Source organism: Polypterus senegalus, chromosome 14 (assembly GCF_016835505.1).
Source record: "Polypterus senegalus isolate Bchr_013 chromosome 14, ASM1683550v1, whole genome shotgun sequence".
Classification (NCBI taxonomy): domain Eukaryota; kingdom Metazoa; phylum Chordata; class Cladistia; order Polypteriformes; family Polypteridae; genus Polypterus; species Polypterus senegalus.
In genome coordinates, this window is record NC_053167.1 from 80,747,647 (window position 1) to 80,891,825 (window position 144,179).

The window sequence follows — 144,179 nt, forward strand, 5'->3', positions numbered from 1 at the left end:
CAAATGCAACATGGCATCCTTGTGTGGTCAGTGTTGTACTGCTGGAAAAGTGGCATAGAGCAGCCTTGCCATGCTGAAATGAAAGAGCTCCAAACAAGGAGACAAAGCAACCACCCATCAAAGGTGACAGCACCCACTGTTTGCACTACTGTCAGAACCTTAAAAGTTGGATGTATGCCGTGAAAAGTTGGCTGACCACCAACTAATAAAGACTTGTATGTTGCAAATGTCCAGGGGCCATGCTGCGCCCAAAACACACCCATCTAGCTTGCTTTCAGTTCCAAGTGTCCCAAAACTGGAAACAATCTGATAATTCCCCCATATCTCCATGTATATTAACTGTGGACCACTACTTCAGCACTTATTTATTTTTTTTAAAGGAAACTTCATTAAATGCACATAAAGAAAATGAAGGCAGTTTTTAAATGTAATGATCTTTACTGTACATTCAATTTCAACTGAGTAGCTGAAGTCATTTTCATTAAGAGTTATTTAAGGAATGCCGAGTTTCGAAAAGCACCATATACGATCTGAAAATTGATTAACTGTTTTTAATAAAAAGCTTATGGGCTATCTAGCGCACATAAATAAGGACTAGAAATAGAGAAGTTTTTTTTTTGTACATTTTATTATTCTGCTCAAACATTTACAAACAACTTATTTTCATTGTGTATTACACTTAAAAGAAAATAAAAAAAATTAAAAGGATGCATACGAATATTGCACGGACAGAAAGCTGCATCCCATATATTTAATATGAGAATACAGAAATTGACTCTAATCAATTTATTGTTAAAACTATATTCAGGAAGGAATGCACATTTTCTTGATATTCTTTGGGTCCTTCAGTAACCCCCACCTCTATTTCCATAACCACCTCGAAATCCTCCTCCTCTGTAGCCACCACCTTCCCCTCCTCCTCCCCTCTGTAGCCACCACCTTCCCCTCCTCCTCCTCCTCTATTGTACCCTCCTCCACCATAGCTTCCCCTTCCACCACCATAACCACTTCCCCCTCCTCCATAACTGCCTCTTCCCCCTCCCCCTCCTCCACCATAACCACCGCCACCATACCCTCTTCCACCATAACCACCGCCTCCACCATAGCCACCTCCTCGTCCTCCTCCTCTGTATCCACCACCGCCCTGGTATCCTCCTCGCCCTCTGTAACCACCATTTCCATCAAATCTTGGCATTTTAGGAGGACGAGGACCATCACCAAACCTAAAGGAAAAAAAGTTAGTTGATTATATCATATCATATAGATGTTGATACTTTAATATATTCATTTGTACTCAATTGTCACTGTGTAACCAAGGCCTAAGAGATATCAGAGTTAGCTTGCTGAAATTAAAAAAACAAAAGCAAACAGTTATCACCACTTATTCAAGCCCATGTTTTTCACACTTCTAATTTATGGCACTTACACCAAAATGAATGTACAATTCTTATGTTAAACAAGAATTAACTGTGTGAAGCCCTGGTGATAAGTTAACCAATATCCAGTTCAAGTAAGCAAAATATGAACTTCCTTCCCTTTCAATACTTTAAAGTTTTGCTAATGACCAACCATTCATAGCTGAAAACTGAGCAGAGTGACAGTTGCAAAAACCTTATCTTGGCCAGTGGATCAGTGTGGCAACTCTACCCAATTTGAAGGCATAAAACCTGTTATGCCACAAGAAATCTACAGATACTCTTGCACTGTCACCTTTATAATCTGAAATAAAAGTTTTAAAAAGAATGTATTCCATAATACAGTGCCTTGTAAGAGTATTCACAGCCTTGATACACATTCCTGAATTTTGCTGGAAAAAAACCCTATATTGAAATATTTTTCTCCATAATTTAGAGAGGTGTGACTGGTAAAAAACCTATTAACGGAGTATCAGCTGAGTTTTAATCCAGCTGTTTGCTAAAACAGAATATGTTAAAACAGTGCAAATCAAGTGACACCGTGTTCACACTGTGATTCATCAGTGGCTCGGGCTTAGGAAAATAAAAAAAAAATGCAATGTTTGTAACACATTACATTCTATGATGAGTAACTAAACAACATACAGGTCATGTGCCAACTTCGGCTCTGTTTGGGACAGGCCATTTGGCCATATGTCGGTTGCAAATTATACATATCCACTGCAACTGATACTCTGTGGGTCTGGTGTGGGTCATCGGTATGCATACTTTAACTGCCAGTACAGAGCAGCACAATCCAATCTTTATGTCTCAGAGTCCGTGTAAAGAAGTGTTTTTCAATCACTGAATCAGTTTGCAGTCACTGGTTTCAACAGTTAGAACACATAAAATACCCTATGACATCATAAGAAGAATAACAGAAGATTTATTACTACAGCTGGGTTTAGCAATTTGTAGAATATTATAACTACTGTTTTCCAATGGCCCTAAACTAAGTACGAATTGCCTCAACTGGGTCGGCCGTAAATCTGTGCATGACTGTATTTACTTTTTTTTTTTTTTGTAAGTAACGAGACAAGTTACTAAGTTACTTTCAAAAGTAATGTTCCCCACACCGTTCGTGAGGCAGACTTCATGCTTGTTTTAGGATTTACGGCAGCTGTTAATGTTTGTTTTTTTTAACTCATATTTATAATATTAGAGCATTTTGCCAAAGGAGAGACTAAGTGGACTTGCAGATGTAAACTGAGGTTTTTAAGAAACCAGGTTCCTCACTTTATCCTGGCTTTGTGTGTGCAAGTAAATGTTTAATACTCTTTTCCTAATAAATGCTTTTGTACAGTTTAATCCTCATTTTCACAGTCCTTCACATACACTGTCAGAATATTTCTACCATACATGGGCTATTTAAAAATTGTTGTAGTCATTTTAATAATTTATTGATTAGGCAACTGTACTTCACCCATGTAAAACACAGGGACTGAATACTTGTACAAACTGCAGTTTTTCTTCTAACTAAGAGCCCACGCTACAACTAAAGACAACAACATTTATTTATATAGCACATTTTCATACAAAAAGTAGCTCAAAGTGCTTTAACTGGTTTGATTTTAATGGAGCGAGTCACAGATTACTTGGAGTGAGTTGCAGGGCATGTCATTAGGTGGTTGGCTCATGGGAGAGCACCACTGACTGCCACAGACTCTTGAGTAAATGAATGCTAGGACTTAAAACTGCTGAAAAAATGACCTAATCTGACACAGCCTTAAGACACTTCTCAAAGTAAGATTTAGTCACAATCATGGGCAGACAAGTGGATATTGTATAATTTTACTCATAGTATTATAATGAAATTCCACTGACTCTGTCCTGTACTCAATTTCTAAGATGTAAAGTCTTGATATTATAAACTTACACTTGACAGTAAATTAAGAATGAAAATTAGCTAATATTAACTGGATGATAAAGCAGTGTATAAAACACAAAACTAAGGTTTTTTGCTTAATCTCCATATACTGTACTTCAAATAATGAATTACTTACCTTGCATTGTTCACCATTAAGTTAATACCAGCTGCTGATGGTCTTGAAATATAACGCACAACATTCAGCAAGCGTTCATTCACTGGGTCCATTTGTCTTATGTACTCTGGATCTTTAGATACTTCAACAACAAGTGCTTCTATGCCTGCTTTTGAAGCAGTAATATAAGCTGCAACACTGTGTGACATTTTAAGCTTGATCCTGCAACAAAAGCATTCAGTTTAAGAAACTTATTTTAAAAAAATTAGAAATAGCTAACTTAGAATTATTCACTTGTAAAACAAAATAGCAAAATCAAAAATCCAAAGGTTCAAGATATAGTACTAGGTAGCGTACTAAAATTATAAAAACAAGTGTATTACAATTTCAATTAATCAAAATTTGTAAAAAACACACCCATGTTTTCGTTTGCTAACCTTAGTTCCAACTACTGCAGTGGGCTGGCGCCCTGCCCAGGATTTGTTTCCTGCCTAGCACTCTGTGTTGGCTGGGATTGGCTCCAGCAGATCCCCATGACCCTGTAGTTAGGATATAGTGGGTTGGATAATGGAGGGATGGATGGATGGATAGTTCCAACTAGTCCCAATAAGGCCTCATTTGTCAAATTAACTGTCTAAGTGAATGCCTAACACAACCTGACAAATCATTTTACCTTTATTCTGGTCTTGACTACTGTACTCTGTAACCCCTTCAAAATATTGCTGGCCTCACAGTGGAGTTTGTATATTAACATACTGATTATTCACAGAAACCTGACTTCTAAAATACCTGTGGATGTCCACTGCACCCTGCCAATCTATGAAGATGTTTGCATTACACACATTTTTAGCAACTATGAGTAAAAGTTCACAAAATACATTTCCAGAGGGAAATGTTTGGCGGATCACATCCCTCTCCTGGCTGAAATAATCTGTTTAAATATCTCAGAAAACAGTAAGTTGGTGTTGATGACCTGAAAATATAGTTCTAAACTCAGCAATACAATCTCGAGAGTAGTAGGGCAACACATTAAACATAACGTGTGTTAAGTAGTCCGATTACATTTTAAACTATCAAGCAACCTAAAGCAATACTTATCTAAGTATAAATACATGTGTTATTATTTCAGCAGCAAGGCTCAAACACACAGCTAAGTTGAAAATAGTTTGTTGGGTGCAACCTGTTAACAGAAACCTATAAAGCGTTAGTATGACTAAAAACTAGGTGTGCAATATTGGCAAAAAATTATATCTTGATATCTTCTGGTACGAGAACTAAAATTATACAATATTTTGCATCTTCTAAAAAACGTGTTTGTAAAAGTCCTATTGATCTATCTTGGTTGTATTAATAAGATATTAATTGAAGCTTACTAATGAGATTTAATGAAACAGTTAAGGAAAACAGGTCTTATTTACTTAAAACTGAAGGAAACTAAATTAAAATTGTCAAAGTATTAGAAAGATCAAACAATGCAAGTAAAAGTAAACTATTTCAAAAACGGCCTACTGGATTTACACAAAAAATTTCACTAAGACCAACAAAACCATTATAATGACAGCACTTTAAACACACTTTCCATTATTGTAAACAAGATATCTATTCAAAAGGGAATAAAATACAAATTATTGAACTAGGAGGTATGAACATTACAGTCTGGATAAACAAACTGCTCTGCTATAAGACGAACTGTGCAGCATACAAGCAAGAACAAAACTCTTAACATACAATAGTGTTAAAATCCTGTTCTGTCAAATACCGCACAGCAAAAAAAAAAGCATCTGAAAACAAATTTTGTCACATATTACACAAAAATTAAAAAACCCCAAACTGATAACATTTTAAAATACATTACTAACTTCAAGTTCTGTCCAATATTGCACAAAGATAATCAGAAAAAATAAAACAATAATAAAATTCTACTGAGGAAACTTCAAGTTGTATGACAGAAACAGTAGGTCCATGTTACAACATTTCCTCCAGTGCCGAAAGCATTCTCGGAAGGACTCCTTGATGCAGGGATGTACAGGTTTCCCCAATTTGGGAAGTTCTGGCATAGCTGCTGCTTTAATGGCTTTGATCCTGTCGTAATTATTGTAGGATATTTTGTTTAAATGAACTGTAAATGTGTTATTAATTAGTTAGTGGGATGTTAAACAGAAGACAGCAGAATGAACTTCAGGTTAATAAGAGCAGCACTGCTGTATGAAGTTCAAAATCACCTCCCTTACTTTGAGCACCTCCTTCATGAGGCATTTGATTGGTTTGGAAATACGACAGCAAGGGAGATACTCTGCAGCTGAAATAAAAAAAAAAAACTGCCTCACTTCAAGTGCAGGCTACGTGCTAACTCAATATTCTCTCACTGAAGCATTCACCTGCTGTAACAATCCAGCAGCAGCACAGAGTATCTTTGGAAAGTTGAGAAACAAATCTTCTGTATAGTAAAAGAACATAAGCGATCGTGCGACTTCTCTTAAGTGTTTGAGTGTTAAACAGAAGACAGCAGAAAGAAACTTATTCTAAAATGTTTAACTTCTTAATATTTTGTAGCTTACTAGGGGGCTTCGCTCACCAACCCCCGGGTTTGGTCCAGTGGAAATACAATTTATTTTGTTTTTATGGGAATTGTTACATATGCATTATATTCACTTTTTATTTTAAAATTTCCGTAAAAACTTATTTAAACACTTTTGTTTAATGACTTTGTACCATAATTCGGGACTGGTTTCTCGGTTTGTAATCTCAGCACAGACAAACCGATCTACATTATAAGCAGTTCATTTATTTTGCAAAGTAATCAATAAATGCATGAGAGGCAAACCCCGTTGTTGAAATTCCATGGTGTAAATTACTTTCTGATAAAACAACCTACTGACGAAAGTGAGAATATCCAGAGCCAATGTAGCCAGTGGCATTGTTCTTAAAAATCTGCGGAATTCTGGCCATTTTGGATTGCACGTCATTGTAAACAAATCTGGCCGACTGATAGTTCGGGATATTGCCATTGCATCATGATATAACTGTTGCAATGCTCTTGGACAACCTTGATATAAAGAAGGTAATATTAATGCTTTACCTATTTTGAATTTGGCTGAACTATTGATATTTGAATTTTGAACGTAATCAATGAGCCCTTGCATTGGTTCCATCCTAAGTGTTGCTTGATTCGATTCAATAAAGAGACGACGATTAGCTTCGACTTTTAGATACGCATTAATAATTTAATGTTGCGATAGACGTTGAGATGATAGAAGTGGGTTAAATACATGGGAACGTATCGTTAATTTGGACCTGGAATATTTGTGTGGGTGTTGTTTTTCTGAATGTGTTTGTTTCATATTATACGACCATCCTGTTTCGCTATCTGGGAAAAGCAAAGGAAAGAGTAAAGGATCTGAATGTGGCGATGTTTTTGACAGAAATGATGAATCGTGCTTTGCCTTTGGATATACACGAATATCTACTCTGTCTTTGATATCTCCATCTTTCTAAACTATTATCGCTGACAATTCGTCATGTTAGTTTATTATAAATACGACTGATATTTCGGATTCAGATAGAAATCCAAGAAAATTTCTTTGTGCTCTCTAGATGAATGTCATGTAAATTGAGATACTTTTGGACGTATGGATTTGTATCCATTATTGGCTGTATAGTTTCTAGTACGTCAGATCGTTTAACTCTTTTGGTTATATTTTGCAGCACTTCTCCGTAATCAAATATACACCTGACCAAATTGTGTTTTTTTTTTAATTAAACTTGCCATAGCTTTAATAGTTGCGGGACCATAGCGTATCGTCCATTATTGTGTAAATCAATGTATTGTGCATTGAATGATGCTAACGCGAAAATTATTGTAGACACATATTTTCCTTTAGTGTTTGTGGATTTCCTGTTCACCAAACAAATCTTTTACTTTTCACGGAAACGTCTCTTCATTGGGAAGTAGCAGTACTTTTCCCTGATGGCAACACAAATTCACTGATCTACAAGTCTCCAACTTAAACTTTAAAGCCTTACAATATCTACAAACTTCTGACACATTGCCTATGTCCATATATTCGATCAGTGCTTGCTGTTCCGTTATTTCACTGAGTAACCCGGGCTAATTATCCCATTTCTTTGTGCATTCTTTTCTCTCCAACGCTTTTGGGTCTTTTTTCGACACGCGGCTCTTTCTTCACTTACTCGTGGTTGTGTCATCTTCAACTTATCAATCGTTTTAGAGCTGCTCATCTTTGCTGTTTAGATGACCGTGATCTTGTTTGAAAATGGTTGTAAGTAGGGCAAATGGTTCTAAGTAGAGGGGGGCAACAACTGAAGTTATATGACCATAATCTTGTTTGACAAGTCACCGTCTCACGGGAACATGCTTCCAATGGACGTCAGGATGACGTGTCTTGACCGTGTTGCGGGAAATGAAAGTGTCTGTGCCTCTCTGTAAGATCATGTCTCATCGCAGGATTTTCTTTTATAATAGAGAGACATAGCATTTTATGACCCAATCATTCTGGGAGGAAAACAAAGAAGTGCGTTGGTAGTGGCAAACAGGAGGCAACAAACTGAACTGCCCACATCTAACTACGCAAACACAAAGTTACATGGGTGGGTCTGAAATCCTAAACACACAATGTATGTGCACAATCCTCTGAGCTCTAAACCTCGCTCCGCCCATCCCACAACCAGCAAAAGGGACCTTCTCTAACCATGCACTTGCTTTGTAGACGCACAGTAGTCTGTTATTTTATGTAAGAAAGTGAATGCGTGGACTCTCTAGATATGTTTTTGATAGTTTTTTGCAAAATGAGTGACATCGTAAATTATTTCTGTTCGCAAATCATTAAAACAATTAACATTATCGAAGACAATACATATCACACACTCCTAATAAAAACATAAAAAAATCACAGACATCGTGCTTATTCATGGTGGCCAATGAGTATGTTTAACTACGTTGGAGAGTTTTGACAAAGGAGAACTCCAGAAGATTACTTGTGTATGTAAACGTGGATTATTAAGAAATCAGGTCTCTGCCTGAAATTTGGGTTATTCACCTTAACCAGATTGTGTGAGCTTGTAAATACACTGACTGACACACAAGCATTCTTTTTAAAGTAAATGTTAACCAAACAGTCACTGAACCAGGAATTTAAGTGAGCATAACCATTTACAATAAAATAGATTATCTGAACTATTATAAATCATACATTGCTGCTAGATCAAGTTTGAATAGGTAATTTCTTGTCAATAAAATAATGGCTACAGAGGGCTCAGAAAACCATGAATTTGAGAAGATGCAGAAATCACTTGAGAATGCCTTCAGGGGAAATAGAGGAGAAAAACCGTCTGATACAAAGAAGATTTTATATAAACATTGTTTGGGCCATTATCATAAACAAGGCACATACAAATGCAGCTAAACTCGTACCATTCATCAAGGATAATGATTTGACCTTCTGAAACAACTTTCTTTGAAGCAAACAGTAGGAGCTGGAGCGGACTAACTAAAGTCATTCCTTTTGCAGATATTGCACGTGTCCTAATCTAGAAAAAAAGAAAAAAAAGGTGAACTTTAATTTAGCATGTGAAAAACAAAATAATAAAAAGGAATTACTTCGGTAAGAAATTTCAACCAACCTTTTCACCAAATACAAAAAAAGGTGAAGGATACTTCATATCTTGACTGCTGAAGGGACAGTTGACGGAGGACTTGTGAATTAAAGCATTACGGCCTTCTGTGGTAAGAATTTTTCTTTTTTCTTTGTGATAACACACATTTGGATAAAATCCAAATGCCAAGAGAGAAATTACCACATCTAGATTGTTATCAGGACCAGTGTTACTGAATACCTGTGTCAGCAAGCACTCTGTTGGAAGAAATAAATATTTTACTACAATTGAAAAAATTAACTGACTAATTTCAGACATCCCTTGAGCAAAAAAAAAGGATTATTATTATTAATGTAAAATACAGTTGTATAGTATTGATAGTACAGTAGTAAAATAATAAAGGCATAAACAGCTATTTTTCCAAGAAGCTCCAAAAAGATTTAAGAAATCAGGGAATTCAAATTAATGCAATAAATTAACCAGTGCTAATTAACTCTTAAGTGTATATGGGTCATCTCTGCTCATATATACACTTTCAATGATTGCTTTGATAACCTTAAGAGAATTTAACACTGGTGGTTTTACTCTGTAAGTGTGAGGATGCCCCAACTTGGAATAGTGCTGTGTCCAGTGTTAATTATTGATTTGCACCGATACTGAAGAGATGAGCCCCAAGCCCTCACAAATTTGTATTGTCTTAATAGCTATCTGAGAATGCTATTTTAGTTAGCTACATTTAGCCAAATTTATGCTCAGGACAACAGCTCAATGATTAGCATTACAGTAATCCCACGCTATATCGTGCTTCTCTCCATCGCGGATTTTATATGCAAGCATAACTAAATATATAACACGGATTTTTTGCTGCTTCGCGGGTTCTGCGGACAATGTGTCTTTTTACTTCCTGCACATGCTTCCTCAGTTGGTTTACCCAGTTGATTTCATACAAGGGACGCTATTGGCGGATGACTGAGAAGCTAACTAATCAGAGTACACAGTTAAGTTCCTGTGTACTGAATGCAGTGTTAACCAGGAAGTCTCGTCTCGCTCATTCAGCATCAACGTGTTTCACTGTGTAAAGAGTTAACTTTTGTGCTCTTTTGTGTTTATCTTTGTGCATAGTCAAGCCCTTCATTATGGCTCCAAAACGATCTGCTCCTGGGGCCGTGCCCAAGCGCCAACGGAAGATGTTAACGATTGCCGAAAAGGTAAACGTTTTGGATTTGTTGAAGGAAGGGAAAAACTACACCGCTGTAGGACGCCATTACAGCATCAATGAGGCTATGATTCTTTTTATTTAAAAAGTAGGATAGGAATAAGATCTATGGCCGCAGTGTCCTTTTAACCAGGGTGCAAAACAAGTTGTAAGTGGATGTAATAAGGCAGTAGTTTGGATGGAATTTGCTTTAGGGATTTGGATTGAAGACTTCCAGAAGAACAACGGCAGTGCTACACAATCACCTGAAGAGGCTCCTTTAGAAGGGCTGTAACACTCTCCTTTGTTGTGCAGTAAAATTAAACTCATTGTTATTGGACAAGTCATCGTGTCATTGTTGATGAGTAACCATAATTAATTTTCTACTTACAGTACTTAGTACATGTACGTACGTTTAGTGTCACTGTACACACATTTACTGTATACTATTTTTCTTGCATTGTACGTATTTATTGCTGGTGGCCTGTCTATCATAATGGCTGTAACATGTGATATCGGAGACACTCGATATCTAAAATAATATTTAGGTTTTACTGTATATAAACAGTGTTTATATACATAATTTCAACGAAGCTTACCTAATATCTAAGAGAATACAAAGGGATTATGCTGTATAACTGTGCAGGGAATATTTATAAACAGTGTGGGAGAGTTTAGAAGGACTTAAAATATACAAAAATAACCATACAAACATATGGTTTCTACTTCGCGGATTTTCACCTTTTGGGGTGGGGGGAGGGGTCTGGAACGCAACCCCCGCGATCGAGGAGGGATTACTGTAATGCCTCCCAGTTCTAGAGTGCATGCTCTCAAATCCTGGACAGGGCTCATTCTGTGTCAGATTTTCACATTTTCTACTAACGTTCACACATACTTCAAAGACATGAAGGTCAGGATGACCATAAGCTGCAATTAAACCTATTGGATCATGATCCATGTACCTAATGCTCCCAGGAGATTGTCTCTGCTCCCTATTACCATTTAATATCAAAGCATAAGTACTTTAAACAATGAATTTTATTAAATAGTTTCCAAATGAAAGGGACTATTCACCAGTTTTCTTATCTTACGTACCTTCTGGAAATCCAGAATTAACAAGGATATCCTTGAGTTGAACTTTAGCTTCCCATGTCATTCTTAAAGTTGCCATGTTAAGCTTTTTGTGCTCACAGAAGCGAATTTCTCCCTCTTCACCTGCCATTCTGAGGAATAAAAATGCAGTTAGGAATATGATAATTTTGTTAGGTACAATTAATTCTTTATATCTGTGTTAACAAATGTTGATGAGTAAATCCACTTTCGTTCATATAACATCTGAAAAATATTGTATAAACAAGTATGAAAGTTTCTCAAGTGCTACTTTCAACAACATTAGCATACTCCATGTTAGTTTTCTGTGTAAAGATATACCTCTAAATCTACGTTTTTTGCACTATAACTTACTTCCCAGACCGAATACCATCAATTTTTCACAATAAACAAAAGTAATGGCAACTAGGTCAAGCAATTGGAAAAACAAAAGTTATAAATTACTCATTCTGCATATCATATTCTTTCCTCTACAAAATAAATTAAAAAATGTACAAAACACTGCACGTACCTAGCATCATCCCAGGCTTGAAAAACGGATAACAAAGCTACATGATCAGAGAATCGAGTCCCTGAAAAATTTCTGTGAACAAAACCCAGCCGTTTTCCTTCACTAATAAACGGTTCAGGAAAACAAGTAGCAGCTGATATTGTGCAAACAGCATCACCAACACTAAAAAGAGACAAACAAATGACAGTTTACTGCTTAAAGATACTCTTCTGAAGTATCAAATTAGTGACAAAACAGACATTAATAACAAACTAACCATTAAAATTAAAAATGACATGAAACAATATCAATGACAGATTAAAGCAAAAAAAAAAAAAAAAAATACTGATTTGCTTAAATTTCAAAATGACATCAGGTTTTGGCAAGTAAAGAGTATAAGACCTTAATCATCTCCATTAGTAAAACTTTCTAATAATCCTGAATATTTCCATCCAGAAAAAAATGCAGATGCTCACTTGAAAATACAGCCCATTATCATCATTTTTCCCAGCCGTGGTTCAATAGGGAGCTTTGCGAGTATTCTGCCCAATGGAGTAAGCTCATCATTGAGGTCTAAGGCATCTAGCTCTGAAATTATATAAATTTAGATAAGGCACAGTTCACAAATATTTACTTTAATGATTCTCAAATAAGGAAAACCATACCTCTTAAAGTATGTTCTGCTTCAATCACTGCATCCAAAGGAGGTGGCTCAATTGCTTTTGAAAGAAAGTGACCAATTCCACCTAGTCTAAGCAGCTTAATACTTAATGCAACTTCATGGAGTGGAGTACGGAAAATTTCCGGAGTCATATGCGTTTCAAGCCTACCAAATAGAAAACAAAATTACATACAGACCTGTTATCAGTGAGGCTTTTATATCTGATATTCACTGCATATTAAAATGCATTATAACTACAATAGAGTGCACTCTAATATAAAACAGTAAGACATTTTAAATTGTAGGCCATCATTATATATAGTACTAATGAACTGTTAAATGTTTTAAACTAATGCTATGGGAATAAGAAAGAATGAACAAGACTGGTGTCAATGAAGCAAGTCTAATAACAGAAACAAACAACAACTAGTAAGACAACTTCTAAGCAAACAAGCAGGACAGAGACAAACAGCAGTGCTTTTATTGGAAAAAAAGATCACTTCCAAAAAGTAAACCCTTATATTTAACACTATAGGTGTCAGATCTTATTGAAGCTGATTATTACAAAGGTGAAAATGGTCAAAACTGAAAATGAAGTTAAGAAAAAAAAACACATTACAAAGTAATGCTTTTTCATTAAAATTACAGGTTCCCATTTAAAAAAAAAATGTAATAGTAGCCAAGCTCCTATTACTGGTAATGGTATGTTAATCTTTACAACAGACATTTTAAAATAGTGCAAGTGTAACTTAAAATTTTTTTCATACGTACCTCTCAAACCGAGCTCTACTACACAGATGGAAGCAAAACCCAGGTCGAACTCTGCCAGCTCTGCCTCTACGCTGCTCTAAATTAGTTTTTGATGCCCAGACAGTAGCATAATTTGTCATATTGTTGTGGGATGTAAAGAGTTTAACCTTTTGCCTAAAACAAGAATAAAATACATGCCCTTAAATATGGTCTGCTTAGACTAAATTATAAAAAAAAAAAAAGTCTGAAAATCACTAGGTTACTGTACTTACAATTTAGCTCACACATTTCTTCTGTAGAATATTATAGCTAGTGACAGCAATTTACAGTAAATCTCTTGAGACTGTAGTTCTAACATCCAAAATAAATTTACTTTTTAAATACTAGGGGGATTCACATAATTCAGGATAGGTTTCTCCGTTTGGAATTTCAACACAGACAAAATGATCTACATCATCAGCAGTTAATATTTTTTTGCAAAGTAACCAATAAATGCATGCGAGGTAAACTCCAGTTTTGAAATTCTCTAACTTAAACTTCAAAGCCTTACAATATTTACATACTTCTGACATATCACTTATGTCAATATATTCGATCTCTATTCGCCTTTTCGTTATTTCTCAGAATAATAATTTCTCTTTCTTTGTGCTAATGCGAAGTTTACTTTGTTTTGACACTTTTGTTTTTTCTGCTTTCATATTCTGTATCTTGCTCTGTATGTGTTATGTTTCCCCCCCCACCCCCGAGTCTTTTGAATTCCACTGTTTTCATTATCTCTAACCTGCTCTGCATGTCTTTGGCCCCCTTGTTTTTTTTTTTTTTATTTCTGACCTCGCTTTGTCCTGTTTTTTTCCCTCAATGACACCTGGTCCGTGGTGATTATTTTTCCTTTTTCAAGTAATAATTTTCGTTTGTGCTACTGCGAGCTTTACTTTCATTTTTTAATACTTTAATTTTCCTACTTTCACATTCTTTAACTTTCTCCACATGTGTATTACGCCTTTTCTTTGAGCTTTTCGAATTCCACTGCTTTCATAATCTCTAACCTGCTCTGCATGTCGTATAGTGCCAATGTTTGTGAACGTGTTTATGAAGTTCTACTTTTTTTTTTTTTTACTCTGTCTTAATTCTAAGCCGGATTGGACGTGCTTTTTTTCCAATCCCACTTTGTTCCGGGCTGATAATTTCCTTATTTTCTGAATTTACACCTAGATTCTTTTTCTTCTCTCCAACGCTTTTGAGTCTCTTTTCTCCACACTGTTTTCTTCTTCGCTTAGCCGTTTACCTTTCATTTATAACGTATTGTCCTTATACGCTTTATATGCGCTGATAGCCCTAGATCTGTGTGTGCTCAAAGCCTCCTCTACACGACAGTGTTTTGCTGCCCCTGGGCTTATTTGATATTGATTGTAAGTAGGGTGTGTCTTGCAAGAATCTCATGTTCCACGTCATCGCGAGACGGTTCTGGGTCAATCTCTTGGCACAAAGTCTCATGTTAAGATCCCCAGGAGACACTCCGTGGCCAATCTCCTTCATCTCATGGTTTATTTTAAGTGTCTTCCATGATCTTCATGTGAAGATCATGCATCAACGCCCTGATGTTCCCCTCCAGGAGAACATTACTCCACATAACAATCCAATTGTTTCACAACTAAATGTATTGTAATTTCTTATAAATCCACACATCACAACCAGTTTATATCTATGAAGTTTACTCATAATATTTCAACTTGAGTATTTTTAAGAGCATTTTGAGAGGGCCCAAAAATAAGAAAGTAGTAACTAAACAGCTGCTTCTCTTGTGCCCCATGACTGCTAATGAGAAAACCTTTTTTACTCAGTAAAAACTTTTTACTGGCCACTTTGCTTATTTGTATTATTTTCCTTACAGCTCTTTGAATCAGCTAGATTCAGAACTGGTAAACTGCAAGGATGTAACTAGTGAATACAGTAACTATTTTTCATACACTGCAGACAACACAAATTTCTCTTTTGCTTGATGTTTACGCTGCATTTGTCCCAACAAAGACTGCATCCAGACTTTATTTGAAATATGTCAGCATACTGCAACTTGTACATTTCAGAATTCAAACTACTTACTTGCATGAGTCAATCACATACACAACATCATTTATGGTGATACTGGTTTCTGCAATATTTGTAGACAAAATCACCTGTGAAAAAAACGTTGGTAATTAGCAAAAAATCAACCTGACAAACTGAAAAACAGAATTATGTAAAGTTTTAAGAAAGTATGAAGGTGACATTTACTGCCCAGCTTCAAAACAAACTGACAAAAGTAGAAAACAACATGAGGGAGAAAAAAAAAAAAATCTAAATCTTAACTGCTGATGCAATATAAAAAATTCTTACCTTGGTGACATCAGAGGGTACAGGATCAAAAACCTTACGCTGATCTTCTCTGGGAATTTGTGAATGCAGAGGTAATATTCTGTAACGACTGCTACCTAAAAACATGGACACATTTTTTTTTATATAAATGGGGAAAGTCACTGACAATTTCAAAAATAATTCTAGGCTTATGCAGATTTGCCTTCTTAACTTCTTACCAAAATGTGGGTTCATTTCTAAATGCCTCTGCATAGAATAAATAAGATTCCATCCAGGCAAAAATACAAGTACTGCACCAGGAACATTGAGGGTCTGAATATATTTCAGCAGGGCTTCAATCAGTTCAAATGGAGTCTCCTTTTCATTCATTGAGGCCATTGCTCTCTTTGTCTCTGGTCCATATTCTGGCCCACATATAACATTACAGTTAGTCTATAAAAAGAAAATCACACAGAGTAAGTTAACAAAAGGTACAATGTTAAAACCAACCTAGTAAAACCTTTTGGCATGAAGATAATGAACTTTTTTTTTTTAATTAAAGACCACACTGTGTCCAAACTTACTTTAAAGAATAAAACAATTAAAAAAGATTCCCCATAGAAAACATTTTGAATAAAGAATGGGGAAGCTCACTCCAGAAGGCTCTGATTGCAGGTTTTCATCCCATTCTAACAATGAACCTTGTTTTCCTGCAACTTTCTTTGTTCTTATAAAGGGCAGCAGAAAGGCAGAGGGAATATTGAAGTAGTGCACACTACAGTTTACTGCTTACGTTTGTACCATTTTCAGTTTATTCAAAGGACTTGAACTGCTTAAATTTCAATAAATCTGAAAAATGCTAATGTTTTAAAACTCACATGAAATGAAGGAATCATTCTGTATCTCATCAATAATCATTGAAGGTCCCAAGAACCAGTTTTTCAACCAAGTTATTAAGCATACTAGAATCTATGAAACATTACAAACACTATTGGGCATTCATTTTCTGTGGCAATATATATAGCACTCACCTCCTCTTCTCCACCCTCTTCCTCCTTATCCTTTCTCTTTCTGTCAGATGGCGGCGGAACAAATTGAGTCATCTGGATGCAGTCCTCAAGGAAATATTCTAAGGTTAAATAATTGCAATATTTTTAAGTAAACAGAAAAACTGAATTCCTTTATTTTAAAACATTAAACCTACATACCCGCAGTTCAGGTTACTGAGATTTATGGGTTAGCTGTCTTTTAAAATAAGCATTTTCAGTGGGAGCTCATTTTCTTTAAAACACAAAAACTACTAGCTTTCATGTCCATAGGTTATTTTTTAAATAAAAACAAGCAAATCAAACAGTAACTTACAGTAGCTTAAACCTGTGTAAGTATTAAGAAGGGGTTGTCACAATAATTGGGGGACAGACAGAGACATGCTATGATCAGCTGTTTATTTCATATTCCTGAAAACTACTTTCATCCTCAGTTGAAACAGCCAACAATACCAATGTCTCGTCAAAGGAATGAAAAACAAACACTATTTACTATTCTACACATTAATCTTGGAAATTACTGTAAATTTTATAAGGTAGGTGTTAGTACTGCACTTATTAACTTTTCATTTAATTCAGCTTGAATTCAATTTGCGTATTTTTAGCTCTTTTATTCCAGGTCCGTTGCTTATCATTTGACTCTTGTATTTCAAACAATGATTTCTATGCATACCACTGATTTAAAATCCTGTAACAGTGCAACTAAACTTGGTTCAAAGGTGATGTTGTATTCAAAGTATAAAGAGAACATAAATGCTGAATTTTGTTCTACATTTAAGTACAGTGGAACCTCGGTTTGAGAGCATAATTCGTTCCGGAAACAAAGCACTCGTATATATCAAAGCGAATTTCCCCATAAAAAATAATGGAAACTCAGATGATTCGTTCCACAACTCAAAACTATTCATATAAAAATGATTAATACAAAATATAAAGTAAAAATACAGTGGTGTGAAAAACTATTTGCCCCCTTCCTGATTTCTTATTCTTTTGCATGTTTGTCACACAAAATGTTTCTGATCATCAAACACATTTAACCATTAGTCAAATATAACACAAGTAAACACAAAATGCAGTTTTTAAATGATGTTTTTTATTATTTAGAGAGAAAAAAATCCAAACCTACATGGCCCTGTGTGAAAAAGTAATTGCCCCATTGTTAAATAACCTAACTGTGGTGTATCACACCTGAGTTCAATTTCCGTAGCCACCCCCAGGCCTGAACACACCTGTTTCAATCAAGAAATCAATTAAATAGGAGCTGCCTGACACAGAGAAGGAGACCAAAAGCACCTCAAAAGCTAGACATCATGCCAAGATCCAAAGAAATTCAGGAACAAATGAGAACAGAAGTAATTGAGATCTATCAGTCTGGTAAAGGTTATAAAGCCATTTCTAAAGCTTTGGGACTCCAGCAAACCACAGTGAGAGCCATTATCCACAAATGGCAAAAACATGGAACAGTGGTGAACCTTCCCAGGAGTGGCCGGCCGACCAAAATTACCCCAAGAAGGGGGCAAATAGTTTTTCACACCACTGTACAAAAAAGAATCATGGCTAGTGTGAGTGAGTTTCTAAACTCATGTGGGATTCCACCCAACGGGACGACACGCGGAAGAGTGTCCCAAAGCAATCGCAGTCTCCCAGCGCTGTAGCAGTTCACCGTATAAGTGCATCCAAAAAGATCGCAGACATGCTATAAGCGCCTGCCGCCGATGGACGATACAAGGAACATTATAAAGATACCGCTACAATAAATAACAGCGCTGTTGCTGTTTCAAGCTGAATAAAGCTGGTGTTGTTAAAGTACTGAGACTCAGCTTCGTGTTTAGGGGAGCAAGATGGGGACTTGCACTTCACAGCACACATGTACGTGCACGCGCACACACACACACACGCAATGCTGTAGTAAACAGTATACGCTCGTACGGATGTTGACTATATGAGTGAGGCACACAGACTCAGACGGAGAATAGGAGATGATTGCCCTCAAGAGCAGAGAGAGAGAGAGAGAACCACCATCAGCTCAGTTGTGATCACAGGGCGCTCAGCAGACAAAGTGTATCCATACTACTCGTATTGCAAGACATCGCTCGTTTATCAAGTCAAAATTTATTAAACAAATTTTGCTCGTCTTGCAAAGCACTCATAAACCAAGGTTCCACTGTATCTTTCAAATGCTGAGAATGTTACAGACTTCCATAGCAGAATGAACTAAACATTCACTATATAAAAGATTTCATTTTCTATACAATTTTCTTTCAGACAATATTAATTCCACTGTCATCACAAAATGTACATATACAGCATCTATCGTGCCATTGTGACATTTAATTGAAAATTCTTTTGATTGCATATGTTACAAGCACATGATCGAATGTAATATTGCTCTTTAATATAGATTATAGAGCTACAGAAATAATGTAATATTAAAGTTCTGTACGTACACAAGTGTATGTATACAAAAACATTCAAATGAATGCATGTACTCAACTAAGTGGAAACTATTAAGTCTGTGTTTTTCAATTTAGCAATTTATTATTTTGCTTATAAAGCAATAAATGGTGTTAAGTCAAATTATTAAGTAGGGAATACCATATATAAAACATATATAAAATAGATAAATATACATCAAAATATTTAACACTGGTAAACAGTCATGCATAAAAGACAAATTATGTCCAAAAAGAGTGGCTCTTTAATGATGGTAATACCTTGAACTGGGAATGTACGCCCAAAAACCTCAATTACAGGGCAGTTAAAGAAATATTCCCTAAACATTGTAGTGTCAATGGTGGCAGACATTAAAATAATTCGAACTTCTGGAAAAGCCTTCACCACGTCCCTCAGTACCACCAAAAGGAAATCTGTCTAAAATACAATCATAAAAAAAAAAAGAAACAAATGTACTACAAGACGACACAAAAAAAGATTTCACAAAGTTGCTTCATCAAGACAATATATTTAAAAGGGTACAAGAATACAAGAATTACATACTGTAAGTGTTCAATTCTTTATAAATTAAAGCTTCGGCTAATTGAACAATTTCTCAAGAACACATGAACAGATAAATGACTATCATGCAACTAAATGACAATTTATATCCAAAATGTGGAAAGCTAAATATAGAGAAAATAACATTAAATTAAAATGTGTTAAAATTATCAAATAATGTTTATTTGTAATTATTTACAGTAAAAAGACAATCTATTGTCTTAACTGATCCTACTTTCACTTTCCAACTTTTAGGACTCCGTAGGGATTAATTTATCATACAGAGATTATGCAAAAGATTCAACCAACTGTCCACACTGTACTGGCTTATCTGGTTTAAGGTTTCAGGAAGAGGCAGATGTCTGCTTTAAAACATTACACAAGAATCAGGCTACAAAGCATAATGCAGTATCTTGTAAACAGTAAGACAATATGTTGAGTCTTCACCTTCAGTGTTTAATTTTTCAAAAGTTTTTTTATTTTGAGATGTCTCAAACAAAAAGTAATAAGGGGGGGGGATTACATGGAATGTTACATGAATTTAATAAAAGAAAAAAATGACGATGGATCCAAATTGCTATGATTTTATAACTATTTTGCTATTATACCTACTGTATATATTTAAGGAAGAACAGAAAAGCAGATTTTCATTATATATCTATCAATATTCCACAAAGTCTGCTAATAAATTAACAAATGAAACAACTTACATTTAAATCCCGCTCATGGATTTCATCAACAATTACGTGACTAATGCCACGAATACCTGCCTCCAGTTTTCGCAACAAGACACCTACAAATTAAAATAAATCGTGAATCTGTGAGTTATGTCATTTGTTTAATGTACTGTATATTATACTGCAAAATAAAAAATTGGTTTATACTCTTACACATGCTATGTATAAAGATTAATTCATTTGTCTTTAGACGTTTATAAGCTCCTACCTATAAACTGCACATTACATGTATTGTAGAGAATCATCTCACAAAAATTTAAATTTATTGAAATATTAATAGATTTCACAGAGTATGTCATATTATAACAAACTTACATACAACACACAAAGTTCGTAAACTGTGGAAAAATAGTATCAGTTTGTCACTTACCAACCGTACAGAACATAACACTGGCATGAGGCCTGGGAAGCACAGACTCGAAACGTACACTATAGCCACAGCTTTTTCCAACATCTTCACCACGTTCATAACTGACTCGCTCAGCTACAGATACAGCACTTATTCTCCGAGGCTGTAAAAAAGATTTTTAAAAAAAAAAGATTAAAGTCAAAGATATACACAAATAACATTTTCAGTATTTTCATAACTTCATAATAAAATGTTAACATTAACTTAGGACTTTTATAACATACTGTAAATTTATCAATTATTGTTAGATGCAAACTTGCTTTTGACCCAGATGCAATCTTAAAATGTTCTCTAATCCTGTTAAATCAAGTTTTCAAATAAAAATTTAAAATCACCTGTGTAACAACAATGTTACAGTCAGCAGCTTTCCCATTTTTTAAATATTCATCCAAAATATACTGGGGAACTTGCGTCGTTTTACCACAACCAGTGGCACCTCTAATAATCAGGACAGGGCTGTTACGAATCGCTTCCAAAATCTCTTGTTCAAATTTTTTAACAGGTAACTGGTCTCGTTCCTGGATAATCTGGAATTTAAAGTTTGTGAATATTTAAAAAAATAATGTTGTTACTTTAAGAGAAGTGAGACACCAAATCAAACACTATTAGTATCACAGCTTAAAGATTAAGCTGGGTAGCCACTGAAGATTTAAATATGCAATCATGTGAAAACCTGAAGCAGTCTTTCTTTGCCAAAAAGTCTTAATACTACTGACTTAGTCTACATACTAAGTGTATGGCAGGTATATTAAGCCGGCTTTCCACTAGAGGCCAACTGTGTCCCTACATGAAGTTTTCCAGTTTTTGGTTGGCTTCTAATGTATCCACATCTACTTCAGATGAAATATGTTTCTACTCTCAAAACTTTATGAAAATATAGATTTGTAAATGCAGGGTACTTCATCTTTCTCTATGTTTTCTAAGCAGCTTTTACAGACATGACACTCCTGCACCTGAGACATTAAACTGAAAGGGAGACCTGCTGTATCTGCAAGAGGAAGTGCCTATCAACAGAATGGTCCATGACACTTAAGTGGTTAATAACTGTGGATACAAACTGTATCTCAGTGGCTCTCAAGTCCAGTCCTGATGGACTAGAATTTGTTAAACCATTTAAATGATCAGTAACATGCAATTGTTTATAAATGTTGTAGCTTCAGTACATTAACATTTAGAATGGGTAATACATTACCAGCTGTAAATTTTTATCGTGTTCAAGTTGGTACATCAACTCATTTTGAAGATCTGTACTGATTTGTTCTGGGGTACACTGCAAAACAAGGGATAATGTAAGTAAACTATAATTAAGCAACAAAATAAAATACTAAACTAAACACACACGCTATACACATATATATCAGTTCAGTAAATTTTTTCTGAGGTGTTTCAGATGAGTTGCTACACCTTCCCTTCAACATTTATGTAATATACAATGCTTAGTTGGGCAACTGCAGTGACTGCACCTGTAAGAATACAAAGGAACAATAATACACAACTTTATAAATATTTAAGTCATTAATAGAATTAACAGAAGTATGTGATAAGTAATAACTAAATAAATAACTTAATGTTAGAGAGTTTACAATAGGGCCTTATAACTCTAGACATCTTCATTTAACAAGCAGATGGACCGTGGGGAAAAAAAACTTCCGTTTTTCTGACCACAGCACAGACAAGAGGCTTGTTTTGGGATAGCTAGTATCATGCATAATCTTCTTTGGCCTGGTCCGACATTGTAAGGTACAGATGTGCTGGAAGTTAGAGAGTGCACACCCAGTGATGTGTTCAGTAAACTGCACTACTCTTTGCACAGCCCTGTAGTATGTCATTTTCAAATCAGACAGTGATACTACCCATCAGAATACTTTTGATGGTAGATGTACAGAAGTTCTTTAGTATCTGGGAGAGCTGCCTGAAGTCCACGAGACATATGAGGTAGTAAAGATGTTGCTGTGTCTTCTCTTCACCAAGGTGTTGATGTGCTTTGACCAGGTTGAGTCCCCTTTGAAGTGGATATCAAAATATCTAAAAACTGTCCACCTTCTCCACCTGAGTGTTACTAATAGCGTTGCTGTTTTCAACCAAAGCCCTCAATCAGCTCCTTTGCCTTTCTGACATTCCAGAGTACTGTTGTTCCAACACCAGTGCGGTAGACTAACACTTCACCCAAGGAAGGCTGTTCATTGTTGTTAGATATCTAACTTACCATAGCTGGATCACCAGCAAACTTGACAATGATAAGTGCAGACATTTGGTCGTATGTGTAGAGAAAGTACACCAGTGGACTTAGAACACAGCCTTGAGGAGTGCCTGTGTTCAGAGTGAGGGATGATGAATTGTGGCCACCCACTTGAATGACAATATTGCATCAGCTAATGCAAGGAGATAATAATAGCACCTAATAACATCTACCTAAACACATTTTTATTTTATTTTTTCTCCAGCCGTCTGGAGTTTTTTTGTTTTTTCTGTCCCCCCTGGCCATTGAACCTTACTCTTATTCAATGTTAATGTTGATTTATTTTTTATAATTATGTCTTTCATTTTTCTATTCTTTAATATGTAAAGCACTTTGAGCTACTGTTTGTATGAAAATGTGCTATATAAATAAATGTTGTTGTTGTTGTTGTTATTTCACCAGGCTGCAAAAGTACAGTAAATCTGAGCAAGTCTTCACATTTTCTTGCAATTGTGATTCAGAGATATTTTAACTGTTAGGACACAGTTAGGATGAAAATGGATATTTAAGATGAAGGACAACAGTTAATACAAAACCCAGACATTCTGTGGAATTCCTCCAATATGACTAATAAAATATAGAACAGCTGTCATGATTTTAGTTAAAGTTACTCATTTATTGTGTGATGAATAAAATGCTAGTCTTTTTCAGAGCTCAGCATAATTTTCTAGCTTACTCTAAATAACCAATTTCTGTTACCTGTGCTTTAATAGGCATTTTTGTCTTCTATTCATGAAATGCTTCAGAATGGTGTAGAGAATATGATGTTACCACATTGTACACTGACTGAATACACATCCACAAAATTTAAGATTTCAGAAACAGCTGACTTTTACAAAAATAGCACTAAAGACTTTCTGTAAAAAATACACTTAATTCTTTAGGAATTTTATTGATACTCATCTACTTACAAAGGCAAGAGGCCCTTCGTCAATGTTGCAGCTGGTCCACGGGTTCCAATTAACTTGTGGAGGGGACCATGGAACAACTCCATCTCTGCTCTGTCTCTGAGATGGTTCAAAGCTGGCGATCTTTCCATGTACCAGTGAAACTGGATTTTCTGCACTGTAAGGCTATAATGACATAAAATTAAGCTGGTTGTACTTTTAATTGAAGAGAAACAAACATTTAGTTTCAAAAATGTCAATTTTAAACTGAAGAATACAAAACCAGAAGCTACAATGTGAAAAGGTCAAGAGAAATAACTGCACTTCTTACACTAAAATGCATGTATTCAGTAAATTGATAAAGTGTTGAACCTTAAAACATGCACCAGCTGTAACAGAGTAGGACATACCACTGAAGCATCATGGGCCAGCAGAGCTGAGAATTGTTGGCTGCACGTCTGCTGTATTTAATATGATCTGGGACCTTTGTTTTATGAAAGCACTCATAACATTAACCTTCAAAAATTATTTTACTTCCAGAGTTAAAAAGCAGTAAATGTAAGAGGAGTGTGGCAACAGTGTTTTGGAACATGGTGCCTCTCCAACAGTTAATAATTACATTCAGAGTCACTGAAAGACCAGGTTAATATATATAGATTTCATACCCAGTCAAGTGGCCATGTAAACTCTTAACTGGGTTACAGTTAAGAATTTTGTAGTCTATGCATGTCTGTTGCACTCTGTTTGCCAGTGTATATTTTAGCTTCATATATGCTTCTAGCAACCATGGGTAAAAAATTATAAAAGCGTGTACAAAGATAGATTTCCTGAGGAAAATTCTCAAGCGATCATGTTATTCCTTCAGGTTAAAATAATTTGCCTCAATATTTCAGAAATTGCCAAAATTATATTTATTAGCCAAGTGTACAGTGCCAAGCTCAGCAGCACACTCCCAATATAATATATTTAGTTACTTTTCTGTAAGCAAAGAGTAATGTAACAAATTACTTGTAGAAGTAATGCTCCCTTATCTCTTGGGAGATGCACACTCTACACTAGTATTTGGAGTCATGGTGGTTGAACAGGATGCTTAAATCTCTTCTGCACAGTTTAATGACAGAAGGAGAACTACATTCGTGAAATTGTACACATATATATTTTGTTAAAACATGTTTCTGCCTTAACCATGTTACCCACCTTATCACAATTTTGTGTGTGCATGTAAAACCACTCAATGAGTTTTATGAATATTGAGAAAGGTAGACAAGACAGTTTTACTATATGAATAAAAACTACCATAAATTAATAAAAAAGTCCCTTTTCAATAGGGTTACGATACCTGTAAGTCAGAACAGAAAAAGCAAAATCTAACTTGGTAACTCAACCAAAACAACATGATTGAAAAACAAAATTAGTGCATGTGCATTCAAATTTCAGTATTTTTAAAACCAAGGAGCATTATTTTAAAAATGTTTAATTATAAATATTATCCAAAATTACAGTCAAGCTAATTAAAAAGGGTTTTATCATCAAATTTCCTGTGTTGCACTGTCTTCCATGTCACCAATGCCACACTCAATTAATAACCAAAGTACAGTTTATAAATTAGCTTAAACCTCATTTAAATAAAAATGATTTGCAAAACTCACACAAGGTGGAATCTGTATGCCTAACTCCTGTACAACACATTGTAATTGTCGCTCCAAATCATCAGGCACATTTACTTCAAAAGCTTCAAGCTGCAAAAATGGGAAAAAGAACAAGTGATTTTAGTGACACTTTAAAATTAATACATCATGAAGCTCAATTCTTATTATAAACTGTACAAAAATAGATATATGTAAAAGACAGCAAGACGTTAAGATTCATTTACAGTTAACAACCCAAATGAAAAGCCAAACATTCAGCATATTGCAGTGAAAGATTTGAAAAAGTACATTAATTCAAAAAATCTGACAATACATTGAGTCAGACTGTGGGTTTTTAAATCACAATCATAACACGGAGAACAGATGAAAATCTTCAAGCAATTACTTCAGCTTAAGTCTCTGATCTATAGTACTAGCGTTTTAGTGTTTTATTAGTATAAACAGCAGTTGTAACCCCATTTCTACAAGTTCTATAATATACCCACAATTTTCAACAATGTCCATTTCTAACTCCAATAAATTCTCAAACAGCCTGGAATTCTTTGTTGAATTGACAATTGCAGCTCAGCAGGACACTAAATATTTCACGTATATTTTCTACAGTAACCGTCCATTTAAAGTAACAGTTAGTGACCAATTAAAAAAAAAAAAAATCAATTGCTAATTGATACTTTGTGTTTTGTGCTATAAGCAAAATCTTTTTTTTCTTTTCTAAAAATGTAAATAGGAATGCCAAAATAAATGCATGTTAACATTTGTTTAAAAAAATGCTTTGTGTAATACTGACTTATTTCGATTTTGACTTTATGCTCGGCTTTCATACTTTAGGATTTTATTAGTTGAAAGGAACATACCTGTTCTCCTTCCTTCTTTTTTGTCTGTCCTGTGTAAGCCTCAATAACACCTAAATGGTAGAGTTGTCTTACAAGAGACAGTGCACAGGACTGAGCTGCAAGCTTCTTGTTGGAGCCATGCTCACGGGCAAAGATTTCTAAAATTGAATGTGACAAGTGAAGGTGACTAAGAGTGAAAGAGCGAAAAAAAAACAAAAAAAAAAACAGGCATTATTGGTTACAAAATTCAGCAATGCTCCATAATTCCTGAATGGTATTATTTTAAGGAGCAATATTAATAAGTTACACAAGTTAAAGCTTAAGTGGAAGCTGTACTCAATATTCAGAGGGTAGAAATGTAAAAAAAAAAAGTTACTAAACAAATTATACTAATACTGTTTAGAACAGTCCATGATTAGGCTTTCTGAGTTAGTATCCACCTATAGGCCTCAGCTTTATAATAAGTTTTAAAATTGTCACATATATCATGATACAATGCTATAAATAATATTTTCAACAGGGAAAGGCTAAAAAGTTAAAATTCACAAGAAAACTGCACTTACTTCGCCCCAGCTGCTTTACAAAGATTGACATTTCTGCTATAAAACTCCTGTAAGAGACAATTTATTAAGTTACCACTTAGATATTATCGACAGAGCATTACTATCCTTTCACAGCACTATGAACGTAATATTTTGCTGTATACCAAAGATAGGACTTGATATACAAGTACAAATCAAGATTAAAATACATAACATTGATTTAAATGTTTGAGAAATTAGTGGGGTTGGGTGGACTTTTAAAACAGTGCTGAAACTAGAATGAAAACTGAAACTGGTCTGCACTACCAACATGCCTTGTATGCTTAGAGAGAACTTTCACACAACTGCTTAAACAATCTGAGGAGTCCTGTTGTGAATCAGTGTAACAGCTAGAAGCAAATACCAACTGGAAGATTGCGATACACATTGTGAAATATTCCCAGGTAGCATATATGGAGCTATTAAAATGTGGAAAATACACAAAATATTTCATTAAAAATAAATATAAACTGTATCACTAATAATGCCACACTTCACTATAGAGAATACCCAAAAGCTAGATTGACCGTGGAAGGGGATAGGATCTACTTTGCAAATTACCATGTGCTCTATATGTCTGCCCAATCAAAAATACATTTGCCTTTAATAATATTTTAAAAAGTCAATCATCTCAGCAGTGACAGTCCAGAAGAGGTAGAAACCCAACAGTTCTTGGATACAAGAGAAATCTATCATAAGTCCAAATATAGGCCGGTCTCTGGAAAAACTGCACTTTACACAGCTCTTTTTAGAGCAAACAATTAGAATTAAGGATTAATTAAGTTAATACATGAAAGGCATGAAAAAATATGTTAATATCAACTGCATACAGCAAAGTGTTTAATACTGTGAATTATAAAATGCCAAATTAGCAGCTAACAAAAGTTTGCATTAGATACAGTTCTCTTAAATATCGCATACTCAACAAAATACAAAATGTATATTTTAATAGCTTTACAAATTTTTTTTTCCAGTGACATCTAAAAGCTTGGTGATGACTGAATGTTTTTGCAGTACAATTCTACAAGGATGACAACCATTCTAAAAATAATGTGAAAACTGCATCAAAACCCAAAAAGCAGTAGAAATTTAGACAAAGCAACGTATGTAAGATGTGAAAGCTACCACACCAGATAAAGGTGGCCTAGTAACCCGGCAAAACACTATATTAAAGGAGATTTAAATAATTCATGGCATATAGAGAATGCTAATGAAAAGACAGTGTACTGTTAATAATACTTTAATTTTCAGATTTCATATCTGCCAAGGAAACTGGAGAATGGCCATAAAAATCAAGATGGGTGCACCTCAAGATAATATATTAAATATTTTAATTATACCACAGTTTGCAATAAAGAAATGCTTTTGACTCAGATTTCATGCTTTAAAAAAAAAAAAAAAAAAAAAAGAAAAAGCAAAATAAAGTATACTTGAAATACAACTGACCTTTAAAGCCAATCAGCGTCATGAAACAGAGATACACAGTGTGAGGCAGTTGATTCTTAGAGACTTAATCCAGTATCATGATAATTCCTGGATGTCAGTATGTTTCTCAGCCAGGCTTAGTAATGACCTTATTTCATGCTGTACTTTGCACATCCTGAAAACCTATCGGAACAGCAACACCAGAAATCAAAATGCTGAACATCACTGTTTATGTCTCCCACCAGATACACCCATGTGGCACCTTAGTGCAGCCTAAGTAATACCACATGTTTTATAATGTTAAAGCAGCGATTTCTGGTAAAGCTGTTAAATACTCCATAATCATTTAAATATTAAAACTTAAATAGGGTAAAAATAATTGTATTGCGTTCTTGAAATGGAAAAGGTTTCCATAATGAAACCTTTAATTTCAAGGAGGACTGTGTTACTACTAAAGGCATTCCTGGCAGTAAAGTTCAACCAGGAAAGCAATAGAAGTTGTAAACCTTGCCCTCTGAGAAACATACTGCCTCCAAATATTAATGCTAACACAAATAAAACCAAAATAAAAATGTACTGTTCTAGTGAACCATTCATGATAAAAAAAACAACATTCAGCTGAGTTGGAAGCAAATGTCAAATACTGAATTACCGCAGAAGCAAAAAATATATTTTCTCATATTTTAGGCACTTCTGCAAATTTATCACTGCTCCCAGACTTAGAAAATGCCTGGTTAACCCAATTCACTTGTTTTCAATGTCAAAAATTAATGAATCCTCCAATAAACTTTTGCAAACTGAGAATTACAAAATTGTGAATTAACTTCTTTTCATCTTTTAACATTACTGCTAATTATTTTTCCTGTATCTCTGCTTCTAAATTATTTTACATTTAAATTAAGACATGGAGTCAGTTATGGAGCTATCAAAAAATGAAGTGTATTGAGTGATTTTTCTGTATAAAGTATTTGTAGTTTTGTTTTCTCCCTCTCGTAATTTTTTATTTTTTTTTTTAATTATGAGCCAATATCCTTGGCAGGTAGTGTGTTGTTGCGGTTAAGGCTTTGGACCTGGGACTTCAAACCCTGAGGTTATGGGATCAAATCCTGCTACTCGCACATGACATGCCTGTGCTCCATCTGGAAAAAAAATCAAAAGAAATGTAACTAATTGCATCTCAAATGTTGCAAGTTGATTGGACAAAGGCATCAGTTTAAAAAAAAAACAAAAAAAAACAGCAGTAGCAAAATATTAATTAGGTTTTGTCTGCTTTTCCCAGGGACTTGGCTTTTGTTGATGGTCACTGCAAAACAGTTTATCAAGAAAATGTATTTTGAATTGAAAGGACAATCAGTAGGAATCAGTTAAATTCAAGTCTATATAACCATTATTAGAGGTTTATGATTTTCATTTGTAGATGCCTTTCACTCAAGAACATGTATTTTTTTCGTCCGCTGTATGTAGTCTTCCTTTAAAGTCCTCAGATGTAAAAGTATATGCAAAGTAGTGCTTGAAGTGGATACATATAAAATGCCAGAACCTTATGCGTTACAATGATATACTGACTTCAAGAGTGAGGAGTGTGAGGCATCAACTTGAATATCACAAAACAATTTCTGTAGCTTCCCCATTAGTAATTCAAGTGCCACAATCGAAAAATCGATGCTTTTATTTCCCTTGAAGTTTGCAGTACCACAATTAAAGGGTGGGGATGGGAAAGGGGTCTGTGTTCAGTGCCGCAATAGGTCAACGGAGCAGAATGCATAACCAGGGTGAGAACCAGCAGCCGACAGCCAAAAAAAAAAAACAGAGCCTGCTAATCATTGAGCTTTGCAATACTCTCTCTTTCCATTTTACAATGTGATTACTCCTCTTTTTTTTCTTGGACACCACCAAACCTTCAGTCATCCATCCACCCTATTTGTTACTTGGGGTTATTTGTTTCACCCATCAATCACTTTTGCCGAGTCCTTCATTTTCATAAAGCATGATCTCAACAGAGCCGAGAGCATGCAAGTTAGCTTAATGTAAGTAAAAATCTACAAATAAAAAACAAGTATCAGCTAATTTTATGTTCTCTGACATGCATGTGATGGGTGTAACAGAACAAGATGCAGAGGACAAAGATATGGAAGAACATGACCCGCTGTGGCGGCCACTAACGGGAGCAGCCGAAAGAAGAAGATTAAAAAATGAAGTTAAAATCTATGAGCTTCACAGATAGAAAATGCATACATAGAGGGCAGGATCTGTTTTCTACCAACATAGGTTGTAATTTCAATTATACAGATTTATTTTAGCCCAGACAATTATTATTTTCTACATTTAACTTTAACTACTGTGATTGTTTATCATCAAGTCTATCCAGCTTTTAATTCTATATCATATTAAGTTGGTCTCCGTGCCAATTTGATGTTTCTCCTTGACCTGTGAACTGTACCCAAAAACTACTTTAATACCATTATGTGTAATGTTTTGCAAAAAGCTATATATAAGGCAATACGAAACAATCAAGATTTAAGTGATTATAGATTTTCTTTTTTACAGTAGGAGCCCAGACAGGTTAAGTGACTTGCTAAAGGTCTCAAAATATAGTAAAAACAGGAAAAGAACCAATTCTATTGCGATTTGCAATTGGGCACATCTTTGACTACAATGATGGGTTATCACCAATAACAAATGTAACATCATACCTTTCCTACTTTATACCACATTTATCAATGTTTACTACAGGAAGTTGTGCACTGCCCTTGGAGCTGCAGAATGACAGCTAGCAGAGGGGAATTTGATGTGCACTTGCTGTACTAAAGAATATCTCCCAACAGTCTGTTGCTTAGAGAGTATGTTTTTACAGATTGGTTACACTTTTAACCACTTATGAGTGGCTCATCAGCCATTATTTGCTACTACGAACCATTCTTACAGACCAGCAGCTGCATCAAACCCTTGAAAGCTCTACTACATACAAACTTGCAGCTCTTTGGAACATCATGTATTTCTGCGCAACAACATTTATATAGCACATTTTCATACAACAATGTAGCTCAAAGCGTTTTTTCAAATGACAAAAAAAAGTTACAAGAAAAGGATACAATTGAGATTAAGCAATAATATTAAAGAAATAAACAACAACAAAACAAGGCAAGGTCAGATGGCTGAGAGGACAGGAAAAAAAAACAAAAATCTGTGGAGGATCCCAAGGCCAAAAGTCTTCCCAGCCCCTACTGGGCATTCTATTTAACATAAGTGTTCCTAAACCAATCTCAGTTTTCATGCTTCACATGATAGGATTTGATGAAGCTGGTCTCGTGAATAGCTGAGACACCCGCCTTCATTCCATTATCTAAGGGGGCTGCCTGATGCCTTGATCAGGTGGTGGAGGTGTAGATCAGGTGCAAGCAGAATGGGAATATCTTAGCCCACACTCAGTTTAAACTTGCCTACCATCATGAAGACCATCCCATGCTCATTTCCACGTCATTAGTTTTACATAAGACAAAAGAGCTCAAGGTCTTATTTAATGGAATAGTAGAGTAAAAGATGGGATTCCTAAATAGAAATCTTGTAATGCAAATATTTATTATTTCAGTGAAGGAACACACGTGAATAGAACATGTCTCAGACAATTTTTTATTTTTCAGTTTTTGTATGTGAACATTTTTCTCATGTTGCAAAAGCATGTGCAAAGAACAAGAAAACCTACGTATTTCTTGTCCTAGCACAGGCTACACTTCAGGATTTCATGAAAACAAGGCCACTGTTTCTATGCAAAACTATTTCTTTTTCATTTATTATAATCTGCAATTGAAACAGTAGTGTATGTAAAATGCATCTGTTTGTACTATCTTGATGTATTTCAGAAAGGAATCAAAGTGACACATACTTATAGTCAGATTTGATTACTTTGATTAAGGTACATTATTTATGTTAACTTTTGGATGAATAGGGTGCTGCTGACTCGTGTACTCTCCCCTGCATTAACTATGAGAAACTTAACTACAGCAATTGACAACACACTGTTTAAAATGGTTGTCTCACAGCTTGATGCTCATGAGTCTAACCTTGTTGCTTTACCTATGTATAGTTTGTACAATCTTCCTGTGTTCATATGGGCAGAAGTGCAAGTTGGGTTGACAGACAACTGTAAATTGTTCTTTTGAAACTGATTTTAGGCAGGCATGATTGATTGGTAACTGATCCACTGTTGGATCCAGCTTTGTACCCAATGTTATGAGAAGAGTCTCTAGTCAACCTATGACCCTGTATTGGAATGAGAGGATTGGGGAAAAAAAAAAAATATATATATATATATATATATATATATATATATATATATATATATATATATATATATATATATATATATATATATATATATATATATATATATATATATATATATATATATATATATATTTTTTTTAGGAAGACCTCCTGTTACATCCTTTGGTGAATATATTCGCATGTCTAATTTTTATCTATTGTGATTGTATATCCTTCTGAGCCTCTGGCTTCTAACTGTTGCACAATTTTTTTAAATGTGTAAAAAAGAAGTAACCAAGGCTTGAACAGCTAAAAAATTTGCAAGTAAAACAGGTTTGTTGGCTTAGGACAGCACGGTGGTTAATAATGTGAATTCATAGCACTAGGTGACATGTCCGATTTCTAAAACAGCCAATTTCTGCATGCTCATCCCATAACTAGCAAACTTACTCTCTGCGCCCCAATCTCAGTTCCCAAAGACAAAAACTTTGCATTGGCTAGCAACTCTAAACTAGATTAGTATATTTGGAAAAGGTTTCCTGTGAAAACGGCAGAGTGCTTTTTAATCGAAACATTTCACTCAATGGGCTCGAATAACAATGACCACTGTGTGTGTGTGTGTGTAAGATGTCAGATCTCAACAATGCCACGAGTCAATACAGGTTTCTCATTGCAATTTTTTTTTTTTTGCTTTAAATTTTTATTTTTAGCTTAGTAAGTACATCTTACTGCTTGGTTCAGTTGTTTCACATGCTAAACTATATTATCTATAAAATTCTAAATTCAAACTAAAGCAACCCAGGCTGAAATTAACTTTGAACTAGTACTGTGAAGAAATTCACAAATTCTATTATACAACCATATCGCACTGATTCATTTTTGGAGTTTAAAAAAAGTTCCTGAAATAGTTACAACTTTTAAAACAAATTTTCTTTATCTGTTGCTCAAAACCAGCTATTATATTCACATTTACGAAACAAAATGATTGAAGAGAAACAAATTTAAAAGTTGAAAATATTTTGTTATTGATTTGCATAGCTAATAAAATAAGGTGTCTGGGTTATTCACCTTTATTAAAACTTAAAAAATGAAGACATCTCCCTTCCATTTTTAAAGACAAAAAGGGCCATGATAAAATGTTTAACCTGTTGTGGTCCGGTCCAACTTGGCTGTACTTATATTCCGACTGGTTCTTCTCTTTCTGGAAAAACTGGTTTAGACGAGCTTTTGCATTTTCTAAAGTCCAGTTACCATGGAGGCCTGCATTCAAATCCACTTCTTCAGATTCAAGAGTCTAAAAAATAAATAAAAAACACCAAGAGAAACCTGCTTAACTTGGAATATTTCACAGAAACGAGGCCTTCAATTTTGCATAAGGAAAGCTTACTAAACCCTAATTGCAAGCATCAATGCCACAAAAAAAATAAGCAGATTCTTACAGCTTGAGCTTCCTGCTCTTCCTTTTTGGAATAATAATCCTTTAGATTTGCTCCACGATCCCAGTCTGAATTGGCAAATCCAGAGTAACCCAAACCAGTGACACCAGGAACAGGCTTAGAACATGATGTTGAATCTGAGGACATAGAGCAGTACAGCAGTCTCTGAATAACACAGTTACTTACAACAATTAATTTTACCTACAGGTCTAGAACTTGACACAATTTTTAAGACCCAAAAGGACTACCAGAATGGAAAATATACTAATCCTTTCTGTAAAGTATTAATACAAACAAAAGTCTATTTAGTAGTTAGTATTACAGTTATTGATGAAGAACTTACAATAAATCAATCCTTTAATAAAATCTGATGCCATTACTTGAGCAGGATCAAAATCTTTAAAATTAAAGCATGCAAAAGGGCATCTATTTTAACACGTAATGCTAATTGTTTAATTTTGAATAACCATTTAATCTTTCGTTATGTTAATGACAAAAATATATAACATACAGTTGAATCGTAAAAACACCAAGCATTACACTTTCATATGAAACTCAGATCGGTCATATAGAAACTTGCTTTAAAAGAGAAAAAAATCTGAACAAAAAAACTGCTCATTCAAATTGATGGATACCTTGGTTTACTCTATTGACTTTAACAGTATAGACAAAAACAGTATACTAAAAAAAAAAAAGTTTATAGATATTCAAAGTGTGTGTTCTAATTCTAGTGCAGACATAGAAACCATGTGCTTTTATTAACTCAATATTCTGAGAACTATCACTGGTTGCAGGACAGAAAGTTGAGCTTATCCATTGTGGTCACCAGGGGGAACAGCAGCTTCCCAAATCTGACACAGACACAAGTTCCATGCACAACAAAGGCTTTTATTCCACTGTGGGCAACACTATTTAGTTCTCCAGCTTCACAGCCAATACAGCACATAGCATTTTATCTTTGCCTTCTTTCTCTCCCCGTCCTACAAACTTTGTTCTTCACCTCCCAACTCTGTTTCCTTGAATGAAGGGAGGCAGCTCCTATTAAGCTGCACCTGGGAGTCCTCCAGGTGGCTGGTTAGTGAGGTCTGGAAGCATGTCGCCCATGGTGAACCAGAGATGCCGCTGCAACCCTGAGGGCCTGCCATCTAGCACTCCGATTGAGACAGTGCTCTGTGCATATCTGCACCCCTGGTCCTTCCTTTACGAAGACGTCTTGACCTGTAAAGCACCCCGGGCAAATAATGTTTCTGCCTGTGCTAAGTGCCCTTTCATGTAAGACACTAATTGTGAAAATATTTAAGTATTTCTTTATAAGGTGATAAACACACTTAAAATAAACTGGTTTTCCACAATTGTAGAGAATCACACTTAGGGCCGGAATATACGTAACGCTACATGGCGCATACACTTGCGGATGTTGCTGCTATGCAAGCAATGTACTCTCTATACTTGTGCGTGTACTTTACATAAATCTGGAGGATTAGACCAGGTTGAAATGCGAGACATCATCAAGGTGAGAAAATAACATCTGGTTTTGTTGAGTTGCAAGTCATTGGAAAAAAAAGGTAATATTTTTTTTTATTCTGATGCTGTTTCATGGTTGCACAAAAAGACAGTAACACAGAAGATGGTATGTGAGAGTTTAAATGTATTGCGATATTATGATGGGGAATATGTGACTCTTGTAATACCCGTGTCACGAAATGGATGAAGTAACCCACCAAGAATACTTTTGAATGTCAGTATGCAAGTTTGATGATTTGCTCCACCACACTGAACCATTCAAATATACTGTAGACAAACAAACATTGATCCTATTGGAGCTGCACTGCGGCTTGTCATCACACTGTTATCTTGCAAAGACCAACTCTGTACTTCGATTGTCTGACATTTTCCACTTCGCATGATGTACATGTCCTGAATTTACTTCCATTTCATCTTGCACATTTATACATTGCACATTCACTTTCAAACATCTGGCCATTTCACGTCAGCTGTTCTTAGACACAGAGATGTTGATAGTAAACAACGATGCTGATGCCAGCTCCTTGCACATCCTACTTCTAAGACTGAGCTCTGTCCGTCTACATCAGGCCAGGAATGCTATGGGCAGAGGTATCACTCTACACTGCCTCACTTTATGTTGTTCATTTGTCTCCCTGATTTACTGTATCTCCAATCAATGACAGGGAATCTTTAAAGGGCTTGTGTACCTGACAAGCTTTCCTTTACCTTTCTAAACTTGTGAACAACTACATAATAAGCAACAAGATAAATTGTAATAAATATAAATACAAAGAAATGATAAAAAATAAGCTTTGTTTGAGCACGGTTTGCAAATGCAGCACTCAAAATGTGCATGTATGAATACAAACACTTTATCTGTAGAAATTTAAAGTGATATTGTGCAGAGGTCACGTGTTTTTGGAAAGAAATATCGAATCACTTTCAACTAACAAAACATTTACTTCCCGCAGTATGAGGTTTGTAAATGCTTGAATATTAGTTTACAGTTCTTAACCATATACTTTATAAGCACTATATCAATAAGATGTGTGGATTGACCACATAATTGCTCTGCATGCAAAACATTCAATTAATTTCATATCCTAGTGGTCTTTTTACCTGCATTCTTCATACTTTTGTGGGAGCCCTGCTTTGGTGAAGTAAATGTGAGTTGGCATTATATAACTGGGGTCTAGCATTTACAGAACAAGTTTTAATGTCTCTTTTTACACGATATAAATGGGAGACACTTCCTCAATAATATGCTCCATTACAGCACTTGTAACTTATTTCACAGATGTTATTTTGCCATACAGGCATCCAGTGGTGAATGGCAAAGTGACTGTAAACTGACCTAAAGTTGGTTTCACTTTAGCATCATGATGCATGTCAAAAGAAGCGGCAGCTCGTCTGTTCAGATACTCCCTGTATAATACTAGTGTGGCTGCTCCGGAGGTGTGCAAAAATGTTGCTTGTGTTACCATCCTTTGTATTAATGTGCCACCTACAAAGCTTACATATTAATTTGATCATTTGAAATGACATCAAAAATTCAGATTCAATGATTCCATGATGGGACAGTTTAACTTTGTGAACTTTAATGTTAAAGGCCTGAATCACAAATTAAAGAGAAAGAACGTAGTCTCTCGCCTAACAGATCTAAACACCTAAAATGTTTTTTTTTTCCAGCAGACCCACTTACTAAGCAAGGATCAGTTCCAGCTGCAAAAAGACTGGACAAATGTTCCATTCCAGCTTTACAAAGAAAACTAGAGGTGTGGGAATTCTCATACATAGAACAGTCTCATTTGTAGCATCAGATGTAGTACCTGATCCTGAAGGGAGATATGCGATTGTCATGGGCAACTTATTTAACCGTACAGTGATTTTGATGTTTATGCACCCAATGTCGATGATAGGGAATTCATGCATAATGTATTTACATCCATTCCCAATGTGAACACTTATAAAATTATAATGGTTGGGGACTTTAATTGTGTTTTAAATCCACTCTTAGATACTCTCAGACCCCTGGAGGCTTCTAAACACAAACTCAAGAACACATTTCTTCAACTCACCAGTGCATCATTGACCAAGAATTGGTTATTTATTTATAGATAATTTCTTGCCTACGATTAAATCTTGCAATTACGATGCTATTGTTATTTCCGACCATGCACCTCTGATCTTGGAGTTAAAATCATTATGCCCCACATACTTATCTCGTAGATGGCGTCTTAACCCACTTCTATTAGCAGACGAGAACTGTACAGAATTTATATCAAAACAAATCAGTTTCTTTCTAGAGACAAATACATCCTCAGAGGCCTCTGCAGGAACACTCTGGGAAACTAAAGGCCTTCTTAAACAGATTATTTCATATCTTTCCCACATAAATTAGAAACAACAAGGTATCAGAACTAACCGGTGAAATTACTAGAATAGATCAAGAACATGACAGGTGTCCAAGTGAGGCTCTTCATAGGAAAAGGCAGGCTCTGCATTCAGAGCTCAACCTCTTAACCAAAAAAAGTGAACAACTAATTTTTAAATCAAGACATCATTACTATGAACACAGAGAGAAAGCTAATAAGCTCTTAGCTCAACAAGCAAGAAGATCGCAATGCAATCCCAGCAATCACCAACACTAACGGAGATAAAATCATTGACCATAAAAATATAATGCACACATTTGGAGACTACTATAAATCCTTATATTCTACTGAGTTTAAAGACGACAGCACACAATCTAATGCATTTCTGGATGCATTGCAGATACCACAAAGAGATACTTTTATTGCAGAGGAATTGGATAAACATCTGACGCTATCAGAATTACTAGATGCTATAAAGTCACTTCAGAGTGGGAAAGCAGCAGGCCCAGATTATCAGAGAAGGACTTGAACAGAAAATTTCTCTATATGCAGATGATATGGCACTGTATATACTGTATCAGACCCACAAAATACTGTGCCTGCAGTCTTAACAGCACTTACAGAATTTCAAAAGATCTCTGGTCTTAGAATTAATCTGAATAAAAGTGTGCTCTTTCCAGTGAATTCTTAATCATACAATATTAGATTAGACACCCTACCTTTTATCATTGCAGAACAGTTTAAATACCTAGGGGTAAACATCACAAGTAAACAAAGTTCTTCATCAACAAAATTTCGACGTCTGTATGGAAAAAATTAAGCAAGACTTGCATAGATGGTCAACCCTTCATCTCACTCTAGCTGGAAGAATTAACACTGTTAAGATGAATATCCTTCCTATGCTTTTTTTATTTCAAAACATTCCAATATACATCAATAAATCATTTTTTAAGCAATCAGATTCAACCATAACCTCATTTATTTGGAACTCAAAATATCCACGTATCCAAAGAGTGACCCTACAAAGACCTAAGGCAGAAGGTGGCATTGCTCTACCCAACTTTTAGTTTTATTACTGGGCAGCAAACATACAAGTTTTAAAAACCTGGACACAAATAGATGAACATGCACAGGCTTGGTGTGCAATAGAAATAAAATCCTGCAATACGTCTTTATAATCCCTGCTTTGTGCCCCTATTAATGCAAGTTATCGCCGATATACTAATAACCCAATTGTGCTTCACTCACTCAGAATATGGAACCAATGTAGAAAGCATTTTAAGATGGAGAATCTTATCTGTGGCACTTCTGAATGAGAACCAACTTTTTCAACCCTAGCAAACATATGCAATTTTTAATACCTGGAAAACATTTGGGATTAAATTACTTAGAGATCTTTATATAGACAACATCTTTGCATCCAATGATCAATTACATTACAAATTTAACTTTCCAGCAAGACATTTCTTTCGCTATCTTCAAATTAGAAACTTTGTTAAACAGAACCCGCCCATTTTCCTCATCTCCCACCTTCTTCTATGCTGTAGAAAATATTGCTCAGTTTCGAGGACTCAGGCAGCATTTCTGAAATATATAAAACTAGCCAACCCGCGGCGTACCATACGCCGCATAATCAGGCCGGTTTTTTAATAATTTTTAAGCACAGGGAGAAAATTTAACATTTGCAAAATCGGTAATGTAATAAATCAGCAAGAAAAGCAACATTGTAACAATGCACGGAACAAACCAACACACAATCGTCCGTGCGGCGTAGCGAGGTGGGTGGGGGGTGTGTACAAAGTGCAGGAGCATCTAAGAAGACGCATGTTTGTCGTGGATGCGAATTGCTGTATGTGACGTGTACAACACTTTGCTATGCTGCACGAGGTCGTGCGTCGTAACCGAAAACTCGTTTTTTAAAGACTGCTCACTTCATAGTGTTTTAACCTCAGTTGTAAAGGAATGTTTTAATGATCCCATGGGATACCCCTCACAAACAGTTTTACACGCTGCATATGGCGATTCACATGCCTCTATTAACAGTCAACGTGTGTTTGTGTACAAAGGGTAGGGACGAAAACAGTGGGAGCGTATGAGTCGCACTTAGTGGCAATTCCACGGTTTGCAGCCCGAATGGGGTTCAACGGCTTACCCACGTCTAGACACACGCTCAATCTCATGCACAATTATTTATTGAATGGTAAACACTTCTGGAAAGACACGGTTGTCTAAAACAGGTTAGTGCGAGAATACAACAGTAAGTGAATGAAAAGATGGAACTCTGGAGAGAGCAAAATACAACACAATAGTGAACCCGCGGAATAACAAACGCCGCATAATTATTTATTGATGGTTGAACACTTCTGGAAAGACACAGGGACACCCCTCGCAAACTGTTCTACATGCCGCATACAGCGATTCACATCTGCGACAAACAAGCGGTTTTACACACTGTATACAGCGAATCACATCCGCGACACGATTTTTCCTACGTGGTCCTGTTGCGTCCACCCTCGCACTCGAAGCATACACACTGCCTGCTCATGTGTCCGGTCGCAAGCTGCGTCCAGCCTCGTTCTCAAAGCATACACACCGCCTGGTCATGTGTCCGCTCGCAAGAGAAACTGACAGAGAGCCGCCCACGAGCTGCCTGTGTGTGTGCCTCTATCCGTCTCTGGCGCGGCTTTCTCTTGCGCTGCCTCTGTGTGAACCGGTCAGGCACAGAGAAGGTCAGCTGCTGACAGAGCGTCTCGACTGTTGCAGGGCCTGCATTGGTGAAGCAGGTGAGACGGTAATGAAACAGAGGCACAGGGCTTATTGGTTTTTAAAGACCGATTCCTTCATTGTGCTTTAACCTCAGTTTTAAAGGATTGTTTTAAGGATCCCATGGGATACCCCTCGCAAACCGTTTCACACGCTGCATATGGCGATTCACCTCCGCGAGAAACATGCCTCTATGAACAGTCAACGTAGCTGGGAGGTACATGACATTAACCTGACCTGCACTGCATGTGGCCTCTACGACAGACGAACATAAATGACGCCATTTTTTCTGTGTCGTGTCTGAGTTGGTGGGCGTGGCCCTGCGAGCTGTCATAACCAATGGTCTTGGAGTTGGTGGGCGTGGCACCTTCCTGTGTGCGCCACAGGTGTCTCACTTGTCGGAGGCTTAGTGAATCCGCTTTTCATGGTTGTCTTGCCTTAGTGAATTATATATATAGATTTTACAGTCCCTCCCTTTCAAAGATCCAAGAAGACAGTGGGAAAAGGATCTCTCACTCAACATATCAGAAAAGGAGTGGAAGGTAACAATGCAGAGAATTCACTCGAGCTCCATATGCGCATAGCATACAATTATTCAACTCAAAATTATATAATCGAGTACATCTGTCTCACTTAAAACTGTCCAAAATGTTTCCAGGGCAAGATCCAACCTACGAACGCTGCAATCAAGTTCCAGCCTCACAGAGTCACATGTTTAGGGCCTGCACCAAATTAACATCATTCTGGACAAGTATTTTTAAGCGCCTTTCAAGACAGCCTTGGTGTCACAATCCCTTCTAAACCATTAACAGCTGTGTTTGGTGTTCTTCAGATAGCCTTAAAGTGGAGAAGGACAAACAAACCGATTGCCTTTACTACACTATTGGCACGCAGACTTATTTTGCTAATCTGGAAGAATCCTAACTCTCCCCTTTTAAGTCAGTGGGTAACTGATGTTTTATATTATTTGAAATTGGAAAAAATCTAATTCTCACTTAAGAGGCTCTGTGCAGAAGTTTTTCAAAACCTGGGATAATCTAATCAATAATATTTTAGAATAAGCTCTTAAAGCACCGAGGAAGTAGATTCTCTTCCCATTTCTTTTTCTTCATTTATCTTTATCTGTTAATTAAACTCGTCAATTTATTTATTTTTACTAGCTTTAAGTTTTACTCTGTTGGCCATGCTCTCTTTCTCAGGGGTGGGGGTTGATTTGTTTTCAATCATATTTTTTAAAAAAATGATTTGTATGGAATTATTACAATAAAATAAAAAATCTGATCAGCTTTGGCAATTTACAAATACTCTTCTTTGCTAGCACTGTGTATGTAGAGGTAGCGTTTATTTTGCAAGAGCAGACATACACCCAATGGCAAGAGTGTGTTGTAAGCTGTTAATTTTTTCAGATTATTATTATTATTGTTTAAAGGGCCAGACTATCTCCCTTAATACTGCCATGTTATTTCCTGGTTGGGCAAATGAAATGTCAATATTTTATCAATAGATTTATGATGTATGCACAAGTATAAAGGTTGTAAACCATCATTAAATCACTAATACCAGTAAAACTAAAAATCCTTACTATTGTGTGAAACCAATACAAGTATAGGTAAGAAACTAAACAGTACCAGCTGTGGGTTTGGCAAGTTCATCAGCTTGTTTTCATAGTTTAAAAGCCCTGTCACATTTCATGTTTTCAGCTATTTTCAGTCACATACAGTCCCCTCCAAATGTGAACAGCAAAGCCAATTAATTTCTTCATCTGTTTGTGTGTGAGATCAAAAGATGAACATGAGAAGAGAGATCAGAGTTTCAACATTTTTTTCTCTGGTATTTACATCCAGATATGTGAAACAACATAGAACATAGCACTTTTTGTATCAAACAACCCAGTTTTTCAAGTTATTAAAAGTATTGGGACAGAATGTTTTCAACTAAATTAAAGTAAAAAATACTTAATATTTGGTTGCATAACCCTTGCTCACAGTAAATGCACCACGCTTACAACCCAAGGAAATAGGAAAGGTAAATGTTTTGGACCTTTCAAATAGAGGAGGGACTACTCTGTCTGATGTCTTGTGTTTTATGTACCACAACAGAATAGGGAGGTTGGTAGGGAGCAGAGACCGAGGCAGAACTTGCCATAACTGAAAATCATTTGCATAGCACCAGAGAGGTCAGACAACACTGATTTTCACAAAAGGGACAAGCCTGTAATACTTTGCAGCACATATTCACATTTCTGGACTTGTGTATTTTGTCATCTTCTGTATTCCTAGTTATGAAATTTGACATCTTCAGACAATTAGATTAAGTGCAGTTGTCAAGTTTGATATCCCCTTTGACTGGATGTTGTGTAAAATGATGCCAGCTTAAGCTTTACGTACAAGTACAGGGGTAAACAGAAAAACAAACTTTTAAATATTAAAAAGAGGGGCTGTCAATTTGCTTAAACAGTCCACTCAAAAGTTATTTAACTTACCCTATGTTGTTTGAAGTGATGGCCTAGAAAAACTTTTAAAATCACATCTTCATGCAGAACAGAGATAGAAAAATTTTAACAAAAGACTATGATGGCCGATGTTGGACAACAGCAGACAATATCAAAACGTCCATGAAAAAAAATCTTATGCTTCTTGTGTCACATAATCCACATGTGAAGTAATCCAAAATACAGGTCTTTTTACTGAAATATTGTTCAGTGAGTCATTTCAGGAAAATGCTCTTGTGAACTAAAACTAAATGCACTCAGTGGTAAATGAGGGTCTTATGTGACAGAAATCTTTAATGTGTTTTCTGTGTATTTTTCTATAATGAAAGGTGATTTAAAAAAAAAAAAAAACACATTCTGAATTAGTCTGTTGTGGAAACTCAGCTACTGTTCATATGAAATTTTTACACTGTGTTTATGCATCACTTCATTGTCTTTCCAGTATAAAAATGTTAGAGTGCGTATACATCCAAAGCAAGTTATCAACACCACACGCCTATAATACTATTTTAGCATATCAAAAAGGTACATGAAACAGAAATAAATGTAAATATGTTATCAACAACAGGTTGGCTTCTCAATGACAACCAAAAAGTGCAGTCAATTTTGAATATTTACAAGAACTAAACAAAAAGGTTATTACCAGTCTCCTCTTTGACTGCAATGTGAGGTGGAGCAGGTGCATTGGGTGGAAGATCTCCACACCTGTCATTAGAATCATCGCTGTCAGGTACAGCTGCCTATAAAAAAAGTATTTGTTTCAAATAACAATTGTTTATTTTTTTGTCCATTCTTAGGGAAAAAAAGAAACCAAAAAATCTTACTTGCTTAAAAAATAACTAAAAGGTTTTGTACAATTCAATTGCATGATCAGATAGCTAAGAAAACACACTAATAGAAAACAACTAAGTCCAACATTAAGCAATTCTGCTCAAACAGAATAACATCTGAAGAAGACAAAAACAAACCTGGCATACATTTATTCAAATCAATGCTGGGGTATATTCTTACAAGGCAAATATTTAAATAATTCTACTTTTACTTTATTAAAATAGGAAAAAGAAAAAAAAAAAACTTTAGTCACACTAACCCCCAAAACTGGGACTTCACTAGCTTTTACTTCTCCTGTACGAACAAGATAGTTGACAAAATCTCTGGCAGCATTGGCCTGTGCATCCTTCTTATTTGTGGAGTTTCCCATACCCGTGTAATTGAATCCATCAACTCGAACCTAGAGAAACATGGTTTATTAAAGAGTTTTTGCTTGTAAATGTTTAAGAGCTAGTGCAGCGAAAGATACACTTTCAACCATTTTAAACATACCAGACATCTACAACTATAAAACATACCCAAAAAATGTAATGTGAAGTACTGCTATTTTAAAGAAAGAAAATCAAAAACTGTGCAGTAAAACTAGAATATTTTAGAAAGAGTTGTTTTAAACATTTTTGGATTACAAAAAGTTTTTAAAGAACAATATTGGTCCAGCAATAAAGTAGTGTACTAGTGCACAAGATAAATGTTTACAAAGGGTCATTATCACAGACACAGGGGTAACTTGGGTATCAGAAAATCAAACAAGGCTGGCAAACTAAATCCTCTCCTTTTGAATGTAAAGCATATTAGTGAATACATTCTCTCAGGAATATTTTTTTTCAGTAATTCTAACACTTCGTTTTTTTTAAACCTCTGATTTAGTTTAACTGAGGTTCTGCTGGCTTAGTTTGGCAATTTTAATGTTAGTAACAAAAATAGGATTTATCAGCACATGAAATTAAATGTTCCCAAAAATACCTGACAAAGCCATCATTGCAGGCTATACCCTCTTTGACAGAATGCAAACTGTACATTCAGAAATCTAACTGATGTGTCTTAGTTAGAGGCTGAAGTTGCTGAGGGAATTAGGGAAATAAATAAATCTATACTTACCAGTAAGACTAAATTTAATAAGAGATCACAGGCATTACTTGTGGTTGCTATAATTGTTCTTGGGAATCTCTGAATTGAGACTTAGTTGGATTTGACAATATATGTAATAAATGTGACCTGATTTTATATCACATGTATCATGCTCACTAGTATGTGTGTTACTGTAAAATGATGAATCAGTTAAGTGCTGTCTTTATAAGGATCTACTCCAATTTTAAAAAAATAAAAATAAATCCATGCAGTACTTCCATGTACATTTCATTTCAGTCATACCAGAGGCCTGTATAATATATAATAAAGTAGATTTACAGATACATATGAGCCGTGTTCTAATGGCTTCACCAATCTATATTCATCCAAAAACCAAAATGATGAAACTGATAAGTATTTCAGTAATGTGGACAAATTTTCTTGCAAAAAAGGTAAAACTTTTGGATAGGATTTACTTTGATCAAGGCTTTAGATAGGTGAAGTTATGGCAGCTATCAAGAGACTACAATTTAATAAAATCGCCAGGGTATGATGGCTTGTTGATTTTGATCAGCATTCTTCTCATGCAAATTTTATAATCTAACGATGCAGGACAACTCACTGCCTACTACAATTAGGGAGCGAATGAGTTCTTTACTGTTCAATCAGAACAAAAATACAGAATTGTTGGATAACAATGACTATAAGCTGGAATCTTCTATTTTGGCTAACAGACAGAGATTCACATTATCATAATTGATAAATGAACTACAACCTGGATTTATCATAAGAGGGCATTATCTCTGATAATCCAACAAAACTAAGACAAGATACATAATTACTTCCTTCTCAGGCTTATATATTTCACTTAGATTATTAAAGATTTTTAGCACTATTTTTTAGTTAAAGAACTTTACAGTTTTCTTCAATTTGGTGAAACTTTGTGTGCATTTTATGGTGAACCTGCATAAAGATAATAGCTGTGTTTGTCTTGCTAGGTGTACTACTCCAAGATTTAACATACGTAGACCCATCAGGCATTGGTGTTGTTTGTCTTCATTTCTTTGATTTGTCACAGTAATGCATTTTATGAAATCAATATAGGTGGCCGCAAAATCTCACTTAACTTGCCGATGATACTATTCTTTTTTTTTTTTTTTGAGAGAGAAAACTCAGGTTGCAAGGGCTCAGAATATTTTAAAAATCCTTCTCATTGACTTCAGGTCTGAATCTTAATTTGGATAAATGCAGATTGCTCCTAGTTAAAGGAAATATCCATATTATTACTCATATCAGTTATATCAGAATTTGTGAAAATGTAAAATACCTTGACATCATTATTTGGAATTTTTTTTAAAATAATTAAGAATTTTTCTAATAAAATTCAGAAAGCCTCCAGCTTTTTAAATACCTGGATAATAAGAGATCTCATGCTGCATAACAGGGTGCTTCTCTCCAAGTTAGATAGCATCTCTTGACTAGTTTACCCATCTGTATGTATTTATGTTTCCTCTGTGTGGTGTCAGAGAACGGGTAAAAGTATTTTGAGGGTGATATAAAGGAATAAATCAAATTAAAAAGGTCCTTCCTGTGTAGTACTTCTACAAATGGTAGCTTAGGTGCAACTAATTTTAGTAGTTTAGTGAGTACTTTTCAAATTAAGTACATACATTTTATTCGAAGATTAATCTTTAAGAAATGTGGTGGCCTTAATAGTAAGAAACTCCCAGGTCCTTTGTCATACTTTAAGGCTGAAGCTCTAAAGGCTGCAAAGCTGCATTTTTCACTAAATATGCTGACTATTTGGAATAACAGACGTATGGTGCATACAATAAGTCTTTACTTCTAGACACTTTGGTTAATAACAATGATGTTTTATTTTGTATTTATTTGATACTGATTATTTTAAATTACTCCAAATTATTTTAAAATATGGTTTCTTTGTATCACATCTTGCATCTTTAAATGTTCTAAAAGTGAACGTGAATGTATGTCATTTTTCATTTAATTGTCCCAAGCCTTGCTGATCTATTTATTGGCACTTTAAATATTTTGGAACAAAAATGTAACACATTTATTAGGATTCATATTTCTTATCTACTTCAGGATATTCCAAGAGCGTATAGTTTATAGGAGGTGGGTGTTTGATACAACTGGTGGTCAGATCTCAGGGAATATCCTCTGTTACCAAAGGTTTGTGAAATTTTATATTAAATTCTTCAAAAAAAAAATGCACTTAGTTAAGGCCCTTAAAAGTAAAATGTTTCTAGATGTCCACATTAAATATAAACTTTGTCACTCACAACCAGATGTTTAACGCCTTTTTTTTTGACCACCTGGTCTCTAGAAACCTTTAGAAAGAAATCTGCTTGGGTGGCACAGAAACTGGGATATGTATTTTCTTTTATAAGCACAAATCTGTTATTATTAAATTGATCAGAAATAAATTACTTGGAAAACATATTCATAAATGTAAACAGATCAGATGTAGCCCCTTATTTTCCCTTCTGACTTACTTAATGTAATGTCTGGGGGCTATTAAGCTGATTAACTGGTTAATGATTTATACCCCTATGAGAGTATTATTGTTTGGTTCTTTTCTCCCTTCAGTTTATTACTTTCAATATATATCAAAATACTGTTTGTATTATTACTTATAAATACGTGCTGTAAACGTTGATGAAACAAAAATGTGTGAATTTCCTTCTCTTCATCAAACTTGTGCTCTGATAACAAGCCGTCAGTATGTTACCAGACACCATACATTGAATATCGTACATTCAGGAATCTCAAGTTTTTTGTTTTTTTACAACTCTTCACCAAACTTCCATTTACATGATAGCAAATTTCATGTACAACCAATCCAAAACTTTCTTTTGGAATAATTACTGGTACTGACATTAAGCTGGAACAGAAATTAAGATTTTTTTTTTTTATCTATAAAAACCCTACACCACGCAATAGTAAAATCAAACGGTAACTTGAACAGAAAAGTACCTAGACAAAGCCTTTCAATTAAACTACTTAAATTAAAAATCGCGATTTCTAAATACATCTAAAAAATCTTCTTTACAAAAACGTAAGCTAAATTATGCTTAACATGCATACAAATATTAACAAAATAAAATATACACTATACATACCTCACAAAGGAACTTCGGTCTGTTTTTATTTCCCGCTGCTCGGATTTCATAGTTAGGAGTGGCTTTTCGTTTTCCGCACCAGGCATAAAGAAAGTTCTTAATGTCACCCATCGCTCGACTGTACGTTTCAAGACCTACAGCGCAAAATCTGTGCAAAGTATTACAAGGAATAATGTTAAGACTAACAAAAACATTCTATACTAAGGTAAATGTAAGCAGAGATATTGTCAGGCCACAACAAAGGAGATAAACTGATACTGGTAAAAGAAAAAAGGAATGCCAGCGTGTGTGCCATGCTTTTGTTTTAGCAAGTAATTAACGGCATCTCACTAACGTAACGAATCTGGTCTAACATCTATCCAAAAGTAACAACGGGACACATGTAAACGTTATTAAACAAAGAATGGAAGCGCAACATGTTCAAGAAGACACTAAAAAATAACTCCCAGTGCACTGCTCAAGTTTCACAAAACACTTATTTTACAGCATGCTGCGAAAGCAAGAATAGAGATGTGACAACGGGGGAGATATAAATAAACAAACGCTCACTTTCAATAAATTCCACGCTTCTAAATCATGAAAAACACACCACCGACAGTTCCGCCGTCCATAAGGCAAAGGCCGAAGCGGAGAGAGGGCGTATTTCTACGTAGGATGTGACGGTATCAACGAAGCGACAGTCCTTTCTGCTTTACTGCCATCTACAGGCTTGGAGGAACATAGTAATGAGACATCTAAAGAGTAAGACAGGTCTCAATATTGTAGTCCCCATGAGACAACAATAGAGCGAACCGTGCTTTAAACTGGGTTGGAACAATTAGCTGACTCCCTGAGTGTCACATTTTTAAACCAATCCAACGTGTAATGAAGGCGGCACTCAAAGTAAGGGCGGTGATTTTGAACTGAAAGAGCAGCGTTGCTCGAGAAGTATCCAGCTGCAGTCAGGACAGTTTAGGCCTCGGACAGATCCGAACACTCATGTATGAGGTCCATAAATTGACGACGCCCCCTTCTGGAGCCATTCCTCTGTTTCGCTGGTGCATCAAGACGCCTATATGACACGCCTCTCATGACAATTTCAATTTCCTTTAGTTCCTGCACTCAGACGTGCATTCGGCATTAATTAAACGTCAAAACTATCGAGGGTTTTCAGTTCTGCATCCGAAGCAGTTGTTTTGGTGTCATAATTAGAACTAAAAATATTAACATTTTGTATTTTATAGTATACGTTTTATATCTGAGTTTGCCATGTCTTCTCATTCATGAGACTGCATTTTTTAATGTTGGTTTTATGCTGCAATCAATGGAGTAGTGGCTCAGTGGCTAAGGATCTACACTGGTAATCAAAGGCTTGACCCCATATAAAAACGGGAAATACTAAGGAAGAAGATCAAGAAGAATAAATTATATGCTGCACTCAGCTACGATCAACACTACATATTCTTATAGATTGAATTGAATAAAGATTGAATTGAATAAATCATATAGATAGATAGATACTTTATTAATCCCAAAGGGAAATTCACATACTCCAGCAGCAGCATACTGATAAAAAACAATATTATATTAAAGAGTGATAAAAATGCAGGTAAAACAGACAATAACTTTGTATAATGTTAACGTTATGTGTGGAATTGAAGAGTCGCATAGTGTGGGGGAGGAACGATTTCCTCATCTTGTCAGTAGAGCAGGACAGTAACAGCGGTCTGTCGCTGAAGCTGCTCCTCTGTCTGGAGATGATACTGTTCAGGGGATGCAGTGGATTCTCCATGATTGACAGGAACCTGGTCAGTGTCTGTCGCTCTACCACGGATGTCAAACTGTCCAGCTCCATGCCTACAATAGAGCCTGCCTTCCTCACCAGTTTGTCCAGGCGTGAGGCGTCCTTCTTCTTTATGCTGCCTCCCCAGCACACCACCGCGTAGAAGAGGGCGCTGGACACCACCGTCTGATAGAACATCTGCAGCATCTTATTGCAGATGTTGAAGGACGCCAGTCTTCTAAGGAAGTGTAGTCGTCTCTGTCCTCTCTTGCATAGAGCATCAGTATTGGAAGCCCAGTCCAATTTATCATCCAGCTGCACTCCTAGGTATTTATAGGTCTGTACCCTCTGTCACCTCTGATGATCACAGAGTCCAGGAGGGGCCTGGGTCTCCTAAAATCCACCACCAGCTCCTTGGTTTTTCTGGTGTTCAGGTGTAAGTGGTTTGAGTCGCACCATTTAACAAAGTCCTTGATTAGGTTCCTATACTCCTGCTCCTGCCCACTCCTGATGCAGCCCACGATAGTAGTGTCGTCAGCAAACTTTTGCACGTGACAGGACTCCGAGTTGTATTGTAAGTCCGATGTATATAGGCTGAACAGGACCGGACATGCACATACTGAGGTCTGTCTGTAAGATAGTCCATAATCCATGCCACCAGGTATGAATCTACTCCCATCTCTGTTAGCTTGTCCCTAAGGAACAGAGGTTGAATGGTGTTGAAGGCGCTAGAGAAGTCCCGAAACATAATTCTTACAACACCATTGCCTCTGTCCAAGTGGGAGAGGGAACGGTGTAACATATAGATGATGGCATCCTCCGCTTCCACCTTCTCCTGGTATGCGAACTTCAGAGGGTCAAGGGCATGGCGGACCTGTGGCATCAGGTGGTGAAGCAGCAGCTGCTCCATGGTCTTCATCACATGTGACGTCAGGGCGACAGGCCGGAAGTCATTCAGCTCACTATGACGTGATACCTTTGGGACTGGGGTGAAGCAAGATGTTTTCCAAAGCCTTGGTACTCTCCCCTGTTCCAGGCACAGGTTGAAGATGCGCTGTAGAGGACTCCCCAGCTCCAGCGTACAGGCCTTCAGCAGTCGTGGCGATACTCCATCTGGACCCGCTGCTTTGCTGGTACGAAGTCTCCTCAGCTCTCTGCTCACCTGGGCTGCTGTAATTGTGGGTGGAGATGTCTCACCTATGTTGGTATCAGCAGAAGGATGTGTGGAGGGTGCAGTACTCTGAGGTGAGAGTGGGTTAGAGTGCTCAAACCTGTTAAAGAAGTTGTTTATCTGGTTTGCTCTCTCTACGTCTCTCTCACTGGTAGCACCCCGCTTCAAGCTGAAGCCAAAGATGATCTTCATCCCATCTCACACTTCCTTCATGCTGTTTGTTATTCTGCAACTTCTGTTCCAGCTTTCTCCTGTACTGTTTCTTCATCGCCCTAAGCTGGACTTGGAGTTTCTTCTGCACACGCTTGAGCTCATGCTGATCACCGCCTTTAAAAGCCCCTTTCTTCTGGTTCAAAAGGCCCTTGATTTCACTTGTAATCCATGGCTTATTGTTAGCCTAGCAGCGTACTGTTCTTACTGGAAATACAATGTCCATACAGAAGTTGATGTAGTCAGTAGTGCAGTCAACAACCTCCTTGATGTTCTCACTATGTGACCCCTGCAGGATATCCCAGTCCGTATTTCAAAAACAGTCTCTCGGAGCCTGCTGTGCCTCAGGGGACCACTTCCTGAATGAGCGCGTGGTTGTAGGTAGGTTCCTTACTCTTGGTTTGTAGTGAGGCTGAAGTAGAATGAGGTTATGATCTGCTTTCCCAAGCACAGGCAGCGGGGTGGCGCTGTATGCATCTTTAATGTTTGCATACAGTAGGTCAATAGTCTTATTTCCCCGGGTGTTACAATCCACATACTGGGAGAAGGCAGGTAATTTGTGTAAAAAGTCTAAATATGCAATACTACGAGCCAGACGTCTAAGAGCTCTTGAGTACTCTCTTTGTGGTTGTCTCTGTGTCATATCATTAGTACTATATTATTACTGGTGTACAAAATTTTAATATTTATATTAATGATGTATTAATTGTGGTGGACTTTATGCTCCAGAGGAATGACGCACTCGCCCTCAGAAGCACAATGAGGCATAAAGTAGTCATTTGAGTCGTTTGTTAGCCGAGCGTCTGTCTGTACCCATTCACAGAGTGGATGGCTCATGACCTCGCAGCAAGTATGAAGAGACGTTTATGACATTAGCACGACAGTTTATCCTGGTGAAGCTTTTTATGTATAATATTTTTTGCACACACGTTCAGTTTGTCACCTTTACTATAATAGTACCACATTTTTTAGCACAAAGGTGTACCGCAAACACGGGTTGGGTGAAAAGTGGGTGGAGTCAAAAGAGACAGGTGGCGTCATATTATGGGCCTTAGAATGTCTCGGGTCGCTGAATCTGACCGAGGCCTAAAACTTTCCTGACTGCAGCTGGACTCTATTGCGTTGCTGTGCGCTTCGTTAACCTGATCTGCTAGAGAGAATGTTTGTGATTAAGATGAACTGTCTGGAGTTGAAAAATCTCATATAAATAGCAGTTAAACATATACATGTGTGCCCGATGTGCAGAAAACACATTGCACGTGTTAAAAATGTCCCAAGTGAAAAAACTTTCTGTAAGATCAGATAATAATAATAATAATTCTATATATCTATATAGCGGTTTCTCACGACTTAAAGCATTTTGCATAGAGAGTGGGGAGCCATTTCAACCACCGCTAACTTGTAGTATACACATGGATGACAACAGCCATTTTTGCACCACTATGCACACCACACAAGGTTGTAGGTGGTGCAGGGGTTAGTGATAGTTAGCGACTGGGGATGATAAGGAGGGCAGAATGATTATACTGAATTGGGCAGTTTAGCCAGGACATCAGGATACACTCTACTCAATTTACCCCCATTTAGAGATGGGATTAAATGGTACTGTTCATTCATGTGAGCAGTTGTTTTCATTCTTTATTTGCAAAATCGATACTGATATTGTTCCAACTGGTTATGCACTTGCTGTTGTTAATCATGGCATTGTTTTGAAATCCTTTGATGTTGTTTCACATTCACAGCTAAAAAGTACTGTGGACACACCTACACCTACTTTTTGTCCTCTTAATGTTGTTCCACCACGTCTTTTACTTGAAACTTTTGATATCATGGATCCATCATTGTTGGATATTATAAATGGATCTATTAATGAAGGGGTTGTGCCCTCATTTTTTAAATATGCAGTGATGCAACTTGGCAACCCTGTCTTAAAAAGGCAGAATTAGTTCCTGGTGTGTTAGTTAATTTTTGCCCGATTTCCTAATTGCCATTTTTGGCTAAAATATCAGAAATAATTATTTATAATCAATTAATTGATCATCCTAATTCCAATAATTAATTTGAGATCTACCAATCTCGGTTTAGGCATTATCATGGTGTTGTTACTGCCTTTAATGACATCTCTCTTATTACTGACTCAGGTGTGGTAGCAGTCCATGTCTGTTTATAGTCCTTGTCCTCCTAGACATTTCTGTAGCTCTTGACACTATTGATCATGAGCTCTTACTGTTGCAGCTTGAGCATCTGGTGGGGCTTAAAGGGGCTGCTCTTAACTGGTTTATCCAAGGTCACTTACAATATTTATGATACAATTGGTTACATTTATTTTGGTTATCCAGATGGAGCACAGGCAGGTCAAGTGACTTGCTCATGGTCGCACAGTGTCATTAGCAGTATTTCAACCCACAACCTTAGGGTTTTCAGTCTAAACCCTTAATCACTATGCCACACTGGTTTAAGTTGTAATGATATGGAGTTCCAAACATGGCATATTCTGTAAGGCTTCCAAAAAGCACCACAAAACGTAGGTCAGAGGTACTCTTCAGACCAGCATGATTTAGAAATCTACCTGCAGGCTACAACCTGGCCAGGCAACAAAATAGGCAGATGTCTGTAAAAGTTAAAAAAAAAAAAACTATGGGCAAATTACTACTGAGATTAAACCATGAAAACGGTGGTTTGTAAAGACAATCCTAAACTGTAATCTTTATAAATTGAAATTTTATTTACAAAAGTGAACAGTCAAATATAAAGCAAAAGGAGTTGCCTAATGGGCAATTCAATAGCAATGAATTGAAACAAAGAATCCTGAAAACAAAGCAGAATTAATGAAAAAACAACAAATAGAAAATCAAATAAGAATCACAATGCTCACTATAACTCCTTCTCAACTTCAACGTACTGCTGCTGACTCTTCTTCTTCTTGTTGTTCTAGACTTTGCTGGTAGTTGGCAGAAGGTGCATTGCCACCACCTACCGTGCTGGAATGTTGAGCAAAGACCCAGAAAGCAATTCTGATTTTAGTGGGAGAGGGTGTTAAAAAAAAATATCAAAACGTTTTAAATAAAAATGTAGTTACATTATATTGCTAACACTGTCCTATTATACTTTCTATGGAAATTAAGTCCTGCCCCAAAGATTTCAATTTTTCTGAAAGATATTTTCTTTGCACTTTATATGCAGTACATTCCATCAAAATAAGTTTAGCAGTTTTAGGATAAATTAATTTTTTGCAATTATTTGTATCATGTTTATTTATTCTGAACAATAAATATTTTAGGCCTGCGTGTCCAAGATCTCATTATTATTTCTTCCTCACTCCTATTACTACCTCGTGCCATATTCTTTCCCACCAGCTTCTGAATTTCATATAAATGTCTTCCTTTTTTTTCTTTGTCACACCTTTACTACCAACGTAATTGTTTGTATCAAGGCTTTTGCATCCCCTTTATGCTACGGAACCACTACATTTACATTCTTAATATTGAGTTAACTGTTCAGCTAAATTGTCAGCTACCTCATTTCGTAGAATATTTACATGAGCAGGAACCCACAGGAAATAAACCCCTACACCAAGGACCTGTAGTTTCCAAAGATGCTGCTTAATCTCTAATAATGTGTCTGTCCTAAATTTGGTATTTTATGTTTTAAATTGATGGATGTTTTAATAACAGGCAAAGCAGATAATGAATCATAACAAACAAGTACATACTCTTGGCATTCCTCTTCTGTTTTCTCTAGGGTAGTAATAATTGCAGACATCTCTGAGGTGAGTAATGACAAGTTATCTGGCAGTCTTTTCTAATGCTAGTTTGGAGCATGGGGACATACACTGAAGCACCTGTGTGACCAGTAACTGGATCTTTTAGGTAATGGAAAAAAAAAAACACAGTGGAACAGCAGAAACAGGTACACTGGGACTAAGCTCATAGTTCTCAACCATCCAAAACTTACCAATTTGTTCTTGTGGTGCTCCCAACAGTTCTCTAATGCTGCTGTTATCGGTTGTCTTCTTTTAGTCCCCTTACATTAATCCTGCTGCTGTCTCCATTGTTCTGGGCTACTAACCACAAAGAACAAGGAAAAGAGACACATTTTAAAAGACAGTACAAAATTTAAAACTTAACAGAAACTACATAAACATATGAAAAATAATCATTCAAAAACAACAAAAACATGAGAACAAAATAACATATAAATACAAGCCAGGAAGAATACTCTTGCAGTAATACAATAGAAGTTGCCAGAGGGCTATTAAAGACACCTGTTAAAGTCTTGTTTGTATTTACCACTTGAAGCTTGCATGCAGACCATCATGCAAAGCTTACATGCCATCATTAACCAAAATATATTTATACTTGTAGAAGTCCATTTGATTGGCGCGTCAATATCCTACTAGTCAGTAGGTATATTTGGTCTGTGTTGTATATCTTACAATTTCACAGCAGAGGATATGAATTATCTGCATGATTGTTCAGCAAAATATGCCAATGGTAGCAGGCAGGTAGTGCAGATTGGGTAGTGACAGTACCTGTTGTTTCTGACATTAACAGACATCAACAAAGGGAGGATGAGTATAATATTCTTGTCAGTGGGTGAGGGACATGATGAAGAGATGCACTTGAAATATTTTTGAACATCTTCCTTGCACTTTGTTGACATGTCGCACCATATTCAGGCCTTCATTCATCATTCCACCACCCACTTAAGTCTGGGTGGATCACATCTGCCACTACTTTCTCCTTGAAATTTGGCATTTTGGATACATGGTGCTTGATCCGCATCACTGGGTGCTCAGGAAAAATTCAGTGTGTAGTGCCCAGCAAAAATGCAGCATGTGTATCTCTGCATCAGACATCATTTTTGCCATGTGGCCCTTATGACCAGTGCAGATGAGTTTAGTACAAACCAGTCTTACATAAACTCTTGGCTAGGGCATTAGTTGCATTGCAAGTGCTTCTTTGACTGTACTTTTATTTCCCATGTCTGGTCTAATTTTTTTTATCTGTGCTCAGTTCTTATGATTTGGAGTTTGGAGATATGTGATTTTTAGGATTCTACTAATTGTAGTTTAATTACAAGTTTAATTTTTTTCGCTGTTTGCTGTTCATTTTCTGATTTATTCTTGAGGCATTTTCTGCTTTTTTAAATCCTTACTGAATTTCTGAACTTGTATTTTTGAATATTTAGCTTTGTCAATTGCTATGCTGAATTTCCCATTGCTTGATTAAAATTAGCATTTAAAGTAGTGTTTGTCTTTGGAGATTTGACCTTCCTTGGTGGGCAGTTGGAGACAGTGTTTTTTAAAATAATTATTGTATTTCCTATCACCCACAGGCATAATGTTGGCATAGATTGCTTAAATCAGACTTTAAGGGATGGTGTTTTTGCCCATTTGGCAAAGCACATCTTGAGTCTCATCACTACTTAATCAAACAACTCTCTACTACAGGTATTTTCCCAGCTTCTCCAATTTTTGGATACAATATGTAGCTTCTCTTTAGCACACCAGGGCATTACACTGACTTGCACAAGACAGTAATAGAAACATGAAAATGATTGGGAAATTTATGAGTCAAGAATTGGATCAAGGTCAAAATGCAGAGTCAAAGTTAAAGACCAACAAGTCAATGCAATTTGCAATAGCTCTTATCTGTCTGTCCACATGAAACAACTTGAACACCTGAAATGGACCAATTTTGTTGAAATATGGCATGCTTATTCTTTACGGAAATCTGTCGAGACAGTTCAATTTTCGTTTGAACCTATCACATAAGTATTGGGTGCACCTGAAGCAATCCATTGCATAACACATTTGCTGACAAATCCACATCCACTCAATAAGTGGTCCATTTAGAGCTGCCAATCAGTGTAACATGGGATGTGTTAGAAATCTGTGAGAAATTGCAAGAGGAGCAAAACAGCAATAATGTGAGTGAAGTATAGCTTGAATTGGATGTGTAAAATAGGCTTGTGTATGCCACATGGAAATTGAGGAGTCTAAGGAGTCTGCAGAATGCAGTTTGGTTGTATATGTTAAGCCTCCAAAATATGACTAGTGATATAATATTTACATAATATTGTTTGGGAGAATAAAATAGGAAACTTTGATTGTTTAAACAAACCATCATACCACTCAGTTACTTTTACCCTATTAGTTTGGCTTTCCCATCATTATTTCCCTCCAAGTGTTGTGAGACTTCAACATACAAATGCAACGTTTAATCCCTAAAGAAATACAAATAGAAAGCTCAGAGGGGCAGGAACATTAGGAGTACTTAGAAAAAACTAAGGTGTCCATGGAGCAAACTGAAGGCCTTTCCTTGACAGCAGAAGTGATTCTAGGGCTTGGATGGAACTGAACCTAGGATGGGATTTAAATCCACTACTCCAACAGAAGCTTGTGAAGTGCAGAATTGGAAGGAGAGTGGACAATGTTCACATGGCAAGAGGAACAGAAGCCAGGGTCTGTTAAAAGAAAAAAAGAGAGATGGGAAGTAAAGTCAGTGCTTGGTGTGCTGCTGCAGTGGGCAAGTGGCTAATTCTTCTTGACAGGAACACAGGGAACATGGCCTATTTAGTTAGGCCCAAAGGAGCATCAAGATTGTTGTTTTGTGCCGTCTTTATTTGTGCCTTGAGTTCTCTGTTTTGTTTGCTGTTTTTGCATAGAAAAATACCTCTTTTTACTTTTACCTCCTGTTTGTTCTTCTCAGTTCAGAAAGCCGCCAAGAAGTTCCCCTCTTCTGTCTAAGGCTGTAATGTAATGGAAATACAGTAACATTTTTATTATATTACAACTTAAAAAAATGTTATGCAAGTTAAGAAGGCATAAAACTATATGAATATACTTTCCAAAAGTGTTTACAATGAAAGGCACAAAAAGAAAGCAAAATGAAAAGAAACATAAAATATATATTAAGTTTACTTTCAGTATTATACAGTACATAAGAACAAATATTATTTCCTTACTTATTAAATACCAGAAACAATATTGACAGGAGGCATTTTCCAATATGCCATGGACCATGGCTGTATCTTCAACCACTTCACTTTGGTCCAGTAATTAAAACTCAATTCTGTATATCTTTCTTATAGGGTTTATAGGGACATTATAGGGTCATATATTTAATATAATGCTATTTAATAAATTAAGGATATGTATACAATTCAGAAGTATTTAAATATTGCAGAAAGTAAACCCTACCCCTACTGTTTAAAATAAAGCTATTTCTGTTTCTAACCTTAAACTATTAACTATAAAACTGGTCTTTTACAGACCATGTTATATATAAACTTACCTCTAGGTGTTGCCATAGCACAAGTATTGCACTTGTAGTTTTTGGTGACTATGCACTGTATGTTTTAGATGAGTTCTTGATTCTAACGAACACATTTTAATTTTCAAATTACCTTCATTTTCTGCTCATGGTTTATACCTTGTTGTATTATTTACCTAAAAAGAAAAATGCAAACATAAAAAATGAATGAAATGACAGTAATGGTATTTATTTTCTAATTCTAATTAGTTTCTTAAACTGTCTACATATGTCTAGATATATACTGCATGCCGTTTAAGAGTTCAGCTTTGTGTTTTTAATGCACCATTGCATATCATTTTGTTTTCATGTTCACTGTAATTGACTTGTAATATTAACTTCCTTTTCTTCACATAAAGTGTACTTCCCCTGTACAAAAAAAAAAAAAAAACTGAACTGATTAAATGTAAAAAATGTGCAGGTTAGGTTAACCTTTGACTGTAAGTTGGCACTGTGTGTGCGTGAATGAGAATGCCTTGTGGTGGGCTGGCACCTCATCAAGGAATAGTTCCTGTCTAGTTCTGGTTACCACCTAGATAGGTTCTGCCCTCTCTCCCACCCACCTCATACCTAGATTAGACAGATTTGTTAATGGATAGGTGGACTGGAGTAGCTTTACCATGTTAGGTTACAGTAGGTTATGTTAGGTAGACTTTTATTATCCAAGAGGGAAATGTGTTTGCAGCGGGCAAGAACAAAATATAAGGCATTATTACACAGATACACTAAAATAAGCCAACACACAATAACTAAAAACTAGTGTTATCATTAGAACAGATACTCAAGCACAAAGGTTAATAATTACCTTAAACAGTACACATAATAATAATTCAGAGGTCAGAAGCATCCCTACAAGTGACAGAATTAAAATGCCTAGAGTGCTGGGAAGAAAAAAAGTTCTTTAATTTCTTGGTCTTTATTCTTGAGAACCTAAATCTGCAGGCTTATTGCAACAGTAGAAATTTAGGAAAAAGAACACAGCTGATCATCTTTCTAACCTGTTTGTGATAGAGCTCAGTGGCAGAGAACCGCTGCAAACCAATACAATTTACAGGTTTTTTTGTAATGTTATTAACATAGTTTATATTCTTATTACTGTGGTTGCCAATATATAAAAGTAAATATAACAACAGATTCAATAAAAAATGTATTAAAAACTGTCATCATGGTTTTGTCTACTTGAAAACCATTAAACTTTCTAAGGAAGAATAGCTGTGTCTGCCCCCACTTAAAAATGTGTTCTTTGTTAAGATCAAAGTTTAGCCTTTTATCAATGATTGTTGCCAGATATCTGTAGTGTTCTACCATGGCTACCATCTCCCCTTTAATTAATGCTGAGACTGTGGGAGGACGGGAGAACCTAAAATCTGCAACCACATTCTTTATCCTAGAGATATTAGCTGTAAAAAGGAACAATCACACCATTCAACAAACATGTCAACAGTAGGTCCATGGCTGACCTCATTATCTTGTAGAAGACTCACAATGACAGAGTTGTCTGCAAATTTCAAGATGTGTCAGTCCTTGTGTAAACTGCTGCAGTCATTTGTGTGTAACATAAAAATAAAAGGAGACAGATGGCAGCCTTGAGGTGCCCCCATGGATGTGTTAAGGCTTTTAGAAAAACAGTCATTAAAACTTACTCTTTGTGTTTGGTTAGTTAAAAAGTCCAGAATCCACCACACCAAAGTAGATTCCAAATAGAATTTATCAATCAGTTTGTCAACTAAAATGTAGGGATAGATTGTATTAAAAACTGATGTGAAATCTATAAACAGCAATCTTAATTATGTTTTGGTCCTTCTAAGTGCTCATACAGTAAACTGAGAAGTGTTGCTGTGTATGTAAGTTGGTAAGGATCTAGATCAGGGGTCTTCAACCTTTTTTCCCCTGAGAGCTACTTTTACAGACTCATGTTTTCTAATGTTTATTCTCATACTGTAGCTTATTTAAACTGAAACAAACTGAATAAGCTTGTTTTGTCTGCACATTTACAAAATGTTGGTGTCCACAACTCACATTTTGCATTAAAACATCACAAAAAATATTTAGTTCACCTGCAAGCACATTTTGTATGTCTGTATGGATTTTCTACACAATTGAATTAAAACATGAATGCTGTCAAAACAAAACAATGCAATTACAAATATGCAGATATTACTTACTCATTTGTCATTTTGTTATATGTCACTGTTTCACTTCACAAGATTATTCACGTGTCCAACTGCATGTGTGATGTGTTTTTTAGTTAGTCAAATTACTGGCACTGCATGGAGTCAACAAGATAGGTGTATGGTGGAGTGAGTGGTTCACTCTTATGGACTCATTTAAATGTTCATCTGTCAGTCTTGTTCTGAACTTTGATTTCATGAAATTCATGTCAGAAAAGGCAGACTTACAGAGGTATGTAGACTCAAACAAAGCAGACATTTTCAGAGCTGCTTGGTGAACATTCTTATAGTTATCTGGCTGTACTAAGCTCCAGAAATGTTGAGAATGCTGTTGAGACTTTAACTGCACATTATTTTGAAGGTTTACTAATATATAATATATAAAATCCAATATCTGTTTGTCTGTATGTCTGTCCGCTTTTCACGAGTGAACTACTTAGCGGATTTTGATCGATTTTTTTCTATAATTTGCTTGAACATTCCAGTTGATTTTCAACTTCTTTCATTTCGCTATGTATCATAGTTCTTGCGGTACTGATTTATTTGCGCGAATCCTAGAAAAAGGCAGCGGGCAGAGGGGATGGGCCTTCCTCACTCACTCTTCAGCTTCGGTGTGTGTCCCTTGACTCCGCTTAGCTAGTGAATGAGAGAACAATTGAATTCAACTTTGTTTGATATTTAAAATAAAGTGTTACTTAGGCCTTGATGAGTTTGAGTCCGGATATTCTCTTAAGTGTATGCCACATTGAAAAGATAGATTGCAATTCAGATTGTAGATTGTGATATGATTTTTTGGAAAGATCGCCCACCTCTAATTTGACTAATCAAGTTTTCAAATTTATGTAGGATTCATGAACCCTTTGGCGAGTTACTTGGAAAGGTGTTACAAGCTACTGGTAACTCGCAAGCGACATGTTGGAGACCCCAATCTAGATAAACCTTGGTTTTGTTTACTAGTTTTCCCTTAGTTAACTTTTCAAAGATATCATGATATGTACTGTTAAGGCCACTGGTCTGAAGTGACTTTGGTGTGTAGTGTTTGATAATGGAATATAACATTTGCCTGTTTCCATAGTCTGGGCACTTGCTGTAAATCCGGAGACATCTCAGATATGCAGTGGAATATTGGAGAGAGATGTTCCAAACTGGAGTGAAGCAGAAACCCACTTATTACAGTATGTCTAAACCTGAGCTTTTTTAATTTTAGTTTATTGAAGGACCTTTTTGACATTATTCTGCTCAAAAAAGGGATGACTTCTAGTTCCAATCCTGCGTCTTTAACATTCAAATTTAAAAAGCAAAATCTTCTATCTCAAACCTTAAAATTCATTGAATTTTTGAACCGTTTTTAGTTTCAGCTCCTGCCAATTCAATAAAATTATTGCATTATTGTGAACACAGGTCATCATCTTCATGTGATTCCACAATGAAACCAGGTTATCAGCCCACAGTTCATTCTAAATTCTGATCTTATACTTCAGCTTTACTTTATTTCATGTTTCACCTCCATCTGTAGTTCATTCTGTTCAGTTATTGTTGAAATGCCATATTTTTTCAGTTTCTCAGTCCTTTTAAATTTCCGGTAATCCTTGACATGTTTTTAGTATATATTTTGATTGATTTATGGAATCCTCACATAATTTTATATAATTGCTTGCATTGTTTCTCGTCTCATCAATGTCAGCACAGAACTTTTGAAACATGGTTAAGTGAGTATATTCAAACCTGCCACGCAGGCACTCAACATGTTCCTTGTTTGTGTTTAATTTCTAGCTTTTCTCTTTTAAAGATTGGTTTAGAAATTTGAATAAGCTGGATAAAGTTATGGTCAGGTGAACTCATCATGGGTTTGACTTTCAATTCATACAGTTTTCATACAGTTTTTATTGTGTAAACATGACTAAATAAAGAAACCTTGAAAGTAATGTTGCTTGTTGAAAAATTTGTTGACTCTTCCATTTCATTTATTTATTTGTTTATTTATTTATTCACCTTGAAGAAAACTTACAACCATTATTAACTTTAGATTATTATTTTATATCAATCAGCTATTGATGTAAACAAGACTATGCTATACAGTAGTATTCATTATAAGCAAATTATTTCAGCTGCGTCAGGTTGTGTACAGTATGCAGCCAAAAATACTTGTTTGGTTGTCTAACGTAAATCGCTTAGATGTGTCTATAATGCAGATACCTACAATACATAGATTTTAGCTTTTTTCATTTTTTCAGCACTGGCTAACATGATGGAGCTGTGTGGTTTGTGTGGAAGAATACTTTCTGAGCTTTAATATAAAAATATTGACTGACACTAGGGGGCACCCTTATACTATCATTGTGTAGTCAAAATTGAATTGCTTTGCTAAAAATGAAAATCTGTCATTCTTGATCAACTCACTCTTTGTAGAATGTTATATTCATCAATATAATATAATAAAGTAAATAATATAACGAAGTTGATAATTTCAAACAAGAGCATGAAGTTGAAAAAACTACATTTCATGGTTGCCATCTTGCAAGTTAACATCACAACAGTATTAGGATACAAAAGAAAAAAAAATCAAAGACATGAATACTAATTATTGCAGCTTACAATATATTTATCTTGCTCAACTCAACTACAGTAAAGTGCCTCAAGTTTTCCAGTATTAATGAAAATCCACCAATTTGGCAGATTGTGCACCTAGGAGCAAAAGGATTGAACACAGAAGCTTACAACAGCATCAGAACAGCTCTAAGTTGGACTGAACTCAAGGGCTGCCTCATTCCTACACTAGGTTATTCATACTGGCTTCATGTTGGATACAAAACGCTCTTCAAGCTATGCAACTGTCTTAATAATAACAATAATAATAATAATACATTTGATTTATATAGAGCTTTTCTCATGCTCAAAGTACTTCCCACAGTAGTACTGTAAAAAAAGCAAGTAACACAAATATTTCAAAGACACTTCTAACTGTAAAGTAAAATCAAAAATATTCAGACAATATAATAATAAACAAGAATATATTAAAATCATAATTTCGTTTTAATTAATACAAAACACAACAGCTTTACCCAATGTGCTCCTTACTCCTGTTTCTACACTCCTGTTATGAAATCTTATGGAAAAAAAAGATGTTCAATTAGTATAGATGTTTTATTAGTACCTGAGGACTAAAATATTTTATGTTTTTAATTATTTAAAGTTTTTTTTGTTGTAAAAATAGCATATTTAACTAAGAATCCATTATCTAACCTGCTTAATCAAATTCAGGGTCATGTGGGCTGGGATCTATTCCAACAGTATCTTGTGTCAGTGACAGGAACCTTCCATGGACAGGGCACCAATCCACTACCAGGCCCAGATGTTAAATATCAGATCTACAGTATTCATGAGCTGATTTTATTCTGTGATTCTGTTTTGGGCAGGATTTTAGCCAGTCCAATACAGGATCATCATTATCATTCTTGATTTCATAGAGTGCATTTTGGTGACTCTGTGGCTATCTGGAATGTTGCTAGTTCAAATTCTATTACTGCCAGAAAGGATCCTAATCTGTTGGGCCCTTAACCTGAAAATTTCTCCAGGGGTGCTGTACAATGGCTGACCCTCCAAAGGTCACATGAAAAAACAAATTTCCCCTCAGGAATTAACAAAGTGTATCAAATCAAAAAATGTTCATAGTGAACAATATTCAAAAAAGTCAATCATTATTTTACATAGTGCTTTTCATATATTTCTCATTATAATAAAAAGCTGTACAATTAATTCAGAAAATTACTACAAGCAGGCTTTTTATGGTGACTAACCAAATGTTGAATGACATTTAACATTTCTACACAAAATAAATAAAATTACTTAAAATGTATTATTTCATATGGCAACGTAAGAAAAAATATTGCAATGGCAATAAAAAAATTGTTTGTATAGAACAGAAAAGAAAGAATAATATCTGCTAAATTACAGTATTTTATCATATGGTATCTTTATAAGTTGTCACACATGTGTGTCTAGGAGGCAGCCAACAAGCCCTACAAGGGATAAAGGGTTGATTAAACATACTAATGCCTCTCTCTCTCCATCAACAGAACTAAAGAAGACAAACAGTAACTCACTGTCCATACTTCCGGTCACTCAAAATGGCTTTCACTCAATAATCCCGACTCCATATTCCAGTGATGGGTCCCTCCATGATGACATCACCTCCGGCTCACCGAGATTACTTCACTTCCGACCCATCACAATAATGCCACTTCCATTCCTCAATGATGATGTCATTTGTTGACTACTTGTGACATAATTTCCTGTTAACCTCATTTCCTGTCACCATTTTGTTATAAAAACCCGGAGCATTCAATTCTTAAGTGTCAAATGTTCTTATTTTTGATCTTTTTACTATTTTTCATTTCATTTTGTCCAAGCACATTATACAGGGTCATCCCCCATCTCTTTGCAAGACTTTTTGAGTCATTAGTTCCACCACAAAGTCCAGATTATTACAAAGTTCTTTATAAATCAGTCATAGTTTAATTAATAATGCTAAAATATTTCCAAAACTATTGAGTATTGTGTACTAGATAACACATTAATGATTGGAAAGACAAATAAAGACAACTGGCAAGTAAAAACACAACTCAATTTCCTCAAGATGTGAGCAATTAGCCATCATCTTTACCAACAATGGCAAAATTGCTCTGCTAAGACTTTTGCTCAAAATAAAGCAGTATCACGGGGATACCAGGCCACCACAGTTTGAACACAATCCCAATTTAATACAGTGTTTAGAAAACTGGGCAGTTTAATTGAAGGTAAAAAAGGGGGGTTTAGGCTGATATCATCTTGCAGCTGCATAGTCACTTCATGCAGTGGTCCATCTGATAACAAAGATTTATTATAGAAAGATTTGAATGAATAGCTTAAAGCGACCTGGTGGAAACACAAGTGATTTTTTGTTGATGTTTTGTTGACGATATGCAAAAAATACACAGAATATTACATACAGTTCTGCTACAGTATTCTGCCATATTCACTAATCTATAATTTAGCATAAGTCAGGTTTGCATAACCCATAACAAGTTAACACAAGTCTTTTTCTGATTTTGCAATGTTGGAAATCATGTACAAATTACAAGAACAATGTATCTATTTAAGGATTGAGAATGACAAGAATTGGGTTCCAGAGCCAAAAGTAGGATATTGATTTAGAAATGAATGATGAGTTTATTAAAAAGGCAGAGGTGTCTCCAGTTTCAAAATTTGCTATCACCCATTAATATTCAGGCATTTAAGGTAAAACCTTTTCTGGAACAACCGGAAGTGCTGCCAGAAGAAGGTCGTTGAGCACCTGGAGCATTACTGGGTGCAGTATAAAAGGAGCCAGTGGCCATTACTCCAGGAGACAGAGCTGAAAGGAGGAGGAGGACAAAGCTTGCCAGGAGGAGTGGAGGTGGACTGAGGGAAAGGAAGAGAAAGAGATAGAAGAGAAAGAAGAAAAGAAAGTATTGTGTCCTGTGATAAAGTGTTTTTTAGCACTTGGCACTGAGCTGTACAGGTGAGAAATGGGAGAAGGCGTTTCCCACGAGGAAGAAGAGAAAAAATATATAACGTGTGTACTGAATTTGTTTCCTGCGTCTGTCTGTGTTACAGGTGAATTCTTAGTATCAGGTTGAATATGCTAAATTTAACCATAAACTTGCAAACATGGCCATATACAAGCAACCCTTCCACTTTTAATGGTGACATGGATTGAAAATTTCTTTCCAAAAATTATAGTCACACCGTGATCAGCAATATGATGCCAAACAGAAGCAAACAACAACTCAAAACCAAGATCAAAAAGAACAACAGAATTAAAGTGTTTGAAGCAAAGCAAGAAATTGATATTTTGGGTTACTTCAAAATACTTACTTCAGGTGATACATACACTGTCTTTTAGAAAATCAATAAAGTCAGAGACACAGTATGGATTGTCATGACAAATTTAATACTGGCAGACACTGAGGAGATAGCAAAAACAATTCAAAACAAAATCCAGGCCTTTAATGACCTTTTGGGCACAGCCATTAGCACTGTGTTTGTCTGCGGAGATAGTGTCAACTGCATTGAAAGGTTTACTTACTCCAGCAGAGACATTCATGTTTCTGATGACTTCCTATGAAGTCAATAAACAGGTTGGGAAAGAATGGGGTGTCATGAGATCGCTGGAAAGGAGTGTATGGCACTCCTGATATCTTTGCAAAAGGCTGAAGTTTCAAGCCTTTAGAGCCCTTTTACAACAAGCGGTTGCTCATGGAGTCCCGTATGAGGCAAATTACCTGCATTGTGGGGGAGAGTCAGTTACGGCACTACAGCCATGAGGTGCGATTCCCCAAGGGTGACATGGTTCGCAGGATCTCCATTGTTGAGGACCTGAGCAGCTGGATCATGCCAAGGGAACGCCCACATAATACCTGGCCACGGGAGATAAATGGTTATTTCTGTAGGGTGGGACTGAACTGCGTGGCCACTTGGGGGGTTGCTAACTGGGATCCCAAACTGTTTTGTCATGTGGTGAGTGCGGCAACGAGCTGTACCAGTGCATGCTCCCCAGCCTAACCTGACCTGATCTTATGATCAGACTATTTAATGCTCTAGTGAAACTAGTATTAGACTAACAATATCTGGAGTATTGTGTGGAATTCTCATCACCATGCTACAAGAAAGACATAGCAGTACTTGAAGCTGTGCAGAAGAGAGCAAGCATGTACATCCCAGAACTTAAGGACAAGTTGTACATTAACAGACTTGGAACGTTAAAACCTTTTTAATCTTGAGAAGAGTAGACTGTGTGGGGACCTAATCCAGGTGCCCCTGGGGACCTAATCCAGGTGCCCCACATCTTTAAAGACATTCCTTCAACTTAAGGCTGAATCACATGCTTGAGATCACCAGTGGAAATGAAAGTGAAGTGGATTTAGATAGATAGATAGATAGATAGATAGATAGATAGATAGATAGATAGATAGATAGATAGATAGATAGATAGATAGATAGATAGATACTTTATTAATCCCAAGGGGAGATTCACATTTAGGACAGAAGCCAGGAAGTACTTCTTTATTTAAAGAGTTAAGGGAATCTGGAACAAACTGCCAAGACAGTAGAAACCTTGACAACCTTAAAGTATGTGGATGAGATATTCTTTCAGCTTAGCTATTAACTTAACAAACATAGCATGATGAACTAAATGGTCTCCTCTTGTTTCTCAAATTTCTTATGTTCTTATGTTCTATTTTCTAAATAGTATGGAAGCTGAAAAGAACAGAGGGAAGATTAAAACTGAACACAAAACTTAAACCTGAGTCGAAAAACACAGCACATTGACCCTTCCATTTGGGGTCTTACTTGGGGAATTTATTTACAGAATGCATATAAGGGAGAGAGTGCCCTTTTGGCCTATGTCACTGAATCTGTAATTTTGACAATTACCGCCATACTGGGACACCCAGAGGTTAATTTTCTCCAGGCATTCTGCTATCCAGGATTTTAGTTTTCCTTGGTTCTGTTGTTACTGGCTTATATGTCCATTATGATATTAATTAAACTTATTTTGGCATGGATTGTTTATATTATAGGTGTTTTTTGTGTATGTAAAATTGTAAATTTTGGTGCTAGTGTATTAAAAATGTAAATATGTGTAGGTACTCTGAGCACACTAAAAAAAGCTATGAATCACTGAGTCACTGAAAAACGCTATGAGTCACTGAAAAAAGCTATGAATCCTAATTTTGGTCTTAGTTGCCAGGTGTTAATTTTATTGATCCTAGAGCATGTAATATACAAGAATGAGCTCATTATACAAAACTATAGTAAAGATATCAAATGCAGGTAAGTGCAGGTATTCTTCAGGTTAGCACTGAGAAGGAAATTACTTATACCAAAGAAGATTCACTAACCTTGCTGCCTAATAAGGACAATGTAATCATGCATGTTGGGTTGACCAGACCTGTTCCAAGAGGACACCAATGGGTATGGTTTTTCACTCTGCTTTATTTCTTTGATATCAACTCTTGTTATTATTTGTATCTAGGGTTCATTTTTTTTTGTCATTGGGTAACAAAATCCCAAAGGAATATTAGGAATCACTAGTTTCAGTTAATTTAAAACACATTAGAGCTTTCCTGAAAATCAAAGTAATGTATCATAGGTTTATGAGAAGTTCTGCCTCTATTGCTGCTCACTTCAATGAACTCATGTTCAGTTTGAACCATCTTATGGTAAGGTGAAGTTCAGATTCAATGGAAAATCAACTGATTTCTTGAGAGAGGCAGTAAGGCAGAGAGAAGCATCAGGCACCAATCTTGTTATAGTATTGTCCCAAGCATACCTTAGAGAAGTGACATCCAGTGGATTGCTTAATATTTAAAATTACTACATCATAAAACAGAATATACTATGGTAGTTCTAGACACTTAGGGCTTTATAGTTTATACTAGACATTAAGCCCGTTACAATAACGGACGCTAGAACATTAGTGCATAAACATTAGTAGGAACAGTCTATATTAAATGGCAAGGGACCTTGTATGTGGCTGTAATATGCGTCACTGTATTGTGTGCCTTTAATTTTCTCTCTCAGTAATACTGGTTTGTATTTCCGTAAAACGCCTGTAATTTTGTCTGACAGTAATACAGTGGAACCAAAGTAATTTCCCTCATGGGATTGTATGTAAATACAATTAATCCATTCCAGACTGTATGAACTGTATGTAAATATATTTTTTTTAAGTTTTTAAGCACAAATATAGTTAATTACACCATTGAATACACAGCATAATAGTAAACTAAATGTAAAAACATTGAATAACACTAAGAAAACCTTGAACAACAGAGAAAACTAACACTGCAAGAGTTCTCGCAAAAGCCATACGACCAGCTCGCTAAAAACACTTTTTTTTAATGGGTTTTAAACACAGGGAAAAAAATGAACATTTGAAAAATCCGTAATTTAATATACAACCAAGAAAAGTAACATTGCAACAATGCATGCGTGCGCCTGTGTGTGTTTGTGTGTCTCTCTCGCGGGCCTGCGTGTGTGTGTGTGTCTGTCTCTCGCGCGTATGTGTGTCTCTCTTAAGCGTGCGCCTCTGTGTCTGTGTGTGTGTCTCTCTCGTCTCTGTGTGTGTATCTGTCTGTCTCTCTCGTGCCTGTGTGTGTGTCTGTCTCGCATGCACCTGTGTGTGTGTGTCTGTCTCGCACATGCCTGTGTGTGTGCCTGTCTCTCGCACGCCTGTGTGTGTGTCTGTCTCTCACGCGCCTGTGTGTGTCTGTCTGTCTGTCTCTCTCGTGCACGCACCTGTGTGTGTCTCTCTCTCTGCACACACAGAGAATGCACAGGAAGAGACTGAACACGTGCTGTGTGGCCCTGCGCATGCGCACTTCACCAGAAGACACACAAACGGACACCGGGACGCACACAGGGGTTTTATTAAAGAGGATATTAAGAAGATATTTTACCTTGTTAAGCATGTACTATGAATCTGAATACAATTCACTATGCCAGGATGATTAGATTATTTCTCACTTTGCTGCCAAAAGAAGCTATATGTTATCTCATGTAAAATTAAACTACTAAGTCATTATACTTCCTCAGTTATGCCAAAGTCATGGGTAAAGAGTCCAGGGTACAGTGGCACAAAAAACTGTGTGCAATGTGTCATCAGACCCTGAACATTCATCACAAAAAACTCAAAAGCAACTGTCAACAGGTCCCTTGTATCCTTTCTTTTAAAGAAATATTTAGCCTTCATTTGGTAGGACACTTTAGGGTCTGGAGTAATTTTTTCAGTTTTAGTAAAGGGAAAGCCACAGAGAAACATTTCCAGCAAAAAACTAAACATCAGAAGCAGCAATTATATTTTTTGAAGTTTGACTTCTGTGTAGATTTGAGTTGTTCAGTGGAGATACTAGTATTAATGACATCTAAAATTCCACAGTAAACACATTTATGTTTGCAGTGACAAGAAAACCAAACAGTACATGGTAAGCGCAAACTGTAAACCTCACCAGAGAGATGTTTATAGGAGCCTGTTTTGTCAAAGTAAGGTCCTAGTATGATCCTATTCCTGTTTAAACTCTTCATTACTCTTCATTAAATTCTTAATAGACTTTAACAGAATGCTGCAAATCCCATACTCTTACCACAATTTCAGGGTTGAATTCTACTGTAGTTTAACATTTACCCCTTTCTTTTACATCTAAATCCAAGTAATTAGACATAGAAAAGGCAGGAGAGAATGTTACAAATGTATTCATGCTTTATAGATAATATGACCAAAATAGCAATGTACAATAAGTGTTAAAATAATACACCCTGATAATTGGCCAACGGGTGACTCTCTGTCTTATTATATTGATTGTTCTCTATTCCAATATGGTCTGGCATGGCCTTTGAATGGAATGGTAAGCAGCATGGCCTAATTTCCTCATGATGGATAATGCTTAGAGAAGGAGAGAGGGAGAACAAGCAGGGTGATTCTTCTGATTCATTGAACAATCCTATTTAGCCATAACTCAGCCCTCCTGTCCAGATTCACCCCTACCCTCCACCAAAACTAGATTACCTTTGTTCCTTTTAGCATTTACTCCAGTTTCAAATGATGTAGTTTTAGACAAAGAGCAAGGAAATTAGGCCATAAAACATTGGCCCATTCTTTTCAATTCTCCCCCTCACCATCACAGATGGCTCAAAAGCACTTAACAAAAGTTCTTATCTGATCTAGCAAGAGGCATAAATTTATAAATGCAACAACTGGTTATACAGCCTCTTTCCCTTTAAAATGAGATATTCTTACACATTAACTTCTTTGCCTGTTTAAAAAAATTTAAATATTACATTGTTAGACATTAATAAAAAACATGAACCTATAATAATTTTTACGCTAGACAATATTGTCCATTGTAAGATTCTACAAATTAACGAAAAAGAGTCATCTATACCCCTCCAGTACTATGAAGCTGGAGGCAGTCCCCATACTAATTTGCTTTAAGAAACAGACAAATGGCATGCATAAAAATTCAGTACAAAGCCTAAACAAGAATGAAATCTAAGGTAAATGATAAGCAAAAAACAAGATGTTTGAATGAACAAGAAAGCATCCTTCAGGAATGTCACCATGATGGCATCTGGCAGTTTCAAGAGAGATCAGGAAAATCTGACAACTCACCTTTTTAACGTCTGCTTCTATTAAACATTAATTGCTGAAGAGTCACATACTAACACAATGAAGCACCTGCATGTGTATGGTCACAGAGGTCACACACAAGCCCCTCAGTAGATGCAATCCTGAAAATCACTGCAATTAGCAACACTACAGAAAAAAACAAAGGCAGCAAATAAGTGCAGGCAACTAACTTTAAGCAATAATTAAATAAAAGAAATAAATGGCAATTGTTTCCAGCTGACAAAACCTCACACTACATCTCATGCCATTTAACATATACTTGACAAATACACTGAACTACAATTGAAAAATCAATCTCTTCAAGAGCAAAATCCTGCTAACTCCAAAAATGAACAGCGGTACAGAAATCTGCTAATGAAAGTTTTAGCTGATATATTTATAAATTAAAATACCTGTTAATTCTTTGAATGAAAATAAAAATCAGGAATTGTGCTTGTGTTTTAGGCTGAGTAAACATAGTTGAAATGAACAGGCTTACTATTATACACTAGTGAAAATGGAAACTGCAATACCATATAAGGCATTGTCTGATTTCTAATAAATTTGTTGTGCATAATGGCTTTATGATGTTTAGTAGTCAGGAATTGCACCTCTTGACCAGAAAACACTTTCCAGTTTGAAATTAAGCAGCAGTCCTTTCAGAATCCTTAGGGTGTCCAGCACATTCCAAGGTCATCAAAATCAATCTAAGCTGATATTATTTAACAAAACAAAAGAGCCAATGAGTCTAACCTGGCTCTCACTGTTTCTGTCATTAACTATGAAGTACTGTATTTCTCTTGCGAGGTTAGACACCTGCTAAACAGACATTTATACGAAAAACTGAGGAAAAAATTGAAGGAAAGCTTTTTCGCCTTTTTGACCTATCACTAAATGGAAAGCAATGCAGAATGAGGTTGTCAAAAGGTACATCAACCTTTCTCTCAGCAAGTCACTTTTTATCTTAAACCATATCTTTGATGAGTTTACAAAAAAAAAAAACTTTTACACTTTAATAGAAAGGCTCTAGCAGTTTAATGTTTCATGCAGTACTCCACTTTTCACTATTCACTGCCGTGTAGGGCTTACACTGCACAAGTGTCAGAATAACAGCAGAATATCTGATACACAAAGGAAGAAATGTGTTAATAGATAAAATTATGTCTCACTCTGCTATTTCATTCACAATAATTAGTGTTCCTATTTTATTCTTTCTGAAGTGTACAGTATCTACTCTTTTGATTGGCTGTCTTGTTCCTTCAGTACTCTGTTTGGCATTTCATGAGGAGATATGGGATCTTGCTTCGCATCCTGTTCTGGACAAATACCACAGTAATTGCTGCTCAGTTCAAAGTAGGTAAACCACCATGTAGTTAGGTTGCTCCCCTTTATGTTACAGTATACAGCTATTTGCAATGCCATCATCTCCTGCCTATGATATATAGCAGGGGTGACCACCTCCTATCCTGGAGAGCCACAATGGCTGCAGGTTTTCTTTCTAACTATTTTCTTAATTAGTGGCTAGTTTTTACTACTAATTAACTTCATTTAATTTATTTGCTTTTTAAAACTTAAATCAGTGCTGAGAAACGTTGGTCAGTGAACACAGTCTGTGGTTTCAGGTTTATATTCCATCCCAATTGCTTCACGAGAAATCATTCATTGCTAATGAAGCACTTATTGCTCAAAGTGTCATTTTTCTGGTTCATTTTAGTTGTCTGTCTTGTTAAGATTTTGAACTCTTAATTGCTTATTTTAGTCTTAAACAGCTGTATTCATAGTTTTAGATGCTTCTTATTAGCAATTAGAACCAAAGGACAAAAGGACTAGCAGTTCTACATCTAGCTGTGTCCATTTCCACCCGTGTATATTTGTCATTCACTATTTGGTTTAATTAAGTACTGAAAAGAAAACTGAAGAGAAAGTTAAGAACTGAAAATTACTCATCTGCTTTACACTTCAAATCACTGGGATGATACAGTACATGTATCATTAGAAAGGAAAAAAATCTATGATTTAAGATCTGATTCTAAGATGTGTTATTGGTGAAGATTGGCTTCAAATTAAGCAACTGGATTGGAACAAAAACCTGCAGTCACTGTGGCTCTCCAGAGTCAGAGTTGGCCGCTCCTGGTATACAACCTGTAGTTCAGCTAGCTGCGTTTAAAAACACAATCTCTTTTGTTAATGTTTTAGACAGACATTAAAAACATTGTTGTTATGCTAGAGTAAGTCCTCACAAAACTAGAACTATTTCAACTGAGCAAATAATGGCTAAATGAAAAGGGGCTCCATTTAAGGTGAGAACAGCAATAGGACTACAGAACCACTGTGTTATCTAGTTTAATTACTCCTGAAACAGCACCTTTAATGACAATAAAAAACATAGTTTTTGAAACTAATGGGTGTCAAACAGAACTGTTGGTGATGCCATGTTTAGTATAGTATGGTAATGGATTCTTATCATACACGTGAGAAGGTCTGATGCAGATACACCCGAAAGGCAATGTGCTTACTTCACTCGTTCCACAGTTCAATCCGACTTTAAAAAATATACTTTCTCCGAAAACAGTATCTCAATCAAAGGCTAATTTTAGCTTCACATCTACTTTATTATAAAGCTAAGTGTGTATTGTGCATTACATACCTAAAACAATGTAACAAAAATGTATTTAATATGCAGGTATCAATTAGGTGCCCTGATGGTATTCCATCTGGGGTTTCATTACACATACAGTACATTATAAAGAAGTGACTTAATGATGAAAACACTCAGATGCAAACGACACTAAATTAGCTGTTGTGCTGTACGAGGCTTTGTTTTGGTTTTTTTTTTTTTGCACCTGCATCAGCTCAGTGTTAATTGATTGCTTTGAAAACACTCTGAATCAATTAGGGGACAACTTTTAACAATCAAGTATATTACAATGTAACAAATTTTTTGTTAACCAAAAGCTGTTTGTCTTTGCTAATTTCTCAGACACATTCAGAAGTGTGCGAGCAGAAACAAAACAGCTAATTAAAGGAGATGGGAATCAAGTTCTGATTGAGAAAACCATTGGAAGGAAAGCCAACAACTAATGAATGAGACTGTGGGTTCATTTTGGGATCTTTATGATTAGGAGATGATTGAATTTAAATAAAATACCACCTAGCATTTGAGGTGCACAGATGCAATGTTCAACAGGGTGCAATTTCCACCATTTAAATTGCCTACTGCTATTTAAATTCTACTTTAAATTTCTCCTGGAGTTGTTATAAGCTTGGTGGCTGTTGTCAATACATAACACCAACAATCAATCATTAATTTTCTCTTGTTGTAAATATAATAGAAAATGCCATTACTAAGTGCCTTACACAACAGACAATAAATAGTACTCCAATTCAAAGTGAATCAAATGCTGAAATAATCTAATCTAATTATATATGTATTTTTGAGGTATTTTAGGGATGGCTGGATATTTTTTGAAGGCTCTAATGACTAAGGGGGTGTTTGTATGAGTGTGACTTTTATGGTTGTATTACTTCTTGTGCATCACGCTCTACTTTTGATTGTAGGTTTGTTTGGCTGAAAAACAAGTAATTGAAAACACCCAAATTCATCTCTCAAGTGGATTAGGCTCTATCACCTATAACACTGAAACAGATGCAGTAGGTCTAATAAAGGATGAAGGAATCAATTAAACAATTCACACAATCTCTTCCTCTAGCAGTGTTGACGCCATTGCAAACAGATGTTCTTTAATTTAATTTAATTGAATTAAGAACAAAAATATTTCAATTAGATTTGGACATAAACTTTCCTAAGATACTTTTTTTCTTAGAAAGTCTAATATGAACTCTTATCATTTAATGTTCTTGGTCAGTGAACAACATGGCTGCCTTGTGTGCACAGAGAGAAAAGTGTGAGTGCCAAAATTTTACTTTCTGGAAAGACCCAAAAGGTTCCTGAAAAAATTCTGTTTTATGGATATTTTTATAGATACCTTTGTGTTATACATATCTCTTTTTCCAAAAGATTTGGGACAGGATTTTCTTAACCACTGTATTACAACATCTGTCCTTTTAATACCATTCAATAATTGTTGGGAACCGGACATTAATTGATGTAATGTTGAGAATGTGATTTTTTTCCTCATTCTTGCTTAATAAAGGGCTTCATCTGCTCAACTGTTCTTTGCAGCCATTGATGTATTTTATCACTCTATAATGTGCTGCATGTTTTTATTAGGAGAGAGCTAGCACCCACACCCTCTTACTGCAAAACCATAGTGTAATAATACGTGCTAAATATGTCTTGGAGTTGTCTTACTGAAGTAAGCAAGGATGGTCCTGAAAAATACATCATCTAGATGGTTGCATATGTTGCTCCAAGATATGTATGTACCCTTCGGCATTAACAGTTTTCACAGATATGAAAGTTTACCATGCCATAGGCACTAAGACTTCTAAATGTGGCGTTGCTAACACAGGATGATCCTTGTCCACACACAAATTGAAAGGTGGACTTGTCAGACCACAGTACACATTTCTACTTTGTGTCAATCCACCTAAGATAAGCTTTAACCCAAAGCAGTTGCTGACGTTTCTGGATGTCGAAGGGTGTATGGCTTCCGTTTTGCATAATACAGCTTTAGCTGCCGTTTTTAGGTATTGAGATAAACTGTGTTTACTCACAATGTTTTTTTGAAGTATTCTACGACTCATATGTTTACAGTCATTACAGGGGAATGTTGTTTTTTTTAATGCAGTGCCATTGAGGGTTTGAATATCATGGGTATTCAATACTGGTTTGTGACCTTGCCCTTCACACGCACTCATTTCCCTGGATTCTTTGTATATGTTAATAATATTACGGTGAAGTCCCTAAATTCTTTGAAACCATAATTTGAGAAATATTGTTTCTAAAATGTTTTCTTACGCAGTTTAGCATAAAGTGATGGGCCGCAACCCATTCTTTGATTGTAAATAATAGGGCCTTTTGGAGATCCGTCTTTAACACACAATCATGATGGCATCACCTGTTACCTAATGACATAATTACCAGTGGAAAGATCCAAACAGGTTTTTTGACACATTCCACGGGTAATATGCACCTGTCCCAACTTTTGTGGATTGTGTTGCACAGAAATCAACCCACAGTCACCCTACAGTATAACTATATTACAATATAAATTACTGATTCTTCCCAGAAGAATACAGTTCCATACAGTGAAATAAAAATCAGATAGATGTGTCCTTATTACCAGACCGCATTCAACTACAGTGATTCTGTTATTAGTGATTTGCCTTTGCAACACATTATCAGCTTATAAAAGGCTTACTTGAATAAAATGTTGAGGTCACATTAAGTTTTACCTGGCTCATCTTCACTGTCTTTGAGTTAGATATGGAATTCAAAACTTCTCTGCTGACTTGATTTGATATCTATACCATATAGATTAATTGGTGATCCCAAATGGACCTTCTCTGGGTCTGTTATTTACGGGCTCCTCCAATGGGTTTATGCTGTATTTAGGACTGGTTATTGCCATGCACTCAGTGCTGTTGGGATACTCTCTGCTTCCAGCCAGTCTGAACAAGAGGTTTAGAGAATTTTATTATATGGCACAAGAAACACCTTAAGGTGAGATGCCATTGATGTACTGTAACAGGCTTGCAATACTATTACAATGTTTTCAAAATATTTTTTTATTTTGAAAACAACACATATAATGTAAATATGTCTAGTAATGAGTGGCATGGGTACATCATATTTAGTATTCATGTGTCACATTTTATGGAGAATTAGTTTGAACCCAATCCACTTTTTTGTTTGCATTGGCTTTTCTTCCCATCTAAAGACATTCAAGGTTGGTTAATCTGAAGCTCGACATTGACCTAGTTTGAGCAGGTGTATACATTGGCTCTGCAATTAATTAGTGCTCCATCCAGCCCTAGCCACTGAATTAGAATGAATGGCCACAGAAATCATTTGATGTTTATTTCCAAGAATGGAGGAAAAAATATTTGCTTATGTATTCATTATTTAGGTTTAATGAATCTTGACCAGTATGGTGCAGTGGGTAGTGGTTCTGCCTTCTGGATCCTAGATAATTATCTATTATAATTATTGGCAATATCAATAAAAAAACTCATTAGCACATATTTCTCATCCATAAACCTTTGAAGTGAGGTCAGAGCATGCAGGGATCTCATGTTGTCATTTTATCTCAGTGGGTTCCAGTCTATCAGCACTCTGATTCTCATTGCTTGGTTTAGAGGTTTGACAAATCCAAATTAAATTTTTTTTTTTTTTAAATAAATAAAAACCTCCAGCAGATTAACAGAAACACAACCATAATTATAGGAGATGATGTGGGAAAATTGGTAAATAAGTGTTTAAAGGTGAAGTGGAAGAAACTAGAAATTAGGTGTGATAAACTCTGGGTGTCTAAGACCCCCAAACCCCAACACGATCACCAAAACAGAGTTCTTTATAAAATAAATGAAGGGTTTTATTTAAATATCTCCAAAATATTACCAGTTCTCTCAAAAAACTGGTTCTTTTCCTCTGACCACCGCACTGCCCTCCTCCAGTCAAGTGTTGCCTCTCTACCACCCAGCTCCGACTCACCTGAGTAAGGGAGTGCAGTCCCTTTTATTACAGACCCAGGAGTACTTCCGGTGCCAGGGTGATTGCCCGATGAAAGTACTTGGAAGTCCATTATTTACGTAGGGAACTTGTTTCTCTTGAACGCCCACTTCCGGCACCCTGTGACCGGAGACTGTTATTCCCCCAGTACACTTGATGGCAGCAGGGCTGCTTTGCCAGACTACATTTCCCAGCATGCCCTGCTGGCTTCCCACTGGGTGGAGATATCTGGGACTGCTGCCATCAAGTTTACTGGGGGAATAACAGTTCTTTAGCAATCTCCCTGCTTTTATAGAGGTTGTCTGTCCCTTTCTTCCTTCCAGCCTGTGTGTCATCTACATAGGTAAATTGATGCTTATATGTGGAAATTACCTTCAGTAAGTCTGTACCCAGTCAGTACTCACACAAACTGCTCCAGAAATCCCTTTCCTCCAAGTGCCACGTGACATTTTAATAAACAAATGTCATCTTAAATGTAAAAGTCTAAGTGTGTGTGTCTGTCTGTCCAGCCCGAAAGTGCGAAGCTACTACAGCATGAAGATCAGATGGTCAGCAAGGCGTCCCCAAGTTTACGAGTCAGAAGAAGAATGTGACTTTGTTGCCAAAGTAAAACCACTGAGAAAAGAGAGAAACTCTTACGCACATCGGCAAAACGGTATCCCTTTTACTTTTACTCCCGCCAAAAATACACAAGCGAGGCGAGAATGTCGGCAAAATGAAACCTAGGAGAGAGATTCCCAGAGTGTTCCTTTCAATTACCTGACATCTCTACATTTCAATTTTCTTTCTGATGATTTCAACAGTTTCTAGGACCCCAGGCTTTTTACAGTATGGGCTTACACAGGTAGTAAGTAATAAATATTTTAGTGGTGTACTGTAATAATGTTTAATCTGTTGTCTGTAAATTTTTTATTTGTTGTCAGTTTTGGATAATGCTTTCTTGTGTAAACATGACTGAGTATGAACTTATACTGTAGTTTTCTGGTATTTCAGGAAAAGGGCAACACACTCTTTAACTAAAGCAACATTAGCTTTGGACTAGGTCTTCACAAAATGAGAAATCAAAGGATAGTATTTGTAATATTTTTAAATAAAATGCTTTAAAAATGTTGGAGATTAAAACTGCAGTCAAGTTAGCAGCTGCAGAGAACTGTATTGATTCTCATTTTGCAAGGAAATTAAACTGGGAGATACATTTGTAAGGTGAATGGGGATGATATATTATTTCATTAATAAAATATGTTCATTGTGGCAAAATCATTAATAAACTACATTATTGATTCAACAGCATCCTTGTCTTTTTTTGTTTTCATACCATTACTAATATCATGACACATAAGTGAAGCTATGCAAATTAAAGGTGTTTTAACAAACAATGTAAGAATTACAGAATAAAATACATTTTGGAGTTCCAACAAGGTCTCCATCTCATTTTCGTGTTGTAAAAGAAGACTAAAGGAGGTTGTAGGAAGTGCATCCAACTGTAAAAACATCTGCTCGAATACCTCCAGGTCTTGGGAGGCAATGAACCAACCTGGGTAACCCAAAAAATCTGTTAAACTGGTAGAGCAGGAGAAAGAGAGAGAGAGAGACAGATGAAAATTTTTATTTCTGATGCAAATAAAAAATCTGAGACTGGCTGAATATTATGAATCTTAAACTGCTGTGTCACATTACAGACAAATTAAACTCCCTGTATCTCTAATATCTAGATCTGAGTGAGAGTGCTGCTAAGTGTTAAGTTATGAGAAAGAACCTCTTTAGATAGATAGATAGATAGATAGATAGATAGATAGATAGATAGATAGATAGATAGATAGATAGATAGATAGATAGATAGATAGATAGATATTATTTAATTTGTCCCAAGGGGGAAATTGAACCTTTTACAAAAGCTTAATAAATGGATAAATATGATCACAAATAACAAAAATCCCCTCAAATACACACCATAGAACTTCTGACTTGGCTAAAGATAACGAGACCCAGCCTAGCTTGTCATTAATGTGGACCTCCATGTACTTGTAGCAGTGTACCACCTCCACATTCATTCACTGAATAGTGACCAGGTGTGGAGGCTATGGATTTGTTGATGTTAAGTACATTTCTCATTGTACCAAGAAGCAAAGTTCTCCACCTGGATCACCCCCCTTATCAATACACTCCATAAGTGCAGAATCAACTTCTGCAAATGACATGACCAGGTGTTATATTTATAGTCTGAGGTGTACAAAGTGAAGAAGAAAGGAGACAGAGCTATTCCTTGTTGTGCTCCAGTGTTGCTGACATCCACTTCAGAATCACAGTCCTCACAAACTGCAGATAGTCCAATATCCAAGACACCATAGGCTCATCCACCTGCATATCACTGAGTTTATCTCTTATCAGGCAGGGCTGGATAGAGCATTGGAAAAATCAAAACATAACCTCCCCAGTGCTGCCAGCTTTTTCCAGATAGAAATAAGCTTCGTAGAGCAAATGGATAATTTTGTACACTTACTAAAAAGATTGATGAATCTAAAATTTTAGTCAAAACATTTATTAATGATTTTGGTTACAGAGTAACATTTAAACCTGTGGCTGGTCTTATGGTGGTGCAAATGGCCTCTCCACACTGGGGCATCAAGCTCAAGGGTGCCAACTAAGGTTTTTTTTTGTTTGTTTTTTTAGCATTTTAAGAACCTCTTTTATCCAGATTGGAGTCTTTGAATTGAAAGCTTGTTGTTGATGTGGCGAGGAGAGAGAAAGAGACAGAGAAGCACACCATCAGAAAATTGTGGGCGCATCTGTTTCTTTAGACTCTTGGGATACTTAATATAGTATTAGCTGATATAGCATTGGGCAGGCCCAAGAAAGATAGAGCTGCTGCAAGAGACCCAATATGTGTACGAAGTTCCATGCAAACATGGAAAAAAAAACTTGATGGGAGAACTTGCGTATATTTACTGTGGCTCATCTGTGTGCAACATTTCAGAGAAACTGGGGAATGATGACACCCTTGATCAAGTAGAGAAATGCAGCCAAACCAGCATATAATACTTTATACCACTGAGCCATTATTATAATTTGTGTTTACATGATAAACATATTACATATTATATTGGTCAGTTAATATTGCCTGCCTGTCATTTCTCAGTGAACTGGCCAACAGGTCAGGAATATCTCAGCCATGCTTCACTCCATAATGCCTGCTGTACTGGAAGCCATTAACTGACTGAACAAACACGACATTCATACATTTTCTATGGTGTGAGTGAACATACATAAAACATATATTTTTGCCAAGATAAAAAGGCATTTTGCAGTAGTATCCAGAACTCCTATGTAATTGAAGCAATTTACAACAACAAGGTCAATTAGTTTTTGCTAACCGTAAACAGTAGCATTCCATTAACATGTAAGTCATACAGTATGTGATGCCAACATGTGACTGACAATGTCTCGGTGGCCTGGGTCGACCCATAATTCATTTATTTTGAGGCAAAGTAGCTTTGCAGATATGGTAGAACTTCATGTGATGTCTGGCTTGTTGGTAAGGTAACTGACTGAACCCTCAGTTTTTCATATGGCCTGTACTATTCATTGTAACAGCAATCATGCCATTACATATGCCAGGTAATAGCAGCTACCTGCTCAGATGCCAGTGCCATAAATCTTTTCTTGAGGAGAGGTGCTATAATGCCATACGTGTTCTTGCACAGCATATTACTCCTCAAATGCAGTTGGTAGTGTGTAGACATGTCAGGTGGGAGGCTGCTGCACTAGCCAATGAAGTGCCATCTTTCAATACAATCTGTATCACTCGTTTTTTCCTTCATTTTATCAGTTACTTTTATTTGCACCACATGCCATCTCTGTCCATAATGCAGCTACACACTAATAAAAAAAAAGGTTAAGAAATTGGGGTATACGTTATAAGAAAAGTTTGTTGGAGATTAAACTTTAGAGCTTAAGCAAATAGAGATATAATGTAGAAGTGTCCAATGTAAACAGAGCAGATGCTAGTTGTAACTTTAAAAGTGATTCCTCAATAAGTGCACAAGGACATAAATGGAAGTCAGTTAAAAAGTACTTTTGCACAGATGTTACAAAATATTTCTTCACCCAGGTAACTACAGGTACATGGAAGAAGTTACAAAGTAGCACCATCAATTCTCAGCATAATAATATTTTGGAAACATTAGATGAGAAGGAAATAACTAATGGCTTGTTCTTGTTAAAACTGTTTGTATATTCTTATTTACTTCCTTTTAAAGTAGAAGCAGGAATTGGAATCAGAGGTGTGTTATTTCACAGGCTTGTAACCTTAATACATAGAGTATATATTTTAATCAATGAAAATTGTCTCCATCAGAGCATAATTATGATGTGGGAAGTCAATAATTGCTGGCTATTAAATTGTTTTAGAGGAATTGAGGCAAATGGCTAAAAAGTCATTTTATCCTTTTATGTTTTTTACTGACTTGCTCATTTAAGGACAGCAAAACAAGAAACCCTTAGACTTTAATTTTAATTGGACTTTGTTTTTCTGATGGTTCAGTCCTGTCATATTTTATAGACTTGTTGTCAAGAATATTAAGGCAGGTATCTTTACTCTAAAATGACAGAACTGCATGCTTTATTTGTTCTTCAGTATCACAATGGGACATACATTTTTTGGCAGCTAGTCATTCGGGTATTAATAGCACAATTGAACTTGTCCAAAGAAATATCGTGTGGTCTCTCTTATCTAAAGTTATCGGATAATAAAATGGGGTGTATAAAATGTCTAGCTGCACAAAGAAACTATATTCTTCTTTTGAGGTTGTTAAGACTGTTACTTATTGTTAACCAGTGTTGTAAAACATTTCAAAGATTTCATTATAAATCTTTCATCCTCTAATGGTTTTAATATACAGTACTTCTAGTTGCTGAAGATATAATTTCAAAAGCTGTATTTTTTTATATGTTTACAAAAGATGCCATACATTTTAATTTTGATGGATTATGTATTTATGTTATTGGCGTGGTGTCCTGGAGTTAAGTTCCTAGTCTGGTAGAGTCAGATCTATAACTCATATGACAACAATGAATGAATTTGGTTGAAATGTGGGCAGGAACAATTAGAAGGTTCATTGACTGTGACATTTCTAAACCAATCCAATGTCTCATGATGGCAGAGTGCCTGTTGTGTGTTCTGATGTCAAGAAATAAATACGCACGACTGTCTAAAGGCTCATATTTGCACATCCTCCGTTGTCTGTGTGTGTACATGTACCTGCCTCTGCCTTTATTGTGCCTACTACAATATATAAAATAATCATTTAGCTTCAGTTAACTTGTAGTACTGAGCTCTTAAACTGATAACAGCAATTTTATTTTTCTATTTTCTCCCAACACAAGCCTTTTGTTCATTTTCTTTTTCTCATTTCTGCCTTGGCATCATTAAATGAATGGTATGATCCACGTTAGGTGGTGAGACCATCAGGGGCATTGCAGCACCCCAAATCCCAAATACAACCTCATAGACACAAGTCCTGGAATAATGAAAAGGTTTATTTTCACAAAATACCTTACACAAAGGCTCCAAAAGTGTTGTACGCACAGCACAATACAATTCTTTTCTCTCTTTCTTCTCTTCCACAGCTCCATGTGCTTGTCTATCCTCCACATCTGACTCTGACTAGATGAGGTTGAGTGATCTCTTTTATCTTGGACTACTTCCAGAGCTAGGACATAGCCTGAAGGAAGTACTTCTGGGTCAACCAGGAGTCCCAAAAACTAGGGACTGGGAATCTTTTCAGCTCCCCGTGGCGGCTCCCATGGAATCCAACAGGGCTGTCTCATGGGACAACAGGTCCCAGCATGCCCTGTGAGCAACTATCTAGTGTATAAGGTGAGAAATATTTAGCAGTGCTCCCATTCTTTTCATTGTACTTGCCTTCCGGCCGAGTAAGGATCCTTGTTCAAACCCAGTTGGGATGCCAGTTGTCCATTACACTGGGATTATGATAAAGTTAAATTCAAGCTTTCACACCTAGTGTAAAGGATAGACAAAGTGGATGGAATTAGGTTTTGAAACATTATTAGTGGTGGCAGTTTTTTTCAGGCTTGTTTTATAAAATAATTAACTGGAATGTTACTTTTTGAATATGTATAGAGTTAATGGCAATTCTATTCACTTCCGCACATGCACAAATGATTCCTAATTCAAATTCTCTTGTTTGGAAAAAATTGTAGAAATCATCTCTAAAGAATTCTGAACTGATCATACTGTATATTTAAGAGGTATATACACTCATTTACTGTAATGCATTATAATCATTTCAGCTTTGTAGCGTGAGCCAGGTAATGATTTTTACACACTACAGTTTCAGCTTTTGAAGAGGGCTGCCGACTTTGTAGTTTAAGACATTAAACATAAGAACATAAGAAATGTGACAAACAAGAGAAAACCATTCAATCCTTCAAGTTTGTTTGTTTAGCTATTAGCTAAGCTGTTCCAATATCTCACCCAGATACATTTAAAAGATTGTTAAGGTTTCTGTTTCATTTACATGTCTTGGTAGTTTGTTCCTGATTCCCACAACTCTTTACATCTTTGCATGAATAAGTGATTCCTAGATTCAGTCTTAAATGCACTTCCACTTCACTTCCGCTGTTGTCTCTGAGTATATGATTCACCCTTAAGCTGAACTAATTCTGCTGGATCTACTTTATCATTGCCTCTGTGAATTTTGAACACCTGCATTAGATCTCCAAGGAGTGTCCTCTGCTCAAGGCTAAATAGATTTAATTCTCTAAGCTTGTAAGAGTAGGACATGTCCTTAAGTCCTAGAATGCACCTGGTTGGTCTCCTCTGCACAGTTTCCAGTGGTACTATGTCTGACTTGTAGTGTGATGACCAGAACTACATACTATACTCCAGATGCAGTCTCATTAGTGAATTATATAGTCTAAGCACATTGCTCCTTGATTTATATCAGAGGAGAAGATTTTTTGTACCATGGGTGTTTTTATTTTCGGCAAAAAAGATGCAAATAATAAATATAAAAAGCCAATAGATGAATGGGCAATAGGAAGTCTGTGTTGAGACCGGGGTGATAAGTGAAAAGGTACATTTCCTGAATAATTCTGTTGCAAGTTATTGTGGATGGCTGTCTACAGGACATAGATATTTACCTGTCTTGAAAAAGACTCACCTGCTTTGAAGATCAGCCAGCCGGGGTGATAAGTGAAACGTCAAATTTCCTGAATAATTCTGCTACAAGTTGTTGTGAATTGCTGTCTACAGGGTGTATTTAACTGTCTTGCAAAAGAATCACTTGCTTTGAAAACTGCTTTATATCTCATAAACATACACCATTGTGATAACAGAACTGCCTGCTTCCTTGGAAAAAGTTTCTATTTACCTGGTTTGAAAATTAACATGTTCTGGGGACATTGGTTGCTAATCAGCATACAGTGGTATATGTACTTCTTGATAGCTGACAACAATACAGGGGGTCTTCGGGTTACAACGTTTCGATATACAACATTTCGAGTTTACAACACTCACACCCATAAAAACTTAAAAATATTGAGACATGAGAAGTAATAAAGGTAAGCATTTTTTTTACAATCATTTTTTCTGTTACTACAGTACAGCGTACAGCACAGTATATTTATGTCCTTTTCTTTTTTTCTCAGGCTTAGATTTTGTGTTTTTATGTCCTAGATTATGATTTTGCAAATGTGTTAAGATAGGTAACTGACTTAGGCTAGAGTGTGTTTCGACTTAGACCAAAATTCGGGTTACATCACTGTTGTAGGAACGGAACTGTGTCGTAACCCGAGGACCCCCTGTACTCTTTTTAACCAATGCAAATGTGTTTACAATATTGATAAGCAAAGGAAATTGGTATGTACCATTTTATAATTGATTATTATGTTGATCTAGGCAGAGACTGAAGCAGTTATGTACTTCTGGGCAGTGGGTGGTGTAGAGAGATGGTCCACCAAGAAAGCTGTCAAGATCACTTGCATGGAGCATAGAGAATCTCAAGTCTCACAGATGGTGACACCTACCTCGAGGGTTGGAAGAGACCGTTTCACCAGAGAGATGCATTTTGTAGGTCTTCTGAGAGATGGAAGGCTTATGAGAGGATGGAGCAAAGCTGACAGACAAGAAGCAAGAAGTGCCTAGGTCATCATAGCAGCACGAAGAACCCAGAAGTGAAAAAGAAAGCCCCCTCCACGCGGGACAGATGCAGACAGGGATTTGACAAGTAAGCAAGACTTCTGTTGAGAAACAAGCATTCCGTGAACAGTGTTTCAGTGGGACAGTTGGAAAGTTAATTGTAACAGTGCAAAACTTGGACTTCACACCACCAAAGGTTGTATTCTTTACTGCTATGTTTTAACAGATTTTAGAGTGTGGACTGTGCTGCTTTTCTTTTTAAAAGGCTTTTGCTCCTGATACTTTTATCTTCTTGTCACATTTTATATTGTCTGGTGTAGTAGAAGTTACTGTTGTTTTTGTTGAAATTGCTGACATGTCTTTCATTGTGTGTTTACTCACTGCCCAATTTAAAGAAACCTGTACACTATTATCTTTAAATTTCAAGAGTTCCCAGACTCTTAATAAAACTGGTCGGCGTAGTTGAATATTTTAACTGTATTTAGGTTAAATTACTTATAAGTGTGACCTAGACACCCATCACATTTATATTCCAAAAATTTTACAATATAACTTAACATTTTATTTGGCTTTTTAATTCTTCTTCTTCTTTTGGTTGCTCCTGTTAGGGTTAGCCACAGTGGATCATCTTCTTCCATATCTTTCTGTCCTCTGCATCTTTTTATTTTTCGGCCAACATTTGCCCAATTCCCGCCAGCACCCTGCTGGATAACAGTACTGGTGGTGGTCGTTGTTAACTCAGGGCTCGATTGATCCTGTATGGAAATTTGCATTGTTATCCCCATATTGATTTGGCAAAATTTTACACCAGATGCCCTTCTTGACGTAACCCTCCCCATTTATCTGGGCTTGGGACTGGCAGGAAGAAACACACTGGTTTGTGCATCCCCTGTGGCTGGGTTTTATTTAGCTTTTTGATTGCTTTTGCATATTGCTTTGATGCAACATAAACCCCCAAATCCTTTTCAGAGATTTCTTCCCATAGCACAGTTTCTCCCATTTTGTATTTTCAATGAACAATTATGCTGCCCATTTGCAGCACTTTGCACTTTTCTACATTAAACAGAGTTTTCCAAGTGTATATCCAGTTCTGAAACTAGTCCAGGTACTTCAGAATTCTTTTTGTTACCTTCTCAGTGCCTGCTATTCCTCTAATTTTAGCATCATATGTGAATTTCACAGATTTACTAATTGTACTAGAATCAATGTCATTAATTTAAATCAGAAACAGTAGCAGTCCGTGGACAGACCCCCAAGGGACTCCACTGATGACCTCTATTATTGTGGGGCATTCACATCTTATCTGCACTGTTTGTCTCCTGTTGCTTAACCAAGTACAGATCCTGCTTTCTAGGTGACTGTAGGTTGTTTCATTGGGGATGCATTGTAGCCCAAGTGTTTAAGGAGTTAATTTCTTTTGTCATGTGTGTTTGATAGGCAGCAGTTGCTGTTATTTTGGGGCTCTGGAGTTGCTTGTTTGTGCTGTCTCCTGCAGTAAAAAAAAATAACAAAAAAATTAAAAAATAAAAAACTTTAAATTTCAACAATGCCTCTTGCTGGACTCCAAGCAAAGAACTGTGAGGTAATAGTGGATTCTTGTTACTGTCGGCAAACAAGACATTATGATCAAATATCACACTGCCTACTTCTTCCTCAAGGCTAGAGTGTGAGTCTTTTGAGCTTTAGTTGGTGCTTTTGCATATGCCTCTCTGTGTGACTGCGACTGTCTTCAAACTGTTTGCTGCTAATAATATCAGCTGTAAAAACATGTCCTTGAATTAACAAAATGACTTGAGAAAGGTTTGGAGCTAAACAAAATATAAAGTGATGTATGATTTACTTTCTGCACTAAGCAATGCTTTTCCACATCCAGAGAATAATACATTGCAGGCAATTTACCAATTCCAGTATGCAATTGTGGTTTGTAAAAAGGAGGACTGGGGGTGCCACTCCCCCCAAATGTTTTAAAACCCCTGCTTAAATTAAATAGGTAATGTGAAATAATCATGAAATAAATGTGTTTGCCAGGTGTCAGCGCATGTCAACATTTATTAAAAATAGGTTCTGACTCGTACTTGTTTAATTTCTGTGTGAATACAAGGGATTGTAGGATATAAATTTATGGAATACACTGGAAATGGCCAAAGACTGGGCTCTCTATTACCAGCGGTAGAATAAGATTTGCATAGGACTTATGTTCTGGACGTGGGGGTGCAGACATTATCATGTGGATATTGGCAGAATGGGGAACTAGGAAAGTTGTTAGGGGACTGGGCAATTCAGAGGCAAGTGTAGTATAAAATTTGGGGGGCAGGTGCACTTGTTTCTTTCCAGATCTATAGGGCAAGTTATGGGAAGAATAAGGGGAATGTGGATATCATGGACTGAAGTTTTGGAGCACAGTAGACATATGAAAGCTGGCATCAGATTGGACAGCCTGGTGGAATGGGTATAATAAATTTTAGTCTGTATTTTCTCTAAGGGTCTGGTACTGGACAGGCCAAGAAATGCATTGACACTATGATGAGGACCATTAGAGCATATTGAATAATCAGATAGATAGATAGATAGATAGATAGATAGATAGATAGATAGATAGATAGATAGATAGATATTAAAGGCACTATATATTAAATAGATGTGGAAGGCATGACATAATAGATGTGAAAGACACTATATAATAGATAAGTTCTGCTTCAGTTTGTCCCTCCAAAATTTGTGCCCCTACCCAATTTTTTTCACTAGCCATAACTTACAGTAAGTCTACATAGAAGCTAGGTGGATGGTGCTTTTAATGCATCACCAAACAACTAGTAAAGAAATAAAAAAATAAAGAAAAAACTCATACACAGTGATGGCTATTGGAAACACCACAGAAAATTGCAATTTTCAGATGTTGCTGTAGCACTGAGTCATATTGGGTTGATTTCCAATTATCAGCAACTGTCAGCTATAGAAGAGGCCTGACAATTTGCACTTTAATATGTTGAGGTTTCAAAGGAACATGAGATAACTAACAGAGATCAAAAGATGATAAATTGTTGGTGCCTGAATTGTGAGTTCATTAATCTCAATAGTTAAATTTTATCACCTGTCAGGGGAAACAGTCTCATAAAATATCAACATATGAAAAACATACAAACTTCACTAACAAAAAGAAACATAGTCACAAGTCAAAGCTTACCAAAAGGAATGAAAGGGTACTTCACTAAATTCCATGAAGGAGCAGGTTATAATATTACCACAGAAATTAATCAACACCTCTGAGTCTAACATACTCAGAAAAACATCAGCACCATTCCCAGTGGGAGTGGGACTCCGTCAGGGGTGTGTTTTGTTTCCTATCCTGTTTCCTGTCCTGTGATTTTCATGGACAGGATATCAAGGTGTAGCCTTGCAGACAATGTGGTCCTGTTGGCTTCATTGGGCTGCAAACTTTAGCACACACTGTATGCAACCGAGTGTGAAGTGTCAGGGATGATGATCACCACCTCCAAATCTGAAGCAATGGTTGTCAGTAGGCAAAAGGTAGACTGTGTTCTTCGAATGGGACGTGAGTTAGTGTCTCAAGTGGAGGAATTTAAGCACCTCAAGGTCTTGTTCACAAGTGAGGGAAAAAGGGATGGTGAGATCAACAGACAGATAGGGGTGGCAAGTACAGTTATGCAGTCGCTATACCAATCTGTAATGGTGAAAAAGGAGTTGGGTTAGAAGACAAAGTTCTTGATCTATAAGTTAATCTACCTCCCTACCTTCACATGGTCATAAGCTTTGGGTAATGACCGAAAGAATGAGTTTGTGGGTGCAAGTTGAGGTGGTATGGGCATCTGATTTGGATGCCCCCTGGACGCCTCCCAGTAGACCATCTGGAAGGAGACCTTGTGGAAAGGCTCTCTGGGAAAATGATATCCACAGATGGCCTGGGAAAGTCTTGGGATCCCATAATATGAGCTGGCAAGTGTGGCTAGGGAAAGGGATGTATTGGACTCACTGCTAAGTCTGTTGCCCCCACAACTTGGTTTTCGATAAATGGTGGAAAATGAATGAGTGAATGAGTCTCTATAAAACTGTACATTATGAGCTTCACAAAGCTGAAAGCATTGGCATTCAGAAACCACATACATTGAAGACCAACACACAAAAGACACGTTGCCTGGTTTAAGGAGTACAATACCTCCACTTAATATCCATAATGCGTTCTGTGAAATATAATGTTATGCGATTTAGATGTTGTGCAAACAACTTATTATATATAGAGCTTAGCAGCACTATATAGGCTACTATAGTGTACCTGTTTTTACTAAATACAGAGAGGTAATGCTACAACGTTCCAGAGACATACAATATGCAAGATTGGGTACTGTTGCCTATGAGTCAAAGCATACACTGTTACGTGATAAACTTTTTATTTGTAAGTAGGGAAAGTTCACAATAAACTGAAAGTAAGGTACAGCACTGGCTGCTAGCAGTATACAAGAAACAGAGAGATGCATGTATTGCATGTATGTAAATTTTAGAGAAGGCAGTCATTATGCAGTTAAATAACCATCTCATTAAACATGCTATTCTTGATAAATCTAAGTCAGGTTTTGGAACAAATCACAGCACAGAAACTGCACTCGTTAAAGTAGTAAATGACTTGCGGGTAAATGCAGACAGGGGCCATTTATCTGTTCTCATCCTCTTAGATCTGAGTGTTGCATTTGACACCATTGATCACAATATTCTTAGAAATCGCCTTAGTCAATGGGTGGGCCTCTCTGGCACAGTCTTAAATTGGTTTGAATCCTACATGGCAGATAGAAAATTCTTTGTTAGTTGTGGTAATTACAACTCAAAGACACATGATATCCTATATGGTGATCCACAAGGCTCTATCCTGGGTCCGCTGCTCTTCTCAATCTACATGCTTCCGTTAGGTCAGATTATCTCGAGGCACAACGTGAGTTACCACAGCTATGCTGATGATACACAGCTGTATTTAGCACCTGATGACCCAGACGCTGTTAATTCACTAACACAATGTCTTACTTATGTTTCTAATTGAATGAATAGTAATTTTCTCAAGCTAAATAAAGAGAAAACAGAAATTTTAGTGATTGGCAATAATGGAGACAATGAAATTATTAGAAATAAGCTTGATGCATTAGGATTAAAAATTAAGACGGAGGTAAAAAACTTAGGGGTAACTGTTGACTGTAACCTAAATTTTAAATCGCATATTAATCAGACCACTAGGAAAGCATTCTTTTACTCAAGAAACATAGTGAAAGTTAGACCTCTTATATCATTGAAAGATGCTGAGAAATTAGTTCACGCTTTTGTTTTCAGTCGTCTAGATTACTGTAACGCACTCCTCTCAGGACTACCCAAAAAAGACATAAATTGTTTGCAACTAGTGCAGAATGCAGCTGCTAGAATCCTAACTAGGAAAAGAAAATCCGAGCACATTTTTCCAGTTTTGATGTCACTACGCTGGTTACCCGTGTCAATCAGAATTGACTTTAAAATACTGCTTATGGTTTACAAAGCCTTAAATAATCTCGCTCCATCTTATATATCGAAATGTCTGACACCTTATATTCCAAATCATAACCTTATATCCTCAAATGAGAGTCTGCATAGAATTCAAAGAGCAAAACTTAAAAGAAGTGGTGAGGCAGCCTTCTGCTGTTATGCACCTAAAATCTGGAATAGCCTGCCAATAGGAATTCACCAGGATGATACGGTGGAGCATTTTAAAAAAAAACTGCTAAAACACATTACTTTAACATGGCTTTCTGATAACTTCACCTTCATTTAATCCTGATACTCTGTATTTTCAATTCATTATAATAACTATTCATGGTGGCTCTAAAATCCGTACTGACCCCTACTCTATCTTCTGTTTCTTTTCCTGGTTTTCTGTGGTGGCGATCTGCGCCATCACCACCTAATCAAAGCACCATGATATCCTACATTGATGGATTAAAAGCCAGAAGTCTACATGACCATCATTATCAAGTCCTTCCAAGAGAGCCCTAAATACAAAGAGGATTGTTTCATTTATGTTAGGTAGAATGCCCAGAGGGGACTGGGTGGTCCCGTGGCCTGGAACCCCTGCAGATTTTATTTTTTGTCTCCAGCCATCTGGAGTTTTTTTTTTGTTTTTTCTGTCCTCCCTGGCCATCGGACCTTACTCTTATTCTATGTTAATTAGTGTTGTCTAATTCTAATCCTTACTTTGTCTTTTATTTCTCTTTTCTTCATCATGTAAAGCACTTTGAGCTACATTATTTGTATGAAAATGTGCTATAAATGCTATAAATAAATGTTGTTGTTGTTGTATTGCATGTGAAAAGCTGTTGTGTTCACTACGCTCAGTTATGTCCACTACAACCCATTTTCTGAACTGATTTCTGAACTCTATTATAACCTTATGGGACAACAAACCTTTATATGCAGTTGGACATTGCATGAACAGACATTATGAGGTACATAGCTGTCATATCTTTCACCCCATTTCATGTATCTGACTGACTTTATGTTTGAAAAAAATCCATGTGATGCCTTGAATACACAATGTCTGTTACCAACAGGTCATCAGGTGTGTGATCTGTAATGATGGCAACAATCCCATGGTAGTCATTAATGTGAAATGGCTGCTCTGCATTGTCATATAAGGTTCAATTTATATGAGGTCATTTTGCAGAACAAGTTTCACCCTGTGGTTCAAACACTGCCCCCTCATGATATTCCCCATTTCCAAGATGATAATGATCCCATACAATATACCAAGCTAGTGTGGTTTTATGAACGCCAGCATGGCCTCCTCAATACCCAGACCTAAACATCATTGCACTTTTACAAATAATTCTGGCATGCACATTGAAAATTACATTTCCATTTCCTTCAGTCCTCTAAGACCTGAAGGTTTGTCTTCTTGAAGAATGGTGAAAAGTATCACAACACACCTGTAGCTGGACTTGGACAACAGCATTCTAAGAAGAAATTAAGATGTTGTGAAGGCAATGACTCTGCACCTTATTAGATCCTTGATATTGATATTTTGTTCGGTATTTTTGTTACTCTTTCAGCCTCTGTAAATCCACATAAGTACACAGAGCTTAAATTATATATGCTAAAATGTATATAGACAAAAAAGTAAAAGCTTATAAAATCTGGCCTTAATTCTTTCATCAAGCTTTTACGTGTTACATTGAAATTCCACAGTCTAGGCTTTCGATAAGCTGCTAACATATGTTAGCATTCCTCCTGGTAGTAAATTCCTTCCTTACCATGTCTTTACATGTATATAATTTTAATAATAATAAAAGACCCACTTAATTATGATCTTCCTTTTAGGCAGAATTGCAAATAGAGCCATTAATATGCATGTTCATGACAGCTAAATTTGTTTCCTTTAGGATGAAATTTTTTTTTCTTTCCTTGAAATTACCCTGGAGCTTGCCAATGTTTTACATGGCCAGAGGAAAATGAAGACTCATTTCCACAACGTCTACTCTATGCATTCATTCTTGTGTTTTGTTGTCCTTGCTCCACATGCAGAGGACCATCTCATCTCCTTGCTTCTGTTCTCTGGAGAGTACAGTTGTTAAATTCCCTGATCAACCAAGCCCACTTAATTTATTAATCACTTCTAAGAAGCAATACAGTTTATTGCTCTCTGCAATCAGCAATACTCTAGTTGCTGTAGGTCCTTACTCCATATACTGTATATACTTAAGAAAAGATCATTCATACATTTTTTAACACAGGTTCACAAAGGGCTAGAGATGATCCTAGAAGCAACAGGTCTATAGAAGAAACAATAGATCATAGAGGGGCATAGTCACTCATCCACACTCATATTGACCCTGGTTTAGTGCTGGCAATCAACTTAACCTTCCCAACCTTAGCCTATGGAAGGAAACTGAACTACTGAGAGAAAACCCATACCAACACAGAAATAACATTCATACCCCATATATAGATGGCCCAATTTAAGTTAGATAACCTGTCTGGAGCATTATTCATAAGATACTAGAACACTTCATTAGCACAGGAACCATACTACCATTTCATCCTTACTAGCATTAGATAAGGTTGCATTCCTGTTTTTTACTAGCAAATCACTTTGTCATGAAGAAATCCATTGAGGAACTGTCATGGAGAAAACCTCTTCAGAAAAAACATGCATAGTTGCTGTGTAGGCAGTCAGAATAGACTTCATTGCAAAGCATATAAAACTACTGCAGAACATATAAAGCCATCTCAGTTCAGTGAAGTGAGTCCCTTGCTTGTATGAGAGCCTCATATTTATTATAATTCTTGTCTTGAAACATCCCAGCTGCACACATTTTCACATCACCATGGTGGCCTTTTAGTTAATTTATTCCCATCGTTAAGTTGGATTCAGGATGACCCACATATGAAAACTGGACTGCTTCATTAATAATTACTTTTTGAGCACCAGTATCTCTCAATGTTAAAATCATAGGCAGCTACACCAGCATGCAGCCTCACACTTTGCCTGACTTGTCAGCATAGAGGCTGAGCTGCTAGGAATGGAAGCTCAAAAGAGTGAAAACACAAGCCTTTAATAATCATCTCTTAAAACCCTTATATAGCTGAAGCTACCTAGTACAATGCTGCTTTTACTTGATTGCCTAAGGTATTGATAAGCCTTGATATATACATTTAGATGCCATCTAACATATGTATATTTAGATGTGTTAACGTGAAAGCTTGCTTAGTTTTCTTAAAATTAAACGCCTGTGAAAGCTTGTTTAGTCTTTTTTCTGTTACAAGCCTCAGCAGCTGTGTTCCAAAAACAAAAGTCTGCTTAGTTCCCTCAGAGAACACACCATCCTTAATTCACTGAAGTATAAAACATAACAATTGAAACAACAGGCAGGCCACAAACAGCGGCCCTTCTGCTAATGTATGGTGTCCTACAAGCATAAGCTTTAATAAGTAATAGCTCAAAAACTACTAACAAAACACATTAATCCTTAATCTAAATTCTCAGTAGAACCCTATTATGGAATCCAATGTCTGGATCATCGACTAACAGACTTGGCCCTACTAGCAAACCTGCCTTCCACCATGAAACATGACCTAGACAAGAACACCATGAAGGTGGGCCTTTGAATCAACTTTGGAAAAACCAACACAATGATGACTGGCAGTAACCTAAACATATCACTGTGGGAGGTAGAACGGTGGAACATGTTAATAGATTTTCCAGTCTGGGCAGTACAATAACCAAAAATGAAGATGCAGAGACTGATCTCCAAGTAGGCTCCAGGAAGGCAGCATCTGTCTTCCAGAGACTTGGCAAGACGGGCTCACTGGGCACTATCCAAGAAAATCCAACTGTATATGTCCATTGTTATACCAACTGTTTTCATGCCAGCAAAACATAGAAAGGTTCTGCCATGAACACCCACAAGGTTAATATTTTCCAATAGCGCTATCTTAGGCAAATACTCAGAATAACGTTGAGAGAGAATGTCATTAATGAGTAGGCCCTAACTGACTAACTAGCTAGTTTAGGATATAAGTACGTGACTCTTCCTGTGGGAAAGCAACACTAACTTCTGTGCCACCATGACGCTAATTATATTTTTCACATGCTAAAGTTAAGGTGGCACTGAGAAGGTGATATCTGAGGAGGTAAGAGCACCACCATCACTGTGGGTGACTTTAATCAAAATCACCTTACATAAGTTGTCCATACATTTCTTTAACAAGTTTTTGTCCAACTAAAGCAAACCTTGACATAAATATCTATGACATCTTGCAAAGCCCTTCCCCACTTTTGGTGTTTCTGACTGTATTTTTTAATTCCTACTTTTCACATACCAACAATAATTGAAATTAGTCTGACCTAAATCAACAAAAAAAAAACAATATAAAATTGCTAAGATGGAGAGGAATCAATACTCCAGGACTGGTTGGAACATACTGCCTGGAATATATTTAGACTTTGGAAGGGATATATAGTAGAATACTCATCATCTGTAATTGGTTATATCAGAAAAAGATGTTGATGTTGCAACCATCACAAATAAGGATGTTGCATGCTCAAAGCTCTCAATGCAGCACTTAGTTCTGGCAAAAGCAGAACTGAAGACGAGCCAGAAGCAGCTTCAAAGATGGTGTGGAAACATTTAAAACCAACTTCAAAATACAAGTAGAAAACTACTTGAGTAAAAACTCAAAGCCATGATGAATATGTCAAAGAATACAGGCTGTCACAGACTATAAAAGCAAAGTCACATGCAGCATGGCATAGTGGTCAAGGGTTGGGATTTTAAACCTTGAGGTAGTGGGTTCAGATCCCACCACTGACACTGTGCAACCATGAGCAAGTCAAAGGGAAAAACAAAAGAAATATAACCAATTGTATCTCAAATGTTGTAAGCTGCCTTGAATAAATATGTCATCCAAATAAATACACGTAAAATAGCCACAGATGCTTCCTTGCTAGCTGATTTAAACACAGCTTTGTTAGGTAAATGGCTACTGGCCTCAACCTCTTGAAGTACTTCAAGCAGTTCATCATGGCTAATATCAAGTTCAGTATAACACTTGTGCCAGATGGGGGCGCTATCGCTCCCTTGAACCCTTGTCCAATACGCCAGACACCAGATAAAAGTCCAATAGTTGACTTTATTTATATGCCACAGTGCACAAAGCACCCTCTCCTTCACAATACTCATATACCAAACCAATAATCACTACAAAAACAATCCTCCACTCCCAGACGCGTTGCCACCCTTCCACCCAGCTCAGCTCGCCATCTGGGAGCTCCCACAATCCTTTTATAGTCCCTGACCTGGAAGTGTTCCAATCCCCAGTCCATGTGATCTTTTATCATTTCCTGGTCAGATCAAAAGTCCTTTTCTTCACTCTGGAAGTACGTCATTTCCCTTGTCCATGTGACTCGGACGTACTTCCGGGGCATAGGGTAAATAAACACTGTTCCTTCCTGCAGCGTCTCCTAGTGGTCCCCATGGTATCCAGCAGGACTGTGTATAAATACTCCAATGTACATGATGCCCTGCTGGTCTTCAGAGAACCTCCATACTGCAGGGAGAGCTCCACCTGGCGGCTTGGGGGTATTGGCCGGGATGAACAGCCAGCCATACACCACACACTAAACTCACAAACGTTTTCCTACAACACAAACAGGATGATGGAGGATGCAGCATCCAAAGCCATCCATATGGCATTAACCTATCTTTACAAAGGGAACACATTTGAAAATTTTGATTATTGACTTTAGCTCAGCACTTAATATCATCAGTCTCCTGAAGCCAATAGCAAAGCTCAGGGTTCTTGGACTGAACACTTCTAGACTGGTGGACTTCAGACTGTTAGGCTTGCAGTATGTGCAAATGTCTCATTTTGAACACCAGATATGAGCTCAGCCATACAGTACTGTGTAACAGATTTTAGGAGACTTAGAGAAGGTCATATGCCTTGTCGCATTTGTGTGTTGGAGGACTTCTTCACAGGCTCAATAGAAGTATGCAATAATCTGCCAAGACGAGAGGGGAGCTGCCACTAATTTTATCTTCTCTATCTTCTTCCTTCACTGTACGGAAAAGTAAGGGCACCTAACCCCGGCCGCCATCAAAGCTGGGTAGAAGTTTTTCTTCCTATTATAAAGACTTTTTCATTCATCTGGAAGTGAATAAAGAGGATGACCCTGTTGGCATCCCAAAAATTCTTTATGTTTGAGACTGCTGTTCCACTGCCCGGCCACAGCATATTAACATCAGTGGTACTGCAGTGGACAAAGTGAGTAGTTTTAATTTCTTAGGGTTCCACATTACTGATGATCCCTCATGGTTATTCAAAAGAGCCTTCACTTTATGCGAATGCATAGGAAAGTTAACGTGTCATCCCGGAACCTGCCCATCTAATACGGATACAGAGTGGAGAACATCCAGACTATGTACATGACCGTAAAACCCAAGAGTGGTGGTTAAAATGACCTAAGATATCACAGGAACTATGCTCCTGTGTACACAGGACCTTAGTGACAAGAGATGGAGATACCTGGTGAAAGCACTTAGTATCATCTCAGAACCTAAGCACCCAAAGCAGCAATCTGTTTACCTCCCTGCAATCTAGCAATCAATATTGTTGTATTTGATGACATTCTCCCAGACTCTCAAGCAGTTTCTACCCGTTAACTCCATGATGACCTGTGGAAGAGCCTCCATCCTATAAGTAGCTGCACTATCAACTCAGTTTGACTGCCTTAGTGCTACTTGCCCTCGTGTCTATATCTGATCAGTTTTTATTCTCATTTTATCTGGAACAGTTGCATATGTATTGATATTTATTGTTATTTTAAAATATTGTGTAACTTATTGGTTTTGTATTTTGTCTTTGCTGTGTTCTTGTATCATTGACTATATTATTCCTGCATGTTTAAGCATTACTAGGACTAGCAGCAAATAAGTTTATTGTATTGTTAGATACAATTGTATTTTATTGAACTAAATTACATTTTTACAGGTAGCTCAGACAAAGGAAGTCTTTCTTCATTTTCAACCTAAACCTGGAGACTTAATGAGCATCAGAGATGAGCTGGTTGAGTGACAAACCTTTCAAAGGTTTAATGTGACTTTTTTTTATTAAGAGGATTAATAATTTCTAGAAAATGACACTTCTATAATCTAAATGTATCTTTTTAAATATTGTTCATAACATCCTGTGAAATTCTCCACTTCCTGATTAAGATAAGTAGTACAGGCATTTGCCATCCTGCAGGCAGCCTGGAGTCTGTCACATAATCAGGCTTTTTATTGTTTTGTTCTTAGACATATGAAGCCATTTTGAGAACTATTTATGATTATGGTACAGCATATGGGAGGGCCTATCCATGTTTAGAATGCATTAGTAGGACTTTTGGCATCAAGCTCCTCCTGCCTTAATTTATCATTGTTTGCCTGGCAACTTTATATTGATCCAGGGGTCTAGGAAAGCCGTTATACAATGATGTCACAGTGTGGGGTCTCTGTTGCTCGTTTTTAACCCACTATTAACCTCCTTGGTATTCTGTATAATTCTGGAAAAATGAGCCAAAAAAGTTTAAATAAAAAAATGTTTTTATGTGTAACAGAAATCAGGAAACAGGTTGTGGTTTTATTAACAGGCAAAGGTCGATTCCAGGAAGAGTGTAATAATAATCTAGTTACAAAACAGAATTTAATTCAAAGAATGTAGTAGGTGAGTCAAAGGCCAAAAATAAACTTTGTGTAAATAGAGGCAAAACACAATGTGAAAGTCTTAGTCAATTAACAAAATAATATGTTGTCAAAATCAAATCAAAACCTTACTGAGAATGCTGTATTTTCTCTGTTGTGGCCAAAACAAGGATAGCCATAAAGTGCATGACACTGACCTTATACCTTGGATCCTGTGATGTCACATGTCTGAATGATGTTACCTAGCAACAACATAGTATCCTTCAACAGAAAGGTCCAAAACAGCAACACCCATAAGAAAAACATGATGCTTTGACAGAATGAATTTCACTTTAAATTTCATGAGAAACATGTTGTGAGAAGTCAAGCAAAATGACGCCTTTTATTGGCTAACTAAAAAGATTAAAATATGCAAGCGCATATTGTTATCTTTTTCGTTAGCCAATAAATGGTGTCATTTTGTTTGACTTCTCACTACATTCATAACGGCTAACATGGTACAACACCCTAGTACTATGAGAAACATGTTGAAACAAACAAAAAAAACTCAACCGCTACATTCCTTGCCTTCTTAAACTGAGAAAACAATATTAAAAGTATTTTTAGAGACCAAGGAATACCTGCAAAAAAAAAAAACAAACCCAAAAAAACTCAGCTCATTCATTTCTTAAGGCACATGAAGGTGAAGTAGACAGCTGAAATGTAATACACCTTGACAGTTTGAAGATGTGCATAAATATCTTAAATAGGCCGTGAACACTGACATGATGTAACCAGCAACCAGTGCAGCACCAATAAACATCATGACCATGGAGCCACCAGAATAACAAGAATAAAGATATAACAGAAAAACAAAATATTTATGTATGATACTGATCATAGCTGCAAAATATTAAGAACTACAACAAATTTTAGTGTTGGTTTTTATTTTTGAAGACTTCAATTTTGGTTTTCTGCATAAATGATTTTAGTGTACAATCAACAGCCTCTTGTGAAATCACCCTAAATAATGACTTTTAGGACTTCAATTTCACATAATCCTTATTTTCATTTCTTGTTGTTTTGTTATTCATTCCAGCTTTCTCATGTTAAGGCTGTATGAAGAAGAAAAGCTAAAAGCCATAAATTGTAAGTACCTGCTGTAATATCATTTCCCTTACTCCTAGTGCAAAAAATATTTGCCAAAAATGGTGTTTCTTTAACATAATTACTTGGATACCAGGACCTTTGAACTGACATCTTTTACAGGCAAATGGCATAGCAATTGTAAACAGTATGGCGTTGGCCATGCAGAATTAGTCACAAAATGGTCACGGCCATTTGTAAAAATGGACACGAAATCCAGGAAGTGCTAAAACAATGATTACAATAACTTGTGTGTGCTTGGTTAATGTTTTGTTTGTCTTTGTCACTGATACTGCACCTATTAATTGTTGTAAATTGTTTTCAGGTACTCATTTAACTAATTTAACTACAGTCACTTGAGAGAACTATTCAGGAAACTCTCTGGTGTGGTATCATTGACTTTCTTTAAACATTGTGTCGCTGGCCCTAGAGGATTCCTTTATGGCTTCAGTAACCATCAGGCATTCAACAATTTGTTAATGATGCTGACTTTGAAGAGTCTTCAAGAATTTGTTTAATTTTTGACCATTTTGTAATTTGTGGCATACATTTTGTATTTGGAGTTTGATATTATCTTATAGCCTGTGAAAGACTGGTCTTTGATTAATTCATTATTTATTCTTTATGAGTCTAGTTTTGCCTTTTTTAGTTATGGTTCTATTTTCTTGTTGGATTATAACATTACTGTTCAATTCTTGCTTACGTATTAATTACATTTTTTTCTGAGTGGATAATCTTGTGTTTGGAAAGATGTTTTGATGGTCTTTGTCTTCACATTCAGGTCAAGGAACAATAATGACAATGGAATTCTCTGTTTATTCCTCATTTGTTCTCTAAACCTTGCTGATTCCAACATAATAGGCAGTGTGTAATAGTGATTAATACTTTGGCCTTTAAACTCTGAGGTTGTGGATTGAAATCCTGCTATTGTCACTGTGTGGCCATGAGCAGGTCAAAAGAATAACAATAACAAAATAAAATGTAATCAATTGTGTCTCAACTGTTGTAAGTCGCCTTGGATAAAGGTGTCAGCCAGGTAATGCTTGAGGCAAAATTGTATTTTGTTCTGTGTTTCCTTTTCTAACTGAGTTGAACTCATGCTTATGGTTGGCTTTGTTTAAAACATGACCATTGTGCACAAGACGGGATTAAAACCCCCTGAGACAACCCCATCACCACTACCACCCACCAGAGCACAGACGCCTGGGTGACTTAGCTCCTTAACAGAGTGTTGATCATACTTTTAACAACATGCACCCCAGGTTGTTTAACATGATGTGGTATGTCTCACTTTTGATTTTAGTGCAAAAACTTGATTGCTTTATCGTTCTTGGATTACAGTGCTCTTTGATGATTTTGTTGTGCTACTACTCCATTATTTCACTCTTGAAAAGGGCCCTTGCCATCAATTATAGTATAGTAGATCGGCCCTGATTACAAAATTTAACAAATGAAAACCTTCTCTTTAACTTTACTGTGAATATAGCGTGTTCCTAGAGTTCTAAGGCTACAGTATTAACTGTGTCAACAATAGACCTTTGGGTCTTTTAAAGGATTTATTTTAAAAGTTAAAAATGTCACTCAAGATACTGTAATATTCTCAAATTTATATAAATACGCCTGCTCACTAAAAATCAATATCACAATACTAGGGCAAGCAGACACTAGAAAAATATACTATGTTTTAAACAATCAATGAAATGAAATGAAGCAATTGAGAATTATAATGTATATATGTAATCCAATTTACAAAAGCAATGTAACAACAATAAAGAAAAGATATATATATAATGATAATAACATGAAAAAACAGGAAAAATACAAAGTACATTCCAATGTAAATAATCAGTTGATAATCAAAATATTACACAAGATGAAAGTGACCTGAAAGAGCACTATAGAACACAATAAAATAAAAATAAAAAATGTGAGTTACAAATGAAGCTAATCAGTCCACAATAATAGAAATTATATCATAATTTTACAATCATGTAACATCAGAAATATATTTGAATTCCTGAGTTTCAAAGGTATATACAGTATGTAAACGGCATTCTCATATCCTCTGATGAAGGAAACTCCACTGTAATTATGTTGTTAGACTAAAGTGCAGCATTTCACACCATTGACCATTCTGTTTTACTGCACAGGCTAGAAAATGATATTGGCCTTACAGGCACTGTGCTCACTTGGTTTAGTTCTTATTTATCAAATTGATTCCAATATGTACAGAAATGTGCAGACAGTACTCCATCATTATACACAGAAGTGAGATATTGTATCCTTCAGGGCTCAGTATTGGGACCTTTACTGTTTTCAATTTACATGCTTCCACTGGGATCTATGATTAGGAAACATAATGTTAATCTTCACTCGTATGCAGATGACCCCCAGTTATACCTTTCATTTAGATCAAATGAAGTTTCTGCAATATTGTCTTTAATTGGCTGTGTTAGTGAATTAAAGGAGTGGATGGATGAGAACTACTTGTCTTTAAACTCAGATAAAACAAATGTTAATTGTTGGAGGGAATAACGCTGATCACAACAATATTCTGTCATCATTTAACTCAGTTGGAATCACCATTCATTTTACTTATCTTTGACTCTAGCATGTCATTTAAAGTCCATATTACAAAGTTGTCCAAATCATGTTTCTTCCATTTTAAAAAAAGTTGGGAAATTAAATAAACAGGATTCTGAGAAATTAATTTGTGCATTTATTTCTAGTAGGATTGACTACTGCAATGCGGTGTTCACTGGATGTTCAAACTGTTCTTTATACAGCCTCCAGTTAGTCCAAAATGCTGCTGTAAGAATTAATACAAGAACAAGAAAATACAAACACATAACTCCAGTTCTTAAATCCTTACACTGGCTCCCGGTTACGTTTAGGGCAGATTTCAAAATCCTCCTTTTAACATATAAAGCATTAAATGGCCAAGGTCCGGCTTACTTGTCTGAACTTATCATGACTTACAAAGCAAGAACGCACATTAAGATCCCAAGATGCCGGTCTGCTTATGATTCCATTAATAAAATAACAGTGGGAGGTCGATCTTTTAGGTACAGGGCCCCTAAACTGTGGAATGGTCTGCCTGCTTCTATAAGAGATGCCCCTTCGGTCCCAGCCTTTAAATCTCGGCTGAATACTCACTACTTCAGTTTAGCATATCCTGACTAGAGCTGCTGATTAACTGTACAGACTGTAGCTCTGCTGTTAGTCATTAGCACTAAAACATAAGTAACATGATAGTTATAATTTGTTACTAACCCTCACCTATTCTGTTTCTCTTCTCGGTACTGAAATGTGGCACTTTGTGCCACGGCCCACCTGCCAAGTTGTTTTGCCTGCCTAAGGTAAAGTCATCCCTGATAGAGGATTGCATGAATTGTGGGTTGTCCTTTCATCGGATTGGCTCGCCCAGCACTGTTTCAGCTGTGGAATGGACAAATGGGGGAGGCAGCTTGATGGCTGAGGTCTCCAGGACTCTAAACAAATCCAAATCATATTATGTGATATCATCTACTGTTATATTCTGCTCCATACTTGTAAAAGTATTAGTTTTATACTGTATTGAGGATTTGTTCTGTGTATTGTATTGTATTGACCCCCTTCTTTTTGACACCCACTGCACGCCCAACCTACTTGGAAAGGGGTCTCTTTTTGAACTGCCTTTCCCAAGGTTTCTTCCATTTTTTCCCTACAAGGGTTTTTTTTGGGAGTTTTTCCTTGTCCTCTTAGAGAGTCAAGGCTAGGGGGGCTGTCAAGAGGCAGGGCCTATTAAAGCCCATTGCGGCACTTCTTGTGTGATTTTGGGCTATACAAAAATTAATTGCATTGTATTGTATTGTATATGTAGATTTGGCCAATGCGTTTCGAAGATTTACCTCTTCTTCAGGGCACAACAACCATGACAAAAACTTGAAAAAAATTAATATAATCAAACATTAAACAAATAAAATGTACATTGTGACTGCTGCAGTTTCAGAAACTCCTCAAAAAAGTTTTTCAATGGAAAAGAAACACAGTTTTTCAATAACTTTTTGCGGGATCAACTACAAACATTTGAAAGATCGAGCCTTGGCCATCCTGAGGTCACTCACTGTCCTGTCTTTTTTTCCCCCAGACTCCCTCCGCTCCAGCCGTTGCTGCCGGCCCACTGGATCCCCTTGATGAAGAAGACTTTGTGTTCTTTTGAGCAGGGAGTCAGGGCCGGTGCCGGTGTATCTAATTTGACAGTTGTTCCTTGTAAGGCTGGATCGTCTCAGTAAGAGTCTTGTGTTTGTAACTGGCAGAACAGCAATAAAGTTTCTACTCCTTGAACTGTCCTATGCAACTTTGTGACCCAAGCTTGACAACATCAAACCATACAACTCAAAGATAATGCACTACCTATTATACTCAATCAGGTACTCTCAAAAGTAGATCCACCATAATTTACAGTAGTTCCCCAGAAATTAAAAATTGCATAAAGATAAAAACAAGAATACAAATAAAAAGGTCAGGTTAAATTAGAATGATAATATAAATACTAGAGAGACTACATAATGAGAAATGCAGCTTAAATGCAGACCTTTTTATTTTTATTCTTACAGTTTTTCAGTTCTGGAGAACTAAATTATGGTGGATCTGAAGAAGAGGTGAATCCTTAAAACGCGTTGGCCAAATCTACACATACCTTTGAATCTCAGGAATTCAATTATATTTTGATTGTAAAGATAATGATATAATTTATATTATTGTGGGCTGATTAGCTTCATTTGTGGCTCACATTTTGTACATTTACATGTTTTACAGTGATCTTTTCGGTCACATTGACCTTGTGTAATATTTTGACTCTTGACTAATCATTTTCATTTGAATTTACTTTGTATTTTTCCTGTTTTTGTTCATGTGATTATCATTATACAGTTGTTACATTGCCTTTGGAATTTGGATCATATTTGTAAATTATATTTCTCAATTGTCGCACTTAATTTCATCGATTGTTTAAAACACAGTATATTGTTTGAGTGTCTGCTTGCCCTAGTGTTGTGATAAAAGTTAAAAAAGTGCAAATACTTCATATAGTAGAAGAAAGTAGCAGTGGTATTTGGGTTTGTAGACATACCTACATTGTTCAGTAACTGTAGAATTGTAGTCCAATTTAAACATACTCATAATATTAATTAACCTCAGATCTTGACTTATACAATATATACTTTATATATAAAAGGAGTTACAGTTTCAAAATTTGCACCTAAAATGAATCCGCCATACTAACACGCAAGAGTACCATACATAATAAAAATTAAAGTGACAATTTAATAATGTGCTAACATCAGACATTACCTTTATATTTACTTTATCATGCATACGTTAAAGATCCCATGTTCTGTTCATTTGGAGCAAACCTTTCCATAAATTAGTTTAAAACCTGAGATTTTGCTGCTCTGCAGTTATAAAAAAAGTAATTTGAATGCCCACTTGAAACTTATCAGTTTCTTACAGAACACCCGCAGGCAGAGCTGCCAGTTGCTAAAATTATTTTGAAGAACAGCATGAATCAGAAATATGTACAGTAGAGCCTAATATTTTTACAAAAACTTTTTAGATGGTATCCAGTTGACTTAAAAGGAAAAAACTAAAAAATACTAAATGCTTTCATTCTTGCAACAGAAGGCATGTTATGTTAGTATAACCTACTTGCCCAATTTTACTTTCACTGTCTATAAAGTAATTCATTAATCAATATTTATATTTGGGCCATTAGATTTGAAATTTAAAATAAATACTATATTGGGCAAAACTTTTTGCTAAACACTTGAATGCCTTATAATTACCCTAAGACATTATGCAGGTGGTGTATGCAGTAAATTAAATCTTTGATTGACTCTGCACTTGGGGCAAATATTCATCCATCTTTTTTTAACCTGCATACCTTTTTCAGGGCAACTGGGAGTCAGCTATTATTCAAAAAGCAATGGATCTAAAGAAGACACCCACAATTAACAGCAATAATCTATCAAACTACAGCCACTAGTAAAGCCACAGAAACACACAACAGGGGCACTTTAGAGCCACCAGCTGAACTAACAGCAAGTCCTGGGACTATAGACTGACAGAAACACGGTATAGATAATCATACTAAATGCAAACAAAAGGCACTGAATCTGGAGCATAAGTGGCCAGAGTTGGTAATGTTGCATGCTGATCTACCAGGCCACCAATGAAATTGATTATGTATACAGTATTTTGTAGTAGACTTTAAGAAAAGACTAAATATTACTTCTAAGTAGCTATAAATTTATAAACCAGTAGCTACAATATGTAAAGGAGGAGGAGGAGGTTAGGAGCACGCACTGACAGCCCGTTGCTGCACCCAGCAGAACGACAAACCACTTGGATTGGAACCAGAGTGAAGCAGGTGACACCTCAGTGTCAGGTTTTTTACAGTGGCTGGAGTGCCAATCCTTATGTAAAGGTTCCATACTAATCTGCAGATTCCTATTAGTTTTGCATGCTGTAGCGTGAGATCTTAAAAGAGATCAGCTTTGAATTGCCGGTGTAAGTGAACAGGCATCTGAAATTATTTGCTTCACATTTTTATGTGTGTATGTGCGTGTTTGTGTGTGTGTGTGTTTGTGTCTCTTCCTTATTTGTTTCCATTGATAACATACACAGGGCTTTGGGACAGGTTTTCAAAGTTATATGTTATAGAAATACATTATTTTTACAATTACCTGCAATTTATTACTGAAGACTTTGTGGCACAGAGTCACTGTAGGTTTAGGCACTCTCCTGAGAATATCATTTTTTGCATGTTAAATGTTCCAGCTAAATCACAGTTGAGGTCAGGTGAGAAGCAGAATCCAGAGCACTTGTCCAAGTCTCCAAATATAAAATAATGACTGAAACAATTAAATTATGTGTAATTTGCATAAATAAACACACAAATTAATGTAAAAACAATTTTCATTTGGTTAAACAGATCATGACAATAAAAGTCAAATAACATTTGTGTGAAAACAAAGGACAAATATAAAGGACTGGGATACTAGAGGTGAACCCAGTTTAATGGGTAGATTGAATGCAAATTGATAAAAAACCCCAAACAATCAAGGTGTTTTCTAATACTACAGGTGCATCAAATGAAAGTGTGAGTCTAAGGCTGACTACATTCTTGAGGTGTTGGCAACTCTTATATGAGACCCGGGGCCGTAGAGGTGGGACTTCGGGGCAAGATGCAGAAGTGACATCAGAGCTCCAGAGGAAAAGGTATAAGCAACAGTGACAATTCGTGGTTTGGGGTAGAATTACAGGTGTTACAAAAGGCCTGAAGGTGTCTTTCATGTCTTTTATGTCTCTGGTGACTCTTTCTAAGAGGTCAGTAGATGGATTCAGAGAGCATGGGGAGTCATGAGGTCGCTGGATAGGGGCGTGTGGCACTCCTGATATCTTTGCAAAAGGACAAAGATTCAAGTCTTAAAGAGTCCTGGTGTTTCCTCTTTTGTAGTAGGGTTGTGAGGCATGGATGCTGTCCAGTGACCTGAGATGATGATTGGACTCTTTCTGTACTGTGTCTCTTCAGAAACACCACTGGTTTGACTTTGTGTCGAATGAGTGGTTGCTCACGGAGTCGCAAATGAGGCACATTACCTGCATTGTGAGGGATCATCAGTTACGGCACTACGGCCATGTGGCATGATCCCCCTAAAGGTGAACTGGTGCACAGAATCCTCATTGTTGAGGACCCGACCGTCTGGACCAGGACAAGGGGATGCCCAGGTAACACCTCACTGCGGCAGATAGATGGTCATTTCCGGTGGAGTGGGACTGGATTGCATGTCTGCCTAGAGGGTTGCCAACTTGAATCCCGAGGTGTTTCATTGTGTAGTGGGTGTGGTAACATGCTGTACCAGTGCATGCTCCTCAACATGACCTCACCTGACCTGACCTGAAGGTGTCCCCTACCCTTACGTGTCCATTATATTATATTAAGTTTATACTAAGTTTTGGAAGATCAGCTTACTGTAGGCTTTTTTCTTTTCCATTTAAAATTCTAAGACATTAGATACAACTAAACCTATGATTCTTTATTGCTTTTGTGTAGTGTATATTAAAATGAAGTTCCTATCAAATACCTCTTATAGCTTAATTTAAAAGCCATTATTGAAGATATGAGACATCACTGTTGGTAAGAGTTCCATCTAGTTTAAAGTCAGATTCTGTGGCTCCAGGGATTCAATTTACTTTCCTGCTTGATTTACACATCTGGGCATTCTAACCTTCTTAAATGTAAAATGATTAGTGCTTTATTTTCAGCATTAATAGATGTGCTGAGTATTTGTTCTGGATTGTAATTGGTAACCTGAAATGCCAGCAGGTGAAGCTTTGCTGAACATATTGGAGGACATACAAAACATACATACAGTATACTATTACAAGATACAATGAAAAGGAAACATACATTTTCATCTGGAATGTATTAAATACTGAGAAGCAGTGATGAAGATGGCATTGTCCTGTATTTTCACTGCACCTTTATGCCCTTAAGATGCCTACTTTCCAAGATGTTTAGTTTCAAACCTGCTAGTCCCACTGTACCCCTCGATTAGCACGATCCCCTTTCACACTATCATTCTATATAGGGCAGTTGGCTACATGTATGAACTTCCAGAAATTTTGACATTTCATCTCTTATATTTAATTTGTTTATTAAATAGGCACTCAAGTATTAAGATGTTTTTAATTTATCTGAATTCATTATCTATTAACTTTTTGTACTTTTCAGTGTAGGGGCAAGCCTATGTTTGTCCTGCAAATGGTAGTTAATTACTTAGTACATTTCACTTTATTTTTATTGCTAGAGAAAAAGATACTTTATATGTACTTAATTATAGAACATTTAAACAAGTTGCTTACTGCGTTTGAAAAACAAAACCTTTATACAACAAAAAATCATTTATTAAGGCATTCAGACCAACTGCACAAAGCAATTAGTAGTAGACATTTCTTTTCTAGAACACTTCAAGCATATTTTACACAGTAACATTCATTAATTAACTGTTATGGACAGATGGCATTTTGTATCCTAAGGTAACTTTAGTTATAAAGACGTGCTGTAGAAATAACATTATGCTCTGCGTGATTAACACCAATTGTCCTATGCTATTTTTATTCTGAATACATTAGTGTTTTTATTAAGTGTCCTATGCCTCACTCCACAAACCCAGTGAGCCCACACATGATTGACAGTAGTATTCACACTAGAAATTCTGATCCAAATAAAACTTAAATGTAGATGTTCACCACATCCAGACTGAAGTTTCTACTTGTGAGACAACACAATTCCAGAACAGCCTGATTTGATGATTGTGCAATTATATTAATTATAATAATCATAATAATAATTCTTTTCATGTAGTGCTTTTCTCACTACTCAAAGTGCTTTACATTGAGAATAGGAAGCCACTTCAACCACTACCAATGTGTAGCACCCACCTGGATGATGCGATGACAGCCATTTTGCACCAGTATGCTCACCACACATTAGCTAGTAGAGGGAGAAGGGGTGAGAGAGATAGTTAGCCAGTTAGAGAAAGGGGATGATTAGGGGGCCAGAATGACAAGGCAGTGGTAGACAATATAGTCTGGACATCTGGGTACCCCCTAATCATTACAAAGGATGCCCAGGGATCTTTTATGACCACAGAGAGTCCATTTTTATTGACAGTCATCCAAGGCATGGTACCATTTTTACAGCACAGTGTCACAAGTACTCCACCGGGGCATAGGGATCCACACACAGACCACAGGGTCAGCACCCCATGCTGGGGTTTTGAAAACATCTTCCAGCAGCAACCCAAGCTTTTTTTAGAAGGTCTCCCATCCAAGTACTGGCCAGGCCAAGTTCCATTTCATACCTCAGCCTTATCCACCGTTACTGTCAGTCTTTATCCTAAAGTTATGGCTCTGATTTGTCCACCTTTACTTCTGCATGTTATTCTAACATGGTATGTTCTGTGGATGTAACAGGACACAGCTATTGATCCCGTTACAGAGTGTAAACGTTCTCAGCCAGTAACCACTGAAGTAACTTGAACTAAAGGAAGGTTTATATGTTTATTTAGCCAGACTGTCTAAAAGACACTGGTATTCACCAGGGTTGTCAGGTCCTTAAAAAATGTATAGCCCAAGGATAGCGTTAAAATAATATAGCTGCTCCAAAAAAATAGCCCAATACCTAACTTAGCTAAAGCAACACACTGGAAAGTGGGGTGAATGACGCAGAATCAATTGGAGAGAATTATGTGGCATTCACATGCTCTTGAATTACTCAGAATACCGAGTTGTGATGTTTCATCTTTCCACTTCAGTTTATTCACATGTGTTTCTGGTCAGACGATTCAGAAAAATGTGAGGTCACTGTTGGTTTATTACTTGGTCTGCAAAAAACAAAAAAAAAACAAAAAGTAAAGATAAACTTGTAGAAATAGAGAACAAAACAAATGTTCTATATTAAATGGGTATCAATGGATATCACCTTGCTCTAAATGCTAAGGTATTTCAGGCTGTTATATGTTGTGATAGACGGCCAGCAGCTGAACCCAGCCGGGATGCCCTGAGGATGGAAAGATGGGGAAAGGCAGCGGATTTTGGACACTGCCTCACCAAAAACGCTAGATGGTAGCTCCCCTGGAATGTAACGATGCCACAGATTCCCACAGGGCATCCTGGGAATTGGAGTGCATTATGTCAGCACTGTTGGGTACTGTGGGTGCCACCAGAAAGAGCTGTAACAGGACCAAAGGAGCCATGCCTCATTCATAGCCCGGAAGTACTCATGAGTCATGAGGATGGGAGCTCCAATGTACTTCCAGGCTGAAGAAAAGCCAGTTCTCCAGCTAACCCAGAAGTGCTAGCAAGTCACGTGGACGGATGGGCAGAAGCACTTCTGGGTCAGGGACTATATAAAGGACTGTTGGAGACCCAGCTAGGGAGCCTGAGTCACAAGGAGTACAACAGAGCTTGCTGGTAGGTGTGGAGGAAAGAGTATTGTAGTAATTCTTGCTTATTTATTTGTTTATGGTAGCTGTAGTACTTAAAAGCCACTTTGAAGAAGGAAAAATAATTAAAAGATTTTTTTCGTACTAAGGTCAGCGTTACATTATAACTCAGACAGTTCAGTTAGCTTTGTTTTGCTCGGATTCTCCCGAGTTTGTCAAGCGTTCACAGGTATTTCTGACTCAACAACTTGGATTTACTGTCTGTCCGAGAGCATGTTAATGTAGATAGGCAGTTACCACGGAAGCCCAGATTGGAAAAGATTCCCCTCAGAGATATTTGAGACTGATAGAATGGTTATATACCATTACACACTGGGGTTGGGGTTGTCCCCGTCAGAGATTTTACATCAATAAAATATGTATACAAGCGCGAATTGCAGGAAAGTGGGTGACGAATGGATGAAAAACATTGTAAAAATGCTGTGGGGGGGGGTTGGAAAAATTGCTGAAAACTCCATGTTGAATTTTAAAAAGTAGCTCAAAGTAGCCAACGAAAGCCCATGTTTTGCTGCTCCAAAATAGCCCAACTGGGTAGAAAATCCATGGACCTGGCAAAACTGGCCCTTTCTAAACAGAGCTGTCTCAGTTTGGTGCTATATTAATCAATAACACAGGCAAATGCTGAAGCAAACGCAGCACACTGACCTTTGTCAGCTGGTAACAGACACACTACTACATTTTCATTTAAAAATGTCACTTTTAATGTCAATTAAGCTGGACATTTCAAAGAGAAGATAGCATAAAAGACTGGAGAATCAGAAGAATAAAAAAGAATTCCAGCCCACCATTATTTGTAGACCAGCTGCAGTTAAACACCATTTACTTACAGGTGGTGAAATTATGCATTCAGAATTCTGTTTTCCTATGTACATTTCATCCAATCTTCAGTTTTGAAATATGTGATGGAAATTAGTTTTTTCCAGTTGGACAAATAATTCAAGAAATGCATGCAGTTCCATTCAGGGTTAATCCAAAATTAAATGGTTTATAGACATATATATAGATATTCTTGAGAGAATACCTTAATTTTTTTAACACTTAGCAAACACAGTACAACCTTTTTTTCATTTTTAACATTTTTGGTTTTACTTTCAGTTCATAGGCGTATTAAGTGATTTCTTCAGAATAACATAGTGAAACAGCAGCAGGGATTCCCAACTATTGGGATGAAAAAGTGCAGACCTGAACCACTGGATCATACTCATCATCCAGTTGACTTCTGAACACAGTTATTCCAAGACAAGGTTGTGGTTAGCTGGAGCCAATACCAGCAGCACTAGGTTCTAGGCGGGGCCAATCTTGGCTCTGATGCCATTCCATCATAGGTTCCTGTCATTGACAAACCCGCACTGGTTCAAATGATTTATTAAAATCAAGTGATGGGGAGATACGAAGAAGGCAGCTTCGCCAGCGTTTGTGTGTCAGAACCCTTTGGTGGTGTTAGTATGCATCGTGGTACACTGCAGAGCTATAGCGCGTCTTTATGTGAAAGCGGCCGTGTCAGATGGGGTTGTATGGATTAATTCTGAACGCGACTGAGAGAATGAAAAGTGAATTTAAAAAAAAAAGCTAACCTTTACAAGGATCATAAATTGCACCGACTGTTACAGACCGAAATCAAATGTATGCTTTTATTCTAAAATAGTAAAACCAAGAGCAGTTTACTTCTCAAACGGAGTGGTGCAGGATCAAACTCACAACCTTTTGATTTCCAAGCGGAAACTGATTGTAGTGCACCACAGAGGCAGTTACAATAAATGGCTGTCAATGTCGCATTTTAAGGCGGCTTTTTGTTTCTGCAGTTATATTTTTGAATAAAAGCGCAATTGTGTTATATTTGTTCCTTTTGTGAAAATGTTTCTTTGATATTTGGACTTTAGGCTTCATACATTATATAGTTTATGCCTACATTTTGTCATCTACTACTAGAATATAAAAAACGTTTCTGTTTTAACAATGTGTTGACACAGATTACTGTAGAAACAGAACAGACATGAAATGCGTGTGTTCCAAATAACGATCTATTATTTCCACTCTAAAACTCCACTTCACTCCCAGATACTCAATCAAGGCATGGGCTTGGAGAAGTCTGTGCACGTTCTAAATTGGTGGGGGATGGAATAGCGGCTGCTCTAGCTTCTCTTTATTAGCACATTTAGAGAACAAAGGGAGCTGGCGGAGAGGTGTGTAGGGATTTAAGAAGCAATTTAAGGTGGGATGGAATTACGAGTTTTTCGTAGGCTCTGGTAATTCTAGTGTTAAGGTTCTCAGTCCTTTATTGCTTCTTTTAGTCTTACACAGCTGCATTCAACTTTAAACTGCTTACCGTTTTAGATACCAGCCACTTATTACCAATGTCACACAAATGACAAAGGAGCCAGCAGCTCACCATCTAACGTGGTCTCAATCACCCTGCTTATGTGTGGTGTGTACAGTGTATTTATGATAGCATATTCAATTTGATAAAATATTTCAAAAGAAATGGGAGAGAACTAAGTAAAGAATTGAGAATTACTAACCAGACCTGGAAAATAATTCATTTATATGATCTGAGCAAAATACCAGCAGCAGGAGAAGTAGTGTGTTAAAGAAGCAATGAAAAGAAAAGGAAACATTTTGAAAATAACGTAACATGATTGTCAATGTAATTGTTTTGTCACTGTTGTGAGTGATGAGTGTTGTTCATATATATATATATATATATATATATATATATATATATATATACATACATATATATATATACATATATATATACATACATATACATACACACATACATACATACACACATATATACACACAAATACATATATATATATATATATACACACACACATATATAAACATATATATACATATACATACATATCTACATATATACACACACAGCTATTTCAGATCAGTGCAATACACTGTTTGTTAAAACGGATGACTCCGCTCTTACGTGCAAGTCTGCGTGGATATTATGAACTATCGTATTTGTTCAAGTTCTATTTAAATTTTAAATAGAAGGAATTTTTATTTAGTCGACAGAAATATCTTTGGTAGGAATGGTAAAACAGACAGGAATATTATTCTTGAATAAATCAACTCAAACCTTAAACAACTTATAATATTTTGCTCTCCATAAAAATATATCCTGTCTAAATTATACAAGTTAGAAATAAAGTAAACATTAAAAGAACAAACATTCAAATTTCTTTACTCTTATGTAATTTTATATAAAAAAATAAACTTAGATTTTAAATATCCCAAAAGATTTTGCTCTCCATAAAAATATATCCTGTCAAAATTATACAAATTCAAATATGAACATGCTGCATAACAAAACCTAGAAATATAAATAAAATGTGTTCCTTTCAGCAATAACAAATCAAATCATTCAGTTGTCTTTGCTCATATGTCATTTTAGAGCTGGGCGCCTGGCATCTTTTTGGCAACAGGTTCGTTTCTGTTTGGTGTGAGGTTCTGTGTTGTGGAGATTCTCAGGATGGATTGCAGGTGCTCATCAGTGAGGCGACTCCTGTGTGCTGTTTTGTTAGTCTTTATCACTGAGAAGAGCTTCTCACACAGATATGTGCTACCAAACATGCACAAGGTTCGAGCCGCATGTAGACGGACTTTTTGTTCTTCAAAGTCACCAAAGCGCCGTGCAAACTCAGTGCGCTCAGTTTATCAGCAAAGTGCGATTTGGGAACACCGTAGTGACGACTTGGTTTAACATTACTTGGCAACAGGGAAAGTGGGGCAAGTGGTTGTGTCTCCCATAAAAGCAGCTTCACTTGAAATCACTTTGTGATTGTGCACGGGTAGAAGCGTCCGCTGAAGTGTCAGATTCTTATTTAATTCTTCTGCTTTCTGTATCTTCTGCATTGCATTCAGGTCTTTCAGGTTACCCTGATGTTTTGTCTCATAGTGCCGTCTTAGATTAAATTCTGTAATTACAGCCACATTAGCTCCACAAATGAGACACACGGGTTCAGTAAACATATACTCAGCCTCCCATCGGTTTTAAAGGCTCTATTTTCAGAATCAACTTTTCTCTTCAGCATCGTGTGAGCTAGCTTCGCAATAACTTGCAGCATCATAAGGTAGACTTGATTAACGCGTAAGTGTTGGCAAGGCAGCTGAAGCGCTGCATTATGGGATCTGTAGTTTATTGTGTTACCAGCGCTTCATATACCCGGCTTTAATAACAATAATACAGTATATAAAATGATCTCGCTGGGCGGATATAATTACACCGGGCGGATGTGGCCCGCCCTTGAGTTTGACACATATGGACTAAATATTTGTACTTTTCAGTGTAGGGGCAAGCCTATGTTTGTCCTGCAAATGGTAGTTAATTACTTAGTACATTTCACTTTATTTTTATTGCTAGAGAAAAAGATACTTTATATGTACTTAATTATAGAACATTTAAACAAGTTGCTTACTGCGTTTGAAAACAAAACCTTTATACAACAAAAAATCATTTATTAAGGCATTCAGACCAACTGCACAAAGCAATTAGTAGTAGACATTTCTTTTCTAGAACACTTCAAGCATATTTTACACAGTAACATTCATTAATTAACTGTTATGGACAGATGGCATTTTGTATCCTAAGGTAACTTTAGTTATAAAGACGTGCTGTAGAAATAACATTATGCTCGTGATTAACACCAATTGTCCTATGCTATTTTTATTCTGAATACATTAGTGTTTTATTAAGTGTCCTATGCCTCACTCCACAAACCCAGTGAGCCCACACATGATTGACAGTAGTATTCACACTAGAAATTCTGATCCAAATAAAACTTAAATGTAGATGTTCACCACATCCAGACTGAAGTTTCTACTTGTGAGACAACACAATTCCAGAACAGCCTGATTTGATGATTGTGCAATTATATTAATTATAATAATCATAATAATAATTCTTTTCATGTAGTGCTTTTCTCACTACTCAAAGTGCTTTACATTGAGAATAGGAAGCCACTTCAACCACTACCAATGTGTAGCACCCACCTGGATGATGCGATGACAGCCATTTTGCACCAGTATGCTCACCACACATTAGCTAGTAGAGGGAGAAGGGGTGAGAGAGATAGTTAGCCAGTTAGAGAAAGGGGATGATTAGGGGGCCAGAATGACAAGGCAGTGGTAGACAATATAGTCTGGACATCTGGGTACCCCCTAATCATTACAAAGGATGCCCAGGGATCTTTTATGACCACAGAGAGTCCATTTTTATTGACAGTCATCCAAGGCATGGTACCATTTTTACAGCACAGTGTCACAAGTACTCCACCGGGGCATAGGGATCCACACACAGACCACAGGGTCAGCACCCCATGCTGGGGTTTTGAAAACATCTTCCAGCAGCAACCCAAGCTTTTTTTAGAAGGTCTCCCATCCAAGTACTGGCCAGGCCAAGTTCCATTTCATACCTCAGCCTTATCCACCGTTACTGTCAGTCTTTATCCTAAAGTTATGGCTCTGATTTGTCCACCTTTACTTCTGCATGTTATTCTAACATGGTATGTTCTGTGGATGTAACAGGACACAGCTATTGATCCCGTTACAGAGTGTAAACGTTCTCAGCCAGTAACCACTGAAGTAACTTGAACTAAAGGAAGGTTTATATGTTTATTTAGCCAGACTGTCTAAAAGACACTGGTATTCACCAGGGTTGTCAGGTCCTTAAAAAATGTATAGCCCAAGGATAGCGTTAAAATAATATAGCTGCTCCAAAAAAATAGCCCAATACCTAACTTAGCTAAAGCAACACACTGGAAAGTGGGGTGAATGACGCAGAATCAATTGGAGAGAATTATGTGGCATTCACATGCTCTTGAATTACTCAGAATACCGAGTTGTGATGTTTCATCTTTCCACTTCAGTTTATTCACATGTGTTTCTGGTCAGACGATTCAGAAAAATGTGAGGTCACTGTTGGTTTATTACTTGGTCTGCAAAAAACAAAAAAAAAACAAAAAGTAAAGATAAACTTGTAGAAATAGAGAACAAAACAAATGTTCTATATTAAATGGGTATCAATGGATATCACCTTGCTCTAAATGCTAAGGTATTTCAGGCTGTTATATGTTGTGATAGACGGCCAGCAGCTGAACCCAGCCGGGATGCCCTGAGGATGGAAAGATGGGGAAAGGCAGCGGATTTTGGACACTGCCTCACCAAAAACGCTAGATGGTAGCTCCCCTGGAATGTAACGATGCCACAGATTCCCACAGGGCATCCTGGGAATTGGAGTGCATTATGTCAGCACTGTTGGGTACTGTGGGTGCCACCAGAAAGAGCTGTAACAGGACCAAAGGAGCCATGCCTCATTCATAGCCCGGAAGTACTCATGAGTCATGAGGATGGGAGCTCCAATGTACTTCCAGGCTGAAGAAAAGCCAGTTCTCCAGCTAACCCAGAAGTGCTAGCAAGTCACGTGGACGGATGGGCAGAAGCACTTCTGGGTCAGGGACTATATAAAGGACTGTTGGAGACCCAGCTAGGGAGCCTGAGTCACAAGGAGTACAACAGAGCTTGCTGGTAGGTGTGGAGGAAAGAGTATTGTAGTAATTCATTGCTTATTTATTTGTTTATGGTAGCTGTAGTACTTAAAAGCCACTTTGAAGAAGGAAAAATAATTAAAAGATTTTTTTCGTACTAAGGTCAGCGTTACATTATAACTCAGACAGTTCAGTTAGCTTTGTTTTGCTCGGATTCTCCCGAGTTTGTCAAGCGTTCACAGGTATTTCTGACTCAACAACTTGGATTTACTGTCTGTCCGAGAGCATGTTAATGTAGATAGGCAGTTACCACGGAAGCCCAGATTGGAAAAGATTCCCCTCAGAGATATTTGAGACTGATAGAATGGTTATATACCATTACACACTGGGGTTGGGGTTGTCCCCGTCAGAGATTTTACATCAATAAAATATGTATACAAGCCTGAATTGCAGGAAAGTGGGTGACGAATGGATGAAAAACATTGTAAAAATGCTGTGGGGGTTGGAAAAATTGCTGAAAACTCCATGTTGAATTTTAAAAAGTAGCTCAAAGTAGCCAACGAAAGCCCATGTTTTGCTGCTCCAAAATAGCCCAACTGGGTAGAAAATCCATGGACCTGGCAAAACTGGCCCTTTCTAAACAGAGCTGTCTCAGTTTGGTGCTATATTAATCAATAACACAGGCAAATGCTGAAGCAAACGCAGCACACTGACCTTTGTCAGCTGGTAACAGACACACTACTACATTTTCATTTAAAAATGTCACTTTTAATGTCAATTAAGCTGGACATTTCAAAGAGAAGATAGCATAAAAGACTGGAGAATCAGAAGAATAAAAAAGAATTCCAGCCCACCATTATTTGTAGACCAGCTGCAGTTAAACACCATTTACTTACAGGTGGTGAAATTATGCATTCAGAATTCTGTTTTCCTATGTACAGTTCATCCAATCTTCAGTTTTGAAATATGTGATGGAAATTAGTTTTTTTCCAGTCGGACAAATAATTCAAGAAATGCATGCAGTTCCATTCAGGGGTTAATCCAAAATTAAATGGTTTATAGACATATATATAGATATTCTTGAGAGAATACCTTAATTTTTTTAACACTTAGCAAACACAGTACAACCTTTTTTTCATTTTTAACATTTTTGGTTTTACTTTCAGTTCATAGGCGTATTAAGTGATTTCTTCAGAATAACATAGTGAAACAGCAGCAGGGATTCCCAACTATTGGGATGAAAAAGTGCAGACCTGAACCACTGGATCATACTCATCATCCAGTTGACTTCTGAACACAGTTATTCCAAGACAAGGTTGTGGTTAGCTGGAGCCAATACCAGCAGCACTAGGTTCTAGGCCGGGGCCGATCTTGGCTCTGATGCCATTCCATCATAGGTTCCTGTCATTGACAAACCCGCACTGGTTCAAATGATTTATTCACTTTTATTTTCTTGGAGATAATAGTAAATTAAGGGCATCTGGAAACAGGGAGTACATGCAATCCCAACATGGACATTTACTGGCTGAGATCAAGACCCAGGTAACTGGAGTACTGTACTGATGCTGCAGCAATAACAACAGTGCCACCATTTATTCACTTTAAAAACCATGTTGAAAATTGAGGAATGAAATAGGACCAGAATATATTACCATAAGTAGTACTAAAGCAAATATTTATGTCAACATAAATGAAATTGAGCAGGTAGTAAACACCTTAGTACAAATCTGGCAGTTGCTATACGATGAATTGGCATAATCCAAAAATGAATATTTCACTTTTGTGCATTTTAAAGGTGCTAAATATTACGTGGTATTACAGTAGTAAGACCTGCTGCCTCACAGACCCAGCATTGTGGGGCAAATCCCCTGTCCGGCCATTGTTGATGTTAAGCAAAAGCTCTCAGGTTTGGTCCCTGAAGGCTTCAGTGGCAGCAGATTTTTGTACCCAAATAGAATTAGTTAATCAGAAGCCAGTTATTGCTATTAACGCAATTATTGCTCCAGTAACATTTCTGTTCTTCATTTTAGTTTACCTTGCTTCTTAACACTAGAATTACCAGAGCCTACGAAAAAACTCGTAACTCCATCCCACCTTAAATCGCTTCTTAAATCCCTTCACACCTCTCCACCAGCGTCCTTTGTCCTCTAAATGTGCTGATAAAGAGAAGCTTGGAGCAGCCGGCTATTCCATCCCCCCACCAATTTAGAACGTGCACAAACTTCTCCCAGCTCATGCCTTGATTGAGTATCTGGGAGTGAAGTGGAGTTTTAGAGTGGAAATAATAGATCGTTATTTGGAATGCACGCATTTCATGTCTGTTCCGTTTCTACAGTAATCTGTGTAAACACATTGTTAAATCAGAAACGTTTTTTATATTCTAGTAGTAGATGACAAATGTAGGCATAAACTATATCATGTATGAAGCCTAAAGTCCAAATATCAAAGAAACATTTTCACAAAAGGAACAAATATAACACAATTGCGCTTTTATTCAAAAATATAACTGCAGAAACAAAAAGCCACCTTAAAATACGACATTGACAGCTGTTTATTGTAACTCCCTCTGTGGTGCACTAGAATTAGTTCCTGCTTGGGAATCAAAAGGTTGTGAGTTTGATCCTGCACCACTCCGTTTTCAGAAGTAAACTGCTCTTGGTCTTACTATTTTAGAATAAAAGCATACATTTGATTTCAGTCTGTAACAGCCGGTGCAATTTATGATCCTTGTAAAGGTTAGCTTTTTTTTTTTTAAATTCACTTTTCATTCTCTCAGTCGTGTTCAGAATCAATCCATACAACCCATCTGACACGGCTGCTTTCACATAAAGACGCGCTATAGCTCTGCAGTGTACCACGATGCATACTAACGCCACCAAAGGGTTCTGACACACAAACGCTGGCGAAGCTGCCTTCTTCGTATCTCACCGTCACTTGCTTTTCTTTTTATTCAGTTTTATTGAGTGTTCCTGCCAGTCCCAGCATATTGCTGTATGCTGTTTCTTTTGTACTCCAGGACATGCAGAGGAGAGAATGGTAAAGAGCAGTAACTTCGGCGCCATATGCAATAATTCAGAGGTGAACATTTTGGTATGGGTGGGGAACATTTTTATACACTGGGTGGTTTTCTTTTTCTTTTAGCCAAAGAAACATGTAAATATTAAATAGGCACCCTTTGTTTGGGACTGGGGTGATATGTGAAAAGGCAAATTTTCTGAATAATTGTGTTACAGGTTATTGTTGCAGGCTGTCTACAGGACATAGATATTTACCTGCTTTGAACCTGTTGTTAAAATAATGAAAATAGGGTTATTGTTGTGGGCTCTCTACAGGATGTAGACAGTTACCTGCTTTGATTCTGTTGTTTAAACAAGGAAAATATGTTTACACTATTGCTGATCCAAGCAAATTGGTATGAACCATTGTTTAATAAATTGTCATGTTAATCTAGGCTGGGACTGAAGCAGATGTATACTTCTGGGCAGTGGGTGGTGTAGTGAGAGATGACTACTCGCACAGAGCTCACGGATAGACACATCTAACTCCAGGGTGGAATGGACAGTCCAACCGGAGAGAAGCTGGTTGTGGGTCCAGTAAGAGATGGAAGACTCACGAAACGACCGAGCGAAGCTAGTGGATGAGAAGCGAGGCATGCCTCTGTCGTTGCAGAAAAACAAGGAACCCTAAGGAGAAAAAAGAATGCTCAATCCACAAGGAAGAGAAGCTGACAGGGATTCAAAAATTTAGCAAAACCTCTGTTGGGAAACAAACGTCCAGAGAAAGAGTGTTTCCATGGATAGTTGGTACACAGCGCAGAAACTTATGTTTTTAACAAACTTTTAGAGTGTGTTTACTTTTTTCCTGGTTTAATTTATATTGTTCTGTGTTATACAGGTTACTGTTGCTTTTCCTGTAATTGCTGCCACGTCTTTCATTGTGTGTTTACTCACTGCCCACTTTAAAGGAACCTGTATCCTACTATCTTTAAATCTCCAGAGTTCCAAGTCTCTTAATAAAACTGGGTGGCATAGTCAGATATTTTAACTGTGTCTAGGTTATATTATCTATTATTGTGACCAGACACCCTTCACACGTTGGTTAGGTTAGCTGAAGACTACTAATTGGACCCAATGTGTGTGAGTGAATAAGTTATCTCTCTGATGGACTGACATTCCATCCAGAAAAGGTTTTCATCCTGTGCTTGTTTTCCCGTGATACACTTTAAGCCCCATTTGGATGTGTTCAGTTTCACACTAGTAGATTAGATAAAGTAATTTTTACCAAAGGATATCATTTTTAAGCTGTATTTAGGCAGGATTAGTTTCAAACCCGGAAGTGAGTAAAGTTGATGCTTGAAGTGGGCTGATATACACTGGTACTTCATTCTTGAGCACCAGTAATTAACATATGTGTACCAGCATGTTCCGTCAGCTTGGAGCACATTAGAAACCCTTACTTATGACAATAATATGTCTGTTTGCACCTCCAAGGCGGAATCCTACCCCCAGACCCCCTGCATTTTGATATAAGTATATCTATGTATATCTATATCTTTGGAACTCTGAGGGGATACCCCATCCCCTGTTATTCAGCATGCACAACAAGGAGTACTAACGGTTCTTTTTTTCCACTTCAGGTACTGGGTAAAGTAAGAGGACTTCTGTAATTTTAGTCCCAACCAAATCACTCAAATGATAGTTTTACTGATATGCTGATGTACACAGGATTAGTTTTAACCTAAGGATATCCTTCTATATAAAAGCGGTCGGGATTGTCCTTCCGTCCCGTGAGTGCTGCGCAGGCGTGGAGTTTCACACCGCCCCGTCCATTTGCAATGCACGATGGGATTTGTAGTTTCATTTTTCCAGGTAAAAGATGATGTTCTACTCCAGACTGTGCGATATCTTCTTCTTCTTTCTTACTATATAAAAGCGGTCGGGATTGTCCTTCCGTCCCCTGAGTGGAAAGCGTAGCGGTGTTCCGCTTATCACAGATCTTACTACTTGCAGCTTGCGGTACGAAGCGACATGATGTGAGTAGAGTTCTGGTGCTCCCATTGTTCCCTTGCTTTTTGTGCGCGATGCGCTGGAAAAATAGACAAAATTATGTCTCTGGAAATAATTAATGTTGATGGAGTACAAATGCCTCACCGCGTAGTAAATATCAGGGGGGTTCAAAAGGGTGACCTCAATATAGAAAAAAAGTTTAAATTTCATCACAAAAATAACAGAAACTACGAGTATTAAAGTAATACCGCTCAAATGCAATATAACCAAATTAATGAGTTTGTATAAAATATCAAATTGATCTACATATTGAATTGCCTTAAAAGTTGGTCGCCTTAAAAGGCGGGTCAGCCTAGTTTTTATAGAAAGGTAAAAGGATCCATAACCTTTACTGAGAATGTCCATAATAAGTAACTGACATGAGCGATTTGGATGGGATTAATAATTACTTTACCTCACCAACTGGTGTAAACCTAATCCCAACCGAAAAGGGCTTATGACTTTATGTGACTTTGCAATTGATAAAGCAGATTCTGAAAATGCGTTGATGTTGATATACTGAGGACTACTCGATATGCTTTAAAGTTGTATAAATTTCATTGATAGTAATGACAACACAAATAACACATTTCACTGATTGTAGTGCAGGTTGAAGTGACTGGTCTGTGTTCTTCCCAAGCGCCATTTTCATGTCTGTTTACTTCTGCTCAGTACCTCTCTAACGATGAAATACATAACACCATTAAAACTTATGATCTACTAACTTCAGACTGAAATAGAGAGTACAGTTCAGAGTTCATGTGGTGTTTCCCCCGTTTTTGAGGTTGAAGAGCATATTAATAAATACTCTTGCCATACAGGATCTCTAAATATAATTTTATATCAAAACTGAACTTCACCTCAGAAACAGTTCTCCTAAGGATCCACTAGTCAGTAGTCAGCCATCATACCAGGGCTCCACTGACTTTGGTACTGCTGTTCCATGTTTGAAATGTCCTAAGGAAATCGTTCCTCATGCTCTTCACTGACTCCACCAAGAAATGAACGTCCAATGATATATTATATCCAGTAACTTGGTATGACTTCAGGAGACTACTTGAGCATTACTTGGCTGACAGCTTTATCCAAGGCAACTTATAACTTCTGAAATACAATTTATTGCATTTCACAATAGCTTCCTGCTTTGTGATTTCCAAAAATGTTTTGCAGACTTTTTTGAATGATTGTTATTCAGGTTTTTCAGCTTTACTTAACACTTATTTTTGAAAAATATTTTCTTTAATATATCTTCACTAATTCTGGGAAATGTTAAGTATATGAATCCAGTTTCTATTTTATTTATTGCTTTAATGAGGTTTTTGATAAGTTCATACCTTTTCGGGTCAACAAGCAGATTGAATGTAATATTTTTTCTTACTCCTACTCTACGACTCAAAACAAAACTTCATGTATCCAAGCTGCAAGCCAAGCAGGAGTGCAATGTCATTCAGATCCCCATAGATATTCCACTAATACTTTTCATTAAAGTAGTATCTTGTTCTTCTACAACTCTTTCATGTTAGCAGCATGGGCGAACAGTGCAGGCAGTAGTTTATTTCCATCATGAAGAAGGATGGCTTTTCAGCTGACTTTTGTGGAGTTAGTGAACAAGCACCACTGATTTATATTTAATTCATGACCAAAAGCCTCCATAAAAACATCTTTGCAAAACACTAATCCATCTTCTTGGGAAAAGAATTTGTTAAATTCATTATGTCAGTTAGGGAAAAAATAACTAATGTCATGGTGCAGAAGATTCCAGACCTTTAATTTTGAACTTAGAAGTTTAGCCATCTTCACAGACAACTTCAAGTCATGAACAAGATTACTCAGATCCCCTTGTGCTGAAAACTTGCAATGTTGGGTTAGATATTGTAGTTTTTCCCCTTTTCTACTCTGCATAAGCACTGTCATCAACACCACTAGATTCATTGTCAATAAATGTCACATTTTCTGCAGGATTTGGTACTGGCAATTCCTCACTATGTGTTACTGAGAGTAAATCAGGGTTTTTCACAATGTGCTTAGTTTTAAAGGTGATCCATGTTGTGCTTGTGAGGCAGAAATGACCATCTGATGAGTGAACTTTTGGCTCCCTTCAGACCACTGGAATGGTTTAATCATCCTGTTAGATGTCTAACACATGCCACACAACAAGTGTGAGGGGGGTCAGTTCTTACCCTGGTCACCCACTTTACAACCAAAAAAAGTTCATAGTATTTTTGATAAATACGGTGAAGTTTTGTTTCTGAGATTCAAATGCTACATCAACACACAAGTATGAGAAAATAAGGATGATTTACACATGTGTGCACATGGGGGGCAGCTAAAGGGCTCCAAAGAAAGAAATTGCTGGGTAGACTAGGGGGTGGCAGAGTGCATTAATCCCTTCTCTTATTTTCCCACAGACCAAATGTTGGAAACTCCACCCAGCTCCCATGACATCACTTCCAGCTCAGTGCCAGAAGATGCCATGTCCAGGTCCTCCTGATTAACATCATTCCCCATCTGACTTTAAAACCATCTTGCTTGTACTATTGTGTCAGTTCTGTTTTGGACTCTTGTCTGTAAAGACCATTTCCTCAAATATTTTGCATCTGGAGCCTGCTGCCCCAAACCTTTCTGTTGTGACAAGGCTTGATTTACCACAAATTATAACAACTGGATTTTGCGCAATGATTGTTGTGATTATTAAAATATAGAACTGTAATGTCACAAAATAATCAAGATGGGGGTCACAGGAAAACTAAGCCTGATGGAAAATGTCTGATTTCAATTTTTTAATTGAGCATAAAAATTATGCTCAATAACCCCATTGATTAAAAGTGATTAAACCTGAAAAGGTTAAACAAAATCACTGTATACCTCAGGTTTATTCATTTGCCTAACAATTTGTACTCAATAACTTCTGTTAGAGTAATATATTACTCTGCTTTCCCCTTTTGTATTTTTAATATGTAGCCTTTTGTCAGAATGCCTCAAATCTCAAAGACTTACCACTGTTTATAAGGTATTATAGTATATAACGTCTCCCAACCTTCCCTTCTAGATCTATATTATATTATTATATTATATTCAGGCAGCACACAGACTTGTTTGTAACTTAAAATGTCTCTAGTTAGGGCATCATTTGTTAACAGCCATACTTCAGAACAATGGGGGGATAGAACATCTTCACACCTGCCCCCCAAACCATATGTTAAGGTAAAGCTTGGCAGTTAGGCAGCCTGGCTTTCCTATGGGGGTTGAGAGACTTCAAAAAAATATTTACCAAACTTGTTTTAGGCACTTCCCCCAACTCTGTTGTAAAATTTACTTTCCTGACTTAGTCCTAGGGGTTGTAAACACGAATGCTTCTCACTATTGTAACATTGATATTACATTGCTTTACCTAAATTACAAATAAAGACATAAAAAAAATATTTATCAACTTGTAACAACCCCTAAAGACAAAGTGAAAACATGTTTTCAGAAAGGTTGTGAAGTGAACGAATTAAATATCAAAACCAGAAATCTCATTCATATAAGTATTCAGATCCTTTGCTTTGGCACTTCAGATTGTGGTCAGGTGTGTCCAGTTTGTTATTAATATTCATGACATGTGTCTAGAACTTGACTGGAGTCCACCAGTGGCAAAATAAATTGATTGGACATCATTGAAAAAGACACATCACTGTGTATGGAAGGTTCTTCATTTCACACTGCATGACAAGCCAAAAACCAAGCCATGAAGTTCAAGGAACTATATGTAGGCCACCACGATAAAATTGTTGTGAGGCATAAATCAAGACAAGGGTATACAACCTTTCTAAAGTTTTGAGTGTGCCTAGGAGAAAACTGACCTCAATGATTGTGAAATGGAAGAAGTTTGGAACCACAAAGACTCTTCCTAGAGCTGGCCATCTCGTCTAACACAGCTTCATACATTTCCTGCTGAGATGGAAGAACCCATTGGAAGGGCAATCACCTCAGCAACACTTTTGAGTAAATGGCATATGAAAGTCTGTTTGAAGTTTGCCAAATGGCATTTAAAGGACTCTGAAAGCATAAGGAAAATGATTCTCTGGTCTGATTAGATAACAATTGAATTATTTGTGCAGAACTCCAAGGACTATTTATGATGAAGACTAGGCACTGCTCATCATCAGTCTAATTCCATCCATACAGTGAAGCATGGTGTTGGCAACACAATGCTATGGAGTTGAAGAAAACCTGCTACAGAGTGCTTGCAACCTCAGAACAGGGTGAAGGTTCTCCTTTCAGCATGACAATGACCCAAACCCAGTGCCAGTGCTAGGTTATTTTGTGCCCTAGGCCAAGATTATCAATGCTCCAACTTTTCGGTAGCTAACCCATGCAGCTGGGTTTTTTCCATCCTAACCCTAACCCTTATAACCTGTGGCCTAGGCAAATGCCTAATTCACCTTAATGGTGGTGCCATCCCTGCCTGAAGCTTACAATGAAGACAGTGCTGGAGTAGTTTCAAGATAAGTCTTGAGTGGCTCAACCAAAAACAAAAGTAAATAGAACATCCATAGGAAGATCTGAAGATGGTAGTTTACAGACACTTCCCTCACAGTCTAACAGAGCTTGAGAGTATCTGCCAGGAAGAATGGGATAAACTGCCGAAATTCAGGCGTGCAAAGCTTGTAGGGAATTACCCATAAAGATATGAAGCTGTAATTGCTGCCAAAGAGGCTTCTACAACATACTGAATTAAGGGTCACAACAGTTATGCGAAAAAGTAATTGCAAAACTTTCTGAAAACATGTTTTCTCTTTGTCCGTATGGGTAATTGAGAAAATGGTCAACTTATCCTTTTAAAATTAAACTTACAGCAGTTTAAATTTTGCAGAAAGTGAAGGGGTCTGAATAGGTTCTGAATCCAATATATACAGTATAAGAAAAATGTGAGTGTGGGGAAAAGAAAACAAAAACAAGTGTGCAATGTGAAGTGAAGCAGTCCCAAATATGATTATCTGCAGTGCAGCACTGAAAGGCTGTAATAGTCAGGCTGCATGCAGAACTGCAGTCTAGCACTCCATCATGAGCGTGTTGTAACCACACTGTTGCAGCATTTGATGCAGCTGTTTGAACAAAGTTAAGCATGAAACAAATTAGTGCCCCAGTAACTTTCATAGAACATTATTGTCTTTATACATGAAGAAGGTGTAAATGATAATACTATGTACCATACATTTGTTACTTGTTACATGTTACATTATGATTTTCAAATCAAGTTATAAATGAAATATAATTTTTGAGCCTCTATTGTGCACAAGCATTTGCAATACCTGGTAAAACACATGAATCTTGAGCACAGTCGTGTAAACTTTTACATCCTAAAAGGGAAATGAATTTGGTCATTAATATTGAAAAAAAAATAGAAAAAAGGACCTTCAAAAAATGGCAACAAACTTCTGCATACACATGAGCAATGTGGAAAGTACAAAATATTTTAAAATAGAGAAAACTTCTACTTTCGGCTACTCCCGTTAGGGGTTCTGTTACACCCATCATCTGCATGTCCTCTCTCACCACATCCATAAACCTCCTCTTAGGCCTTCCTCATTTCTTCTTACCGGGCAACTCTATCCTTAACATCGTTCTCCCAATATACTTAGCATGAAATCGAATAATGAAAGAAATTCTGGTAGGAAAAATGCTTCTAATCAATTCATTCCATTTTACAAAAGACAAACCATTTATTACCTTCGCGACACAGGATAATTAACCATTTGTCTGAATAGAAAAAGGGAGTTGCTAAGTTATAGTTAATTTCTGACCTAAAATGCAAGGCATTCATTTCTTACCTTTTTTCACTAAGCTATTCATTTTCATCTTTGTAAAGGAATGCCACGCTTTCTGCTTCATGAACCCCAAATAGACCAAATACTGCAGAAATGAGAAATAAAATACAGAGGCTGATTTTTATCTTTCATTCCTTATCTTCCTCTCCTGTCTTGCTTTTTATGACTGAAATGTCTGTCACAACCAACTTCTTTTTATTTTTCTGCCTTCTTTAAGAAGGCCATATGGCCTGGTAGCCAAGTTGCTTGTGTGACCCTGAGCAACTCACTTACGTTATACCTGGTACTCCTATAGAAAATGCAATATAATTATGTTATAGATCTGTAACATGAAAAGCATCCTGGGTAGAAATTCAAATTAATAATCTGTGTGGGCTGATATAGTGCTGTACTGTCCACTTGGGATCAATAATCTATCTATCTATCTATCTATCTATCTATCTATCTATCTATCTATCTATAGATATCCACTTACACCTTAACACCAGCAAGACCAAGGAGCTGGTGGTGGATTTTAGGAGGCCCAGGCCCCTCATGGACCCTGTGATCATCAGAGGTGACTGTGTTCAGAGGGTGCAGACCTATAAATACCTGGGAGTGCAGCTGGATGACAAATTGGACTGGTCTGTCAATACTGATGCTCTATGTAAGAAAGGTTAGAGCCGACTATACTTCCTTAGAAGACTGGCGTCCTTCAACATCTGCAATAAGATGCTGCAGATATTCTACCAGACGGTTGTGGCGAGTGCCCTCTTCTACGCGGTGGTGTGCTGGAGAGGCAGCATAAAGATGAAGGATGCCTCACGCCTAGACAAACTTGTTAAGAAAGCAGGCTCTATTGTAGTAGTAAAGTTGGACAGTTTAACGTCTATGTTAGAGCGACGGGCATTAAGCAAACACCTGTCAATCATGAAGAATCCACTGCATCCACTGAACAGTGTCATCAGGCAGAGGAGTAGCTTCAGTGACAGACTTTTGTCACTGTCCTGCTCCACTGACAGACTGAGGAGATCGTTCCTCCCCCAAACTATGTGACTCTTCAATTCCACCCGGGGGAGTAAATGCTAACATTACTCAAAGTTAATGTCTGCTTTTACATGCTTTTTTATTACTATTTAATTTAATATTGCTTTTTTGTATCAGCATACTGCTGCTGGATTATGTGAATTTCCCCTTGGGATTAATAAAGTATCTATCTATCTATCTATCTATCTATCTATCTATCTATCTATCTATCTATCTATCTATCTATCTATCTATCTATCTATCTATCTATCTATCTATCTATCATAGTGGTTGGTTGTTTAATGTGGCAGAAGAATGTTTAGGGAAATCACTTTGCTTTAATCAACGAATGTGTTAGCTATTCAAATCTATTTTTCATATGGTACCTTTCACTGTACATACCATCACAAATCACTTTACAGGAATAACTTCAGGTCCAGAAGGCAGAATCATTCAATTTCTGAACTCTTCTCTTCCCAATACAGGATAACAGGGACAAGAAACCTGGATGAGATGTTAAAGAACATCTATAGGGCACATTCACTCAAATAGCTTTACTCAATCATATCAGTCCACCTTAAAAATCTCAGTCAATCTGAAGGACAAATGTTTGGGGTGTTTGAAGAAACCAAAAAGAAAATGCACAACAATAACACTTAAGCACTGTACTACTACTAAAAAATACTAAATACTAAAATGACTGCATTTAGAATATTATTCAACTAATAATAAACTATGAATAAAAAGTACAACAATTTTGCCTGTATCTCTTTGTATCACTCACATTCAAGTCTATTTATCAGCATGTACTACAGCTGTAAATATGCAAGTACGCATATGTATCAGTACATATAAGAGTGCATTGATCATGGCAAACACACTGTATATTTTTTATTAAAGACGTACCATAAAACTTCTCTTTTTTACTAGATTAGAGCCCCAACTGGAAACCTCAGTTAAAATTATTGAAGCACATCAGAATCAGAGAAGATTAACATTCAAAAGCACGTAAGTTCCCTGATGGGCACATTGTGTATTACTTTACATAATGTAGCTGTCAGCAACCTGCGCCTCTTTGAGGATGAGCAAGCAGCTCCTTAGAATGCATGAGGTCACTGACCTATGACAGTGTGAATTTAATAATGTTTTTTTTTATATACTTGGATATGACTTAATGAGGCCTGAGTATACATGAAATCTGACTGTCAGTGTAACACAAACACAAGAAAAACCCACTTGAAGTAGCCAGCTGCAAATGAAGTGCGAAAAGACGCTGCAGGGAAAAGAAAAAGACGTATTCACATGTTGTACATGTAAAGAGAGCCACAAGGCTTTTTGATGAATCATGGGAAAATAGTAGCCTAAGGAGATTTTTTTGTAAATCTGCCCATTACAAATGCATGTAAAAAATAAATCCTGTATTGGCCTGTAGCATTGTACATATGTACACAGATACAATGCTGCCGCAAAAACTCCCATCAGAGAAAAAAGCACAGGCAGTGGACCAACAGCTCTAAACTTTCCAAATTTAAAAAGGAAAACACGTTTATGATGAAGAAAAATGTTACATACATACTGTAAAACGTATTATTAGTGTTATTTTTATGAAAGCATTCCTAAAAGTAAATATATCAAGGCTCCAGTCCATCAAAGAGCACATTAAGGCACAATCCAACATTTTCTCATTTGCCAACAGCACACTGATGACACATCCACTCTCATCCGGCCTCAGCTCTGAATGGTCAGTCAGCCTGGCATGCACATTTTAGGATGTGAGAATTCCAGAAGAACAAAAATCTCCCAAGATTCACTATGCCAAGATGCTGCCATGACTATTACCTGATGTTCTTCAGTGGTTTCATTTGAAGTGCATGTTGCTCAGAGATCAATCCTTCCCCGATGATAAATAATAAATTTGATAAAAAAAAAAAAGAAAAACCCTCCCACAGGAAAATAATGTAAAAAAAAGAAAAAATCATGCCTGTAAGCATTTTCATTGAGTCAGACCTGGCACTGCCTACGATAATCTTGTGGGTGTTACAAACTGGCAAGCATTTGCAACCTGGGAACAGTAACAATAATTTACTGCAACAGTTAATGTGCTTGTGCCTGGAGAAAAAAAACAAAAAAAACAAAACACACTTGCCATTTTGCAGCATGCCGCAAATTCTAGGCCTTTCTGAGATTCATTGAAATGGCCTCACCATCTTAGATTTTGCCCAGTTATTACTCTGTTTACTCCTTTTGTCCAAAATAGCTCTCAGTGTTGCTTAGTTTTTTTAATCTTGCAAGATGGCTGGAATGTAATTTTGTAGTCTAATTTTGTTGTTTAAGTTGTAGGGTCGGCCTATTCAAATGGCAGCCCGTGGGCCACATATGGCCCAGAAGCAACCTCCGAGTGGCCCAGCCCGTGATCCCGCTTTACGAAATTCCTACAGTAATAAAGCCCATGATTGCAATACTCTGTATAGCCTAGCAATATTCAACCCACAGTGCAATGTGTTGTGTTTCTACAAGCGGTTGTAGTTGTCTATGATAGTCCGTGACGACTTATCGAAGGAGCCACTTCTCTGGGGGAATCTCTTTCTTCTCTTTTTCCATTCTCTCTCCTTTCACCCTGAACCTGGCACTCAGCTCTCTTTAGGGTGGTGCCCTGAGACTTCACAAAGTGCTTCCCCCCAAGACTCCAGCCCCCACAGTCCATGCAATAACAAGACATGTCACAATATCAACACACATGTGGTGATTAAAAACGACCTATGTTACCTCAGTGTGCCGTAGACTTTGTATTCATGTGTGTCAGTTGCTGTTATCACTTGTTATGGGTTTGTGCACTGACAGCTTTGATAGTGCTGATAGTTTTTTTATTCTGTTCTGAACTTTGTGTCACAAAAACGACAACAAGACTTCAAAGAAAAGGTTTGGGGCTGCCATCCATATAATATGCCCTGGGTGCAAATAGGTAAATAGTTGTGAGATGTTCACAAGTCAGAGTCCAAAACATAACTGATGCTGGTTGCCAAAGATGTCAGCTTTATTTGTTGAGACCAGAAGTTATGTCAAAGGGCCCGGAACCGGAAGTGACGTCATCAAAGGGGCGGAAACAGAAGTGATGGCATCAGAACCGTGCAGGATTTCCCATGGATGGTCTGCAAGGGATTGAGAAAGAAAGTCAGTGCACCTTGCCGCCCCCTGGTCTGGTGTGGAATTACTATTATTCAGGCCCTTTAGCTGTCTCCCAGTCACTCATGTGTGACAATATAAAGAATTGTTATTAATATATAACCAAAATATTTATTTTATTTCACAAGGGAAACAAATGTTATTGCTGATACTGTGCACTTAGGTCAGATATGACCAAAATGTTTATTTTTTTTAACATGGGGTTCACCCCCTGCTCACTTCGCTTGCCAAACCCTCTGGCCTGCACTATGCACCAGTCGCTTTGTGTTTCTGCTGCTTGTGTTGTGAAGAGGAGGGCTGAATGCACCCCAAGGAGACACGGTCACTCCACCCCCTCTTAAACGGTGATACAATGGGAAACAAATATAGTTTTTTTTTACCTCCTCTTTGCTAGATCAGCTGCTGGCTTGCTGCTGCTGCTGCTGCTGCTGCTGTACAGCGTGATCTGCATGGAACATTTAAAAGCCTATACAGCAGCTGTCCTACTCTTTGTCTTTTATTTCCGGCCCAGGGTGTGATTGAATCTTTTGGCGCAAAGTTTTGTCTCGTGGGACATGAATTCTTGATATTTTTTAGTTTATAATTTAAAAACGGAATACAAATCTGAAAATCTAACAACATCACATTAAAGTCTGATAAAATCTGAAAAGAATGATACCAAACATATATATATATATATATATATATATATATATATATATATATATATATATATATATATATATATATATATATATATATATATATATATATATATAAAATATATATATATATATATATGTAGGTTTCAAAATAAGCCGATTTAAAGCGTGACAAAAAACATGACATAAAAACGTCACATAAAATCGTTGCACTTTTAGGCTTAGGATTTTATATATATAGAGTAGATTTCAAAAGTGGAAAAAAAATATTGCTTCTACCTCAGATTCTGTTTGGTTTTAGATTTTTATTGTTTTTATGCACTAGTTGACATGCCTGTAAAAGATGTGTCCAAATTTAATATGAAAACAATGACTAAACATTACTTGTTTTTTAATACATTCGTTTTTGATAGTTTAAAATTTGTCTTTAATGCTGCTTACCGGCTGCTGAAAATGTCTGGCCCAGCTAAATGACTTGGTTTAAAAATCTGGCCCAAATGAATTTGCGATTAAATAACCCTGTTATAGGGGATTTTCCAGTTGACAATAATTTGAAAAGGGACATGATGACTTTAAGGTGGCTCAGCCAGGGCCTTGGAAAAACCCACTGTTGTTCATCAAATGAATTCTTTTAATGCTAGTTTCGGCAGCCAAATTCTGCCAAGTATCTATCTTTGTACAGGAGGTATCCTGGAAGGGAATTGTTTGGAAACTTCCCAGAAAAGCAAGAAAGAGAAAAATCAATCAGATTTGAAGCCGGCGAGAACACATAGCTTGGCAACTGGTTTATAGACCTGGGGTCAGATTTTTTCAACTTGTGTACACACAATGTGCATATGCACCTTCCAAGAAGAAGTTGGGATTTCTTAAAGAAAATTTGGTGAGAGAACTTGTGTATATTTACAGTGGCTTTGACTCATCTGTATGCAACATTTTGGAAAAAGTGGAAAATGATGACACCCTTAGAAGTGCAGTCAAATTAACTAAAGGATAGCTCGCGTGCACAATAGTTCATATCACCAAGCCTTTGTTATAATGTGCATTGAAATGTGTCACACACGTGCGCTTAGGAGGCAGCCAGCAAGCCCTAAGGTGAGTGATGTTATAAGAGACAAGGGGTCGATTGTATGTACTAATGCCTCTCTCTCTCTCTCCATCAACAGAACTAAAGAAGATGACGTCACTCCCGAATCCAGCATGATGATGTCACTTCCACCATGATGACATCATTTCCGGTCCCTCAATGATGACGTCATTTCCATCAACCCACTTTTAATATAATTTCCTGCCAACATTTTGTTATAAAAACACCTTGTTTTCATAGCTCTGTATCAAATGCTTTGGTTTTTTGATCGTTATCTCGCTATTTTTTTGCATCTTGCCACGGACATTATACAGGGTCACCGAATATACTTGGCTCCGGCATGCTTCTAACTTCTAAATCTTTAGCCGGTTGTGGCATTCAATGAATGTACTTTGCCGAATATACCCAGCTCCGGCATGCAGGCAAATTGCATTGGGAAACAACTATAGCCGGCTCCGGTGGTTTAAGGGTTAATTCTATTACACATGACAAACTTATTAAAACTCAAAAGTGGTGAAGATGATGTACATTCTCTGTTATAGTTTTGTTTAAAGATAATCAATGCAGCAGATTTGTATTGAAGAACTTTTTGGGTCTTCATCAGTTTATATGGTCAACTTCTTGTCACTTCGTAGGGAAATGGCCGACAGGCCAAGAATATTTTAGCCATGCTTCACTCCATCATGTCCGATGTGCAGGGAGCCATTAACCAACTAACAAGGTGCTACATTCAGTTTCCATATTCTGTGGGTATACAGTGTATCCGGAAAGTATTCACAGCACATCACTTTTCCCACATTTTGTTATGTTACAGTCTTATTCCAAAATGGATTAAATTAATTTTTTTCCTCAGAATTCTACACACAACACCCCATAATGACAATGTGAAAAAAGTTTACTTGAGGTTTTGCAAATTTATTAAAAATAAAAAAATTGAGAAAGCACATGTACATAAGTATTCACAGCCTTTGCCATGAAGCTCAAACTTCAAGGGGCATCCTGTTTCCCCTGGTCATCCTTGAGATGTTTCTGCAGCTTAATTGGAGTCCACCTGTGGTAAATTATGTTAATTGGACATGATTTGGAAAAAGCACACACCTGTCTATATAAAGTCCCACAGTTGACAGTTCATGTCAGAGCACAAACCAAGCATGAAGTCAAAGGAATTGTCTGTAGACCTCCAAGACAGGATTGTCTCGAGGCACAAATATGGGGAAGGTTACAGAAAAATTTCTGCTGCTTTGAAGGTCCCAATGTGAGCACAGTGGCCTCCGTCATCCGTAAGTTGAAGAAGTTCGAAACCACCAGGACTCTTCCTAGAGATGGCCAGCCATCTAAACTGAGCGATCATTGGAGAAGGGCCTTAGTCAGGGAGGTGACCAAGAACCCGATGGTCACTCTGTCAGAGCTCCAGAGGTCCTCTGTGGAGAGAGGAGAACCTTCCAGGAGGACAACCATCTCTGCAGCAATCCACCAATCAGGCCTGTATGGTAGAGTGACCAGACGGAAGCCCCTCCTTAGTAAAAGGCACATGGCAGCCCGCCTGGAGTTTGCAAAAAGGCACCTGATGGACTCTCAGACCATGAGAAACAAAATTCTCTGGTCTGATGAGACAAAGATTGAACTCTTTGGTGTGAATGCCAGGTGTCACGTTTGGAGGAAACCAGGCACCGCTCATCACCAGGCCAATACCATCCCTACAGTGAAGCATGGTGGTGGCAGCATCATGCTGTGGGGATGTTTTTCAGCGGCAGGAACTGGGAGACTAGTCAGGATAAATGGAAAGATGACTGCAGCAATGTACAGAGACATCCTGGATGAAAACGTGCTCCAGAGCGCTCTTGACCTCAGACTGGGGCGACGGTTCATCTTTCAGCAGGACAACGACCCTAAGCACACAGACAAGATATCAAAGGAGTGGCTTCAGGAAACCTCTGTGAATGTCTTTGAGTGGCCCAGCCAGGGCCCAGACTTGAATCCGATTGAACATCTCTGGAGAGATCTTAAAATGGCTGTGTACCGACGCTTCCCATCCAACCTGATGGAGCTTGAGAAGTGCTGCAAAGAGGAATGGGCGAAACTGGCCAAGGATAGGTATGCCAAGCTTGTGGCATCATATTCAAAAAGACTTGAGGCTGTAATTGCTGCCAAAGGTGCATCGACAAAGTATTGAGCAAAGGCTGTGAATACTTATGTACATGTGATTTCTCAGTGTTTTTTATTTTTAATAAATTTGCAAAAACCTCAAGTAAACTTTTTTCACATTGTCATTATGGGGTGTTGTGTGTAGAATTCTGAGGAAAAAAACTAATTTAATCCATTTTGGAATAAGGCTGTAACATAACAAAATGTGGAAAAAGTGATGCGCTGTGAATACTTTCCGGATGCACTGTACATACATAAAACAATAGGTTTTTTGCCAACATAAAAAAATTACAACATAAAAAAGCAATTTGCTGCAGTAACAAAACTGATGTAGTGTACTTCACTAATATTGCACTAGAGATAATAAAGTTGATTTGATGAACATACAAGTCATCTTGGATGCCAAGATGAGACTATCAAACATCATGACATGATGGCCTGGGTTAACCCATGATTCTTTTGTTTTAAAACAAAGTAGCTTTGACAGATGACTTGCTGATGCTGCTGTTCATGGTGGCTGCCTTGTTGGTACGGTATCTGGAAGATCCCTCAGTTTTTCATTTGACCAGTATTATTTATTTTAACATCATTATGTGCCAGGTGATAGTGGCTACTCACCCAGATTCTTGCACCTTATGCTTTTCCCCAACCCCCAAAATTCACAGGAGAGGCACTATAATGCCATGCATGTTCTTGCACACTCATTTGTGGAGCACAGCTTCAGATTCCTCAAATGCAGGTGGTGGTATGTGGACACATCAGGTGGGAGGCTGCTCTACAGGCCAATGAAGGTATGAATTGTCTTTGTGACTGCATCATTTTAGAATTGCCATCTTTCAATATAATCTGTATCATTTTATACTTTTTTCCTTCATTTTGTCAGTAATCGCCACCACATGCCATGTCTGTCCCTAATGCAGGGACACATTAATGGAAAAAAAAAAACAGGTCCAGAAATTGAATGAAGAGATGCTGAGGTGACTTTTTCCAACATTTCTATTCTTTAACCAAAGTTATTTAATGTTTCACATATTTAAATTGTATTGTTGCAATGTTTTATTTGTCCTTTCAAGCACTTTGTGATAATACAAACTGTGAAAGGCTTTATACAACAGATTTAGTTTTATTTTAACCCTTGCACTTGTTAGTAATGGCATGCAGCCTTATGCCCATCAAACCAGTGGGCCAGTTGCAGCAAATACCTTTCTAGCTTGTAAATTCAGAAGAGCTCTGGACCCCACACCATTGGTTTGCCCAGAGCTGCCCAAAGCAACACATTAAGAATACAACTCTGTACAAAGAGATCTGTAAATTGGGAATATATACTTTAATGTGCATTACTGGACCAAAACAAAAGCTAAGATACTGTTTTTCTTGGTTCAAAAAGCTTGCTGGCTGCAAGTTAAAGACTCCATTCTGTCTTTGCACCCTGTTATTATTATTATTATAATTAATGCTATTAATCCTAATTTTCATGAACTTCCTTTTTAAATTTGCATTGTTACAATTGAAACGGAACCAAATATGTATTGAAACCAATTCTGGGCTATCAGTAAGTATGAGGCTAAATCCGACCAAAAAAGAAAGAGCAATTTGTGGGATCAGCCATGCACACAATATTACCCTTTAACAATCAAATGAAATCGCAGACAGCGTAACAAGTTTTCTGACTGCAAACCTTAACTTAACCTTTTCTAAATGAATATTACAGGCAGCACCTCTCAGAGTGGAGCTGGAATAAATGAAATTACTGAGGACTAACACCCGGCCTCATTTTGGCCTGGTGCTGTACCTCTAATGGATTTTACAGTAACTACAGGATCAGATTTCTCTATTTCTTCAGGTTATTCGGAACACATTTCCCAGTAATGGACTGCTTCGTGGAACCTGTCTTAGTCTGAAAATACGAAGGAGTAAGAAAGTTAACGCTGCTTCTCACACTAAAGAGTAATTTCATCAAGCCTTGCTATGGCACAGTTACATTTGGAAAAGCATTTAGTCTGCAATTCAGAGATACATCAAAAAACAGAGAGCCAGCTGCTTTTAAAAGCTGTACCATTTACTCTTATATCAAAGTTAAAATGAGATAAAAGGCCAGCTTATTTAACAGTTTATTGCTGAGTACTGAATAACTCCATGAATAATCATAAAAAATGAAAAATGAAGGTGCGTAAAGGAAATAAATCTTGCTTTTCTGTCCTTAAACTTTTCACATAAAAACACCATATCAACATGGCACATATCAAGCCTTGCCATTATGCATCACACATTTAAAATGTTCCACAAAGCTCTCAGGAATTCTACTTGAACAAAGAATTTTTTTATCAAATTAGTTCATTCATGTAAATCTCTTATGAGGATTTCTTCCTTTCCATAGCCATTAATTGGCTGGTTGTAGATGAGGTAAAGGCACCATGACCTTGCATTTATCCCACATTCCTCAGAGTTTCTAAATCCTAGGATGAGGTGTTTGCACATTTTCCCATCTCTAGATGGGTTTTCTCTGGATACTCCTGGTTTTCTCCCATATCCTTGTAACTTGCATAGGTCTGTGAACCCTACAATGAGTTGGTGTTGCTTCAAGTTAAAAAGAAATTAAATCAGTAATTAACAATTCTTGTCAAGTGTAAATAAACTCAGGCCTAAAGAACAGAGCACATCTGCAGTCTCTATTGCTCAGTCAATCAACTGTTGTTTTATTAAGCATCTTTCCTAAAAGACATCATCCCAAAGCTTGACAGATTAAATAAAATAGTAAAATGCTGCATTTCTCACATCTGAGTTTTAAAGCTTAAAATTAATTTAAAAATATAATAAATATTGGAACTGTCTGTCTGTTAAGTAGGTACAGTAAATGTAAGCAATATCCTTAAAACATTTCTATAAGGGTGGCACTGCTTTTACAGGTTCAGGTTTGCCATGTAATACTCAATGGAGGGATTTCTACTCCAAGTGAGCTTCATTCATTGACTCCAGATTCCCTAAAATGTCTGAAGAGGTCCTACCATTTAACTGTTTTCTTGCCTGCCCTATTTCCATTTTTTACATCAAACCGTGTTACTTGGTTCCTTTTCATGTCCATTACATTTCTATCTTAACTTGCCCACTAGATATGCTCGAGAGTCTATTCTACAATTTGATTTTTTTTAACATCATTGCCACACCATTTCTCTTTCTCTTTGGGCCTCTTCTCAGTCAAAATTTCTCCTCAAGATGATGATTGCTTCAATTTAGTTCAAACCTTTAATTTATAACATAACATTATCAAGACCTCTTAAATGAATCCAATTCAGGAAAACTGAGCCCTATCCTGGCTGCACTAGAAACAAGGCAGGGAATAAGTCTGGATGAGGTGCCTGTCCATCATAGGGCCCTCTCACACATATACACGCTGTACTGGGCAGCCACGGGCATTACCTGGCTGGGACTGCAGCTGAATGTAAGGACCTGGGGAGAGGGCATCGACAGGGCACTACCTCCTGTGGGGTGTACCGATCAGGTAATGGCATCATACATGTGTGAGTATACCATAAATTATTCATGCGTTTGCAAAGCAGATTAGGTAGCACTGTAAACCATAGAGATATGTATGGTGGCACCAATCTATGTACAGTATATCTATGGCACTGATCGGGTAGTGATGTGCCCATCCAACGTAGCTGCTCCAGCTCTGTGATACCACACTGGTCTTGCAAAGCATCATGGGACACTGGGAAAATAAGTTTGTCTAAGCTGGCCAAAACAGTGAATTTTCAAGGAAAAATTTGGTGAAGAAAGATCTCTGATGAACCTGGCAATTTCACTTCAAGAAAATACTTTGGTAAATTTTATCTATTAACACTATTTGAGGACATTCAAAGCTTTACACAAACAACAACCAGGCAGAGGGTTTAAATCCAGCATGCTGGATTCATGAGGTGGTAGCGCAACTCACGGCAGCACTGTGATTTGCTTGCCTTCATCCAAAGATAATACAAAGGCTAAAGGTTTCTATTATGTTTAACTGCCTAATTTCTAATTCCATTAATGCATAATTACATCTATTAAAAAATCAGCTTGGTAATGTAAAAAATAATTTTTTGCCAACTATAAAGCTCTCTTCTAAGCACATATAATCATTGACTGTTTCTTTTCTAACTTGGTCATTTTCTTTTTTTTCCTTATTCCATAAGTTATCACAAATTTTGATATATTTTATGTTCTCATAGTGCCTTTGCATTATGTAGTTGCCCTATGTAGCTGGTCCATATAGATATTCCCCATAATAATGATTATAAACTGCTGATTTTTCCTCATGTTTTCTGCCCAGACATCTCCATCTGACTTCATTAAATGTGTTTGCACCACCTGATGCACTGCCATGCACCCTTTGTCTTTTTGGTTAGCTAGTATTATGTTTATGGTCTTACATTCCTTTCCTCTTCCAGTATAGTTTTCCATTTTTTCCACCTTTTATTTTGTTTATCATCTCCATAAATCCACAGATACTTATTTACTTACTTACTGACAAAAGGCTACTGGCTTATCTTGTGGTAGACGGTGTATTTTAGCTTTCTTTAATACTTGTGTGTATCAATTATCATAAGTACAGACTTCCCTCCTTCATTTATCACCAAGACCATTGCTGTTGCAGAAATTATCAAAGCTATTAGCCTTAGTAGATTGGGGACCCCTTTCACTGTCATAATGACTGGTCACTCTGAATTGTGTGAAATTCTAATAAGCTGGAGTACCCTTCAAAGTTTCTGCCTTCCTTCTTTGTATTGCCATTCAGTATAGAACTAAGCTCCAATCAGCCAGACAAGCTTTGGATATAATCTTAGTATCAGGATTCAGATGCCACCCCTCACCCAAAAAAAAATAAAAAATAAAAAACAACTGCAGTGAAAGAGAAAGCCAGTGTGACCCTAGAGGGCAGCCAGAATTATGAAGCTGGAGCCAGCCTTCCAACTGACTAGAAGACAAGCATTATGGCAAGAAAGATGAAAGAGAAATAAAAGGTAAATGATAACTAAAAGATAAGCAGGAAAAAATAAAACTGTAACCTTCAGGTATTTCACAAATACAGAGACTAGCAGTTAAAAGAGAGATCAGGAAAAAGCTGACAACTCCTGCCGTGGATGTGCCCCATTTAACCAGTGCTTGCTGCAGCATCACATTTAGTGTAAGCATGCAGAGCCATTGCATGTGCAGACTCACAGGCACACACCTAAGAGCAGGTTCAATCCTGACATTCACTGCGGTGATGCTACAACAAATAAGAAAGGCAGCAGCATATCACTGGTAATAAAAATAAATGAAATAAATACAGCACACAGCTGTGAAACCTCTCAGTTAACAGGCGACGTCTCCTAGGCAGATAGGCTTCCATCATAAATACTGCCCATCAGTTCATCAATCCTTATTTTGTAAAGCACCTTGCAAAAAAATAAAAAATAAAGGATTATGTGCAGTATAAAATGAAAAAAAAAACGTGCATAATGCATCACACCTCCAGGTCCCTTGGCTCAAGTCCCTGACTGGGAATGGATTGAAGAGAACTGGCATATGAGCAACAAAACCTGGCAACCCAGAGGTTTAAATTTCGGTGCCTTGGCCCATTCCCAATTCAAAGAAAACTAGCAGTGGGACATCTTCCCAACTCTCACCTTCCATTGTTGAGCTCCATGTTGCCTTTTGCAGTCTAGCGACAGCTGACCTAACCTTGTTCCCTAACTGTGTAATGCCCACACTTTAACTAATGTGTGCCACACTGACTATGTTGGTCCTCACCCAGCATTGTTTGGGTTAAGTCTTGATTTGCTAGTCATGGTGAAGCCAAAGCTTTCTAATGCCTTTGAAACCACAAGTCCAACCCTTTCTTTAAAAAGACAGCCATTTCCAATTTCATGATGTTATTATAGTAGTTAACTCTTAGTGAAGAAATTTCACTTGTGCTCATAGCTCTCCAATGGTGCTAGTTTAAAAATGATAAAAAATGGCCATACTTAATTTTGGTAACTATCCAACTTATTAATGCTGCATTTGTGTTTCAGTCCAATGGGAGCTTCTGCAAGTAAGGCAGCAGTGCTCATATTCCTCACTTTTTACGGTCTTGCAGGTCAGGTTTATAAGCTAATTACTTCCTGTGGTAGGTTATCTCGAGGTTCAGATGAGTAGGTGTGCGCATCCGTCAGATCGAAACCTCAGGGACACAACTGGCTGTACCAAATGGATTGCAAGTCAAGACCTAGAGGTTCAAATTGAAAATTAATTCTAGTAGCAGAATGCTGGGCCAGTGTGAGAATTTAATTATAACAAGGGCTATCCATGTGAATCTCAGGCAGTATATTAAAACACAGTAGGATTTTCTACCAGTGTGCTCTAAGAAAACGTGACATCTTCACACTGAAAAGACAGAGAAGAGAACAAATAACATATACAGAGTCCTAGGTATTGGGCACCTGACACCAAATCAGTCAATACAGATACTGTGTTTTATAATATACAAATTGGTATTGAGTG

General features: G+C 36.9%; 1 protein-coding gene across 1 annotated transcript; it reads right to left on the reverse strand.

The window, feature by feature from the left end:
* Positions 1-657: 657 nt before the first annotated feature.
* dhx9 (DEAH (Asp-Glu-Ala-His) box helicase 9) lies at positions 658-48,919 on the reverse strand. The gene is given in 29 exon segments (XM_039734503.1): positions 658-911; positions 914-1,223; positions 3,458-3,658; positions 8,868-8,983; positions 9,077-9,306; positions 11,340-11,467; positions 11,866-12,027; positions 12,321-12,432; positions 12,510-12,670; positions 13,277-13,429; positions 15,356-15,429; positions 15,629-15,723; positions 15,826-16,039; positions 16,618-16,715; positions 19,347-19,503; positions 20,337-20,419; positions 20,734-20,875; positions 21,108-21,299; positions 21,965-22,042; positions 23,923-24,084; positions 25,548-25,637; positions 26,402-26,538; positions 26,944-26,990; positions 33,795-33,943; positions 34,089-34,222; positions 43,864-43,960; positions 44,311-44,451; positions 48,263-48,410; positions 48,812-48,919. Coding segments are annotated over 28 exon segments (3,840 nt in total). The 5' UTR covers positions 48,374-48,410; positions 48,812-48,919; the 3' UTR covers positions 658-845.
* Positions 48,920-144,179: the final 95,260 nt, after the last annotated feature.